At 38.7% G+C, this 141,844-nt stretch overlaps 2 protein-coding genes and 1 non-coding gene across 4 annotated transcripts; 1 reads left to right on the top strand and 2 right to left on the bottom strand.

Annotated features, from left to right (window-relative positions):
- Window positions 1-12,217: 12,217 nt before the first annotated feature.
- Window positions 12,218-24,556, bottom strand: HEPACAM (hepatic and glial cell adhesion molecule). Of its 2 annotated transcripts, none has more exons than XM_063095898.1 (7): window positions 24,472-24,556; window positions 15,401-15,742; window positions 14,410-14,691; window positions 14,040-14,133; window positions 13,245-13,474; window positions 13,033-13,103; window positions 12,218-12,520 (listed from the first exon to the last, which is right to left on the bottom strand). In XM_063095898.1, the coding sequence occupies exons 1-7, from the start codon at window positions 24,554-24,556 to the stop codon at window positions 12,218-12,220; spliced, it is 1,407 nt and encodes a 468-aa protein (XP_062951968.1). The 2 variants fall into 2 exon arrangements, with proteins under 2 accessions (XP_062951968.1, XP_062951969.1); XM_063095899.1 differs by having other exon boundaries at window positions 13,401-13,474.
- A 21,072-nt stretch (window positions 24,557-45,628) lies between these two features.
- Window positions 45,629-134,779, top strand: CCDC15 (coiled-coil domain containing 15). Its single transcript, XM_063094490.1, has 14 exons — window positions 45,629-45,714; window positions 46,235-46,423; window positions 52,008-52,157; window positions 52,712-52,903; window positions 64,404-64,517; window positions 69,075-69,194; window positions 69,429-70,448; window positions 71,389-71,511; window positions 78,745-78,867; window positions 92,769-92,861; window positions 94,226-94,329; window positions 131,605-131,778; window positions 132,718-132,866; window positions 134,097-134,779. Exons 2-14 carry the CDS (start codon window positions 46,244-46,246, stop codon window positions 134,216-134,218), a joined length of 2,664 nt encoding a protein of 887 aa, XP_062950560.1. The 5' UTR covers window positions 45,629-45,714; window positions 46,235-46,243; the 3' UTR covers window positions 134,219-134,779.
- On the bottom strand, window positions 59,065-59,171 carry LOC134377413 (U6 spliceosomal RNA). Its single transcript, XR_010023461.1, has one exon. It is a non-coding gene; the product is annotated as a U6 spliceosomal RNA (small nuclear RNA).
- Window positions 134,780-141,844: the final 7,065 nt, after the last annotated feature.

Below are 141,844 nucleotides of genomic sequence, written 5' to 3'. Positions count from 1 at the left end.
ACAGAGGGGAGTGGGCTGCGGGCTGAGGAAGCTAACTGAAGGGCGGGGTGGGGGTGATCTTCGTTCCATGGTCCACTCCCCAGGGATAGGTGGGACAGGGGGTGGTGCAGGACGGAAGGTACAAAGGACTCCTAGCCTCTGAGAGAGTGTGTCCATATTCAGCGCAGAGACAGATAAAATAAACTTCTGTGAGACCTGGGGTAGATTTCTTAACTCTGCAGTCAGTTTCCTTACCTGTAAAATGGGAATAATAATAATAGCAGTTCTTGAGGGCTACTGTAATAACAAAATAAGATAAAGCATAAAAAACACTTAGCACATACAGTGCCTGACACCTTATAAGTAATCAGTAAAGGTTAGCCAATATTATTTATTTTTATGTGCATCCAATCCCTGAAACTATCTGAGCATCCTCAGCAGGGATATTTTTCAGTTCCTGGAAAAGTGGTTGGAGTAAATGACCTTTTAAGAATCTTTGAACTCCTGAGACCCCGTGCCTGTGTCTGCAGCAGATAGGACTTGTGGCTTCAGAGCCTGCAATGTCAGCTCTCACCAATCCCCACCTCTACCCTCACAACCTAGAGAGAGGCCACTCTCGCCTTTCAGAGCCCAGCTCTTGTTTACAGGTCTCTTCCTTCCAAATCTGGAATCTCAGCCATTTCCTGGAGCTGTTCCCAAAAGGCCAAGGCCAGACTCTGGGGCTCAGCAGAAGAGTGTCCAGCCTTTGTTCCCAGTTGTTCCTGGCCAGCTTCTCTGCAGGGCCCCTAACCCAGCTGACTCTCTCCCTTCCTCCCCCTTCCCAGACTGGCTTTGGTGGCAGCCACAGCTTGTCGAGCAGAAGGCCTCCTTCACTCCTCCTCCTTCCCTCGAGCCCAGACCAAGACTGATGAAGACAGAATCAGAGCAAGAGAACTCCATGCTCGCTACAAACTGGAGGCTTCCATGGAGTAAAGAACACACGGAGTGAAAGTAACAGAGTGACAGAGCTGGAAGGATAGGCATGAGCGGCAGAGAATAGTTTGGGATTACAGAAGTGGAGGTGCTAAGGGTGGTGACAAAGTCCATGACTGGAGAGTGTGTGTGTGTGTGGCAGGCAGAGTAAAGTGGGTTTATGTGATCAAGGATCTGTGGGGCCAGAGGGAAGAAGGGGATGTTCGCATGGACAGCGAAGTCAGCTGAGGACGAGACAGGGAAGGATGTGGAGGGGTGGGTGGACTTACTGCATATACAACCAACCTGAATTTCACAGGCACAGAGCCTCTGACAGTGTCTGACCCCCTGACTGCCTGCTCCCCACGAATGCTGCTGTCAGCAGTCCTCCTTTAGTCTCTTCTGCTTCTCCACTGGATGTGGGGAGACTAACCAAGTTCTCTGCTAACTTGGTTCTCTCCAAACTCTCATCTTTGTTCCAAGATGCCAACTTGATTTTTCTCAAATCTCCACAATCTGAAAAGATGGTGTAAGTTTCCTTCAGAGGAAAAGAAGTCAAGCCTCAAAGGAATTTGGATCTGTCACTAGCCCTACCTTCAGCTGAGTGAGCATGGACAGCTGAGAAACAAGGAAAGGTGCAGTGCTGCACTCCAGGGACAGGTCCCCAGAGGCCAAGCTGCCTGAGAAAGGGCCCTTGCTCACAGCCACGTGCCCATGCCCAAAGGTCAGCTTAGCTCAACCTTGCCCCACTCCTAGACTGGAGAGCCAAATGCTAAGAACTGAAGGGGATTGGAGGGTCCAGTTACTCTGAGCTGTTCCTGTAGGACATGAAGACTTCTCCTGCCCAAGCACCCTGGGCACTCAGGGATACATGGAGTGATGGCCAAGGGGACTTCCTAACAGTGAGGTATGTCTGGATGGCTCCCAGACACCACAGTGCTCGTTTCCAGCAACCTGGCCCATCAGCATCCTGATGGTCTCATTTCCACAAAGCAGGGAAGAGCCAGCTGCATGAGTCATGGGGATGATGTGACCTTCTGGGAGCAGCCTCCAGTTGCTATTTCAGGGAAGTGCTGCTCTGGGGCCTTGGTGGTGTGCAGGCCCAGTGAGCAGTTTAAATAGGACCTTCCTTCTGCCCTAGTCCTAGTGTTCTGTGTCTTTGTAACTCCTACTTAGTTGCTTGTAAGAGTGAGGAGAGAGGAGAAGGACCAGATGGCCTTCTGAGTGACCCTCCAGAGGAAACATCTTTTCACCTCTGGCTCCTGGCTCCTCTGAAGATGCAGCCAGGGGGTCCTGCTGGCCAAACTGGTAGAGTAAAAGGGACGAACTCAGGTGGGACTTGAAATCAGTTGAATTTAGGTTGAGATCTGCTTCTACCTCTTACTGGCAGAGAGACCTTTAATAAATTCCATAACCTCTCTGAGACCCACTTTCGTCATCTGGAAAACATCTGCATTATCTTTATGGATAGTGGATGAAGTGCTTTGAAAACACTCAATATGTGTTACTTGTTCCTTGAGTGTTCTGGGAACAGTATATCCCTCTCCCTGACCAACACAGCCACAGCCAGTCTCAACCATGCCTAGCCACTATTTTTGGCCTTAAGATCTCACCCTTTCTTTCTTCTTGTTTCTGTTTTTCCCCCCTTTGCTTGAGTCTGCTCCATCCCAATCTCCCTATTCTCATCTTCATTCCAAAATGCCAATAACTGGAGGGAAACTGAGTCAAGAGAGGAGGCAGTAATAACCTCCTCCCAGCTGGCTGAAAAAATTGCTCTGATGCCATTTCACTGGCACAACTTCTGTTCCCTAGTTCCTGGTCCCATCAACATCATTGATAATTTCAGGGTGTCTGGGACCTGAAATCACATCTAATACTCTCAATCCCACATTTTCTGGACTTTCTCAACACCAGTGACTGTGGGTCACACCTCATTATGGATTGAATTATGTCTCCCCAACAGTTTTATGTGTTAGAGGCTTGGTCCTCACTGTGACAGCATTAAGAGGGTGAGAAGTCCTATTATGGTAATTGAATGATGGGTTCTTGAAGAGGTTGATTAGATTGTAGGACCTTGTCATAGAGAATGGGTTAATAATGGTGGTCAGGGGTGTGGTTCGGGCCGAGGGCTTTAAATGGAGAGCACATGGGAAGTTCTCTCTCTCTCTGCTCCACCATCTCACAATGTGATAACCTGCCATCACTGAAGTCACCACCAAAGAAAGCCTTCACCAGATGTGTTCCCTGGACTTTGGACTTCCAGCCTCTGAAACTGTAAGTAATACATTTTGTTTTCTTATAAATTGCCCAGTTCCAGGTATATTCTTATAAGCAACAGAAATGGACTAATACACACCCAGACCAAACATTGCCCAATTGGAGATTTCAAAGGCTGCAGATGTCAATATTTAACCATCTTCTCACATGTCCAGGAAGAAGGGGAGGTCAGTTACTGTACTTTGTGCTCAGCCTGTCAGAGCCCCCCAAATGAAGACCACCAGGAGCATACCTGTTGTTGAACGAGTTGGGCTTATCACTCCATGCAGCTAGAGACAGTGCAGGCAGGGGCACCATGGAGTGTCAGTAATAGGGGTGTTAGAAAGAACCTATTATAGGATTGGGCTTTGAGTGGGTGATTTTGAGGAAGGTTCAAGGAACCAAGGCTTCGCCCTAAATTGGGTGCTGTCAGGAAGAAAAGACATTCAGTGATTCGTTGTCGAAGAGTGTCTTTAGTAATTTTCTTATGTAGAACCAAGTGGTTCTCTTTTTTCTTTTATTATGAACAGTACTGCTCTGAATCTTTATTTTATATATCTCCTAGCATAACTATACTTGTTTAAGAATTTCTCTAGGGAGTAAACCAAGGAGTAGAATTTCTGCATTTTGGAGCATACAAATATTCAACTTTAGATGTTATTGGCAAGTAGTTTTCCAAATCAGTTGTACCCATGTCCTTGAGCCACATCCTCAGAACAGTTGGTGGACTTCTTAATTTTTGCTAATCTAATATGTAAAACAATATTTTACAGTTTTCTTAATTTGTATTTGCCTGGTTAAAAAATAATGAAGCTGAGCACTTGGAGGGCATTATACTTTAAACCTCTCCTTGCACACCCATGTTTTGTTAAACATATTGTTAGCTAACTTGTTAAACCTTGTGTTGCAGATTATTTGCAAAGATAGCTGCAGTGATCCCTACCATCCTGTATGCTGTCCCTTTGCAATGCCAGTTTTCCCTCTTGGCAAGAAGAAAACCTATTTCCCAACCCCTCGAAGCTGGGCTGGCCTTGTGAATTGCTTTGACCAACAGAATATAGCGTAAGTGATGTGAAACTTCCAAGTCTAAGCCTTCAGAGGCTTTGCAGCTTCTGCTTTTGTCCTCTTGAAGCATTGCTCTGAGAAGCCACATAGAGCAGAGGTGAATTACTGTAGCTGAGGACTCCTAAAGCTACCAGCCAACAACCAGCATCAATCATCAGACATGTGAGTGTCTTAGGCATCAGCTCCAGTTCAAGTGGATAGATGGTATAGTCGTGTAAATGACCCCAGGCAGCACCAGCAAATGAATCGCCTACCTGAGTCCAGCCCAAATCACTGACACAAAGAACTGCAAAGAAGTAAAATGGCTGTTGTTTTCAGTCAGTCAATTATGAGGTGGTTTGTTACAGAGCAATAAAGAACTGAGATATCCTGATATTATGTCTAACAGTTTGTAAATTCTTTTATGTTCTACGCAGAAAATCATATAATCTAAAAATAATGGCAGTTTTGTTTTTTTATTTATAATCTTTATACCGTTTTCTCTTTTTCTTGCTTTATCAGTACAGTGTTGAATACAAGGATTGTGAATATCTTTATTTACTTTTTCATTTAAAAAGGAATACTTCCAATGTTTTACCATTAAGAATAATGTGTTGTTGAGTTTTGTACATACCATTTATCAGGTTTTAAAAGTTTCCTTTTATTTCTAGTTCATTAAGAGCTTTTAATCCTGATTAGTATTAAATTCTACAAATGCTTTTTCTTTTTGTTTTGGCATCTATTGAGATAGTTTGTCTCTTTTAATCAGTTAGTGCGGAAACTGATGTTTATAAATTTTCTTGCATTCCTGGCATAAAGTTTAGTCATGATAGACACCCCTCTTATACATTCTTGGATTCACTTGCTTATATTTTGTTTAGAACATTTTACAACTATGTTCATGAGATTGACTTGTAATTTTTTCCCTCAGACTTTCTTTGTCTCGTTTTGATGTCGGGGTTCCACCAGCATCATAGGATGAGTTCAGGAGTACGTGCTCTTTTTCTATCTCTGGAAGAGTGTATATAAGATGGAAATTATATGTCCCTAGAATGTTTGGTAGAACTAGCCCCTAACACCATTTAAACTGATGTTTTCTTTATAGAAAATTTTGAATTTCTGTTTCTGACTCAATTTCTTTCATGGTTACAAGATTATTTAGGCTCTTTAATTCTTTTTGAGTCAATTTTGATAAGATAAATTTTTCTAGAAATTTTTTGCCTTGCCTAAGTTTTCAAATTAATTTTTTTCATATTGTCTTCTACCTTTTCATCCACATCGGATCAGTACTTTTTCTCTTCTCTTGTTTTCATAATATCATTCATATGTATTTTCTCTCTTTTTTCCTTGAAAAATCTCACCAGAGATTAACTTTTCAAATAATCTTTTCAGAGAACTAACATTTAGTTTGTTGATCATCTCTACCATGTATTTCTTTTTCTATCACACTAATTTCTGCTATCTCTGTTATTTCCTTTACTTTACTTACTTTTTTTGGCTTTGTTTGGTTGTTCCTTTTCCAACACTTTAAGTTGACACTCTGGTTTCTCTTCAGATCGTATAAATCTTTCGCCTTTTACCAACACTTTAAGTTGAAAGCTTTGCCCTTTAATTTGCAGGCTTTCTGCTTCTTTAATATAAGTATTGAAGGCCATAAACTTTTCTCTTCATGGCATTTTTGCTGCATCTTACAAGTTTTGATACATAATATTTTATTATGATTTAGATTTAAGTTTTAAAATTTCTGTCATGATTTCTTTTTGACACATGAATTATTTAAAAGTGTATTTTAGAATATACAAGTAAATGGAATTTTATTTAATTTTTTAGTTATTGACCTATTTAATTTACAGCCAGAGAATGTAGTCTGTATGGTATCAATTCTTCAAATTTACTGAGCCTTACTTTATGTCCTAGCATACAGTCAACTTTTGGAAAATGTGGTATGTGTTCTTCAGAAGAATATGTATTCTTTAATTGGTGTAGATTTTTATATATTTTCAAAAAACCAAGCTTGTATATTGGGCTATTTAAATCTTATGAATTACTCTCTTTTTGAGACTGTTTGATAAATTGGCAATTAAGAGAGGTGTGTTGAGACCTTCCACTGGAAAAGTAGATTCGTATATTTCTCTCTGTCATGCTATCAATTTTTACTTCAGATATTAGAGGCTAATCAATTGGATGCACACATTCACTTTCAATATGTTTTTGGTGAAATAATTCTTTTAATATTATATATCTTCTGTAGCAGACACTGTTGAGGCCCTACTTATAACTCCTGAGAATTTACCTCGACACTGAAGGCTGCTTCCTGTGAATACCTGCAACTCTGTTTGGACAACATATTTGGCTCACACCCAGGGCAAGCTGGAAGTGCTGGCAAGCTTCCTAGGGACCCAGAAGAAGCCCTAAACTAATGATGGATGGAGAGTTGGTGGATCAACACTCCAGCTTCCTTGCTATTCAATTTGGACTATCCCAAAGTCTGTTTAACACTATCTCCCAGGGGTCCCCATAGGACTGGGCTCCAGTTTCCCAGTGTTAACAGGTTTGATAGCAGATCCTTTACTGGCTTCGGTCTCTTTTCTGATTCACTTCCCTACTATCTTGCTGGTGTTTTCTGAAATAAATTATTTGTGCTCAACTTCAATGTCAGTTCAACTTCTTTTTATTCCGGATAATAAGGGTGGCCATTATGTTTGATTGGAATACTTTTTGAGAGTTAAAAGGCATGCTAGTAATAATAATGCTAGGATAATAGGAATAAGCCAGAACTGTCTCTGGCAAAGAAAAATAAGGTCTTACTAACTTATCTTACTAATTATGCTTTTTGTCCTAAAGTTCATTTGTTTTATGTTAATAGTTACCCTACCTTCCTTTTATATTTGCATGGTATATCTTTTTTCATTACTTTACTTTCAACCTTTTCAAATCTTTGTTTTGGTTGTATTTCATTTAAATAGCATATGTCTGAATTTTTTAAAATGCAATCTGACAGATCTCTGTATTTTAACTGGTGAATTTAGGCCATTCATGATTTAATCTTGCTTCTGCCATCTAATTTTTGGCTTTCTATTGTCCCACTTTTTCTAGGTCTCTTTTTTCCTCTCTCTCTTTTTTTTTTTTTTAATGTATTGAGTTTGTGTTTGTTTGTTCCCTTATTCTATTCCCTCTTCATTGGTTTGAAACCTATATATTCTTTTTTTTTTTTTTTTTTTTTGACCGGTAAGGGGATCACAGCCCTCGGCATGGTGTGGTCCACACCACACTCAGCCGGTGAGTGCACCAGCCATCCCTATATAGGATGTGAACCTGCGGCCTCGGCGCTAACAGCACCTCACTGACCCGAGTGAGCCACGGGGCTGGCCCAAACCTATACATTCGTATTCTATTGTTTTAGTGGTTACCCTAATAATTTCCTCCTGAATACTTAATAAAATCTGAAGATAATATTGTGACCATTTCCTTCTCCCCAAAGAATTCAAGAAACTTGTAATAGTTTAATTCTGATAATTCCTCTAACTTACATCCTATTATTTTCTTGTATTTTATTTGTCAGAATTTGAAAACCACAAATAGATATTATTATTATTATCATTATTATTATTATTAGCATTTAGATTAATTAGTCTACCTATTTTACTAATTTACTTGCTTACCATTCATTCTTTCTTGCATTTTGAACCTGTCTTTTGAAATAATTTTTCTTCTTCTGATGTCTTTCAGTAGTTCCTTTAGCATTTATGGTGAACTCCCAGGTTTGTTCATCTGATAATATCTTTATTTTATCCTCATATTTGAAAGTTTGTTTTGCTAGATACAATACTCTGTTACTAATTATTTTTTCTTATCACTTTGAAGATATTATTTCATTTTCCAATGATTCCAGTATTTTGATGTCTAAATGTAGAAGCTCCATTTCTTTCTCTCTGCTTTTAAGATTTTCTCTCCATCTTTGGTGTACTCTAGTTTTACTACATTATGCAGGTGTGAATTTTTTTATATATATCTTGTTAACCTCCCTGTAGGCATATATTTATGTCTGTTTTGACTTATAGAAAATTTTTATTTGTTAAACTCTTAAAATATGGCCTGTCCTACATTCCCTTCTCTCCTTTGAGCTCTTGATTGAATGTGTTACACTGTTTCATTCTGCATGCCATATCCCTTAACCTCTCTTTTTCATATTTTTCGTTTCCTTGTCTCTCTGTGCCTTATTCTGAATAATTTCTTCAGACCCATCTTCCAATTAACCCTCTCTTCAGCTGTATTTAATGCACTGCTTTACCATTTCATTCACATTTTTATTTCAATAAATCATATTTTTATTTATAAAACTTCTATTTTGCCCCTTTCCAAATTTGGTCACTTTTGATTGTCTCTTGTTGCTTGTTCATTTTTGCAATTTTTTGTCTTTTTTTAAAGCATTCCATAATTATTTTATATCTGACAATTTCAATATTTCAAGGCTTTGGGGGTTTACATTTATTGCTTTTTCTACCTGCTGACTCTCATTAGTGGTGATTTGTTCCATACTTTGTTTAATGACCTTTTATTGTTAACTGATCTTTGGTTGGTCTTCACCTCTGAAAATTTTAAGTGCTTTTCTCCAGGGAGGATTTGCATTTTTATTTGTTGGGAGCTTGGGATGCTACCAACTGGGGGCCCTTTTCTAGATACCAACTTAATCCAGGAGTCTCAGGTTCAGTCGTCCCCACCTTGCTGTTAGCCCAAATCTAGTCTTCCTTTACAGTGCTAATATAAACATTTGTCCCTGGGTAATCCCACATTTTGTGAGTGCTAAGTACTCTGGACTCACCATACTTTTTTTTTTTTTTTTTAAAGATGAGTAAGTAAGGGGGTCTTAACCCTTGACTTGGTGTTGTCAGCACCAGGCTCTCTGAAGTGAGCCAACTGGCCATCCCTATATAGGAATCCGAACCAATGGCCTTGGTGTTATCAGCACCACACTCTCCCAAGTGAGCCACGGGCTGGTCCTCTTACCATACTTTTTAATTGTATTGTTTTTTTCTCACCCCTTGGAAATCTCCCCATCTCTCTAAGGTCAACAATGCAAAACAAATATAGTTTAAGCAGGACCTAGTTGTTTTGAAACAAGAGGAACTCTCAATTGAGCATCTAGTCTCAATTATCTAATCTCAGGTATTTAGCAGAAGTTCCACGTCAAAAACTTTTCACCTACAGCAATCTGACTTTAACCCCCACTACACGACTGAAACTATTTATGCCAAGGTCATCAATGATCCCTTGTTGCCAAATTTAAAGTGCACTTTTAATTCCTTTTTATAGGTGACCCCCCCACCCCCCACAGTCTTGGATGCTCCCTCTTTCTCTACCCTCTTCTTCCTTTGACTGTGTGATGCCATTATCTCCTATATTTCCGCCTATCTCACTGGCTGTGCCTTTTTAGCCTCTGTGGTGAGGTCCTCTTAACCTGTCCTCTCAGATTGATGTCCTCAGAGATCTACCTTCCACTTTCTTCACTTACCATTCTGTACATGCTTCTGAAATAATCTCATCCACAGCCATGGCTCAGTACCCTGAATTCCCCACTGTGTCTTGCACTTCCAAACTTTTATAGATGCTTCTCCCTCTGCTGCTGCTTCTCACTCAACATGTGTCCTCTCACCTTTTTTAAAAACCAGATTAACTAACTAATCTTTCTAAAACTAAACTCAGTCCTGTTCTCCTCCAAGATACCTTTGCTGACAATCCCTAATCTGGCTTAGAATACCCTCCTACATGTTCCCAGAGCCATGTGTAACTACCTCTGTTACTGCATTTTCCATGCTGTATTGTAACAATTTGTATATTACCTGTCTTCCTCCATGACACTGTCTTCTTAGAGGTCATGACATAGTTACGCTGTATACCCAGTCTTAACATAGGGCCTGGCCCATGATAGACAAATGTTTGTTGAATAAATGAAAGAACAACTGAATGAATGAATCGGCGTGTGAGTGATGATACTGGAGTGGAAAATTGGTGGTTAGAAAAGAGGGTGAAAGATGGCGAAAGAAGATGAGAAGAAAAGGGAAATGACTGGTATGTTTAAGCTATTTGTTTGTTTCACCTTGCTTAAGTAAAACAAAGTTGCCATTTCATTTCAATCAAAAGTTTATTGAGCATCCAGCATGTGCTAGGCACTCTGCTAGATGCTAGTAATACACAGATAAAGATCAAAACAAAATAAAACAAAAACAAAAAACCATTTCCTTACTTACCCCCCAATTTAAGGCAGAGTTGGCTTGAGCCTGGGAAGCCAGCCCCTCAGGGATTCAGCACCAAGGTATGGCATGCTGTCCTTTCACCCTGACCTTCACCCATGCATCTCAAGGCTGATCAGCAGGTACCCTCTCAAAGTCCTGCCCTCTCACCTGCCTGAGAAACTTTCCCCTACATGCATGATCTCATTATGGATGAGGCACCTGGGAAAGTCAGGAGATCAGTTCTGGCTAAGGGGAGCTGCAAAGGCACATGTGCTCAAATGAGCCTGGGGAAGTACATGGGGACAGGGAGCTGAGAGGGGCATGCTGTTAGGGTGAAGGTAGAAGGGGCGAGCTAAAAACGCTGGTGCCCTTGGGAGTGGGACAAAATTTGCCCCAGTGTGGAGGTGGTGGGTGACAGGGGCCTTGGGAATTGCTCCATGGGATAGGGAGAGTCAGAGCTGGAGCTTAGGAGGTTGGGGAGAGGCCAAGGATGCCGGGACCCCTGGAGGCATCAGAGAGGAGACAGAACACACAGAAGGGCCTCCTTCTCTTCCAGCTTTTTAATTGTCCCCTCTCCTCCTACAAACTGTTCAAGAGGTGGTGGAAGGGCATGACCTACACAATGGCTCCACCTCTCCGTATTTTGATGTATTTTGATGTTACACAATGGCTCCACCCCTCTGTATTTTGATGTGAGTGTGATTAGGGATTCTGCCCTTGTTCGGTGCCCCGGGGTCCAAACATCTGGGAGCAGGGTAGTTGGGCAGCAGGAGGCCAAGAGTTGAATCATGTCCCCCTGACATGCTGGGGAGCAGTAAGCCTCCTCCTCCCCGCACCGCTTCTGTGGAGATTAGAACCTTATTCTCTTACAGCTGGAAGAAGCTCAACAACCTTCCCAGGGATAAGGATTGTTTGAAAGGCTTGTTTTCCAAGGAAGCCAGGGAGAAGGCTTGAGCCTAGGGGTTAAAAACAGTTCCTCACTTGACCTAGCTTTCTGGGCCAGGGCAGTGAGTGGGAATTCACTGGTGTATAGGAGTAAAGCCACCCACCTGCTCCATTCACGGGCAGAGACAGCAAGAACGCTGGGCATGGCATGCCGCGGAGCGAGGCTTTGGGAGGAGGTCAAACACCGCAGGCTTGAATCCTTTGCCCTTGCTGGGCCCAGGTCAAGGGCGAACGAATGTATTTGTGCCCCTCCCTCGCCCACTTGTAGGTGCCCAGGTACTAGGTGCCCAGGGAAGGTGTTCCAAGGCCTTCACCGTGATTCCCCGGGTGCTCAGAACAGCCCCTGTATGCCCGGTAACCGGCATCTGACCTCCTCAGTTAGGAGGTTGTTCGGGGTAACTGGCCTCTCTCATCGGGGCTTGCCAAAGAAGTGCCCCAGTAATCAGGCGTTTGTTCGGAGGGTAGGGAGGTTGGTGGGAAAAGTAGCGCTCCCTAGGAAGGGGCACGGGATGGTCACGGGGTTAGGTTACTGATGTTAGTTTCCATAAAACCCTTTTGGGGACTGGGCCGGAAATTTAAAAATCTATACGGTGCTAAGAGCGCACAACTCTTACTCACGGAGAACACAGCCAGTCACACGGCGGCCAACGCGACCGGATCCCACCACCGCACCAACTCTCCGCGGCCCCGCTGCGACCCCACCCACCCGCACCGCGCGTGCTCGCCCCCGTCCACACCGAGTCGCCCGCGCCCCCGCAGGCGGCGCCCAGGCTGCCCGGCCCTCCCCCTCGCGGGGGTCCCGAGGCGGCTCAGGCGCTGATCTCCACCGTGCCGGCCTCGTCTTGCTCGCGGATTATGTGCACGCCCGCAGTCCGCAGTGTGCGCGAAGCGCTGCGCGAGCGGCCCGGCGAGCTCGGGGCCCGGGGCGGCGACGTGTGCGTGCGGCCGGTGGCCGGGGAGCGCGCCGGGGAGCGCGGGTAGCGGCGGGCCGAGCGGATGGGCAGCCCCGGCGAGCGGCCGGGTACGGCTGGCGACACGGAGTAGCCGGGCGGTCCGGGCTCAGTCGCGCTCCGAGGCTCCGGGGCAGGGTTCTCCTCGGGCTCCGGGGAGTCCTGCAAGGATACGCCCCACAGGGGTCAGCGGCCAGCTGGCTCAGTCTGGGAGAGCGCCTGCTGCTAAGGGGCGCCGGGAGTACCCCACACTTCCACCTCCCGGAAGACGGCAGACATAGGCCTGATTTTTCTTGCAATACACCTCACTTAGCATGGTGCTCGACGCATAATAGGTGCCCAGTAAATGTTGAAATGCGTTCACTTGAGTGCTTTGTCCCTTTATTCGCCTCTTCCCACCCGTCTTGGACAGCCTGGGACAGAGTTAGTTGCAGAAAATGGAAATCACCAGAATTGGCGTCCGAAAACCTAGGTTTGAAACCTGCATCTGGGAAAGTCATTTCGTTTCTCTCTCAGACTTTTATTTCTAACCTCTAAAATGGGGATGACACAAATATTTCACAGAATTGTTCTGAACACTATAAAGGGGTATCAACATGGTATGGTCCCCTAGCCTCAGGCACATTGATAGGGCTCACTGCATGTCTGTGGGCCCCCAGCCCAGGGCTGCTCACCTTGTCCTTCAGGACGTACAGTGCCATAGGGTTCTTCCGCTCCTGCTCTCCACTTCGTGGGAGGGTGTCTGCTGCACAGGAGAAGGAATGGGGTGGCTGGCCCAAGTACAGACCCTCTCCCCCAGCCAGCACCTATGGTTTTTGCTCCGCAAGTGTCCAGTCAAGGTCCCAACACAACCTCTACCAAGATATCTGAATACTGGGGGTCCTACCTTGGCTGCACTTCTCCCTGCTCTGCGGTCTTCGTGCAGTTGGTGGAGGAAGGGGCCCTGCAGAGCTGGCTTCCTTGTGGCCCAGTTCTGCTTTTTCCCAGCAGCCCACTGATCTGAGTGGCGATAGGGTGGGTGAGTGGGTGGCTGGGAGCTCACCTTCTGGTTTCAGGTGGTCATCATTCTGATCCATGTATTCCAGGGAGTTCTGCTTCTCCAGCTTCCTCTTCTTCCTGTGAATCAATGCAGTCCCCCGTCCCCCTCATGAACAGAGCTACTGAATGTGAGTAAGAGAAGATTGGTGGGGTGGGGAGTGGGGGGGCACAGGGACGGATCTGATGGCCGTAAAAAAGACCTTGTGTCAGGAAGACGGGCTGAGTGCGGTGGGAGTGAGAGTTAGTCTATGAGCTTTGGAATGAGTCACTTCTAGGTTTGCATTCTAAGTCTGTCACTAGCATTGTGACTGTGGGCAAGTCATTTAACCAGTCTGAGTTTCAGTGTCATTTCTGCAAATTGCAGATAATCATACTTAAAAGGTAACATGCTAACCACTACTTCAGTGCCTGGCCCAGAAAAGGTACTCAGCAGTTAAACCATTGTTAATAGTGCTGGGGCTGTCAGGGGTTGTGAGCACAGGATGTGGTTCCCTGCAACACAAAGATGGATCTCCTGGGAAGAGGCGCAGAACGCTGGGAGGGAAGGCATTTAAAGAGACTTAAGAAAAGGATTGAGCTGGGGGTTGGGATGGATTGAAGGATTAGGGTGCTCAGGGTGTGGAACTTGGAGAGTTACCCAGACTTTTTGGAGGGTTTCCAGCAAGCACAGACTGTCACCAAGGTCACAAGGAGGAAGATGCCTCCTGTAGACAAGATGATGTAGAGGGAGCTTCTTTCTAGGGAGAAAGAGAAGCAAAGAGATGGGAGGGACTTCAGAGGAGGCAACAAGTGTGGTGAGCAGAGCTTCCTGCAGCCCCAGACAGCAAGGCTGGCTGATGGCGGAGCTCACACAGAGCCCACTGCCCACCTGTTGCTGTCCTCCATGGAGAGTTTGCCCATCTCTGTCCTCCTTTCTCCCTCCAGTGACATGCTCTCTGGCATGACCTAGTCCCCAGTGGGCTCCTGCCTCTCAGGGTTTTGAGTCCTAAAGGAGGGCAGACAGGAAGACTCACTGTACACGGTAATCTTGACGGGCAGGCTGCGGCCCTGGCTGATGGGGTTCTCCACCATGCAGCTGTACAAGTCGTCGTCCTCCATGAGCACGCGGGTGATGGTGAGCACCTTTTGGTCAGGGGACAGGAGCATTCGCGAGTCGTTGAGGAGGGGCTTTCCATCCTTCAGCCAGGTGTAGCTGGGCTTGGTGCCATTCTCATGTGAGCAGTTCAGGGTGAAGGCCTCGCTCAGCTCCAGCACAGTGGTGGAAGCCACTAACACCTGTGGCCTCGAAATGGGCACTGAGCCCCGGGGGTGGGAAAGCCTGTGAGTCAGGGGCTAAAAAGCTCTCCCTTCCCCTCCTTAACTCCCTACCTTCCAACACAGCACAACTCAATCTGTGGTCTGAGAAGACCCTTCAGGGATCCTCAGTCCAGTTCTTTCCCATCATTCATTCATTCATTCATTCATTCACCAACTATTTACTGAGTATCTACTAAGCACAGGGAGTACAATGCTGAACAAGACAGCCGTGGTGTCTGTCTTCATTCCCTTCTTCACAAATACTTTTTCAAAATCACTGGGCTTTAATGCCTTAAACTGACTCAGACTGGAAGATGTTTTAATTGGGCTAAGCCTAGGTCCAACTGTCTGGGTTCAAATCTTGGCTGTATCACTTATTAGCTGTGTGACTGTGGGCAACTTACAGAGAGGTTGACTCCCAGTGCCTCACTTTTCTCATCTTCAAAGTAGGGATATTGATATTAACTATCCCTAGATTATTGTAGGCATCAATGAATCTACAGCTGCAAAGCTCTTAGAGCAGTTTCACAGTGAGCACTCTGTACATGTTAGCTGTGCCTGTCTTCCGACTTCTAATGTCATACTGTCTCACTCTCTGCTCCCAAGTGCCTTTTGTGTTGGTCTTCCTGGGTCTAGCTAGTGTGTGGAGGAGACTCTGCCCCAGTCCCAGTTGTCAGTCCTGCCTCCTTCTCTGCCAGAGTGCTTTACCATCTACAGTGAGGTTGATGGTCTTCTCCCCAGTGAAAGTGTCATCGGTGATGGAGATCTCGACCTCATAGGTGCCCTCGTCGGCCAGCTGCAGGTCGCTGAGAAGCAGGGAGCCATTTTCAAAGAGCCGGATACGGTCTCGATAGTCAGGTCTCAGGGTGCCAATGACCTCTGTGCCAATGGACTGCACCACAGTCACCGGCTTGTCCCGCTTCAGCTGCCACTTCACCACAGGCTTGTCGCTGCTGGTGCTGCTGTACTGCACAGAAAGCAGGGCCGACTTCCCCACAGTGCCATGGATCAGGCGCACTGGACTGGTGATGTTCACCCCTTCCAGGGGATCTGCAAACAGAGGCCCATGGGGAGGAGGGCAGCGTCAGGCCCTCGGCTCCTTAGCCCACTCCCACCTCAAATCCCTCGGATCTCCCAGTGCCTCACCCCTTTGGGCCCTTCGCTCCCTGTCAGTCCTTGCTTCTTGCCTGTCAGTGCCACCTCCTCCCAATGGCAGCCCTCTGACCCTTTGCTCCTCTGTCCTCCCTCACAGCCACCTGTGGCCCTCAGTCCTTCTTCCATCTGGCCCTCTGCCTCTTTGGCACTTCTTCCTATTGCCTCCCTCTTGTGGAAGATTCCAGCTAACCCACACCCTATGTGCTCCATTCATATAAATATTTATTGAGCACCTCTTACGTGCTAGGCACATTTTTATGTCCTTGGGATATATCAATGAGCAACGCAGACAAAAATCCCTACTCCCTTAAGTCAGGCCCGAGGGTGACCTTATCAGACCTTGATTGGGTTGGGAGGGAGGAGAGATGGAGAAGACATGGGCACATAGATTCACAAAGCAAGGACTGTGTCATAAGACAGTGCCAATAAAGGGGATGCTTAGGGGCCTGAAGAAAACTTGGCCACTTTTCAGTCAGCTGTACAAATAAGGATAATAAAAATTATAACAGCAGCAACTGTTATGCATATCGGTTACTGCTGTGTAGTGGAGAGAACACAAGACTGAGCATCAGAGATTTGGGCCCTATGCTGGCTCTATGACCTAGGAGATGTCACTTATCTGTTTGGAGCTCAGATTCCCTGAAGGTAAAATGAATAGTTGGCTAGATGGTCTCATTGGTTTGTTCCAGCCCTGTAATTCTAGGACTTTACCATCCTGCCCAATGGATGCCCTATCCAGAGACACATCTCACATTTCAGAGACCTCTTTGGAGCTTTGGGGCCTAAACAGATGCTGTCTACTGGTGTCACCTGGCCTTGTAGAGCATTCCAACCACTGAAGGAGGGTCTTCTGGAGAGGATGCCAGTTGGGAACAGGGCTGAGTTTAGCTGAATAGACACATGCATTCCAGGTTCTCAGTTCTCTGCACACCCATCCTTTGGCTGTCATTGCATCTAAAGTTCCCTCTTTCTGTCTCACCCTTATTTCCACTCTGCTGCTGTGGCAGTTTAGAGTTGGGGAAGCTGAGCTGTACCTTTTCATTCCTGATTCCTCTCCTTGTGCCTAGAGGGCCCAGACCAAACCAAGAGGAAATTAAACTAAAATATTGGTTGTGATTTTATTTACTAAACATATTAAATCTATTTTTGGAATAAGTGCTTTGTTAAGGTGTGAGCTCCTCATCTTTGGAAGTGGTCAAGAAGAGGCTAAGTGACTTCTTTCACCTTTCTGGGACTCAGCTTCCTGCTCTGCGTAATGAACCAGATGATCTCTAAGAGTCTTCCCAACTCTGACATTCTATGATCCGTTACCTGCAATGTATGTTAGAATCATAAAACCTTAATAGTGGAAGAGACTAGACTAACGATTAAAGCTGCCAGAGGTATGAATATCTGAATATTGTATGCTTGTTATTGAGGGGAAGTCTTAATTTGAGGAAGGTAGAACATCAGATGAGATGGACAAAATCTACTATTCAACTATTTTGAAACAATTTTTATTAAAAGGTATTTTTGTTCCCCCAAAATATTACATAAAAATGGAAACAAAATGAAATATGGTTCCAGCTCACCCCCTTTAGTAGAAGAGGTGGTGGGAACCAGAGTCCTGTCCTACTCAATAACTTGGGGATCTATTAGGAATCCCTACAGCTCTATGTATCAGACTGAGATCCATTTGGCCATATGATCCTTAAGGTTTCTTCCAACTCTTAGTTTCTGTGATTATTTAGATGGGATTTCCTGCCTAGCAACTGCTAGGTCTCAGGCTTGGCTTGATGAGTAACAAATAGGCTTTGGTATGTATGACTTGAAGTGGCCCTGAAAAAAATCATTTAAGTGCTTCATTAAAAGACATGGTGGCCTGACATCCACAACCAGCCCAGCGATGACCACCAAGCCACCACTGGAAACCCCCTGGTCTCTCCTGCTGGAATGAGGGGAATGCCATGAGCCTTGACCACGCCCCCCCTTCTTCCTTCTCCCCCCTCTCCCCCTCCCCCCTTACCCTCCCTCCCTCCCCTCAACTGCTCCACAACAATATCTTAGAATGTAAAAATAATAATAATAATAATTAATTAATTAAAAAGAAAAGATTAAAATCATTTTTAATAATAATTTTAAAAAGACACAGTGGTGATGTTCAGATATCTGGGCAACATCTACCCAGTTTCTCAGGATGCAGTCTGAGGTAGTGGGGTATGCACACGGGGTTAATACGTAGAGGCATCCTGGAGTTTAGCAAATCTGTGTAATGATCCTCACGCACCAAACTTTGAGAGTTCTCATTCCTTCTTCTAGGAGGCCGGACAGTGACAATCCCAGCCCCGAGGATAAGTAGAAGGGACTCCCCCGCCCACTCTATCTTCTCTGACCTCCCTTAAGCTTCTCTGACTTCCACTCTCTCCTATCCCACCCAAGTCCCAGTAGCCCTTTTGTGATATCTTTCCCCTGAAGTCGGCTCTTTCTGCCCATTTAAACTTGATTTATTCTGTATGAAAACATTGGGGAAGCTGCAGCCTGTGAATTGCCCCAGGCCTCACTCTCATCTAGGTGGGCAATCTCCTCATGCCCGTGAACATGGGTGTGCACATGTGTTCATAACCAAATGGAGGAGTCTTTCTCAGAAGCTGACAGAGCATTTTGCTGAGCAAACTGTTTCCCAGAAGCTCTAGCCAAATCCAGAGTCTGTGTTAAGTTCAGGTTTCCACAACTTTCAAGAGACACAGAAAACTGGGAGAGGAGCCAAAGCAGGACACAGAAATGAGGAAATGGCTAACAACTATGGTCCAGAGTGGAAATAAAAGGGACTCGGACTATTCAACCTTGAGAAATGATTAAATTAATCATTGTCTCTGAGGCAGCATTGTGTAGAAAGTCTCTGTTCCCACCAGAGGCTGAACAAAAGGAAATAAACATCTCAGCAAGATGTACCTATCAGCCTGAACAATGCTATACTGAGTTAGGCTGCTGGTCCTCCTCAAGTAGAATTCTGACCTGCTGTGACACTAAGGATGTCAAGCGTCCAAGTGTAGGAATGTGCCTGCAAATAGCCCTGGGTTCCCTTAAAAAAAATCATCCTCTACTCATTTTTATGTATTCCCTTTGCTGGGCAAAAGTTTCATTGTACCAGTATTTGCCTTAAATTTATCTTTTAAAAGTGTAAGTGGGGTGGTACCAAACTTGTATTCTAGGATTTGGTCTATGTACACCTTATCCATACTCTCTAACACCAAGGACTGCAGTTATTATCCTTTTTTGTCTGAAGGGTTTTTGTTTGGTTTGGCTCTGTCTCCATAAAGAGCCAAACACTCCATCCACTTGGCCATCATAGATACCCTTCCCTGGGCTTTCTCCAACTGTATTATTTCCTTTTTGAGGTGTGGTGACCAGAACTGCATACAATAATCCAAGGGTAGCACATAGCTTGGGTTTCCAAAAGGAAAAACATATTGTTTCTGCTTTTGGTTTTTAATGTCCTTCCTAATTAATGATGATCTGAGAAAAGAAGCCCCGTTCTCTGCTGTTACTGCATAGGTATATCACATATTGTGTAAACACTGAGGTTATTGTATTGTATTTTTATGTCATTATCCTGCTGAGGCCTACAAGAGTGTGAAATTGTTTGAAGTGTCAATCATTCAGGGATGTGGAGGAAAACCAGAAATTGTGAAGAAAGCCCTGGGATCCAGGAAGAAAGGGGTCGGAAGCTTTGTATCTACACTCATAGGAGTATAGATGTTCAGGAATGTGTACCTAGTTAAGAGGTATTAAGATGGCACACAGAGATTTACCATGTTCATGGACTGGAAGAATCACTATTGTTAAGCTTTCAATTCTCCTAAACTGATTCATAATTTAATATAATATCAATCAAAATCCCAGGAGATTTACTTTGTGATCTTGGCACAAGGATAGGCAAATAGATCAACAGAACAGAATAGAGTTCAAAAACAGACTTATATGTGATTGCTCCATTTATGACAAAGGTGACACTGTAGTGCAGTGGGAAAAGGGGCTTTTTCTGGTTTTTGTTTTTTCCAATAAATAGTGCTGGGCCACGTCAGAAAAAAATAAATCTTGACCCTTACCTCACACCTTACACAAATATAAATTCTAGATGGATTGTAGATCTAAATGTGAAAGGTAAAACGATAACATTTAAAACAGAAAATATAGGAGAATATCTCCACAACTTGAGCACAGGAACAGATCTCTTAGACAGGACACAAAAGTGGTAACCGTAAAAGAAGAAAATGATACATTGGACTCAATAAAATTAAGAGCTTCTGTTCATCAAAAGACACCATTTAGAGACTGAAGAGGCAAGCCATAGAGCAAGAGGAGATATTTGCAATACATATTATCCTATAAAAGACTCATATCCGAAATATACTTTTTAAAAACTCCTACAAATCGATAATTTAAACAAAATCCAGACAATTCAATAGAAAAATGGGCAAAAACTTGGAACAGGTACTTCACAAAAAAGGATAATGGCTAACAAAAATATGAAAAACAGCTCAACTTTGTTCATGGTCATGGGAATGCAATTTTAAGCCACATTTTGGTACTGCCTCACACCCACTAAGATGGCCAAGATGAAAAAGAGAAAATACAATTGTTGGTGAAGACAGGGATCATCTGGAACTCTCATACACACTGGTAGGAATGTAAGCTCATACAACCACTTTTGAAAACTGTTTGGCCATATCTACTAAAGCTAAACACACACATACCCTGTAACTTAGCAACTATACTCCTAGGCATATTCCCCCCAAAATGGGTATATCTGTTCATCTAAAGATATGTACTAGAATGTTTTAACATTGAACTCTATTCATGAACTCTATTCATAAAGCTCAGTGATGAGACTGAGTTGCTTGGCTTGGTTCGGAAACAACCAAAGTGTCTATCAAAATTGAATAGATCAATAAATTGTGGTGTATTCATACAATGGAATACTGTAGAGCAATGAAATCAAGCAGATCACAACAATAATGCAGATGAATTTTACAAATTTGGTGTTCAGCAAAAGAAGCCAGACACAAAGGAACATATACATATGACTCCATTTACATAAAGTTCAAAGACATGCAAAATTGATCTGTGTTAGAAATTAGGACACCACTGTAATCCCGGAGGGAGGGCAGTAGTAACTGAAATAGTTTGGGGGTGATTCTGAGGTGGTGAAATGTCCTATTTCTTGATTGGGGGGCTGAGTTCATGGGTTTTTCACTTTTTAAAAGTTCAAGCTGTATCTTTACATTAAATACATTTTTCTGTATATAATTTTCAACTGTAGTTAAAAAAAAAAAAAAGAAAGACAGCACCTGCAATGTGGAGGTGAACTTGGGGCTAAAAAAGGTGGCACCCAGGCAAGGGACTTGTTCCTACTGGGTCCCCAGAGAGTGGAATGTGGCATGCTGTGTTTATGTCTGTCAGTTAATGTTTTAGCCTCTAGAAAAGCTTTGTTTGAATGTTGCATGAATTGGGCTGTGATGAATTTAGAAAAACCTCATTTGTTCATTTTAGGGCCAGAGCGTTAAAGACTGAGTGTTACTTGCCTGAGGCTAACTTGGTGGTTGCTGCCATAAAATAAGATATTATGGAAATCTTTGGGAGCCAGAGCCACACAGTCCAATCCCGCTTTTAGTGCCAATCTTAAAAACTACATTTCACATCTTCTCTGGCAGTTAGCGATGGCCATGTCACTGAGTTCTAGACAATAGAACTTGTGGAAGTGATATGTACCACTTACAGACCTGGTTTAGCAAAACCTCCATTCTTTTTTTTTTTTTTTTTTTCTTTTTTAATCCCCTACGTAGAAGACGTGGAGATAAACCGCAGGGTGATCCTTGGAAACACATGTCCAAGTTGATAGAGCTCCATCAGCCTGGCCTCTGGGAAACCTTCATGGAACAGAGTCCCTCTACAACCCTGGCCTAGTCTGAAAATGTGAAAATGCACTGGACTATCACATAGTTAATGCCAGTAACTTAAATTTTGCAATTTATTTGTCACAGAAGCTGGCATTTTCCTAAATAATGTGTTAAGGATGGCAGGACTTCCTTATAGAATCTCAGCTCTTCGTGCTCGTTAGTCCATAGCAGTACCATGACCTGACCCTGCACTTACTTTCACCTGTCATAGGTCATAACTGATGTCTTACTAGCATAGTTTATATTTAGCATTGTGGGGGTATATTTATTAAGCTACATTTTTCCACACAGAAGATCCTTTATCACCTTTTGTTTTTGCCTAGTCGCACTGCCTGACAAGATCTTTCCACAGTTTATTTTCTTACCATTTGATGACCTGAAAGAGTTTAGGGACATCTCCATTTTGTGTATTTGATTGTGCCCTTTCTACTCCCAATTCACTGTCTCCACAACTTCAGCTCTCATTATTTCAACTCATTGCAATTTCCACTGAGATTCCTGTCACTAAAGGCAAAGGTAGCCTCTTAATTGCCCCATCCAATGGACTCTTTTAGGTCCTTGTTATACTGGACCTCTTTGATACATTTGATGGTGTTGATTTACTCCTGAAAACTGTCAACCTCCTTGACTTTCTGGACACCATGGTCTTCTAGTTCCCCTTCTATTTCTGACAGTTCCCTCTTGGTCTCCTTAACAGACTTTACTCCTTCTGCCTTCCTCTACAAATCTTGGTGTTACTTGATGTTCCATTTTCAGCCCATTTTTCCTGTCCTTCTAGGTAATATAACCCCTTCTCAATTTTTAACTCCCACATATGGGCTGACAGCTTCCAAATACCTCTCTCCAATCCTTACCTCTCTGCCCTCAGCCTCAGGCTACTTAACATTTTCAGAACAGAAGTTTCTTAGGCATTTCAACCTCAACATAATCACCATATCCCCAACCATATCTCATTTTTTGTTTAGGATTTCACACAGAATCCCTGCCTCCTTCTCTGGATACTTCAATTTCTTATCAGTCACTAGGTCCTGGCTTTATCTCCAAAATATTATCTCAACCTGTCTTATTCCTTCTATCTTTATTCTAACTCCAGTCCATGCTATCACAGTAGCCTTGTTATGGGCTGAATTGTGTCCCCCCCATTCATATGTCAAAGTCCCGACTCCCAGTACCTCAGAATGTGACCTTATTTGTTAATGGGGTCATAGCAGATATAATAAGTTAGGATGAGGTCATGCCAAAGTAGGGTGGGCCCCTAATCCAATATGACCAGAGAAATTTGGACACAGACATGCACACAGGGAGAATGCTATGTAAGGACTGGAGTTATGCAGCCACAAGCCAAGGAACTACCAGAAGCTAGAAGAGAGACCTAGAACAGATCCTGCCCTAGTGCCATCAGAGAGAGCATGGCCCTGTTGACCCCTTGATCTCAAACTTCTGGTTTCCAGAACTGAGACAGTTTAAGTTTTCTCTTGTTTAAGCCACCCCGTTTGTGGCAGTTTGTTACAGCATCCCTAGAAACCTAATAAGCTTCCTTTCTTATCTTATTTGCCTCCAGTTTCCCCTCCAATGTTTCACTGCAGACTGAGTAATCTGATAGGTACATCTAAATCTGCCAGTCCCTAAATTAAAAACAATTTAATTCCCCTCCCTCATCCATCCTTTACAGATTATATCCCAGCCTCCTGAGTATGGTTTACATGGCTCCTGCCTAACTCAATTCACACTTTTCCTCTCCAGCGATGGTAAACTGCTGGCTCCACCTAAACACATGATGCCACCTCAAGCTGTTGACCTTTGCCCTTCCCCAACTATTACGCCCACTCACACTCCTCCCCATTTTTCTCATCCTTTAAAATTTAGGGCGGACATTTCTTCCACCAGGAAAGCTTTCCTGATGTTTCCCCACCCTCACCCTGCACCACCAGCACCAGCTCCCCGATGGGGGAGGTGACCCTCCTCAGATTCTTATCTGTTCTCTGCAAATCTGACTCATAATAGTTCCTGCATTTTATTTAAAATGATCTTTGCATCTGGTTGCCCCACTAAGTTGTGAATTCCTAGGCTCTCTCTAATTGTGTGTGTGTATACACATAAATACATATACCTAAAATAAGATCAGTTCTCCAAGGTGTCGGTAGGGGGCAGTACAGGAGGTAGATATCTAAGGCATGGAGTGAATTATAGATAGGTCGGTATTGCCGTCCCAAACCAGGAGCTGCTCATTATCTCCAAAGCTTCTTTCATCTCCTTCGCTGTTCTACACTCAAAGAAGGCAGAGAGGGGATTGGGGAGGCACAAAACCAAGATTTTCCCTACCCCTCCCTCCAAGCCCTACCATAATCTCTTGGAAAGAACGCCGGACGGGCCCATGCCAACAAGTCATACCATAAGAGATGGCCCAGTGCCCTCCATCTAATGTACTGAATGCCGTGGGAGCTCCAAAGTCAGGCAGGCTTTTGGGGGAGGGGAGCAGGAGCAGGGGCAGCGGCCAGGCGGGAGGCACACGGAATGAAAGACATTCAACACTGACGCCTGAATTCACTGAGACGCTTCCCAGGGCAGCTGAGCTCTTTCCCCTCCTCCCGCCCAAAGGCTTCAGGCCCTCAACTCTCCCCTCCCTCTCCTGTAAAAGCCCCGGGGCCTTTCCCCAGACCCTTTCTCACCCTTCTGGTCTCCTACCTGTCTGGATCAGAAGAAGGTAGACAAAAGGAGTGAGGCGCAGGGCCCTGGAGACTCTGCACAGTACTCCCTTTTCTCTCTTCATTTTGGGTGGCGTTCTCCAGCTCTGGTGCACACAATTAGCATGATTTCTCCACTCTGGGCACGTCCCTTTGTACCACTCGGAGTTTCTCTGCCCCAGCACAACACTGCCAACTTCCCTCTGAATACACAGAGCTCTGTGTATTGCTGGGCTTGTTCTTTCCTCTCGCTCAGACCTGGCATTTTCTCATTTTCAAGCCCTACATCCCCAGTTTGGAAGGGGGTATCTGCTTCTCCAATGCAGGTGGGGGCACCGGCAGCCCAGCAGTTGGTCGCCTGTCTTTGTGGAGCCCGACTGCCAGGGGAGATGAGAATTTGGGCTCAGTGAGGGCATGGGGCTGGGACACACACTCAACTGGACTTTGTGTCCCAACCTACCCTGTCTCTACCTCACACTCTTGCTCCTGGGAAAGAGGGTATGTGCCAGGACAGACCTCCAATAAGCTCTGAAAAGAGGGAGAGGAGCTTTTAAAAAGCTGGGGAATGAGAGACTCCAGAGAAGTGCTGAAGAAATGGAAGACCCTTGTTCCACCCCAAATGAGGAAGATTGGAAAATGGCTTGAATTCTACTACTTTCACACCTGTCCTCATCCAGTTTGGGATTCTCTCTCCTATCATAGAGTCACATAGGTGACGTGCTGGAGAACTCTTTCCAGAAGCCACTCTGTTCATTCCCCTGCCTGCAGCCAATTTTCTAGAACATGTCAGAGCAAAGACAAAGGTAATGCTCTAGGAGTCAGCATCCTGGGGTTCTGTTACCCACTTAACAGTTTAAGCTGTGCCATCTTGTCTTGAGGCTGTAATGAGAAGAAACACCCTAGCTCTACCCTGATCCCCACTCATATGTCCACACCTGCTCATGAGGGCTGCCACTGGAATGTGGGCTTAGTAACTGTGAGATCATGGGACGGGTTCACAATCTCTGTAAATGGGGATAACAGTAGCTTCCTTGGAGGAATTGTTGGGAAGATTGGTGAAGGTTTGGTACAGCAGAGTGCCTAGCAAATTGTTTTTTACAGAGATGACATTTAAAACTTTTTTTAAAACTGCCCTTTCTTCTTTCCTTTTTCATTCAGGCAGGGATCTTTATATCTTGGTGAGACCAACATTCACAACTCCCCTCTTGGTCATCTGTAACCCTAATCTTAGTTTTGTAAATGCAGTGCTTTTCTCTCTATGTATTCTTTTTACATACTGAGAAAGCCTAAGAAGGCCAGGTTTCTAGAACTGAAGCATCATTTCACAGCCCATCTGAGCCAAGGCAGGGGGAAAAGAGTTGGGAAGCATCGGTTTTGAACTTCACAGAGGAACTCCAAAAAATATTCTGAAATATATGGATGATATTTTTTTGTTTTTCCTCTTGTATCTCCGTGTCTATGACTTTTCCCTAGACAACTCAAGCCCTCTGTCTGCCTCTGGAAGAGTTAAGATTACAGCAAGTACACAAAGAAAAAGAAAAAGTCAATATTCAGCTTCTGACACTTAAAATGGTGTTTTAGAGTCAGTAGCAAGATGAAAGGCTTAAAAGCCAGTCTTTGTGAGCTGGCCTGTGGCTCACTCGGGAGAGTGCAGTGCTGATAACACCAAGGCCATGGGTTCGGAACCTATATAGGGATGGCCGGTTGGCTCACTGGCTGAGCTTGGTGCTGACCACACCAAGTCAAGGGTTAAGATCCCCTTACCGGTTATCTTTTGAAAAAAGAAAAGCCAGTCTTTGTGAGGGACAAAAGGATATTTTAATTTCTTTTATCTACCCCTTTGGCAAATAGCATGAAGCAGCCCATGGACCGGATTACTGAGTTCTTCTATAGTGTAGACAAATGCCCCCATTGCCCATGATGGCTAGCCTTGAGCCTTATTGGATGGGGGTAAAAGGAGGACATGATGTTCAAAAAGAAGAAAGCTTGATGTCTGACTTTTTTATCCTGAAGGATTATGGAAAGAAAAGTGTGATAGAGGGAGACCTAAGAGGGATCTAAGTTTTCAACATGCCCCCCTTCCCCACCCTAGGGATGATGCTTAGGCACCTTATACCTGCACAGAATTTGTAAGTGCCCCAAAGTGCCCACAAGTCCTTGAGAGGACTCAGAGGTGCTGAGAGGGTAAAGGCCTGGCAGAAGGCAGAAGAAGGAGCAAAGGGGCCACACGTACAGGGATTTCAAAGACAGAGACAATGGCTGGGACCACCAGCTGCTGTGGTGGGAGCTGGCTCATAGCTCGATCAGACCAGGTAGCCACCTAGACTCTGTGCAGAGACCAGGGAATTCTGAGAATACCACATAGGTCCACACACATTGTCTCCCCCCAATGCCATGAGGTCACCTCAGCCACACCACCTACATTTGCTCCACCCCTCCTTAGAGATGAGCTGGGGTTCAAGGAGGAAATCAGAAAGACGGCTTGAGAACTGCCTGGGCTGTCTAGGCAGAGAACGAGCTACCTAAAGAGAATGTTAAAATGGGTGGAGCAGACTGGGCTCACCAGGATGACAGACTGACATAAGTCTTCCTCCACCACCCTGAGGGGTGCGAGCCCGCAAGGAAGGTCACAGCAGGTGGAAAGACACGAAGGCAACGCCTTTCCTTCATTTGTTTGAATGTAGAATGAGCAATTTTGCAAGCCTGTTTCTGGTGCTTTTGAGATGAGTAGACTTACAGAAGCTTATAAGCATCTGCTTATGTGCCTTTCTCTCTGAATAAACAAGGAACTCTTTGATTTAAGGACTGTGTCTGACTCGTCTCTGTATCCCTAGAGCCTAATACAGGGCAGGGCACGTAGTATGTGCTCAACAGATGGTTACTGAATATTGAATGGATGAGGCTTCCCAAGCAGCTGGATAGACTAAAGGACAACAGGGGGGACAGTGGAAGGGGACATGAGCTGGGGCTGAGGAGTGAGAGCCAGGAGGACACCAAATAATGACTGCAGATGGCAGACCTGTTTGTGGGCACATATGAGGCACCCCTTTGGAACTTCCCAGAAAGAACTGGGGTTCACTTTGAGGAGGGATGCTGATCCAATAGGCAATTGGGTTACAGAGACCTGAGGTCATGGACCATTGATCTCAGCCGTCCTGGCTTGCCTGGTGTTTTCCTTCTGGTTTTCAGGTTATTCCTCTGGCTGTGTCTGTCTCATCTAACTGTTGATGATGCCGGCTGGGGTTTTTTAGGGATCTCCTACTTATAAGTATTACATTTTTTTAACATCAAAAATATATTTATACTTGTTAGTCTGAGTGTCTGATTTTTGGATCAGAAAGCGGGGTTATGGTGGCATCTCCTCATTAACCTGTGAAAGTTCTCCAGGGCAGAGATTGTATCTCTTCATTCTTCTAGGTCTCCTCATGGTGCCTACTTTTGAGCTCTACATAATGCTGCAAGATGCTGCAACAATGGACTGATCACTTGACTGAGCACTCCAACAGATTCATTTCCGAGGGCGTTGTCCTCTGCTGAGCTGCGTGGCCCAGTTCTCTTGGCCCCTGAGCTGCACACAGTTGCTTCAGGCCACTCCTCGTCCTGCAATGCCTCTGGGGCTCTGGGATCCCACCTCTTCACCTCTGCACCCATGGCAGCCCTGGCCTGCTGTGCTCAGATGTTTGTGCTGAGCACCCAGACAGAGCCCCTGCAGCTTAGAACAGAGCCCCCCAACACACACTCATCCAGCAGCTGAAGCTCAGAAGTGTCTGTCTCCAGAACAGGAGGAAGGAGGAAGCTAGTGATTTTAACTGAGTCACCATCCTTTGTGGACCTCTGTGGGAATCAGAAAAGAACATACAAAAAAGCAGGCTGTGGAATTGTAAAAAGGAGCTCTGTCTTCCAGAAGTGAGGGTCTTATCTCAGAGCAGCAGGACAGTCACAGAGCAGTGGATTCACCCTGCAGCAAGAGACATTTGAGATGGCCTTTTCCCACTTCTCTATTTTTCAGATGAGGAAACTGAGGAACAGAAGGGTTAAGTAATTTGCCTAGAGTTAAACTGTTGTCTACTGATGGATTGAGGACTCTTAAAGTTACTTAAAAACAAACAAACAAAAATTATAAAAGAAAAAAAATACAGTTACTTAATAGTGGAGGCAAGGAAAGGTAAAACACACACACACACACAAATGATATGTAAATAAGTATCATTTTTAATAACTATACCATTAGATATAAATGTGTCCCCATTCACTTGGCCTGTTCTTCTGTCTCCAGGTTCCAGAAAGAACAATACTACTACTAGAGAGGTTTTATTTTATTTTTATTTATTTATTTTTTTTAAAGATGACCGGTAAGGGGATCTTAACCCTTGACTTGGTGCTGTCAGCACCACGCTCACCCGGTGAGCTAACCGACCATCCCTATATGGGATCCGAACCCATGGCCTTGGTGTTATCAGCACCGCACTCTCCCGAGTGAGCCACAGGCCAGCCCCGATACTCAAGAGGTTTTAAAATTGCCCTTACTAATACATCACATCAGTGGTGATTTTTACATTCAACTCCCTCCCCTTCCTCCCTTTCATTAATTTTCTGCTGTTAATTGAGTCACATCTGTCTCCTCCACTAAATTGTAAATAATCTTTGGTTGCAGAATGAAAAAAAAATCTTCCAACAAATGGAAGCAAAATTCCTCTGGGGAGGGAAATTTCTTTAGCAAGAAAAATATCTAGATATGCCACATGGAGTAGAAAATAAGTCCTTCAGCATAAACAGTCAAGGAACAAAACATGAACTGCTCTGCACTAGAAATAAACAGGATTTGGGGGATGGGGAAAGAGCAGAGAGGAGAGAAAAAAGGCAGACAGGGGGATGAGAGAGCAGCGTGGTAGGGGAGCTGAAGACTGTGTAAGAACAGCTTGTCTTGCGACACTGTGGCCCCCGCCCCTGCCTTCTCAAAGCTTTCAGAAAAGTTTCCTACACTCAAATGCAGTATGTATGTGTGCTTCTAGCCAATAGAACACGACAAAGGTGAAAAGATAGCCACTCCCTTGATGGGGTTACATTAGTGAAGACAGACCAGAGAGCTTGTCCTGCTGACTTGAAGAGGTATACCGCCTTGTCGTGAGAGGACCATGTGGCCAGGAACTGGTGGCCAACTCTAGATCCTGAGACCAACCTTCAGCCAATGGGCTGTAACAAAATAGGGACCTCAGTACTACAACCATGTGAACTGAATTCTTCCTACAACCATCTGAACTTGGAAGAGGACCCCAAGTTCCAGAAAAGAACGTGAACTGGCTGACACTTTAACTGAAGTCTGGTGACATCCTGAGCAGAGGACCTATCTAAGTCATGCCTAGACTCCTGACCCACAGAAAGTATAAGATAATAAATGTATACTGTTTTAAGCTGCTAAATTTGTGGTAACTTATGCAGCACAGAAAACTAATACAAATGTATGCCTGTGTGTGTGCGCATTTACATGGAGACAAAGGACTGAGTTTCAGATCTGTTCAAGGTAATGTGGAAGAGGGACAGCATATGTAGAACAGTGAAGTGATCTCTAAACTGGCTATTTCAGCTGAAGCAGGAGTATGGAGTCAGAGAAGATTCTGAGAACACAGGCCTTCAAAAATGTGGACAAATATAGCTATCCTACTTTGGGTTCCCTTAGAGGCAGACTTTGAGACAAGAAGTCAAATAGTTTATTCAGAAGATGATCCCAGTAGAACCAGGTCGTATGTTGGGGAAATGAGACATGGAAGGGAAAGAGGCCAGTAAAGGTTGTATATCAAGCAAGTTACGGGCCGGCCCGTGGCTCACTCGGGAGAGTGTGGTGCTGATAACACCAAGGCCCCGGGTTCGGATCCCATACAGGGATGGCCAGTTCGCTCACCGGCTGAGCGTGGTGCTGACAACACCAAGTCAAGGGTTAAGATCCCCTTAAAAAAAAAAAAAAAAGCAAGTTACTATCTCGGATAGCTAGAGCTTAATCCTTCTGGGAGCTCTGGGTGGTAGTGAAGAATAAACCTCAGAGTTAGCCCCCCTGGTGGCAAGGAGCTGGGATATTTATCCACCAACTGCCATCAGATACAGGCTGATATTTTGATTCTTTGTTCCACAATCCTATATGAGAATGGTGCGGGTGTTGTTCCTAATATAAGTTCAATTTGCCTGCACAGAGAGAAGACCCAGGAGGCAAACAACAGCCGGAGAATTTGTGGCACTGCAGAGCACTGCCTGGGAAACAAGGAATTTGTGTGAGGCTTTGTGTTGAAAGGAGGCAGGGCCCAGCTCCTCCAGCAACCTCTGAACAAGAAACAGATTAGCTAGATCCCTTTGAAACAAAAAAAGCTTTTTGTGGGTCTGGGCAGTGAGAAATGGCCCTCCCCAAAGACAATATTTCTTTTCTTTTTCTTTCGAAAGTTCTACTAGGTGGCCCTACTCTGGGTTGCTTCTGAGAAACATCAAACAGAAAGTGGAGTTAGGGTCCAAAGTCTCCTCCCACTACCCGGAGCCTTCATCCTGAACTTTGGTTTTGCTGCGTACAGATTTCTGTAAACATGAAGCGGCAACTCAGAGGAAAAGGGTTCTGCAGAAATATGGTGTCTCCACAAGGAGTGCGGTTTGTCAAGAGAAATACACGATCCTGGGGGCGGTGTGGGGCCCTGGGTAAATTTTGGAGGTCCTCCCATTTCCATACTGCAAAACAGAAAAACCTCAAAGCCTTTTATGCTGAGAGTAAATATTTGATTTCTGAATAGAATTCCTGCCCCCTCAGAAACTGAGAGGAACTCAGGCTTGTGTCCATGGTTGCTAAACGTGCCCTATTCAGCAACTCTCCAGGGGAACAAAGAGGAGAAATTAATTGGCCTTACAGGATTGGAAAGATCCAGCTTTTGCTGACCTATTTAAGATGCAGCGAGGACATTCTAGAGAATATCTCTGGAGTTTTGTTCTTGTAAAGCTTCAGTGCTCAAATACGATCAGGTTGAAAAATCATGGGGAAGCCACAGGACTACTTCCCAACTCATGAAAGTCTTCATTGTTTTCTTTTCCTAGATCCTCAGATGGTGTCTACCCACCGACGTGTCCTGGGGAAGGATTCGCTTCCAACCCCTCTCGCTTACCCTCCTCCCAAAGAGGGAGGCACGAACTGGAAATCAGCTGGCTAGCATCTAATAATCGCCTGCTGTGTGAAGAGCACTCTGTGTTCCAGACATTAATAAGGGCAGTGGGATGGGAAGCGGGGAGGCAGCACAGACAACCCAATCCCTGTCCAGGAGGTGAAACGTAATTGGGAAAACTGCATCTAAATCTGTAAGCGAGTATAATTGGTAATACATTTTGGGCCGAGCCCGTGGCACACTCGGGAGAGTGCGGCACTTGGAGCGCAGCGATGCTGCCGCCACGGGTTCGGATCCTATATAGGAATGGCCGGTGCACTCACTGGCTGAGTACCGGTCATGAAAAAGACAAAAAAATAAAAAATAAAAATAAAAATAATAATAATAATAATTGGTAATACATTTGTATTGCCCTTTAGAAATTACCTTTTTAAATATTATTTTATTTGACCTTGTAACAACTGTGTGTGGTGGGAATGGTGTTTTTTTGTTTTTGTTTTGTTTTGTTTTCAAGGAGGAACATGAAACTCAGAGAAGTTAAGTAACCTGCTCAAAGTCACACCTTTTGTAAGCTGGCACAGTCCAGGCCCAGCCTGTGCTTCTTGGTCTAGTGTTCATAATATGACACTACTGAAAGAGGTTGCCTTCAGCCAGGCCCAGAAATACAAAGTAGGTAGAAAAAAGGAAAGTTCTGAGACAAGATGTGAGAGAAGGAAGGATAAGGTAGGCAACAGGACTGTAAAAAACAAAGCTTAATCAGCAAGAGAACAATTTGGTTCCAATGGTGAAGCCAGGGACACTAAGATAGATTTGTGATACACAGGGTTCAACTTAGGGAGATACAAGGTTTCTTAAAAAAAGGCATCTGCTAAGTTGGTAGGGGAGGTGGCCTTGAGGACAGCCCAAAATTTTTACCTCTTGTTGCAGAATTAATAGGCTTCAGCTATGTTTAGCTTGCAGATCCTCACCAGAGTGAGGTCTCCAGGATACCTCACAAGATAAGAAACACAATTTGTCAGCCGGCCCAGTGGCTCACTCAGGAGAGTGCGGGGAGCACCGAGGCCGCAGGTTCAGATCCTATATGGAGATGGCCGGTGCACTCACTGGCTGAGCATGGTGCAGACCACGCCATGCCAAGGGTTGCGATCCCCTTACCGGTAAAAAAAAAAAAAAAAAAAAAAAGAAAAGTCTGGCAGTTTCCTAGAAACACAATTTGTCAAGATCCTTTGGTTGTAAGTGACAGAAGTTCTACCTGAATTACTTGAAGCAAAATAATTCTTGCAACATGGAACAAACTTTTGGAGGGAGCAGGAATAATTGGAAATAAGATACTTAAATGCTGTCATGGTTGTCACTCATCTCTTACTCTTGGTGTCAGCTGCATTTTCTCAAACCTTCTCATACTTTTGTGATGGGGATCATGGCTTCTAGATATTCTAGTATATCGATGCTGTCCAATATAACTTTTTGCGATGATGGAAATATTCTATATCTGTGCTGTCAAGTAGGGTAGCCATTAGCCCCATGTAGCTAGTGGGACTGAGGAAATAAATTATAGATTTCATTTAATTTTAATTAATTTAAATTTAAATAGCCACTTGCAGCTAGTGGTTAACATATTGGACAGTGTATCTTGTCATCCCAGGAGGAGAAGATTCTTGATAGAGCTAGTTAAAAAAAAAATCTTGGTGGAGGACTGTGGTCGGCTTAGCTTAAGTCACATGCATGGTTCTGGAGCAATCACTGTAGCCAGGAGAATAAAATACTGTCCCACGCTGGGCCATGAACCTAGCCCCGCAGTCACAGGAGGGGTCTTTACTAGAAGAAATAGAAGGGATGCTGAACAAGTTAAAATCTTCTAAAGACCTTATGACTTCTATCTTGACATCTAGCTTGCTTCCTAAAAAAAAAATAGCAAGCCTTTATTGAAAATCTATTATGTCATGCATTTTACATATATTAACTTAATTCTCACAAAAAAACAAACCCTGAATGGTCAATTATTACCCCCATATTATGGATCTAGAAACAAAGACTCAGATAATCACAGACTTGATCACAGACAGTAAATTGCGGAACCAGAAAATAAATTCAAGTTTGTTTCCAAAGTCTCTGCTTCCTCCATTCTTATATGCTGTTCCTAGAGATTTGGGCTATAGAGATTATTTTAATAGTGAATAATTTTAACAATCACAACAGAATACACACAAATGAATGGCTTGGTTTTCTCCAAATAGTTATCTAGAGACTCTTGCTACTTATTCTAGAAAACATTTGTTAAACTCCTCTTTCGAAATTGCTTTTAGAGTCTGAAGCATTTTTTTTTTTATATTTATCTCTTTGGTAAATTTCTCATTCAGACAATTGTTTTTCTGATTTCATTGAATTGCTTGTCTGTATTCTCTTGTATCTCAGTGAGTTTCCTTAAGATTATTAATTTGGGGCCGACCTGTGGCTCATTCGGGAAAGTGTGGTGCTGATAACACCAAGGCCATGGGTTCGTATCCCATATAGGGATGGCCGGTTACCTCACTGGGTGAGCGTGGTGCTGACAACACCAAGTCAAGGGTTAAGATCCCCTTACTGGTAATCTTTAAAAAAAAAAAAAAAAAAGATTATTAATTTGAATTCCTTTTCCAGCAAGTTGGTAATTTCTGATTCTTTGGCATCAGTTATGGGAACATTATTGTGTTTCTTTGGTGGTGTCAGGTTTCCTTGCTTTTCTCATGTTTTTTGTTTCCTTGCATTGATACCTGTGCATCTGGTGAAACAGTATTCTTTGAATATTGTAGCGACCTTGAGTGAAGAAGGACTTTTACCTGCAAATGTGTCTTGGTTTTGATTGGGCAGAGTACGAGGCCACTAGGTGGAGCTGCAGAGGCGGCTCAGCCAGCTGTTTCTCAAACAGTGGGAGAAACATATTTTTAAAGTGTTTCTAATTATTACAATTTTTATAACTGAAGAATACATTTTTTAAAAAAGTATGGTGAATGATATATGAGTAAGGACAGGTAAAATTTTTGGCCCAAACTAGCTTTATATTAAAGGCAAAGTCTCCTACCTTTGTCATGCTTCTTTGGCTTAAAGAACAGATATCCCAGTGAAGTTACCATCAGAGCAGAGGCATATTGCATGGATACATAAGACCTGGGTCTGGAATTGTAGAACTCAAACACCGAGGCAGCTCCTGGAACCAATTTTTGTAGGTAGCTCTGATTCTTTCTGTTTGTCTCTTTCATTCTCCTGTATTTACCAACTGACTCCCTCTATTTTGCTCATCTGAGTGCTCTATATGTTACAAATAATATAGAGTCTAACACATATTGGTTTTAATAATAAATAATTTTTATTGACTCATATGTTTGGAAAGTCTAGAGGTGGCATAGCCTTGAGAATTAGTTTAATCCAGAGGCTCAACAATGTTGACAGGAAGTAGCAAGAAGGACTTTAGACTGGTTAGACCCATCTCCTTGAAATGTTGCAGGTCTCTTGAAGAAAAGGAAAAGAATGACAAGGAGGCTATGAATTTCAACCCTAGGAGTTATATGGCCTGAAAGCTGTCATTGCCTTGGTTTCTGAGGTCTAACAACACTTAGGTGTTGTTTGTAGTGTTGTTTGTAGCTGGGTTCTCCAGGCACCAGACTCTGAGACAAAGTTTCATGTTCAGAATGTTTATTAGGGAGTGTCCTTGGGATTGACAGCTTTGGAAGGGAGCAGGAGGAAGCAGGAGTGGGCAGAGGTAAGAAGCTGAGCTGTGATGCAAGCTGACAGTCTCAGCCAACCTCCAGGGAGCTCGGAAGCTGAAGTGATGGCCCATCAGAGTTATTCCAAGCGAAGCCAAAATGGCCAGGCCTTTACATCCCCATATCCATCAGTCACCGGATGTGTCTGCTCCTCCAAGAGAGGGTGAGCAGCTCCCTGAAGCTGTGGCAGTCCCTGAAAGAGTGGACAGCTGAAGGGACTATGGTACTCCCAAAGGCTGATCCTAAAATTTCTCCTTTGAGGCGGATCTGGGCAGTGCATCTCTTGTCTACTCTAGATGAATAATTGGTAGTATGGAAAGACGCTGAGATCCCTATGTTAATTTTTTTAAATCACACACCAACAGGAAGGAGAAAAAGACTTCTGTGTCCATGATAAAACTAGAGAATCTTTTGAAAAAAGCAGTACGGAGGATGCTGTTGAGAAAACTGGACTTAATTGGAGCAATGTGCTATTGGTGCCACTTACAGCAAAATACTACTGCAAAAACCTGGTCTGCACAGGACCTCTCTAGTTATTCCAGTTAGAAAGGTAATTTGGACTTTTTTTTTTTTTTTTTTTTTTTAGCAGCTGGGCAGTATGGAGATCTGCACCCTTGACCTTGGTGTTACAAGGCTGCACTCTAACCAGCTGAGCTAACTGGCCAGCCCCAGGAAGGTTAATTTGAGAGGTAGATAAGGTGGAGAAAGAACAAAGAGGACAGTGCTATTGTCTGCTTTCAGGAATAGCCCAGAACATTGGTTAGCTCTGGAAAACCCTGCTCAAATTTGGGAAGGGGTGTGAAAGTGGGTATGACTCAGCTGCCTGAGGTTGTGTTTCCAAAATCCAGTTACCCTGAGAGTGGGGATAGACAGATTTCTCACTCTTATAGAGGTTCTCCTTAGGACAGGCTCTGAAGACTGACTTGTGACGAAGTTTTCAAATTTGTTACAGGTGGGTTGGTGGGCCACAAACAAGAGAATAGTGACCAAACTGCAGTTTGTTCTCTGGTGCTCTGCAAACAATTAGTTCTGTGTGGGGCAGACTGCTGCCAAGGACCCTGTGACTCATGGCTTTGTGCAGATATAGCCAAGGATCCCTCAGCTGCAGAAAAAGGATTATCCGGCTCTGATGAGGAATGCTGTGGAGCAGGGCCTCAACACTGTGGTGCCAGCAACACCCATTCCTTTGAGTTTCTGAAGAAGATACACGACATTTCTGAGCAAAGAGTTCCCTTGCTGAGAAAACGACCCTAGCCATATACAATATAAGTCTTGCTCAAGAGGTTGGAAAATGGGAGCCAGGCCTGAGATGTGAATTCTCTGGACATATTGAAAGTATATATTTTTATAAAACCACTTGCCCAGCTGCTAGTGGGAGACATACACTTTTAGGTGGTAGATGGTTGGAGAGAGCAAGGAGCTTCCTAATAACACATTGTAGTGGATTGAATTATGTCCCCCCCCAAATTCATTGGAGCTTGAATTGTGTCCCCCAGGTTTTGTGTACTAGAAACTTAGACCCCCTGTGACTGTTAAGAGGGTGGGAAATCCTATTATGGTAATTGAAAGTTAGAGCCTTGAAGAAGTGATTGGATTGTAGGACTGTGCCATAGTGAATGGATTAAAAATGATGGTCAGGGGCTTGGTTCTGAGGGCTTTAAAAGAAGAGAGTCTGTCTTTCTCTCTCTCTGCTCTCTCTGCTTCCACTGTCTTGCAATGTGAGACCCCTGAGTCACTGTCACCACCACCAGATGGACTTTGGACTTTCCAGCCTCAGAAACTGTAAGCAATAACTTTCATTTTCTTTTAAAATTATCCAGTTCCATGTATTTCGTTATAAGCAATGGAAATGAACTAATACACACATCTTCCAAGTGTTGGGATGTGTGTGTGCTCATGTCAACCTCACTCTGGCTCTCTCACATGGTGGCTGTTTTCTGTTCCTGACCCCCTCTGGGTGCAGGTGAGATGAGTTTCCTTCTTGCTACTCAGTTTCTCAGTGCTATTTCTAAACCCCTCCTCCCTTTTCCTTAACCTCACCCCTCACTTTGACTCTCAAGTCACCAGACTATACCATTCTCTGATTTCCAAGTTATATTAACCTCCAGGTCTTTTCCTGAAATTTCTTGAAGATTGTTGCTCCTGGCTCTTATCAACTCTATTTTTGAAATATTTTTTGGTGATTTCAGTATCATCATGGATAATTCATCCAGTGCTCTGGCTCTTCATTTCTATGACCTGTTCTACTCCAGTGATCTTGTTCTTAAACTTAACTCAGCACTCCCTCCCTTGGTCATACCATAGACTTTGACAGTCCCAATAACTTTGACAGTACCACAGCCCCCTCCGTACTCTCAGTTTTGAGCATCTCACTCTCAGACCACCACTTCTTATCTTATCAGCACACTCCTTCTAGCATCCTGTTTTCACGAACCTTAGACCCACACTGGAACCTATAGTCTCTTGACTCTACCAAATTTTCACTTCCCCTTAACTCCCATTTGTCTTCTCTTCCTTCATTACCTACTTTAAATGCCAGCCAAGAATACTCTACCCTGCAAGGCTATCCTTCCGAAATGAGGGGCAAATAGTATATTTCTCAGACAAACAAAAACTGCGGGAGTTCACTACCACAAGACCACCCTTACAAGAAATCCTCAAGGGAGTACTGGGTTTGGTTCCTGAAAAATAACTACCACTGCCATAAAAACCTAAGAAAAATCTAAACCCGCTAGTACAATAAAAATGGCATTCATGAAGAGAAAACAAGCTAACAAAAACACTATCTACAACCTAACGAACCAACAAACAAAGAAACCAAACAGTAAATCAGAAAGCAAGGAACAAAAGACACCTAAGACAACCAAACAACCAATAAAATGCTAAGAATAAATCAACACCTTTCAATAACAACTCTTAATGTTAAAGGCTTAAATTCCCCAATTAAAAGACACAGACTGGCTGACTGGATCAAAAAGCAGGACCCAACTATATGCTGCCTACAAGAGACCCACCTCACCCATAAAGATTCACACAGACTAAGAGTGAAAGGATGGAAAAAGATTTACCATGCAAACAGAAAAGAAAAACGAGCTGGAGTGGCTATTCTTATATCTGACAAAATAGACTTTAAACTAAAAACCATAAAAAGAGACAATGAGGGACACTACTTAATGATAAAAGGACTGATCCATCAAGAAGACATAACAATCATAAATATGTACGCACCCAATGTTGGAGCAGCCAGATTTATAAAACAAACTCTATTAGACCTAAAGAAGGAAATAGACACTAATACCATAATAGCAGGGGACCTGAACACTCCACTGTCAATATTAGACAGATCATCTAGGCAAAGAATCAGTAGAGAAACACAAGATCTAAACAAGACTCTAGACCAATTGGAATTGGCAGATATCTACAGAACATTCCACCCAACAACCTCAGAATATTCATTCTTCTCAGCAGCACATGGATCATTCTCCAGGATAGATCACATATTAGGTCACAAATCAAGTCTCAATAAATTCAAAAAAATTGGAATTATCCCATGTATCTTCTCAGACCACAATGGATTAAAACTAGAAATTAATAACAAACGAACCTCTGGAAACTATACAAACACATGGAAGTTAAACAGCATTCTACTTAATGACATATGGGTCCAAGAAGAAATCAAGCAGGAAATCAAAAAATTTATTGAAACTAATGAAAACAATGATACATCATACCAAAACCTGTGGGATACTGCAAAAGCAGTATTGAGGGGAAAATTTATTGCATTAAACGCTCACTTCAGAAGAATAGAAAGATGGCAAGTGAACAACCTAACACTTCACCTTAAAGAACTAGAAAAACAAGAACAATCCAAACCTAAAGTTAGCAGACGGAAAGAAATCATTAAGATCAGAGCAGAACTGAATGAAATTGAAAACCAAAAAACAATTCAAAAGATCAACGAATCAAAAAGTTGGTTTTTTGAAAAGATAAATAAAATTGACAAACCATTAGCATGGCTAACAAAAAAAAGAAGAGAGAAGACTCAAATAACAAAAATTAGAAATGAAAAAGGCGATATTACAACTGATTCATCTGAAATACAAGGAATCATTCGAGACTACTATAAACAACTATACGCCAACAAATTTGAAAATCTGGAGGAAATGGATAAATTTCTGGACACACACAAGCTCCCAAAACTGAACCGTGAAGACGTAGAAAATTTGAACAGACCAATAACAAAAAGGAGATTGAAGCTGTTATCAGAAGGCTCCCAACAAAGAAAAGCCCAGGACCAGATGGATTCACAGCAGAATTTTACCAAACATTCAAACAGGAATTGACACCGATTCTTTACAAACTATTCCAAAAGATTGAAACGGACGCAAATCTCCCAAACTCATTCTATGAAGCAAACATCATCCTGATACCAAAACCAGGTAAAGATATAACCAAAAAAGAAAACTACAGGCCAATATCCTTGATGAATATAGATGCAAAAATCCTCACTAAATTACTAGCAAACAGAATACAGCAACACATACGAAAAATTATTCATCACGATCAAGTGGGATTCATCCCAGGGATGCAAGGTTGGTTCAACATACGCAAATCAATAAATGTGATACACCATATTAATAAACTCAAACACAAGGACCATATGATCATCTCTATAGATGCTGAAAAAGCATTTGATAAAGTTCAGCACTCATTCATGACAAAGACCCTCTATAAGTTAGGTATAGAGGGAAAGTATCTCAACATAATTAAAGCCATATATGACAAACCCACAGCCAATATCATCCTGAATGGGGAAAAGCTGAAAGCTTTTCCTTTAAGAACAGGAACTAGACAAGGATGCCCACTCTCACCACTCCTATTCAACATAGTGTTGGAAGTACTAGCCAGAGCAATCAGAGAAGAGAAGGAAATAAAGGGCATCCAGATTGGAAAAGATGAAGTCAAACTGTCCCTGTTTGCAGATGACATGATCCTATATATCGAACAGCCTAAAACCTCTACAAAAAAACTGCTAGAATTGATAAATGATTTCAGCACAGTAGCAGGATACAAAATCAACACTCAAAAATCAGTAGCATTTCTTTTCTCCAATAGTGAACATGCAGAAAGAGAAATCAAGAAAGCCTGCCCATTTACAATAGCCACCAAAAAAATAAAATACTTAGGAATAGAGTTAACCAAGGAGGTGAAAAATCTCTATAATGAGAACTACAAAACACTGCTGAGAGAAATTAGAGAGGATACAAGAAGATGGAAAGATATCCCATGCTCTTGGATTGGAAGAATCAACATAGTGAAAATGTCCATACTACCCAAAGTGATATACAAATTCAACGCAATCCCCATCAAAATTCCAAAGACATTTTTCTCAGAAATGGAAAAAACTCTCCAGACATTTATATGGAACAATAAAAGACCACGCATAGCCAAAGCAATGCTGAGCAAAAAAAATAAAGCTGGAGGCATAACACTACCTGACTTTAAGCTATACTACAAGGCTATAATAACCAAAACAGTATGGTACTGGCATAAAAACAGACACACTGACCAATGGAATAGAATAGAGAATCCAGAAATCAACCCACACACTTACTGTCAGCTGATCTTTGACAAAGGCATCAAGCCTATTCAGTGGCGAAGGGACTGCCTCTTCAGCAAATGGTGCTGGGAGAACTGGATATCCATATGCAGGAGAATGAAACTTGATCCATACCTCTCGCCGTATACTAAAATCAACTCAAAATGGATTAAGGATTTAAATATACACCCTGAAACAATAAAACTTCTTAAAGAAAACATAGGAGAAACACTTCAGGAAATAGGACTGGGCACAGACTTCATGAATACGACCCCAAAAGCACGGGCAACCAAAGGAAAAATAAACAAATGGGATTATATCAAACTAAAAAGCTTCTGCACAGCAAAAGAAACAATTAAAAGAGTTAAAAGACAACCAACAGAGTGGGAGAAAATATTTGCAAAATATACATCTGACAAAGGATTAATATCCAGAATATATAAGGAACTCAAACAACTGTACAAGAAGAAAACAAGCAACCCAATTAAAAAATGGGCAAAAGAGCTACGTAGGCATTTCTCTAAGGAAGATATACAAATGGCCAACAGACATATGAAAAAATGCTCAACATCACTCAGCATCCGGGAAATGCAAATCAAAACCACATTGAGATACCATCTAACCCCAGTTAGGATGGCTAAAATCCAAAAGACTATGAACGATAAATGCTGGCGAGGCTGCGGAGAAAAAGGAACTCTCATACATTGTTGGTGGGACTGCAAAATGGTGCAGCCTCTATGGAAAATGGTATGGAGGTTCCTCAAACAATTGCAGATAGATCTACCATACGACCCAGCTATCCCACTGTTGGGAATATACCCAGAAGAATGGAAATCATCAAGTCGAAGGTATACCTGTTTCCCAATGTTCATCGCAGCCCTCTTTACAATAGCCAAGAGTTGGAACCAGCCCAAATGCCCATCATCAGATGAGTGGATACGGAAAATGTGGTACATCTACACAATGGAATACTACTCAGCTATAAAAACAAATGAAATACTGCCATTTGCAACAACATGGATGGACCTTGAGAGAATTATATTAAGTGAAACAAGTCAGGCACAGAAAGAGAAATACCACATGTTCTCACTTATTGGTGGGAGCTAAAAATTAATATATAAATTCACACACACACACACACACACACACACACACACGCACACAAACCGGGGGGGGGGGGAGAAGATATAACAACCACAATTATTTGAAGTTGATATGACAAGCAAACAGAAAGGACATTGTTGGGGGGGAGGGGGGGAGGGAGAAGGGAGGGAGGTTTTGGGGATGGGGAGCAATAATCAGCCACAATGTATATCGACAAAATAAAATTTAAAAAAAAGAAAAAAAATAAAAAATAAAAAATAAATTCCATAATCAGTCATTTAATTATTCCTTTGTATTTATCTTCAACTCCCTTGCCCTTTTCTTGCTTGATGGTAATATTTTGGCGAAACCTCTACCCTGGCTAAAATTCAATTCTCTGTCTACTTCATTTCATGTAAGCATGCAACTGAAGAAAATCATTCAACCATGCTGACTGATCTCACTTTAAATTCATAATCATGAACCTCACATGAGTCCTTAAGACCATCCAGCAGTTGTACTTGTCTCTGGTTCACACCTTCTGTCTTCTAGAAAACCATTCTATACCTCCTCTTCCTTCCTCAAACCTCCAACATCTCTTCCTCTATTTTATTAATTGGTGATCTTGCTTCTTATTTGTATTAGTTATCCCTTGCTATGTAAAAAATTACCCTAAAATTTAGCATCTTAAAACAACCGACAGTATCTCACACAGTTTCTGATCAAGTTGTTGGTCGAGAGTAGACTTGATTAGGCCTGATCTACTTCCAAGCTCACTCACAGGGCTGTTGATAAGAGGCTTCAGATCCTTGCCATGTGGACCTCTTTATGGAACTGCTCATGACATACATGGCTTTCCCCAGAGCAAGTGATCTGAGAGAGAGAAAGAGGGAGGACACAGTGTTTTTTATAACTTAACCTCTGAAGTAATATACTATCACTTCTGCTATATTCTATTGTTTATACAGACCAACTCAGGTATAATGCAGAAAAGGACTACACAAAGGTGTGAGTACCAGGAGATGGGGATTATTAGGGGGCATCTTGGAGGCTGGCTACAATATTACTTTACAGAGAAAACAGAGAAATCAGAAGAGAACTTCCACAAGCTCCTACCACCACATTACCTAATTATCAGTATATATTCTAACTTCACTGCCATTGTTATAGTTAGCTCTCCCTCCTGCTATCTGAGGCTAATCCCTCCATTTATTAGTAGATCCCATTTCTCCTTGCCTACTTAGAGACATAGATCCCAAAATTCTCCCATCTCTCCCCTGCGTCATCAGTTTTCCCCTATCTATTGGATAACTCCCATTAACAAAAAACATATGCTGTGATCTTAAAGGAAAAAACTCTCCAATAACTCTACCTCTCCTTTCAGCCACCCATTTCTCTGCACCCCTTTACAACAAAACCCATTGGAAGAGTTGTCTAAAACTGCTGTTTCCAATTCCTTCTCCCACTCTCTCTCAAGTCTACCTCATGAGGCTCTTGCTCTCCAACTGCTCCCAAAATGCTTCTCTTTTAAAAGTTCTCAATGACCTCCACATTGTTAATGCCAATAATTAATTCTCAGTCCTTTCTTTATTTGACCTATCAGCAGGATGTAACACAGATGATCTCTCCACAATGGAACATTTTTTTTTCACTTGGCTTTCAAGGTATCAAACACTCCTGGTTTTCTTTCTTGTTTACTGACTGATCATTCCCAATCTCTTTGCATTCTCCTCCTCCTCTTTTCAGCCTCTTCCATGTTGTAATATCCCAGGGCACAGTCTTCAGATCTGTTTTCTTATCTGTCTATATTTAGTCCCTTGATGATTCCATCCAGTCTCATGGCTTTATATCTATAGGCTAACAACTCTCAGATTTACATTTTCAGCCCAGAATTCTCCTCTGAACGCCAAATACTTTTATCATACTATCTTCTTGGATGTTGATTAGATGAGTAATGCTTAATCTGTCCCAAACTGAACTCCTGATCTTCCCCCTTTCAAACCTACTCCTTCCACCATCTTCACCATATCAGTAAATGGCAATTCCATCCTGTCAGTTGCTCAGGACCAAACCCCTAGAGTTTTCCTTGATTCCTCTTTTTCTCTTTCTCACAATGTATATACAAACCTTCAACAGATCCTGAAAGTCTTGCCTCCCAAATACATCCAGAATTCAACCATTTCTCATCATCTGAACCACTATCTCCCTGATCCAAGACATCATAATTCCTATCCAGATTATTGCAATAGCATCCTAATTGGTGTCTTTTCTTCTACCTTTACCCCTTCAGTCTATTCTCACTACTGCATCCAGAATGATTTTTTTAAAATTTAAGTCATGTTATGGCATTCCTATGCTCAAAACCCTCCAACAGCTCCCCATCTGACTTTAATGCTCTATGATTGCCCACCCCCCAATTTTTGACTTCCTGTCTCAAAACTCTTTCTCTCTTACTCTGCTCCAGTCACACTACTCTCCTTGCTGTTTCTTAACTAGGCAATGCTCTCACCTTGGAACGTTTGTACTTGCTATTCCCTCTACTTGGAATGCTCTTTCGTAAAACTCTCCCTTGAAAATTAGAGTGGCTTGTTCCGTTATCTCATTTAAGTCTGCTCAGAAATACCTCAGTGAAGCCTTCTTTGGTTATCCTATCTAACGTTTCATCTCTCTTCCTCCCCAACACACTCCCTATCCTCCTCCTCTGCTTTTACTCCACAGTACTCATCAGCATCAGACACGTTTATTTTTTTATTATTTATTTATCTATCTATTTATTTATTTATTTCTGACCGGTAAGGGGATTGCAACCCTCGGCTTGGTGTCGCCCGCACCACGCTCAGCCAGCGAGCGCACCGGCCATCCCTATATAGGATCCGAACCTGCGGCGTCGGCGCTACCAGCGCCACACTCTCCCGAGTGAGCCACGGGCCGGCCCAGACACGTTTATTTACTCATTCATGTTTTTGTTCAGTTACTTCTCCTCACTCTACTGGAAATTCCCTGAGCAAGGGATATTCGTTTATTTTGTTCACTGCTATACATCTCCAGTACCTAGGACAGTACTGGTTATAACAAGCTCACAGTAATGTATGTCAAATAAATGAATGGGTATCCCACAGGGACAATGAGGTGTCCCTGGATTAGCAGCTTGGAGCAGAGAGGGAGACGACTCCCGAGGCTGTGAAGTTCAAATATAAGACTATGTATGAAACAGCGTTGCAAACGTAATGAGCTGTACGAAGGATCAGTATGATTTATTGTTGGTTTAGTTTATGCCTCCAGGAATCCCGGCTCGGCCCACTTTCCTCCTCCATCCTTTTCCCGTGCTTTCCTCAGCTGAGGCTCCAGACCCGCCCAGTCAGACAGATCATCAGGCCAACGTATCTCTTCTCCGGCGGGATTTGGAAAAGTCTTAGCACCAGTCTCCCTACCCTCTGCCACCGCCTCTTAGCTCTCCCATGACCCGGGAGCCCCGCGCACCCAACAACCCCGCCCCCTTAGCCAGACAGGAAACGGAAGTGACGAAGCCTGAAACTCCGCCCACACGCACTCGCAGTCCCCGGGAGGTGACGCGAGGCCCGGAAGGGGCGGGCACAAAGCTGGGGAGGGCGTGGGCTTGGCGGCCCATCCGAAAGTGGCCGTTTACTTGAGGCGGTTTCCTTAGTACCCCCGAGTGATTTGAGTCTGTGGTGAGCTGCGGGCGGACGCTGGGCCGGTGCTGTCGCAGCAGGAGTGGACCCCGGGGCCTCAGAAACAGGCTTTTATCTGGCCCGGGACTGCCACCCGTGCAGCGCTTCTCTCCATAGCCGAATACTGAGTATTTGGACTCTGCTTCAGGCCCAAGTTCCCCGCCCTTCCCCGCTCCGCTTTTCTCTCTGGCTGCTACTGTCACCGCCTCCCTTTCCTACCTCGCTGTGCCCTCCACTAGGCACAATCTTCGTTCTCTCAAATCGGTCCTTTTTTTCCTCTCTTCCCTATTCCTTCCAGAAAGCAATTTAAAAGTCTTTCCTTCCCTCTTTATTTCTTCTTACTTGTCTTTCTTTCTCTCCTCTTTTCTTTCCTTTTCTTCTTTGTTTTTTCACTCCCTGCCAGGTTTCTGCCTTCTCCAGGGCTTCTCTCCTTTTCAGGGGCCTGTGGTTCGTGTGTTAGGAAGTTGAGCTTTTAACGCAGTCTTTTGAAGATTTTAACCTTTTCCTTTCTCCTAACCAGGAGTCACAGATGCCAGGACGTATGGCCCCCCTCAAGAAGTCTCAGAAGGCCACAAGGTTGCCCCTGGCTTTAAACCCCCTGAAGAGCAAGGACGTGTTGGCAGTGCTGGCTGAGAGGAACCAGTCTGTAGTACCAGTTGGGGCGTGGGTAGAACATGCCTCCCCAGATAGTTCGGAAATCCCTGCATATGTGAGTGTCAGTTTGACCCCTCCTCTTCTTTTTATTAATTAGCGTTCTCTAATCCTTGGTGCTTAGATAAAGATGAACAGTCTGAGGATGCCATTTCTATTCCGTCATAAGTAGATATGTTTTTGCATTAAGATTATAGAACAGATATGTATTTGCCAAAGCTTGCCGCAGCTTCAGTTAGCATAAGCAAATATTTATTACTTACCTACTGTATGGACCGTAAATCTACATGGGATTGTATATCCAGTCATGCGTGGCTTAACTACAGGGATATGTTCTGAGAATGTGTCCTTAGGCAATTTTGTCTTTGTGGGAACATCACAGGGTGTGCTTACACAAAGCTAAATGGTATAGTCTGCTACTCACCTAGGCTATACAGTATAGCCAATGACTTCTAGACTACAAGCCTGTACAGCATGTTACTGTACTGAATACTATTGGTTCATAATACAGTGGTAAGTACTCAGGTATCCAAATATCTAAACATAGAAAAGGTACAGAAAAAATGCTGTGCTATAGTCTTATAGGACCACCGTTGTATATGCAGTCTGCTGTTGGTTGAAATGTCATTGTGCACTGCACAACTGTATAATATATATGTGTGTGTATATAGTCTTACTTCCCAAATTATTGCTTGCTCACTATACACAAGACATAAGCACTATCTACATCTTCCAGACACTGTACAATTTAGCAGGGATGACAGCTGGCAACACTTTAAGTAACATTAATTGGTAGCTTAAAGTTTATGATAAGTTTCATAATGGAGATTCAGGCAAAATGGAGTAAGAGAATAAAGGAGAAAAAGATTAATTCTAACAGGGATTCTGAGAAAGTCTTAACTATAAATTCCATGAGGACCTTTCTGTCTTTTTCATTTCTGTCCTGGCATAAAGTAGGTGTTCAGGAAGTATTTGTTGAATGAATGAGGAAATATAGTCTATGTTGGTCCTTAAAGAATAGAAATGCAGTAAGTACAGATGGTAAAGAAAAGCATATCATATGAAGGGAAACTTTTGCAAAGTTTATACCAATTAACACACAAGGGCAGTTTTGTAAGGTTTTTGATAGTCTTTCACCAAACTGTGCCCCTTATCTATTATTTGTTCATATTTTATTGTTGCACTTATTATGTTGTATTATAGTAGGTTGTTTGTATAATCTACTTTTCCTGATGGAGTATGAGCTCCTTGAGCATAGGGACAAATCTTATTTATCATCACATCCCCATTTTTATTTTAAATAAATACTGCCTAATAAACACAGGCACTGAGTACATATTTATGGAATGCACAAAATCTGTGAAGTATAGATTAAAAAGTAAAATCTGTGTAGTATAGTATCTGTATGTATAGATCAGGTGCTGAACATGGATAGGAAAGTATAAGGTATGTTCCCTCAGTGTACTTGATCTCAGAGGAGAAATGAGACATGTTTAAAGTAAGTGTTATAAGTGTAATCATGCGGTGTTTGTCTTTTTGTGAGTGGTTTATTTCACTTGGTATAATGTCATTAGGTTCATTCATGTAGCATGTAACAGAAATTCCTTTTTTTTAAAAGCTGAGTAATGTTCCATTGCATGTATATACCATTTTCACTACTTTTTTTTTTTTTTTTTTTTTTGCGACAACTTTTTTGCTCTGTGATTTTATTTTGTTCTTTGATGTTTTTCCTGGTATAAAACATAAAGGTTGTCTTATCATGCATATTGAATTTACCTCTGAGAAACCTAATTGAGTAAGTGAAGGATTTGTGGACATGAAAATTTAAAAAATATTTCTGCTAGGTTTTCAAACAATTCATTAGAAATAGAGCAAGTTTATAAGATAATTGGTAATCTTTGATAACGCGAGATATTTTATAAAGTATATGATATTGTCGGTCTTTCAAGCAATATGACATGAACCAAAATAAAAATAGAACCTTTTGACCTTTTAAAAAATAAAGTGTTGTGTATGTACATACATATTCATTGATTTATTCCTACCCTGCCTATTTTCAGAAAAGATTTTCAGAGTCTGAGTAGTATTTGATTAAGTTCGAAGAACGTGATCCTTAACCAAAGAAGAAAGATATGACTTTGGGTTGATATGATCCAGGAAAAAGTTTAATGAGTAATTTAGATAACCAGAGAAGAGAAGGAAATGATTCTCCTATGAAGGAGAATGAGTAGAGTAGGAAGTAAGTAAAGTGTGTTCAGGATTCTAAGGATAGATTAGATTGATTGGAGTGGAAGGTTTAGTAGGGGAATGGAGGTTGACAGGATTATAGAAAATAAGGGTGGTAGGGTACCAGAAGAAATTTTGGAGAAGCGATTGACTTTACTCATTGTTTAACATTTACAGATGAATTTCATGATCAAACAGTATTTTGATTAGACTGATTGCTTTAAAGTTTTTAAAGATTAAGGAGAGATTAGATCCTGGGGGGACAAATTAGGGTATAATTATAACAATTTAGGCATGAAGTATAGCATCAAAAATTCTTTAGTGGTAAGGAATGGAAAGGAAAACCTTGAAAAAGGAGTGGATAAAATGGGAATGAAAAGGGATGAATGCAAGAAACATTCCAGAAGAATCAGTAAGATTTGGTACAAAGGTATTTAAGTTATTAACACCTCTTTTTAATTGCTCAAATTATGACATCTCTAATATCAGTAGTATCAAAATGTCTAATATTTGACACTATCAGGCTTTTTCTTTTTGTGTGGTAAAAGGGGTAGAATCTTATGTTCCTACACATTAACTAAAAGTGTTCAAGTCTTGGTACGTGTATAAACATGTCTCCTTTTCCTTGTTTAAAAATTTCTCATCAGTGCTAAACAAAAGGAGTTTGATCAAGCATCTAATAGAAATCTTTATTGCTTTAGCATATCTTGTATGTGAATCTACCCTTATTAACAGATGTAGCTCCATCACCTCAGAATACATGCTGAATAGTTACTTCTAAAGCTTGGTTATCCTGAGATCATGTCTATTCTAAAGAGTAACTCCTAGTCATTTTTCTCCCCAAAATTTCAAGGGGCCACCAGGATTTCTAAAAATGCCATAGCTTCAGACCCCCACCCCAGTTAAATTAGCATCAAAAGATACTGCTGTCCTATCATTGTGTGTGACTATTGCATTACTTTATAACTTGTTCTTGTTATCTTTTGCTGTATAACAAACCTCTCCAGAACTTAATGGCATAAACCAAATATTGTGTGTCAGGAATTTGAGCAGGGTCCAGTGGGGATGGCTTGTCTCTGCTCCGCAGTGTCTGGCTTAAATAGCTGGACATGACTGGGACAGCTTGCTGGGTTCTGGCTGTTGGTTGGATTCCTTGGTTCTTCATGTGGCACCTGCTGGGCTGTAATATGGAAGATGGCTTTCTCACTCATATATCTGACAATTGGGCTATAATGACTTGAATGGCTAGGGGCTGGCTGGATATCTTTCTGTTTCCACATGGCCTTTCTATTTGGCTAACTTGGGCTTCTTCACAGCACAGTAGTCTCAGAGTAGTCAGAATTCTTTTATGGTACTGGGTTCCCCCACAGTGAGTACTCCAAGAGCCCCAGGTAGAGGTTGCTTTAGGACCTTGCTTGGGAAGTCACAGAGCCAACACTTCTGCCTCGTTCAGTTGGATGTATAGAGCCAGATCAAGTTCATTGTGAGGGAGGATTACAGTAGAGCACAGATACCAGGAAGCTTAATTAACGTTGAGGAGACGAGGAGAGATCATTTTTAGAGACTAAACGCTACATAATCTAAGCATCAATTCCATCCTATGTGAATTATCCAAAATGTGTTCTTTGTTGTGAGAAACACTTCATTCTATATTACCCCCTTGGGAGTCCATAGGATGCAAAAAGGCTGTAAGTTAGTTGTGCAATCAAAGCAATATTTAACTTTGTTTAACCTAGTATTTCCCAAATTTATTTAACTCTGGGAAACCACAGAACAAGTGTTCTCAGGTTCTGATTACCTTGCACAGTGGTGTTTGCTAGGGAAAATATGTTTCATGTTTCTGAAATCTGGTACACTCATCTTTGGTTTACAGTTGAGATTCACTATCTTTAATTGATCATGCACTTCAGTGAGATGTTTGATCATTTTAGCGTGAGGATAAAAGGAACAGACAGAGAAAATGGAAGTAAAAGAAAGAGACTGAATGACTTAAACATGACTGGGCCTTGAGTTAATCTGGGTCAGTTATTCAGGCTTTATTACGTATATCTATCCTTTGGAATTATTTTACCTAAGTTTTTTTGATATTTGTATTGTATATTCCACTCCTGTGGTTCATACTCTTGTAGAATAGTTTATGGGATAGATTTCTTGGAAAATTTAATTTAAACTTAAACTTATAATCATTTGATTTTGAGAATTTAATGACAATCTGTGAAATAATCTGAGACACCCTTTAGAATTAGAAATTGGAAGCACTGTGTTACAAGGAATAGATAGGAGGTATGATGATGATTTTATTTAATTTGAAAATTCCTTATGAAGGAAAGACATAGTCAAGAGAAAAGTGGTACAGAATAGAACACAAGGGTTGGAGTCAGAGAAACTTCGGGCTCTGCTACTACACATCTGTACGATCTTGGGCTACTACTAAAGATTACTTAATCTTTCTGAACCCCAGTTTTCTCATCTGTAATATAGGGATAAGAATACCTACTACAAAAGGTAGTTTTGAGGATCAAGTGATATAATGTAGATAAAGTACTTGTCACATAATAGATCCTTAATAATGATAACTGCTATTGTTAGGATGACTGTGACTGTTATTCAAAGCACTTAGAGGAGGTGAATGCAGATCAGGGACTCAAATGGGATAAAATGTTCCAAATAGTTTAGAATATGTTTTGGAATTGAGCAATTATATCAGTATTCATGGAATGCTTTAACAGTCAAGGCTCTGTACTGTATGCTGAAGGGGAACAAAGGAAAATTAAATACATTTCTTGCTCTCAAAGAATTCATAATCAAGCAGGGGAGTCAAGAAGTACTGTGCTCAGTTAACGTTAGTAAAATGAGAGGTGCCATAGCATAAGAGAGATCAGAGGAAGAAGGTGTTGTGGAAGGTACTGAGGGGTAGGTATTAATGGTCTTGAAGACTGAGTAGTCTTTTATTAGGTGGAGATGAGAGGAATGGCATGCAAGGTTAAAAATGGAGCATAATTTGATTATGAAGATATTTTACAATGGGATATATTTGATGAGTGGTGAGCAATCTGGTGTGTGTGGACTGTTCACTCATTTTAGAATATGTGTAACATAAGATTGGCTTGATTAGTTTGTTAAGAATTAATGAAGACATCTTTAGTTTCAGTTCAATAAAAAATTAAAATTTGATTTGAGTACTCACGAATTCCAGTTTTTAGTTTGTGATTTGGTTTAAGTTCTTGGTACTCACTAGCTTTGTCTAGATTATCAGCTCTGAACTCCTGTGATTTTCTTATTCTTATGGGAATTTTTGATTATAGAAATGAACTATTTTTTTCAGGATCGTATCCTGACTGCTTTGTATTTCTAATAGTGCTAACGGGCAAAACTGCTGACATTTAAATTCATTTTTTTATCTTTCATCTTTAAAGACTTCAGCATATATGGTTGAAGAAAAACTAAAAGAACAGTTAAGGAAAAAACAAGAAGCTTTGAAACATTTTCAGAGACAAGTCAAACACCGAGTAAATCAACGAATTAGGCTAAGAAAAAAGCAACAGCTTCAGAAGTCTTATGAAGCAGTAAGTTCAAAAGTGAACCTCACTAAGTAAAGATTGAGTGGAAAGTATGTGTTACGGGATAAACTGTTAGGCAGTAAAAGTCACTTTCTTTTGATTCCATGATTTGTATAATCTGATTTATTAGTTAGGGCAGTAGATTTTTATATAGAGAAATAGTGTTTTATTTCTGCATTGTTCTGACTCACTTTGTTGCTTTCACCAAATACTGTAGTTAAAAACAATGTCAGAATTTCAGATTCAGACTTGAGTTTGAATTCTGGCTTTGCCACTTAGTAGCTATTTGGCCTTGTGCTAATTACTTAACTTCTCTGATTGTAGTTTCTTCATCTATAAAATGGGGATATGATGCTTACACAGAACTGTGTGAGAATTAGATGAGATAACCTAAATTATTAGCACATAGTAGGTGCCTGGTAAATGATAGTTTCTCTGCCAGCTAAAGCCTATCCTCTGACCCCCACCCCTGGCTTAAAATCTTTTGTGTGCTAGAGGCATTATTTGATTATACTAAATTGAAGTGGAATCTCACTGTCCCCCTTTCTTCCTATGTGTAGGCAGAAAAAGAAGGCTATATAGCCATGCAATCTCCAGATCCAGCACACTTAACTCCTAAAAGGACAAGTGTTTTTGCAAACAATTTGAATGGCGCTATTGGAATTTCTAGGTTACCCCCTTCCCAGATGCTTGGGGATGAAATAGAAGATAGAGAGAATCAGAATGAATTATTCCAACAACAAGCCCAGGCTGTAAGTACATACTCATTTTTTTTTTTATGTCTATAATATTTTCCCCCATCCCCCAAACCAAAAATATGACATCTAGGATATGAAGTGGGGATTAGGAATTATCACATACAATTTCACTTTTATCATGTGACTTTTTTACCTTTGTAAAGTGGGGAATAATGGGATAATGCTCATTTTTTATGTATATATTTTAATTTACATTTATTTATTTTTGTTAAGACCCTTTAGAATCACCTAAAGAAATGTGCGAAAGTATTAGAATTCAAAACTTGCTAGAAAGAGCTTTAAGTCAAAGAACATAGATTTTCCCAGTTACACTGAGATTATGTTCTGGGTAAGTTACTATCGGTTTCTAGCATACAGACAGAAGTGATTCTTAGATTTGTTGCAAAGAGGTTCAGTACATATATGGGGTATTTCATTTATTTTTTATCTTTGTCTCTTTTTTATTTCTGTTTTTTAATCTGATTATCACAATAAATGGATCTATAGTTATAGGTCAAGTAATAATATACTAAACACTTAACATATCCAGCGTTTTTGGAAAAATGAAAATTTTACTTAGTGACTCATTTTATATGCCTGCTGTTTAAAAATTAACCACTATGAATAGACTCATCCACTCAAATCAATTGACTCCATCCAGTCAGCCCTCTCCTTAGTGTACCTGAGGTTTTGTCCAGTTGATATCCTATTTTTCAACTCTGCTTTGGGAATTGTTCTTCATGTTATCATTTAAAGGCAAATTCTTAGGGATTGTGAGAGGAAGAGAGAAAATGTGGAAAATGATGAGTATGTAAAAATAAAAACTGTGTTACTGCCTAAGTTAACAAGCTTAGTCTCCATAATCTGATCTATTACCATAAACGGGGAAAGCTTTAGAAGCACATGTTATCATGTTGAAATACTTAAAAAATTTTTAATTTTTTTTGTGTGTGTAAAACTGTGACTTTTTCTCGACATTGTTCATTTTATAGTAGTCATTTTTGTAATCATTGTTGTTTTCTTTTTTAAGATTACGAACAGTTTGTTTAGCAAATGTTTATTGAGCCAGGCACTGCATAAAGTACAAGGAATAGAACATTGACCAAAACATACACAGTCATTATCTTCATGGTGTTTGCAGCTGTAAATCCCATTGTAATGAGGATTTTACTTCATCTGTATAATACATGAATAGAACTCATCAGTCAGCAGATTTTTAGTATACTGTGTTTGTTAAGCATTATAAGAATGCTAATGAAATGTGAAATAGGACCCTCCATGGGTTTATATTTCTAGGTAGAGATACAAAGCTAATAGACCCCAGTCTATTAGATAATAATACAGAGACATTTGCTGTATTTGGCAATAAAGATTGTGCTCTGAGAGTTCAGAAAATTTAAAATTCCAAGGAAATAAGGGAAGAATTCATGGAAGAGATGGAGTTGAACTGTACATTTTGAATTGAATTGGTAAATTCAAGAGAATTTTTGAGATAGGGACAGTTAAAAGTTAAACAGTTAAAAATTAGAATCTACAATGAGCTTAGTATTAGTATATTTGGGAATAGAGCCTTTCGAATTCATAGTTTATAAAGGAGCATACAGAAAATGAGGTTAGATAGGTAGGAGGAAATCAGATGATGAAAAGGCTTAAATATAATAAAATTTCAAAAAGTTTTTATACCCTGTTTTTTTTTGTTTTTTTTTTTGTTTGTTTGTTTGTTTGTTTTTTTCATCTTCTTCTTGAAATAAGATGAACTACTAAAGAATGTTCAGTGACTTAAACAACTACTTGGGGCCTGTAAACTTTTGCTTATACAGCTCCATGACAGTAGATGCTTTTTAATCTTACCATGTCTGTTGCAGTTCTTATCCACTAGATGTCACTATGACTAGACAATGAGACTGTTCAAGCACTAACTCCCTTAGTTTATCTAGAACTCGTTGAATAAATGGTGAACATAATTCACTTTCTGAATGTTAGTGGACTTTTCAGTTTTCTTGTGTTTTGGAGCTGTAGAAACACACTCTTGGAGTTGGAAGGGTTTTAAAAGTTCATCTGTAATATTGAAATATTTAAAGATGAAATGATTTGGCGTCTGGAATATACTTTAAAGTAATATGAGAATGAGGTAAAAAGTAGGGAGTATGGATAAAGCAAGACTGGCCAGGAGTCGATCATTTTAAAGTTGGGTAATATGTCCATGGATATTATAGTATTCTGTCTACTTCTGAATATGTATGGTTTTCCATATGTTTGAATTTATTTAAACTTTTAATTAAATGTTAAAAAAATATATATTATCTGGTCCAGCCCTTCTCTTTCTAAGGAATTCTTTTTATACCATTTCTAATATATATATGTGTGTGTATATATATATAGCCATCTAATTTCTGCTAGAACACTTCTGCTGTTGGATAACTTACTGCTTTTTCAGACTGTTCATTTCGTTCTTAGAAGACTTGAAAATTTTACAGCTATTTCTTCAATATATTGAGTGAAAATCTTTCTCTCTATAACTTTTACCCATTGGTTTTAGTCTTGCCCTCTCAATAAAGAGTAAAATACCATCTGAGAGCACTTCATGTGTTTGATTATAGTTATTATTTTTTTTTTTTTAGGTTTGTACATTCCTAATGCCTTGGTTGATTTCTTTGGAATGCTATTTAGTTTTTCTATATTCTTAAATATGACCCCCAAAACTGAACACAGTACTGTATTTCAAATGTGATTCGGCCAGGATCCGTCTTATTTTATACTCACACATCATCCTCTACATAATAATGCTTAGTATTACCTACTTGCTTGAAGATCAGATTAGATTAGGTACCCAAAGTTAGGAACTAGAATTGTAGAACTGGAAGAAATTTTGAGTGGTCACATAAAATAGAACCAGCCCTTTCTCTTTGTTAAGACTGATATTTATTTTTAAGGATGAGGTTTCTATGGTGTCTCTTGATAACTGCATTTTGGTGGGGAATTGAAGAACATCTGATCATTGTTTTATTCTCACCACTTAAAAACGTTTTATCTATCTATAGACTATGTAGTTCACCACTGTTTCTTTTCTAGCATGGTTTATTCTGGTTCTTTATTTGTTTCTCACTGAATCATTTACTATCTTGTTTGTATTTTTATTCTCTCTTTACAATGCTGGTTCTCCAGCTTTTTAAAACCCTAGAAATGATTACTTTTTGTAGTAAAGTTTTTTTTTTTTTTTAAAGTTTATCTATTTATTAATATTATTGTTTTACATTCTAAGATGTTGTGGAGCAGTTGGAGGGGAGGGGGAGAGGGAAAGGGGGAAGAAAATAGGGTGGGAGAATGAGGAAGGAGGGGAGGTGTGGTTGAAGCCTGTGGCACCCCCCTCATTCCTGCAGAGGAGACCAGGGGGCTGTGGCTGAAGCCCTTGGCCCCCCACCACCCTGGTTCAGAAGCCTAGGGTATTTCTGGCAGCAGCTCAGTGGTCGTTGCTGGGCTGGTTGCGGGTGTTGGGGGGAGCATGGCTGAGGCCCCCCACCACCCTGGCTCAGGAGTCTGGGGCGCTTCCTGAGGTAGCTTGGTGGTTGTTGCTGGGAAGGTTGTGGGTGTTGGGGGGACAAGGTCGAGGCCCCCCAGTAAAGGTTTAAGTCAGATGAAATAACCTGCTAAATTCTCTGTAATCTACCATTGAAAAAACTAGTGTTTCAGTTAGGTACTTTGGCTGCAAGATCAGGCTGATGCAAGCAAGGGGAAAGTTTGCTTCAAGAATACACATGGGGTAATAAAGACAGAATCAGAATCTCACACAAATCCAATCTCCCTTAAGGAGTCTGCAATTGGAGAGTTTTTCTGGATCTGAGGTAGCTCCATGGACCCCAAGAGCATGGGATCTTTCATCTTCACATTAGTATTTATTTAATCATTAAGGTGATTGATTCAGTTGCTCTCATAGGTTAACCAACCTTTCCCATTTGCCCAAGATTGAGGGGTTTTCCAGGACATGGAACTTTCAGTGCTAAAACTGGGACAGTTCCAGGCGACTGGTATAGTTGGCCAGCTTGTCTCTCAACATTTGTGCTTCTCTCTTATTTACTTATTTTTCTACTACTAACTGGTATTCTCTTCATCACAGCTTTATAACTTTGGCATACTTGAGGTTCTTTTAGTCTCTTTTCTCCAGTTTAGCACTTTTTAGGTTCAGGTCCTGTCCTGACTTTTCTCTGAGTATTTCCTAATTCATTATCTGAAATAAGAAATCTTTATTGGCCCAGTTTGCCTTTTTTGCCTTAGGTCTAGGTTACTGGCCATCCTATAGATTGGTAGCTATAGTGATAAAAGAAAGCTATTGCAACAGATGCATTGCATTGGAGTTCACGGACTGTTAGAAGGGACTCACGTGAGTTAAGTTTAACCATATAATATTTTGTGGCCATTGAAAAATCTAACACATTTAAAAATGAGTGTGATATCATTTGCAAATAAACTACATTGTTCTTGAATAGAATTAATCTTTGAGTTGATTTTTATGTCACATGCAGTTTAAACTGGTGTTTAGCTAGTTGAAGTCATGTTTGACTGATGTAAAGTGGTTATAACACACAGTTTAAATTGGTTTTAGGCCTCCACGGCAATAGAGTAGGTAAAATTCTATAAGTGTTAGATCTCATCTGTAGTCTTTCCATGACGTATGTGGTGTTAACTAATTGTTTCGTTTTGTTTCATTTATACAGTTATATATAAGTTTTCATCTTTCTAATCCCCAACTGGCTAAAAAATTGCATGAACAAATTAAAAAGAACTGAAGAAAGTATGAACAGTGCACAGTGTCATAGTAGATATCGTTATTTGTCAAATTGTATTCTACATATTTGCTTGATGTTTTAAAATTTGTTTTAATATATAATCATTGTTTGCTTTAGATTTTAAGATTTACATCCCAAAATTTGTTTATATAGTTCAGTTTTTGTTTCAGCAGACAAAAGTCCCTTTGCTAATTGTTAAAATCATGTTTCTGCATGTAAAATAGGCTGGTTTTTTGTATGCAGAAGACATAGCATCAAGACCTATATTTATTTGATATACTGCTAAACAACCCTTGTTCCAATCAGTTAAGGCAAGGGAGGAGGCTGCCAAAGGCTGCCCCTTTGTTAGGGCTTGTGGGCATGGCAGTTTTCCACTGTAATTGGTTTCTGGTACATCTAGGATATAGTCTCTAGTAGTTAGTGCAAGCGAAGTTTTGTTGGTGATGGTTTTTCTACTGGAAGGAAGAAAATCTAGGCCAGTGTCTTCTAGGATATTCCTGAGGTCTGATATATGTGCATATATATTTATATATACAATATGAGAACCCAGAATGCATATACATGCTCATGTTGTTCATGGAGAGGTAGCTTTTTGAGTGAAATTGTCAAGGAATCTTTTTTTTTCCTTATTTACACGTTCAGTTTTATTAAAATTATATATGCACATAGTTTAAACAAGTAAATAGTTGTGTATAATATTTGTAATTAAAAAAACAGAAGTACTTTGCCCATTTCCTCATTTTCCCCTCCTCAAAAGGAACTATTTGAAATTTTTTAGTTTTGTCTTTTTGTATTAACATTCATCTTTCTGTTTACAGTGCTCCTTCTTGATTTTTAAAAAAAATTTAGGCATTTGTATTGATGTTCCACTAGGAAGGATGAGAATTTAGCCCTCTTTCTATCCCCTGCTTCTGCTGTACGTGTACCCTTCCTACCTCTCACCCTCTCTTTATTGATAGGTATACTGTAATTTTGCTTAGATCGATATTCAGCATTTACGTTCTTATGACTAGGTAAACAGCTGAGCTAGGTAGTAAGCTATGATTACTTTTCCTTCTATGTGTGACTTTTTGTTTTATCTGGAATTGGAATTATAGTCACCCTTCAGTGTCCTTGAGGTAGTGGTTCCAGAAGCCCTGAGGATACCAAAATCCACGGATGCTCAAGTCCCTGATATAAAATGGCACAGTATTTGCATATAATCTATGCACAACCTCCCTTATTCTTTTAGTCATCTGTAGATTACTTACAAAACTGAATAGAATGTAAGTTCTATATAAACAGTTGTTATACTGCATTGTTCTTTGTTTGTATTATATTTTTTATTGTGTTACAATTTTTATTATTTTTTTAGGAATATTTTTGATCCTCGGTTGGTTGATAGAATTTTTTTTTTTAATGAAATGCTTCACGAATTTGTGTATCATCCTTGCATAGGAGCCATGCTAATCTTCTCTGTATCGTTCCAGTTTTAGTATATGTGTTGTCAAAGTGAACACGTAATGTGATAGAATTAATTTTGGGGGTGGCTGGCTGGTAGGGGGATCTGAACCTGTGACCTTATCATTATAAGACTGCGCTCTAACCAACTGAGATAACAGGCCAGCCCCTGTCCTCAGTTGGTTGAATCTGTGAATACAGACCCCATGGATAGGGAGGGCCAACTGTATATTAATTTTTCATTTGCTAGGTTTTCTATGTAATTATGAGTAATTCATCTCCATCAGGGAATCTTAAGTCTTGGTCAGAGATTTAGTGCTAGTCTTTGTTAATAACAATTAATAGCTGTAAAAGAATGAATAGGGAGTGTGTCTAAGTTTCTAGTATAGAAGAGATTTTTGGTCAAATTTTGTGTTTTGACTACACATAAATATGTATGTACACATACAAATGTATATGTATACTGCACACACAAACTTACACATATATGCAATGATCACAGTTATCTTTCATTAAGAGATATGTGCATAAGTACCTGTTCATTGTAATTTTACATAGTTTTATTTGTAATATTCCCTATTTTCTATGTTTTTGTTTTATGCTTGTTAACATTAACTTTGGTCTTTGTATTAGTTTCTGGTGGCTGCTGTAACAAATTACCTCAAGCTTAATGGCTTAAAACAACAGAAATTTTCTCTCTCAGTTCTAGAGGCCAGAGTCCAAAATCAGTTTCACTGTACCAAAATCAAAGTGTTAGCAGCACCGCACTCCCTCCACAGATTGTAGGTGAAAATTTGTTCCTTGACATTTCTAGCTTTTGATGTCTGCTGGCATTCCTTTGCTTGTGGCTGCATGACAGCAATCTCTGCTTGCATTTTTACATCACCTTCTCTTCTTCTGTATGTTGAATCTCCCTCTACCTCTCTGTTACAAGGATACTTGTGATGGCATTTTGGGCCCATCTAGATAATGCGGGATTATCTCATTTTAACACCGTTAATCATATCTGCAAAGGCCCTTTTTTCTTATAAAGTAACTTTTACAGGTTCGAGGGATTAGGACCCGGTGTCTCTGAGTGGCTGGTTATTCAGTCTCTTACAGTCCTCACAGCAAGTCATTGAAAGGTCTTTTCCAGGGTTGAAGTTTGGTGAAGAGTCATGGTTACAACAGAGAAATAGAACAAACATAATGCATATTCCCACTGCTAGGAGAAATAGAACTGCTTAATAAATTATAATCAAGCTGACTCAGAAGTTTGGACTTGATGGGAAATTAAGATTCTGAACTACTGTTTCAAACTTGTTACAGTGGGGATTTTGAATCCTTGGTCACATAGTGCAGGGCATTAACGTCTACCATACTTGATAATAAAAGTAGGGATATTTATGGCTCTGTATTTTTTTTTTTATAATTTCATCTGTACATATATCTCTTTTCATATTGTGAATTACTCTATCTTGACCCCGTTAGCTTCTCTGCAGCTACCTAAACCTGTAAGTCTTCCTACTAGTAGAACTAAGAGTAATATGTTTGAAGCTGTTTTCTCTGGCTAGAGGTGTAGACCTCTGAAAGCAAGAACAGAGCAGAGGTGATATAGTATAAGAAAACTGGACTGGTAATGAGAGAGAGTCTTTTTATCCCTAGCTCATTATTCATAAAAATCATAAAATATTTGTTACTTACATCTAAAAGTCATGGTCATCATTTCCCTTCAAGGGAGAATTGACATTATTAAACTTTCAATGAATGCATTAGAAGTGCTCTTGGCTTTGTCGTAATTTCACCATGTAGTATGGGGATATGCTTTTTCTCCACATAATGCAGGTCTTAAAAAAATGGTACATAGTTAATTTCTTTCTTTTCCCTAATGGGACCTTCTTTGCAGATTTTGAGATACAAAATAGGCCGTGCTTCTCTGCAAAAGAAATCAAAATAGGTGCATTCTGAAAATTACTAGATAGAGATAAGGAATGAACAAATCAGCATTTTAAAAAATTTATTTATTTATTTATTTGGTGGCTGGTGGTATGAGGATCCAAGCCCTTGACCTTGGCGTTGTCAGCACCACAGTCTAACCAAGTGAACTAACCAGCCAGTCCAATGTATTTAGTATTAATAGTCACTTATCAGCCATTTCTTAGAATATTTGAAAAAAATTGGTTTTATTGAAATGTTTGAGTTTGTGTTCTAATTTAATATAGGAATGATTCTTGGAGTAGGGGAGATCAGAGTAAAGACTGTAAATAGCTGTAGTTTTCAAATGTTGGGGGTAGAGAAGGGATTCATAAAAATAAGGAAAAAAAAGCGTTTTAGGGGAACTAGAAATCGAGTCTTCCAGCAAGGAGTGATAAAAGCAATTAGGCATGTAAGGACTAGTTGAAGAAATAACTTCTTATTGAAAGGATGGATAGAAGGTAATTTCTAAGTGTAATTCAGACTTTGAGTTGTGATATTTTTGTTGTACATACCTAATATAAAGCATACATTATTAAAAAAAGAAATGATTTGGGGGCTTCCAGTCAACATGGCAGAATAGACGATTCCGAGCATCACTCTCTCCCATAAATCAACCAATTTACAACTAGTAAAAAGCAGCAACAGCCAAGAGGGGGTCACTAGAGATCTGGGGAAGAGGAGCAGAGACCTATGGAATTCATGAAGGCAGGAGAAGCCACAATGAGAGAAAGAAAGGATTGCTTCTACCATTTCGAATCCTGGCTGCTTCAAGGCTGGAGCTGGTGAGTGCATGGAGCAAGAGCTGGCAAAAGCTGCAGCTGTGCCCTTCAGATGAAGTTGCTTGGAGGTGGCAGGGGAGAAGAGGGCCTTGGTGGCCCTCAGATTGTCAAGACCACTAACAGGGCCCCTGTGGACTCATATCGGAGCGAGGAGTCACAACAACTGAAAAAAGGAGCCACTCAGAGGCTGATGAGTCATTGCAAAGGACCAGCACACAGCCCGTCCCGTGGGAAGTATTTGGAGTGTAGGTGGTGGGAGAGATGGGCCACCAGGGGAACATTGGGGCACAGCAAGGACAGCTGATCTGTCCCCCAATCAGCACAGGACCACTCTGTGTAGACTGGTCAGGAATAGAGAACTGCAGGGGGAGCAGTTTGCTTCAAAGACTCAGGTCCAGACCAGAGTTTCTACACAATCCAGGTGTTCTGGACCTCTTGAGACCTGGAAGTACATACAAAGTCAACCATTAAAACCTGAGCTGCACAAAAAGCCTTACCCAGGGAATCAGCAGCAAAGCAGCAGTTTAGCTCAACCACAGGGCTTAAGTGCTGGTCCCCACAGGAAGTTCCTCCATTTTAGAAGTAAGCAAAGGACAGCAAGTTAGTTCCGGTGCAGAGTTTAAGTAGTGGAAACACTGAATAATCCAACACAGAACTGAAAGAAAAAACAAAATACCCACAGGCCAGAGAAAGAGTTTGACATTAACTGGTAAAGGTCTCACTTCACCAAAGAACACCTATAAATCCTAGAAGGACCAGAAGCCTCCTGGGCCCCCAAGCCAGGGAGGAAAGAGGGCCCAAAACCTCACTATGCCCCCTGACACCCAAAACAAGCCCACTGACGACCACGGAGCTGCTGCAGGAACTGCCCTGGGCCCCTGAACCAGAATGGTAGGGGGCCTCAGGCCTCAGCCATGCCCCCCTGACACCTGGACCCAGCCCAGTGACCACCACCAAGCCCCCACATGAAGTAACCCGGGCTCCTGAGCCAGGCAGTGGAGGGCTAAAGGCCTTGGCCATGCCGCCCCCCAACACCCTCACCCAGTCCAGTGACCACCACCAAGCTGCCACAGGAAGTGCCCCAGGCTCCCGAGCCGGGCTGGTGGGGGGACCAAGGGCTTCAGCCACACCCACCCCCCGACATCTGCAACCAGCCCAGTGATGACTGTTTATCTGCTGCTGGAAGCCCCCCTGGTATACCAAGCCAGGGCAGTGGGGGGCTGAAGGCTCCAGCCACACCCCCCAACATCAGCATTCAGCTGGTGGCAATGACTGAGCCACCACTGGAAGCCCCCTAGTCTCCCTGCAGGAATGAGGGGGGTACCACGGCCTCAACCACACACCCCCCTTCTCCCACCCTATTTCCTTCCCACTTTCCCTCCTCCTCCCACCCAACTGCTCCACAACAACATCTTAGAATGTAAAAGCAGATGGAGCTGGGGATCAACCCCTCCTGCAACCAGGCATGCTGCCACTGCCACAGGGCCCACCTGGGGTCCTGAGGTATGGAATTGTGGACTGACCAACAGCCAGGCAAGGAGCATGCCAAAAACACCACTTCTATGTGGGTGGCCCACCAGGCACGGAGCACACCAAAAACACCACTTCTATGCAGGTGGCCCACCACAGCCACCACAATAGCCATGGCTGCTGCCAAAGTGGCTAGACACCACAACCACTGTGCAGATGGCCCACCAGCCACTCGACTACATTGACACAAGGAGAGTCACTAGGAGAGACCAAAGAAAAGAAGAGGATGTCTCTCTCCACAAAGCCCATTCCAGAGTGACAGAAGAAGCATCTACTCTACAATAATAGTGGGAGACCTGAATACACCTCTCTCAGCACTGGACAGATCATCTAGGCAACAAATCAACAGAGTAACCTTTACTCTTTCAGAAGGAGAGAAGAAATCTAGGGTTATCAGAGGTGGGAGGGGGGAGGGAGAGGAGGTTGGGGAGACATTGGATAAGAGCATAAAGAATAAGTACGATTTGTAATATGCTTATAATATTAATTTGATCAACATGTCAATGTTGAACCTCCAAAATGTGTATAACCAATTATGATTCAATAGAAAAAGAGATAACCAGAAGAAGAAATTAATAAATAAATTGTGGGATAGTCATGCAATTGAATATTATACAGCAAAGAAAATGAACTAATGCAAACAACCTACGAACACAACGTACAGGAATATAATGTTGGATTTGTGTCTTTTCTCTGAATCTGTTTTCTTGTTCATGATGTTTATTTATAGATCATGTGTGTCTTCCCACCCAAACAGAATGTAAAATTGCAAGAGCATTAGAAAAAAAAAAAAAGATTTGTATAACAGCACTTAAATCAAGTTATGAATTGCAGTCTTTAAGAATAATGGCAATAATGTTGTAAAATGCTATCAGCAGATCAAAGCCTCTTTTGCAGGTAATCCTCTTGTGTTAGGTCTGGCATTTTTTAATAATAGGGACCTGTTTTCTTGTTGGAACACTTAGTGCATTTGGTATTATAACTTTAACCTGTTTTTGTTTGCTTTTTTCCCCTTTTCCCTAGCAGCTTAGTCAAACCATGAAACAGGCACGTCACCGACTGGCATCCTTTAAAACTGTGAGTAAAAAAAAGGCATCAGTGTTTCCAGATGGTAGAAGGAAAAGCTTTCCTACCCAAGAGGTAAATGAATTTCTAATATACTGTTTTTAAAAATACAGATAAAAATACAGATAAAGATTTATTTACATCTCAGCATAATTTAAAACTGTAAAATAATTGGAAATAACCTTAAATATCCAATAGTAGGGAACACTTGAATAAATTATGATATATCCATATACAGCCATTCTAAAAAACATTGTGTTTCAAAGGATATCAGAAGACAAGGGAAAGTGTCTGTGACTTAAGGTTAAGTGAAAAAAGTTGGATACAAAATTATATACAATATCATCTCAAAAAAACCTTCTGTCAGTAAATATTTATGGAATGTTTATGATTGCTGGGCATTGTTCTAAAAACAGGACTTACAGTGGTGAAAAGATAGGCAAAGATCCCTCAAGGATCTTCTTTGCTAGTAGAGAAGCATATAATAAAAAAGCAAATAAATATAGAATATAATATCAAGTGATAAGTACAATGAGTAAAATACAATATAATACCAAGTGATAAGTGCAATGAGTAAAATAACGCAAAATAAAGAGATGGGGGAGAATGCTATGTGCATAAATAAAAGCCTAGATAGAAATGGCACAAGAGGTTAATATTGATTATTTCTGGGTAGTATTATTAAAGATGATTTTTATTTTCTTCTCTTTTTTTATTTTTAAAATTTTCCACAGAGTATGTATTTTCTTTCTAATAAGGAAAAAACTGTTATTATTTTTTAGAAAGAAAGAAGTTCTTTTGATTCAGAACATAAGATTAAAGTGAATAATTGGAATCTACATGTGGAGCTATACTTAAATGGATGTTTAAACTTGTAAAATGATGTTTTGGTACCTATTTATTTCAGAGTTCACAAATTTGGATGCTAAATTTATGTGTTTTTCTGCATTTACCTAATTTTGGCATTAATTTCAAGTTTTGATAAGCAGCATCTTGTAAAATAGACCTTTAGTAATCTTTTTTACTTTAATTTTTTTGCCATCATTAGCTCTTATTTAATTTTTTCCTACTTTTACTTCCTAACTGGTGTATTCTTTTACTTTTTCTTGAATTATGTATATACTTAATTTTTAATTTTTTTCCTTAAGCTTCTCAATACAACCAACAAAAACATTTTTCTCTTATGTGTTTGTCATTGGTTGAATACTAAACTATAATCTCTCCTTCTTCAGTGATAATTAAGACATTTATAGTTAAATTTAGAAAACAGGTGGTCATGGGTTGTGTTCACATGGCAACCAATCCTAGATGCATTTGGTATGGTTGCCTTTTCCAAGCATTGCCTTGTTGCAGCTCTTGAGATAGAGTTTCTTTTGTACCTAAATTCTCAGAGGCTTGGTTTCTTGACAGTTTTCCTACCTACCATGGATTTGGCAGTACTGTAGTTTGGGTTATTAAAATGACTCCAGGGTACTATTAGAATGAGATGATTCTAAAGAATCATAATAAACCGGAAAAGAAAAGGATTATCAGATCCTAGAGACTGCTATTTTATATTGTTCGGAGCATGCTCAGACCTTTCAATTGGTGTTTTTCCAGAAAGAATACTATTCACAGGTCTGACTGAAATAATTATCCAGTAGAAGGGAGGATTAAGTTGGAGATAACATCCTCGTATAAACCAGTTTTATACGTCAGAGATGCCATTTAAGCATAATTCATTATTGTTATGATGATAATGGTGAATTCAGGCTGGCTGCTTCCTTCCAAAGAATGCACATGTGTTTTTCAGGTAAAATATCAGAAACAGATCTACTCCATATAACTGGGAATGATCTAAGAAATTAATGAATTTTTTTTTACTACTTATATCAAGTATTCTCCTCAAATCTAAACAGTTTTTTACTTTCTCAATTGTGTGAAGTGGGAATCTGCCAACCAGAAAGAACAATCTGTAACCCAATTAAGCCCTGGTTTCAGTTCCTTGTTAGACTTTAGTGATATTAGAATCTGGTTGTTATTGTTGTTCCTGATTTGAATATACAAATAGAACTTTCTTGCCCTCTGTCAGGTCACCAATATTAAAATCATGAGTCTTCTGAAATTGTTACTGGATAAAATAGGGGCAAGATGTCATTTATAAAGTTAATATAGTCTCCTACCAGTCTATTTCATTCCATATGTTTGACATGTGGGTGATTTGTTTGTATGTTTGAAGTAGAACTCACTATTTTTTTCCTTTATTCTATATTAAAGCTATAATTCTAGATCTCTCACAAAAACTCAACTTAGTGTATCATGAGGATATTGCTTTCCCTAAATCATTTACATTTGTATTGATTTCTTTTTACCAGAAAGCACTTTCCAGGAAACCAGCATCCATCAGGATAGGTATAGGTAGGGACAAGAGGAGAGTTCCCCCTTAAGGTCCATCAAGGTCTTTTAACTACTGTATATTACCAGAACTTTATAGAAAATCAGGTAGGAAAATGTAAAGAGTAGAGGGGACAAACAATGGCTTGTTAGAACTATCCACAGCTAATTAAGGATAGGATTAAGTGTTAAGATTATAATGTCCAGTATCAGTTTTTTCTCAGCCAACTTTATTGAGATATAATTCATATAAGCATGCAATTCACACATTTAGAGTGTATAATTCAGTGGTTTTTGGTATATTGTAGGGTTGTGCTGTTGTCACCACAATCTAATTTAAAGCATTTTCTTTACCCATAAAAGAAACTCCATTCCTGTTAACTGTTGCTCCCCATTTTCTCCCTGCCCTTACCCCCAGCCCTAAGCAACCACTGATGTATTTTTTTGTCTTTATAGGTTTGCCCATTCTGAACATTTTATATAAATGGAATCATGTGATATATGGTCTTTCGTGACTGGGTTATTTTACTAAAGTTCATCGAAAGTTTTCAAAGTTCATTCACATTGTAGCATGTATCAATACATCATTCCTTTTATTGCTGAGTAGTATTCCATTGTATGGCTGTACTACGTTTGGTTTATCCATTCAGTGGTTAGTGGACATTTGTATTGTTTCTACTTCTTGGCTTTTATGAATAATTGTGCTATGTGCACTTGTGTATGTGTCATTGTATTGACATTCATTTCTGTTGGGTAGATACGTAGGAGTGGAATTGCTGGGTCATATAGCAACTCTGTTTTTAACATTTTGAGTAACCACAAAACTATTTTCCACCAGCAATATATGAGGGTTTCAATTTCTCCATATTCTCTCCAACACTTGTTATTGTCTACCTTTTTGATTATTGCTGTCCTAGTGGATGTGAAGTGGTATCTCACTATACTTTTGATTTGCATTTTCCAGATAATTAATGATGTTATGATGTTCAGTATCTTTTTATGTGCTTATTGCCCATTTGTATACCTCTTACAGAGAAAATGTCTATTCAAATGCTTTCTCCATATTTAATTGGGTTATTTGTCTTTTTATTATCAAGTTGTAAGTGTTCTTTTTATATTCTGGGTACAAGTTCTTATCAGATAATTGATTTGGAAATATTTTCTCCCATTCTGTGGATTGTCATTTCACTTTATTAATGGTATCATTTGCAGCACAAAATTTTTAATTTTGATGTAGTCCAGTTTATTTTTATTTTTGTTGCTTGTGCTTTTGGTATAGTTTCTTTTCTTTCTTTTTTTTTTTTGTCTTTTTGTGACCGGCCATACCACGCTCAGCCAGTGAGCGCACCGGCCATCCTCATATAGGATCCAAACCTGCAGCCGGAGCACTGCTGCGCTCCCAGCGCTGCACTCTCCCAAGTGCGCCACGGGGTCGGCCCTGGTATAGTTTCTACTAATGATTGCTTAACCCAAGATCACGAAGTTTTACTCCTATTTCTTCTTCTAAGAATTTTATAGTGTTAGGTCTTTTAGGTGTGTGATTCATTTTGATTTAAGTTTCATGTATGGTTTGAAGAGGTGGTCCAGCTTCATTCATTTGCATGTGGATACCCTGTTGTCCCAGTGCAATTTGTGGAAAAGATAATTCTTTCCTCATTGAATTGTCATGGCACCCTTGTTGAAAATCAATCGACTGTCTCTAAATATAAGGGTTTATTTCTGAATTCTCAATTCTAGTCCATTGATCTGTATGTCTGTTCTTGTGCCAGTAGCACATTGTCTTGGTTAGTATAGCTTTGTGGTTGGTTTTGAAATTGGGAAGAATGAGACTTTCAGCTTTGTTCTTCTTTTTCAAGAATGTTTTTCTATTATGGGTCCCTTGCATTTCCATATAAGTTTTATGATTAGCTTGTTAATTTCTGGAAAGAAAAAAAAAAGCCAACTGACATTTTGGTAGAGATTCTTAAATCTAAAGATCAATTTGGGAAATATTGCCATCTTAACAATGTTATCTCCTGATACATAAACATGGGGTGTTTTTCCATTTATTTAGATTTTCTTTAATTTCTTTCAACAATATTTTACAATTTTCAGTTTACAGTCTTGGACCATAAACATTTTATTATGTTTGACTGTGCTGACCTACTAACATTATATTAGCAGTGTCCTGAACCCTAGGATTTTGTTGCAATCACATTGTTTCTACCTGTAATAGCTACATTTTAAAAATTTTTTAAATTTTGTTTGTTTTTTCTTTAGGACCCTGACTGTGAGGAATCTTCATCTGTTATGACAGATGAGAAAGGGAGAGATTTGTTATGGGGGGAACAGCAGGATCTCCTTTCTGAAGACAAAGACAAACCTTTCAGCAGAGTTCAGGTAAAGCAGTAAGAGAAAGTAAACTAATTGTGATTTGGACTAGGGTCTGCCAATACTGTTGTACTAGTTTGGGATTGTAGGTTTAGGTTCTGTTAAGTTGGGCAAAGACCATAATTTCACATTTTATTCTAGTAATTAGTTAAACAATCATATCATTTTAAGATTAATTTAGGAATTGTGTGGAAAACCTAGAGGGTTGCTGCTACCTGACATTCTATATATGTTCACTTTTAGAAAGTAAAATTTAAAAACCCATTATTTGTTGTGATGGAAGAAGAAGGACAAAAGCAGTTACATCTTAGGGGCCTTCAGGATATTCTGCCAGAAGCCCGGAATTATCTTCCAGAAGCCCGAGGTGATCTGAAAATCCAGGGTGATTTGACAGGAATCCAGAGTGTTGAGCTGGAAGCTCACAGTGTTGAGTCGAATAGCAAGGCTGTTGAGCCAGAAGACCAGGCTGTTGAGCCAGAAGACCAGGCTGTTGAGCCAGAAGACCAGGCTGTTGAGCCAGAAGACCAGGCTGTTGAGCCAGAAGGCCAGGCTGTTAAGACAGAAACTCAGGGTATTATGCTGAAATCCCAGAATACTGAGCTAGAAAATGGGAATATTGTGGTAGAAGCCCAGGATTTTCTACTCCAAAACCAGATTTTTCTACCCAAAAACCTGTGTGTTCTCCCCAAAGACCAGAATATTTTACCTAGATGTCAGGACCAGGATTTTGTCTCTAAAGACCAAGATTTTCTACCCAGAGACCAGCATCTTTTCCCCAAAGACCAGAATATTCTACCCAACTATCAGGACCAGGAATGTTTCTCTGAAGACCAGGATTTTCTACGCAGAGATCAGCGTGTTTTCCCCAAAGACCGGAATATTGTGCCTAAGTGTCAGGAACAGAATTTTCTCCCTAAAGACTGGGATTTTCTCCTCAGAGACCAGCATGTTCTCCCCAAAGGCCAGAATATTGTACCCAAATGTCAGGACCAGGATTTTCTACCTAAAGACCAAGACTTTCTACCCAGAGACCAGTGTGTTTTCCCCAAAGACCAGAATATTCTACACAAATATCAGGATCAGGATTTTCTCTCTAAAGACCAGGAGCTTCTACCTAGAGACCTGTATGTTCTCCCAAAAAACCAGAATATTCTACCTAAATGTCAGGACCAGGACTTTCTACCTAAAGACCAGGATTTTCTACCCAGAGACCAGAATATTCTACCAAAATGTCAGGACCAGGATTTCCTATGCAAAGATCAGGTAAAATAGAGTGTAAAGGAGATAAAAACAAGAAGAAATAAGCTACTTAGGGTTTGAAGTGGGATTTCTAAGGACTATATTATAGCTGATTTGGAGATCCATAGATGGAAAAAAATAGTTTATTGGTTGATTTCTCAAAACTACAGGGTTCTTACTAAGTGTTAAAGTACTATTAGCAGCATATTGCCCCTATATGGACAATTTATTTTTTTAAAAAAATCTTCTTCATTAGGAAAAATATTTATGGCAGCCAGCATCTGCTTTGACAGCTAAAAGATGGAAAGAGGAGTGGCCCACAAGTACCCAACAGTATCTTTCATGCAGGTTTCAAGACCAGCCCTCTACCAGAGATCAGTTAGACCAAAAGGAAGAAGAAAGGGATCAATAGGAAGTAAATTACTTAGGGTTGTGGTTGGGCTTTTGTGGAATAGGGTGTAGATTTTTGTTTTATCACGTAAGATACCCAATTATACTCTGATCTCAGTTAATGCCAGAGTTCTCACTAAAGTCTAAGTCTTAGTTAAACTGTCATTTTTAACTGAACAATTGATATTTTGTGTTTGTTCTTTTTTAGAAAACAGATTTGAAGCAGCCAGCATTAATTTTGATAGGTAGGAGAAAATGAGAGGCGTTTCCTCCAGATGTTCCTCAGGATCATCTATGCAGGCATTTCCAAGCCTCCATCAAGGGCAAGGTAGAACAGAAAAAAGACAGAGATTAGCAGGGAGTGAATTGCTTAGAGTTTAGTTTGTAGCTTGCAAAGATTGTTCTCAGCTGAACTTCAGACCTGATGAAAAGTATGGTTTTCTGTTATATTCCATAATATTTCACATTACCCTGAGTTAAATAAATTACCTCAAGGCTCACAATAAAGCCTAGAATATTATTGCTATTATATTCTTCTGCTGGATAATTTATAGTTTGTGTTTCTCTTTTTTAGAAAGTACATTTTAAAGAGCCACACTGTGATATGACAGATGAGGAAGGAAGAGAAGGCTTTTCTCCGGCTGGTTATCAGTATCTACCTCCTAAACCCCAGAACCAGAACTTCATCAGAGATCAGGTAGAGCAGAATAAAAAAGAGATAAAGAAATAGGAAATAAAGTAAATGGGTTTTATAAATTCTTAGTAACTTCTAATCTGAAACAGAATCAGGGACTATGGAGCCAACTTAAGAATATAGTATCTTTTATTTCTTCCCACATTAGTCCTAATAGTTCCAATAAGAACAGAAGCCCTGCTTCAGGAAGGATGGGCACAGAGTGTTAAACCCTAAACAATTCAGTTCCTGCTGGTCTCTCTCCTCTTTTTTTCTGTTCTACCTTGCACCTAATAGTATGAAAGACCTTAGTCTAGTTACCTGGGCTAGTGACCCTGGTCTATCGATCAAATCAGTTCCGTCATTCAGAAGGCCAACATCACATTTACATCTTATTCCAGAATCAGTTACACTATTTTAATTTACCAAGATTATTCTTCAATTCTTGCTGAAGCCCACAGTATTATCATAAGCATACTGCCCCTACATGAACAAGGTAGGTAGAAGTAGCGGATCCTAAATTAAGATTTGGGAGTTTGTCAGACTGTTTTGCCCATGGTTTGGAATTAAGAATTGAAGTTTATAGAGTTGGGATCTCGCTCATATAAAAATGTATCAGAATATTTTTACTTGGTACCATTTCCCTGTAGTTCTCACTGAAGCTTATGATATTATGCTTAGCATATTGCCCTAGTTAGACTATTTGTTTTCTGGTTTTGTTGTTGATAGAGTTTGGATGTGTTGTCCCCACCAAAACTCATGTGGAAATCTGATCCCCAATGTGGCAGTGCTGGGAGCTGTTTGAGTCATGGGGGCGGATCCCTCATGAATTGATTAATGCTCTCCCTGGGGGAGGAGAGGTAGTAAGTGAATTCTCACTCTGTTAGTTCCTGCGAGAGCTGGTTGTTTAAAAGACCTGGGCACTTTCTGTCTCTCTCTCTTGCTTCCTCTTGCTGTGTGATCTGCTTGTACCCACCTGCTGCCTGCCACTTTCTGCCATGAGTAGAAGCAGCCTGAGGCCTGTGCCAGATGCAGCTGTCTCAGAATCATAAGCCAAATAAACCTCTGTTCTTTGTAAATTATGCAGTCTCAGGTATTTCAGTTATAGCAACACAAATGGACTAGTACAGTTGTTCCATTAGAACATGTTTCTCACCAGTTCTCATCTTTTATGAGAGAACAGAGAATGAGAGAGGAATTTCCTCTGGGGTATCATCAGTATGTTACACCTAAAATCCTGGACCAAGCTTGCCCTGAGAACAGGTAATACAGTAAGAGGACTGTATACTTTCTAAACAAGAAATAAGACTAAATTACTTACGATTGGGGCTGAAGCTTGTCAAGCTAGCTTGTTTGTGGGATACATAAAATTAAGGTCTCCAGAGTTAGGCTAAAAGTATAATGTCTTCAGTTATTTTAAAATGTGCCAGAAAAATCTTGGATTTGCTTTAAAATACTCAAAGAAAAAAGTTGGAGGAGAGTGTCACCTCTCCCCATGGGTGACAGAGATACAAAGGATTACTTAAAGCCCATTTCTTCTGATCAGTAAGAAGCCCCAAAGTGACTGCCTTTCAGCAACTGTCCTGTTAGGAGAAAAAGCTAAATGTGACAGCCCTGATTCAAAGTTAGCTTCTCCCTTTTATTGTAAAGACAAGGAAGTTTCACAAAAAAATTCAGTTGATTTAATCTTTACAAATAACACAAGGACATGGGCATAGTTATGGCTAAGTATAGTTTTGTTTGTTTGTTTGAATTTTATTTTGTCGATATACATTGTGGCTGATTATTGCTCCCCATCACCAAAACCTCCTTCCCTTCTCCCTCCCCCCACCCAACAATGTCCTTTCTGTTTGCTTGTCGTATCAACTTCAAGTAATTGTGGTTGTTATATCTTCTCCCCCCCCCCGGTTGTGTGTGTGTGTGTGTGTGTGTGTGTGTGTGTGTGTGTGTGTGTGTGTGAATTTATATATTAATTTTTAGCTCCCACCAATAAGTGAGAACATGTGGTATTTCTCTTTCTGTGCCTGACTTGTTTCACTTAATATAATTCTCTCGAGGTCCATCCATGTTGTTGCAAATGGCAGTATTTCATTCGTTTTTATAGCTGAGTAGTATTCCATTGTGTAGATGTACCACATTTTCTGTATCCACTCATCTGATGATGGACAGCTAAGTATAGTTTTAACAATGGAAAAGTAACATCAGTGAAATAAAGTAACATTCCATAATGCAATTTGTAAAAGGTTAAGTTGATCCACCAACAAAAGCTTGTTCTTAGCAAGCACTTTCTTTTCCTACAACAATGTCCTCAGTATATTTACATAACAATTAAGCAACTTTCTCAACATATCAATCAGTAGGTTAACCTGCACCAAGGACATCTGCCCTTTGAGCCAGCAATTCTGCTGTTACAATTCTTTATCTACAACAGAGACTTTAGCCTGAGGAAAGTTTCCTGTCTTTTGCAAGCTTAACATTTCTATATGTAATTTTAAAAAGTTAGGTCCTGTGAAATACATTTGTTTTATTAATGTTAGTATTCTCCACAGGAGAGATTAAAAAGCAGAGTGTTGGTAATTGTTGAAGTTGACTGATGGATATGTTGGAACTTATTATACTATTTTTTTCTACCTTGATATATGTTTGAAAATTTTTATGTTAAACACACACAGCACACACATGCACACCCATCACTGTGTTTTATTATCCTTGTCTAGTATGATTCCTCTGGGATTGTCACTGAAGTCTATAATAGTGTCACCAGCCCTTCATTTCTGCTTAGACCATCAGTTTTGTATTTTATTGTTCCTTTGGAACAATTATATCAAACAACTCTCATCTTTTGAAAAATGGGAGATTGTAAGAGGAGTTGCTTCTGGAGTACCATAGGTATGCTTTACCTGATATTCAAGACCTAGCCTCTCCCAGAGAATAAGTACAGCAGAATATAGTGAGAAGTAAGTAGCAGAGAATAAATTGCTTAGCTTTTGGCTCAAGATTGACAGGGCGGTGTAGTAACTGCTTTGGAATTTAGCGTTAAGGTCAGTAATAATGGGCAAAGAGTATAATTTCTTCTTTTGTGATGTATCACACCATTCTGACCTATTGAAACTACTTCAGGCCTCTTTGCTGAAGCTTTTACTATTGCCATAGGCATGATACTTCTGCTTGGATAATTTATGTTCAATGTTTATGTTGTCTTTTAGCACAGGAACAATGTGCAGGCATCACATGATATGACAGATGAGAGATGGAGAAAGGAGTTATTTCCAGAGAGCCATGTATATGTTTTACATGAAATTCAGGATCCAGGCTCTGCCAGAGAGCAGGTACAGCAGAGTATAGTAAAGAGCAAGCAGCAGAAAGTAAATCATTTAGAGTTTGGGCTGGGCTTGTCAGAGCTATGTTACTAACCAAGATGATTATGATAGTGTTCTCTGTTATTAATATTAGCAATAGAATTATTATGAATAACAGCTTATGTTCATTGAATACTCACCATAGTCAAACCATCTTAGAATTTTGTATGCATTATCTCATTTAATTCTCACAGTAAACCTGTGGGATAGATACTATTATTATCTTTATTTTATTAATTTTACTTTTTTTTTTAAGAATATCTTTACAGTAATATATTCATAAGAAATCATTTAGATTTACAAGGATCTAGAAATATTTTCTCTCCATAGACCATAATCCTCCAAGTTTTCTTATTTTTAAAAATTTTTTACTGAGGCATATTTACTGTACATAATTATGAGGTACATAGTTATATTTCAATACATGTATGCAGTGTGTGTTGATCTATTCAGGGTAATTAGCCCATTTATCATTGTGAAACTTAATCATTTCTTTGTGATATGCACATTTGATCTCCTGTATTTTTGTTTGTTTGCTTGTTTTGTTTTGTTTTCTTTTTTTAGATCCCACATGTGAATGAGAACATGTGGTATTTCTCTTTCTGTGCCTGGCTTATTTCACTTAACATAATTTTCTCCAAGTTCATTCACATTGCTGTGAATGGTAGAATTTCATTCTTTTTTATGGCCGAGTGAGTATTCTGTTGTGTATATGTACCACGTTTTCTTTATCCAATCATCTGTTGATGGACATTTAGGTTCTGTATCTTATGAACAGAGCTGTAATAAACATGGGGGTGCAGGTATCCCTTCAACACGATGCTTTCCATTCCTTTGGGTATATACCCAGTAGTGGGATTGCTGGGTCATATGCTAGTTCTCTCTGTAAGTTTTTGAGAAATCTCCATACTGTTTTACATAATGGCTGTACTAATTTACAGTCCCACCAACAGTGTATAATGGCTCCCCTTTCTTCATATCCTCCCCAGCATTTGTTATTTTGTCTTTTTGATAACAGCCAGTCTAACTGGGGTGAGATGTTATCTTATTGTGGTTTTGATTTGCATTTTTCTGATGATTAGTGATGTTGAGCAATTTTTCATATACTTGTTGGCCATTTGTATGTCTTCTTTTGAGAAATGCCTATTGATCTCCCTTGCCCATTTTTAAATCAGGTTATTTATTTTTTTAAACTATTGAGTTGTTTGAATTCCTTATATATTCTGGAAATTATCCCCTTGTCAGATGCATAGTTTGCCAATATTTTCTCCCATTCTAAGGTTGTCTCTTTGCTCTATTGATTGTTTCCTTTCCTGTGCAGAAGCTTTTTAGTTTGATGTAATTCCACTTGTTTTACTTTTGTTGCTTGTTCTTTTGAGGACTTATTCATAAAGTCTTTGTCTAGTCCTGTTCTAGAGCATTTCCCGTATGTTTTATTCTAGAAGTTTACAGTTTCAAGTCTTTAATCAATTTTGAATTGATTTTTGTGTATGGAGAGAGATAGATATATCCAGAAATTTATCCATTTCCTCTACATTTTCAAATTTGTTAGTGATAGTTGCTCACAATAGTCTCTAATGATTCTTTGTATTTCTGTGGAATCAGTTGTAATACCTCCTTTTTCATTTCTGATTCTTGATATTTGGGTCTTTTCTTGGTTAGTCTAGCTAATGGTTTGTCTATTTTGTTTATCTTCTCAAACAACCAAATTTTTGTTTCACCAGTCTTTCATATTTTTTGGTCTCTATTTCATTTAGTTCTGCTCTGATTTTTATTATTTCTTTCCATCTACTAATTTTGGAGTTGGATTGTTCTTGCTTTTCTAGTTCCTTGAGGTGTAACATTAGGTTGTTTATTTGGGATCTTTCAACTTTTTTGATGTAAGCACTTACTGGAATAATCTCTCTTAGGACTGCTTTTGTGGTATCCCATAGGTTTTAGTTAGTTGTGCTTGTATTTTCATTTGTTTCAAGGAATTTTTTGATTTCCTGCTTTATTTCTTCTTTGACCCATTGGTGGTTCGGGAGCCTGTTTTTTAATTTCCATGTGTTTGTATAGTTTCCAAAGTTTTGTTTATTTTTAATTTCTAGTTTTATTCTACTGTGGTCTGAAAAAATCCTTGATATGATTTCAATCTTTTTAAATTTGTTGAGACTTGATTTGTGGCCTAATATGTGGTCAGTTATAGAGAATAATCTGTGTGCTGATGAGAAGAATATACATTCTTCAGTTGTTGCATGACATGTTCTGTATATGTCTGTCAAGTCCATTTGGTCTAGAGTGCCCTTTAAATACAATATTTCTCTGCTAATTTTTTGTCTAGGTGATCTGTTCAATGCTGAGAGAGGTGTGTGAAGTCCCCAACTATTATTATATTGTGGTCTATCCCTTTAGATCCAGTAACATTTTCTTTATATATCTGGGTGCTTCAATGTTCCGTGCATATATGCTTATGATTGTTATATCTTCCAGCTGTATTGATCCTTTTATCATTACATAATGTCCTTCTTTGTCTCTTTATATAATTCTTAGTTTAAAGTCTGTTTTATCTGATATTTTATCTAAGTAGGGCAACTTCTGCTTGTTTTTGGTTTCGATTTGCATGGGATGTCTTTTTCCATCCCTTCACTATTAGTCTATGTGTGTCTTTATTGGTGAAGTGAGTTTCTTGTAGGTGGCATATAGTTGGGTCTAGTTTTTTAATCCATTCAGCCAGTCTGTATCTTTTAAGTGGGGGATTTAATCCATTTATATTTAGGGTTATTATTGAAAGGTATCGTCTTATTCCTGCCATTATTTCTTTTGTTTCTTTTTTCCCCATTTGTTGTTTGTCTTTTCTGTTTTCTTTGTTTGTTTGTTTTTTTGGAGTGATAAGATAACATTTTTTTTCTCTTTCTCATTTGCATTTCTGTTCTACTGGTGGTTTTTATACTTTCTGTGTATTTATGATGACAGTTCTCACTCTTTTGATTACAGATGTAGGACTCCCTTGAGGATCTCTTGTTGGGCCAGTGTTGTGGTGGTGAATTTCCACAGTTTTTGTTTGTCTAGGAAAGATAATATTTCTCCTTTATTTCTGGAGGATAGCTTTGCTGGGTATAGCATTCTTGGCTGGCAGTTTTTTTCTTTTAGCACTTTAATTATATCATCCCACTCTCTCCTGGCCTCTAAGGTTTTTGTAGAGAAGTCTGATGGGGATTCCCTTATAGGTGGCTTGATGCTTTTCTCTTGCTGTTTTTAGAATTATTTCTTTGTCTTTGACCTTTGACAATTTGACTATAATATGTCTTGGGGAGTCCTTTTTGGGTTGAATCTGTTTGGAGATATTTGAGCTTCTTGAATCTGGGAGATCATATCGCTTCCAATACTTAGGAACTTTTTGACTATTATTTCATTAAATGTGCTTTCAATGCCTTTTCCTTTCTCTTCCTCCTCCAGTACCCCCTAATATGGATGTTTGTGTGCTTAAGGTTGTCTGATAGATCTCATAGGCTTTCTTCATTTTTAGCTTTTTTCTTTCTTTCTTTTGGTCCAACTGGGTTAATTCAAAAAGCCAGTCTTCTGGTTCAGAAATTCTTTCTTGCATTTGTTCTAGCCTGTGCTTAAGCTCTTGGTTATATTTTTTATCTCATTGAATGAATTCTTCATTTCCAGGATTTCTGCTTGGTTCTTTTTTATGATTTCTATCTCTTTGTTAAATTTCTCATACATGTCCTGACCTGGATTGGGGTTTTTTTGACCTTATTGTGATTTCTTTTTTTTCTTGCATCATGTTGAGTTTCCTTAAGATTTGAGTTTGGGATTCCTGTTCAGGCATTTCACTGATTTCCTACTACAGTATTACTACTGTTATGTTACTGCTCACACATTTGGTAATAAGTGCTTTTGTATCTTTTAGAGCTTATACTTTAGGCAGCAGCTATCTGTTGGGACAGCTGAAAAATGTCAAGAGGATTTGCTTCTGGATAGCCATCAGCATCTTCCATCCAGGAACCAGAGAGACACTTCCAGCAGACAACAGGTAAAGCAGGCATAGGGTATGAGCAGCAGGATTTAGACAGGATTATAGGCACCTATTAAGCTGGTAGGACTGATCAGAAAAGCAGATTTCTGTTTTATTTCATAGTGTGCAAACCTATTCTGACCTAAGATTATTTTAGGGCTCTAACTGAAATCTAGAGTATTGTTGGGAGCTATTGTCTATTGGAAAAACTATGTTGTATATTATTTTATAAAAAGTATATTTCTGATGGCCATTGCATTCTATGACATGAGAGAGGAAGAAATGAGCAGTTTCTGCAGGGAAGAGGATATAAGGATCTCCTGCCCAAAGGCCAGGACTAGATTTCCATCAGTAAGATGGAGCTGGTAGAGCACAAGGCAGGATCACCTAGAAATAAACTAGTCAAGTTTGGGCTGGAACTTGTAAAGGTTATATTGCCTAAGGTTTGGGGGGTATTGACTTAGATCTATAGTTTTTTAAGAAAATGTTATCATACCCTAGCCTACTAAGATTTTTTTTATGGCTTAAACCAAAGTCTAGTTTATTTCCACTAGAAATTTACCACTCTCTGGATAGTTTCTATTTTGTGGTTCTATGTTATTTTAAAAACAAAGGCTTCAGGCAACCAGCAATGTTAATCTATATGAAAGAGATAAATAGAAATTTTCCTTCTGGCTCCCTTTGGAGAACAGAATAAAAGGGAGGCAAAGAGGTAGAAAGTAGGATATGGACTGAGATTTTCAAGACTGAACCACTCCTCTTGTGATTTTTAGCTTGAGTCTAGAAGGTTGGGCTAAGGGTATACTGTTAGGTTTTTTTCTACATTTATATATCCTGAACTATGCCAGGCTCTTTCCTACCTCAGGTCCTTTGCCTATGTCTTTTCCTCTGACGGGATATTCTTCCCTTTATTCTTCACAACATTGGTTCCTCTCATCCTTCAGGTTTCGGTTTAAATGTCACCTTCTTGGAAAAGACTTCTGTGACTACGTTGTTAAAAATAGATCTCCCCTATTCTGTCTTTCTCTATCATTGCATTCTGTTTGTTGCCTTCTCAGTGCAAAATAATTTGTAATTATTTATTTATTTACATGTTTTCTTATTATCTAGAGATTTCCCATTGGAACATAGATTCATGAGAAAGGCACCATACCTAATTTATTTACCATTATATGAACAGCATTTAGCATAGTACCTGGTACCTGGTAATCTCTTGTTAAGTATGTTTTGAATGAATGAATTAGGCCAGTCAATAAAACATTTATATGTAAGAGAGACTAATACATAAGCAGACAATTATTGTCTTAGTCCGTTTTCTGTTGCTTATAACTGAATACCTGAAAGTGGATAATTTGTAAAGAAATAAAATTTATTTCTTACAGTTTTGGAGGCTGGGAAGTCCAAGTTCCAGGGGGCCCATGAGATGAGGGCCTTGTTTTTGGTGGGGACTCTCTGCGGAGCCATGAGGTAGTGCAGGGTATCACATGGCGAGAGGGCAAGAGCATGTTCAGTTGTTCTATTCCTCTCGTTACAAAGCCACCAGTCAACTCCCATGATAACTGTTTAATCTGTTACCGCATTAATCCATGAAAGGACTAATCCATTCATCCATTCATGAGGACATAGCCCTCATGATCCAATCACCTCTTAAAAAGGCCTCACCTTATAAGGATATATAAGTATATATACACTGTGGTATATATACACTATGGAATACTACTCTGCCATAAAAAAGAATGAAATACTCCCATTTACAACAACGTGGATGAACCTGGAGAAACTTACATTGAGTGAAACAAGCAAAGCACGGAGGGATAAATACTGCATGTGCTCACTCATATGTGGGAACTAAGAGAGAAAGGAAGGCAGGAAAGAAAGACTACAGTAGCGCCATGATCCAACAGAAGAAGGGAACATTCCTAGGGCTACAAATTGGAGTGGGGGGGGGGAGGGGGAGAGGGAGGGAGGTTGGGGGATAAAGGATACAAAAGTAATTTCTGGTAATGGGTGTGCCCCCAGTATGAATCTGGCCCTCACATCATGGGCAGGAGGGGGAACAATCAGCTTTGTATCTCATGAGTATTCTTAATAAATAAATAAATTTTTTAAAAATAAAAGAAAAGTGACAATCTAGTTAACTGAAAGTTGACATTCTCAATTAGAGTTTGAGATGTAATATTGAAAAAAAAAAAAAAAAAAAAAAAAGGCCTCACCTTTCAAATACCGTATTGGGGATTAAACTTCTACATGAGCTTTGGAGGGGACAAACATTCAAACCATAGCAATTAGGAAACAGTGTAATCAGTGATAGAGGATGCATAGGACATTCCCAAAGCATGGAAAAGTACCTAGTCCTGACTGTTCAATTCAAAGTGCAGCTTTGGTGGTCTGAACCTCTTTCTCTTGTCCTTCTGCCATACTAATCCTGAAAATCCTCAACCCTGAAACAGTCCTTTCTCCTTTTAGTCTCCCAAATTTAGCCCTATAGGAGAAAACACTATAATGGTGTAGATTTATGCCACCTTTATACTTAGAGTTTCTAGTCACAGCCAGGTTCCTAGTGTTGCTTAGCATTTTTCTCACTTGTCCACTGTCAGCTCCCTCTCCAGTGCCCCACACTGACTGTTCTAAACCGTAAATCATTCTTAAACTTCTTGCTGCATCCCCATACTTTCAGACTTTCATAAAGAAAATAGAAACGATCACAAAATAACTACTTCAACCACTTACTTTTTCTTGCCATCATTGCCTATTCTTACTATCTTAGAGGAAAAGTTGTCTATCTGGATCCATATTCTGGATTCTTTTACCTTCTGTTCTTCTAGATCCTTGCTCTATTGTCCCTATCATGAATATATCTTCAACCACCTTCCCTTTCTTACCTCTTCCCTCTAAACTTATAAATATTCTCAAGTCTTTTCCATTTAAAAAGATATTCCCTTGAGTTTATCTGACTTTGTCTGTCTCTTCCTCTCTCCTTTCCAAGTCAAGTTTTCTTTTAAGCAGATAATTATGAAACAGCTATTCTTTTCTGATAATAAAAGTAGTATGTGGGCATTTTATAAGACACAGAAAATATAGAAAAGTAGAAAGAAAAAAAACCACCCATTGCTCAAAGACAGCTGTTTTGAGCATATATAATTCCTTCATGACTTTTTTGGTTTTTGACATAGTTGTGATCAGGCTATAAATAAAATTTTCCATGATCACTGCCAGTTTCTTGAAAGGATAATCCATTTTACTATCCCCATTTTTGCCATCCATTGATTTCTTAGTTTACTGTAATCTGACTTCTGTCCCCACCAATGCTCTTGGACTGCTCTTAACAAGGTTACTTGTGTCTTCCTTGTTAACAAAATAATTGACACTTCACTTTTTATGTTATTGACTTTTCTGCAACATTTGAAACTGTTGACTGCTTGTTTCTTCTTGAAACTTTTCTTCCTTGCTTTCTTACAACACCACAGTCTCCAGATTTATTCCTAAAATTCTGGTCACTCTTTGTGAGCCTTCTCTGCTTTCTGGGTTTCTTTCTTGTTGGTGTTCCTTGGCCTCTCTCCTTTTTTACCCATCTTTTAACACAGTCTATCTTTGAGTGATTTTTACTTCTGTGGCTTCAGCTACTACATGTTATGATGATGATTTTGAAATCTGTCATTAGGCCAGCTCTTTCTCCTGAGCTTTAACCTTCCAACTTCCTGTCAGTCATCTCAACCTTGATATTTCACATGTACCTCAGAGGAGAGATGTTCAAAAGTGAACATATCACTCATTCCAAAACAATTCCTCTACCCACTTAGTCACACAAGCCAGCATCCTAGGAATTGTCTTTAAATCCCCTTTCTGCCTCAATTTTTAGATCCTATTGATAACACCAGGTTTTCATGGTTTCATGTCTCAAACCTCACTCTTCCTTTCTGTTCCTACTGCCACAATATTAGCTTAGGCCATTATCATTTCTCATCTGGTCTTTTATTGTGGCCTTCTAACTAGTTTCCCTTTCTTCCTGCTCCATTCCAATTTATCTTTCATAATACAGCCAGAAAGCCTTTTATTTTTAGGAATTAGTTTAATTTTTAGTGTCTAAAAAATGCTCAATTAATATGAGAATGCATTTTCTTAAAATTTTAAAAATACAAAAGCATATATAGTAAAAAGTCAGAGCTATCTTTCACTATTCTATTTCCTCAGCCTCACTCCTCCAGACATATCCACTGTCAGTAGTTTGAAGCTTATCTGGCCAGACATTTTTCTTTACATTCACATGCACGTGCAGATTCACACACAAATATGGTTTCGATTGGATTGTGTATAGGTGTACGTGTGTTTCTTTTTACATAATGGCATTGTATTATATTAATTGTTCTGCGGTGTGCTTCTTTCACTTAATGTTTTAAACTGTGATATAATATGTTGATTTTTTATGTGTAGTATAGATATGCAAATACTCAGGTATACTACCAACCCCTTGGAGGTATTTCCATCTCATTGCATCCCTGGCTTCCATTCTATCCACAGTCTCTGCCTCCACCTAGAAGGTCGTGACAAACAAAAATGCCTCCTAATACCCACAATACCCCCCTAGTACCCACAAGGTTGTGACAAACAAAAATGCCTTTAGAAATTGCCACATATGTCTTGGGGGGCAATATCATCCCTTAACTAAAACCACTGTGTTAATGGGATATTGTTACATATGGAAAAGTTTAAAAGGGAAAAACCTTACAGTTTAAGACTAAATCTGGGGAAGAAAAAAATAATGAATAAATAATCCTGTGTTTCTTATAATGTGTGATGAGAAATTTCATATTGAACTTTAAAAATGAGATGTTGGCCCCAGTTAAAGTAGCCATTGGCTATTACTGAAAAGACAAAAAAATAACAAATACTGGTGAAGATGTAGAGAAAGGAAAATTCTTATACACCCTTGATGGGAATGCAAATTAGTACAGGCACTATGGAAAACAGTAGTGACTGCACCATTTTATGTTCCCATCAGCAATGCATAAGGGTTTTGTTCCAGTTTCTCCACATTCTCATCAACACTTGTTATTTTCTGGGTGTTTTTGGTGATAGTCATCCTGATGGAGGTGACGTGATATCTCGTTGTGGTTTTGATTTGGATTTCCCTGATGATTAGTGAAGTTGAGCATCTTTTTTATATGCTTATTGGCCATTTGTATATCTTCTTTAGAGATAGTTTAAGTTCATTGCCCATTTTTTAATTAGGTCTTTTGTTGTTAAGTTGTAGGAGTCCTGTATATAGTCTGGATATTAGCTGCTTATCAGACATATGATTTGCAAATATTTTCTCCCATTTCTTGGATTGCCTTTTCACTCTGTAATAATGTCCTGTGATATGTAATAGTTTTAAATTTTAATGTAATCCAATTTATTTGTTCTTTTGTTGCCTGTGCTTTTGGTGTCATATTCAAGTTTTGCCAGATCCAATGTCATGAAGCTTTTCTCCCGTGTTTTCCTGTAAGAGTTTTAGTTTTAGGTCTTTGATCCATTTTGAGTTAAGTTTTGTGTATGGGATATGGTAAGAGTCCAACTTCGTTCTTTTGTATATGGATATCCAGTTTTCTCAGCATCATCTGTTTAAAAAACTTGTCCTTTCCCCATTAAATTATCTTGGCTCCCTTGTTGGAAGCATCTGACCAAATATGCTAGGGTTTATTTATGGGCTCTCTATTCTATTCCATTGGTATATGTATGTCTCTCTTTATGCCAGTGCCACTGTTTTGGTTACTGTAGCTTTGAAATAAGTTTAGAAATCAGGAAGTGTGGGGCCTGCAATTTTGTTCTTTTTTTTTTCAAGATTGTGTTGGCTATTTGGGTCCCTTGGGATCCCATATGAATTTTAGGATGGATTTTTCTGTTTGTGCAAAAAAAAAAAGCCATTGATATATAGATAGAGATTGCATTAAATCCGTAGATTGCTTTGCGTAGTGTTGACATCTTAACAGTAGTAAGACTTATGATCCATGAAAATAAGATGTCTTTCCATTTATTGGTATCCAGTCTCTTTCAGAAACATTTTGTAGTTTTCAGTGTATTCTCCTTCTTGGTTAAGTTTATTCCTAAATATTTTATTCTTTTTGATATTATTGTAAATGGAATTGTTTTCTTAAATTTCTTTTTGGATTGTTCATTGTTAGTGTATAGAAACCTAATTTTTGTGTTGATTTTGCATTCTACAACTTTGTCCAATTTGTATATTAATTCTAACAGTTCTTTTGTGTGATCTTTAGGGTTTTTGTAGGCACATTCTCTTTCTTCCCCAACATTTTATTAAGAAACTTCCAAACATACATAATATTGAAAGAATATTATTGTGAACAAAACCATATACCTACCACCTAGATTCTATAATTAACATTTTACTAAATCTATTTATCTGTTCAACCATCAATCCATCTTATTGTTTTATGCATTTCAGGGTAAGTTGCAGACATCAGTACACTTCACGCCTGATCACTTAAGCATGTATATCATTAATTAGAATCTATATTTTGCTTATGGTTGTTTTTTCTCTCTCTTGAGGTAAAATTTGCATACAATGGAATATATAAACCTTAAGTTCCCTTAAATAGCCTTCATCAGTTTTGAAAAATGCATACCTCTGTGTAATCCAAATCTTTATCTGGAGATAAGACATTACCATTGATAGAAAATTCTCCTATGCCCCTTTTCAGTCAGTCTTTACTCTTTACTTGCCAGAAGCAATCACTGTTCTGATTTTTTCTACAATCAATTTTCCCTATTTTAGAATTTCATATACAGTATGAATCCTGTTGAGTAAGTTTCTTTCACTCAGCATAATGCTTATGAGATTTACTCATGTTGCTACATCAGTAATTCTTTTGCATTGCGGAGTGGTATTCCGTTATTTGAATAATACCATAGTTTGTTTGTTTATTCTCCTATTGGTGAACATTTGGGTTGTTTCCAGTTTGTAGCTATTATTTCGTACTGGGAATAGAGTGCTGCTATAACAGATACCTAAAAAATGTGGAAGTGGTTTTGGAATTGGTTAATGGGTAGAGGTGAAGAATTTTGAGGCCCATGACAGAGAGAGCCTATATCATCTTAGAGAATATCTATCTTGTCATAGCAAAATATTGATAGAAAAAAGGCACTGCCAGTGAAGGCTCAGAAGGAAATGAGGAACATGTTATTGGAAACTGGAGAAAAGATGGTTCTTGTTATTTAGTGACAGAAAGCATAGCTAAATTGTGTCCTACAGTTGTGTGGAAAACAGAACATGTAAGCAATGAACCTGGACATTTAACTGAGGAGATTTACAAATAAAGTGTTGAAGGTGCAGCCTTGTTTCTTCTTGTTGCTCATCAGGGGGACTGCCAGTGTCTGGAATTCCTCTCTGTGGTGTGGTCTGGAAATGCTTCAGAAAATAAGCTGGAGCAATTGTAGTGCTTAACCACATTTGCTTCCCATCTATGAGGAATCACTGTCCTGTACTTCCTTATGTCCAATGTCTGAAATCCATTCTTTCATAAATTTTGTCTGTTTTTTGTTTTTTTAGTCTTTCCAGGCAGGAGGGGAAATCCAGTTAGTATCATGGCTTCAAGCAGAAGTCTTTTTATTTAAATATTGTTTAATTCCATTCAAATTAATCTATTATCTTTTTGGTTCTATGTCTTTATATTCTTTTATAGTGGTTGCTCTCAGGATTAAAATATACCTAACCAAAACCTTCACAGTCTACTTCCAGTTAATATTTTACCACTTTAAGTAAATGTATGTATGAGCCAGCCACCAAAAAAAAAAAAAAAATTCTTTAAATAAATGTAGAAAATTTACAACCATATAGGTTTTTTTTTTACCCTTTCCCCTTTTTGTTATAATTGTCACTCATATTCTGTCTACCCACGTTGAAAATTCCATCAGATAGCTTTTTTTTTTTGCTTTTATTAATCACACATTTTTAAAAAAAACTTAAGAGGAGAAAAATAGTCTACAATATTTCCCACATATTTACTCTTTTTGCTGCTTGTCTTTTATTCCCGAAGTTTCAGATTTCTCCCTGGTATCATTTTCCTTCAGTCTGAAGAACTTGCTTTAGCATTTTTTTTTAGTTCGGGTCTACTGGTGACAAACTCACTTAATTTTCTTTCATCTGAGTATATCTTTATTTTATCATCATCCTGAGTATATTTTTACTGGATATGGAATTCTGGGTTGACAGCTTTTTTCTTTCAACACATTAAAAATGTTATTCTATTGTCTTCTGGTCTCCATGATCTCTGATTTAGCAAATTTGTAATTATTAGTATCCTCCTATATGTAATATGTCAATTTTTTCTAGATGCTTTCAAAATTCTTTTTCTTATCTTTGGCTTACAGCAGTTTAATTATGATGTGTCTGGGCATAAATTTTTTTTTTTTTTTTTTTTTTTTTTTAGTTTATCCCATTATAGGGGTGATGAACTTTTTGGATCCATAGATGTATGTCTTTCACCAAATTTGGGGAGTTTTTGGCCATTTCTTCAAATATTTTTTCTGTACCAATTCTTTTCTCCTTTCATTCAGTAACTCTAATGACACATATGTTAGACATTTTGCTGTTTGTTCCACAGAAACATCCCTGAGGCTCTGTTCATTTTTTTTCCCAGTCTTACTATTTTCTCTTTAGTCTTCAGATTGGATCATTTCTATTGATCTGTTTTCAAGTTCACTGACTTCTTCCTTTTATTCCATTCTGCTACTGAGTCTGTCCAATGAAATTTTGATTTCACATATTGTATTTTTCTGTCTCTAAAATTTGCATCTTTTTTTTTGTTTTGTTTTGTTTCTATTTCTGTTCTGAGAACTTTTATATTTCCATTCACTTCAAGTGTGTGTCTACCTTTACCTCATAGAACATAGTGTTAATCACTGCTTTAAAGGCTTTGTCTGTTAATTCAACTTCTGGGTCAACTTGGGATTTGGGATCTGTTGATTATCATCTTTTCTCTTCAGAATTGGTCTCATCTTCCTGGTTTCTTCTGTGTCAACTAATTTTAAGTTTTGTGAGACTTTGTTCAAATCCTCTGGAGAATGCTACATCTTTAGCTTTTGTTTGTTTGTTTGTTCTAGCAGGCAGTCAGTCTGGTTAAGTTCAGACTGTAAGTCCTATCTTACCTTTTGTGAACAGGGGTAATGTTAGTTCAGTTTTCAAGCCTTCTTTATACTCCTGTAAGTCTGTCCCATGCCTGCACAGCTCAGGGGTGAGTCTGGGGTATGTGCCAGTTTGTACACAGAATTAAGGGATCTACTTTTCCAGGTCACTCCTCTTCAGGATACCCCCTACACGCTCCAAAGCCCAGGGGTTGCAGTTCTCAGAGTTTTTAGTTACAGTCAATGAGCGAACAAGAGAGAGAGGCCATAGTGGGGTTCCTCCTTTGCCAGTACTGGAAATTCAATTTTTCTTAGTTTATCAAGAACAGAAAATAATTTTATTTTTATTGTAGAAAAGATAAACACAAAAAAAATAACCAAAACTTTCAGAGTAATCCTCATTAGCATTTTGCTATTTATCAGTTTCTGGTTTTATATATCACAGCAAATAAATAAAAACCTTTAAAAATAATAACATCCTTATTCAGATATACAGTCGATTCTTGTTATTTACAGTAGTTATTTTCTGTGGAATTGCCACAAACACTGAATTGGCAAATTCTAGGGGAGATACAGGGTTAGATTCCTGCAAGCCTCTGGTCACATACAACATTTTTGTCAACCAATCAATGCATAACCTTGTTTTATGTCTGTTTCTGTTTGAAGACATTTTACAAAATATAAATGCATTCACATTGAACTCAGAGCTAACAGCGCTGTAACTCATGCCTGAATGAAGCTTATCCAACACACATTTTCTCTGTAAGGCACATCACAGCCTTTTCGTACTTAGGAATAATCGATAGTACTTCAGCCTTATGCTTCGGGGCAATTTTAAACACTGAAATCACCAACAAAAAGTACAAAAATGCAAAAAATTTGGCACTAAATAGACTGCAGAAAGGACACATTTATAGTGTGAGAGCTGAAACAAAAAGGCAGAGAACATTGCTGTGTTCAGTTTCAGCTGGCAACATGTATGTTGGGTCACTCAAATTTTTCATAGCTCTGCACATATCTGTAAAGGACTATAAAAGCACTGTGAGTATTGGGGTTACACATAAATTTTAGTGACTAGGCAGATTTTTAAATATGGAATATGCAAATAAGGATTGTAATTCACATATCATACAATTAACTTTTAAAGTGTGTAATTCAGTGTTTTTAGTATATTTACAGGGTTGTACAAATATCATCACAATCAATTTGAGAACATTTTCATTACCTCAAAAAGTCCTGTATCCATTAGCAGCCATTCCCCTTTTTCCCTTAGCCCCACCTCCAGCCCTAGGCAACCACTAAGCTATTTTCTGTCTCTATAGATTTGCCTATACTGGACATTTCATATAAATGGGATCATGTGATATGCGGTCTTTTGTGACTGGCTTCTTTCACTTAGTATAATGTTTTCAAAGTTCATTGATGTTGGAGCATATAGCAATACTTCATTCTTATTGATTGTCAAATAATATTCCATTTTATGCATATAGCACATTTTATTTATCCATTCATGAATTGATGGATATTTGGCTTGTTTCTGCTTTTTGGCTATCATGAATAATGCTGCTATGAATGAACATTTGTTGCAAGTTTTTCTGTGGGCATATTTTTCATTTCTCTTGGGTATATACCTTATATTGAAATTGCTAGGACATATGATAACTCTGTGCTTAACCTTTTGGGGAACTGCCAAAATAATTTCCAAAGTTGCTGTATAATTTTTCATTTCTACTAGCAGTGTGTGAGAGTTCAGATTTTTCCATATCCTCACCAACACTCGTTATTATCTGTATTTTTAATTATTGCATCCAAGTGGGTATGAAGTTATCTCACTACATGATTTGCATTTTCTTGATGGCTAATGATGTTGAGCACTTTTTCATGTGCTTATTGACCATTTGTGTGTCTTCTTTGGAAAACTGTCTATATTTAGTTTGCCCATTTTGTAATTGAGTTATTTGTGTTTTGATTATTGAGTGTTCTTAATATGTTCTACATACAGGTCCCTTATCAGACATTTGATTTGCAAATGTTTCCCATTCTGTGGGTTGTCCTTTCACTTTCTTGATGGTTTCCTTTGCAACACAGGAGTTTTTAATTTTGATGAAGTCTAAGTTATCTACTTTTTCTTTTGTAGTTTGTGCATTTGGTGTCATATCTAAGAAACTGTCACCTAAATCCAAGTTCTGAATATTTACTCCTGGTGTGTTCTTCAAAGAATTTTATAGCTCTTACATTTAGATCTATAGTACACTTTGAATTAATTTTAGTATATGGTATGAGGAAATGGTCCAACTTCATTCTTTTGCGTGTGGATAACCAGTGTCCCATCACCATTTGTTAAAAAGACTATTCTTTCTCAATTGAATTGTTTTGACATTCTTGTCAAAAGCCAGTTGATGGTGTTTATATCTAAACTCTCAATTCCATTCCATTGATCTCATATATCTATCCTTATGCCAGTACAATCTGTCTTGATTACTATAGCTTTGTAGTAAGTTTTGATGTTGTGAAGAGTGAGTCCTCCAATTTTGTTCATCTTTTTCAAGATTGTTTCAGTTATTCTGGGTTTCTTGCATTTTCATAGGAATTTTAAGATCATCTTATCAATATCTGTAAAGAAGTCAACTGAAATTTGATGGAGATTGCTTTAAATCTGTTGATCAATTTGGGGAGTACTGCCATCTTAACAATATTAGATCTTCCAATCCATGAACATTGGATGCCTTTCCATTTATTTAGGTCTTTGTTAATTTCTTTCAACAATGTTTTGTAGGTTTCAGAGTATATAATTTACACTTCGTTCGTTGAATTTATTCCTAAATGCTTTATTCTTTTTTTATGGTATTATAAATGGAATTTTTTATGTTAATTTTGTTTCTAGATTATTCATACCAAGTATAGAAATACAATTGATTTTTTTTGGGGGGGGAGGGTGCAGCTGGCTGGTACATGGATCCAAACCTTTGACCTTGGTGCTATAACACCATGCTATAACGAACTGAGCTAACTGGCAAGCCCAATGTACAAATGATTTTTATACATTGATCTTGTATCCTGAAACCTTCCTGAAAGATAACTTTTAAACTAAAGAGAGAAAAGAAATTTTAGATTTTTTATTTATAAAAGTTAGAGATCATACTTTGACCTATATAATGTCCAAGTAGGTATACCAAGTTATGTTGTAAGGCTTTCCTAGTAAATATGGGGGAAAATTAGCACCAGTTTTCTCCATACCCTGCTGGATGATTGACATAATATTTTTAGGCTCTTGTTCTATGGACTTATGCCTATCAAGAGAGTTGTATAAATTGAAAGTGATTATAGATTTGAGATATTAAGGTATCTGGCTTTATATCCTGGAATCAATTCCAAGTACACTCATAACAGAGTGATTTCAAGTGACCACTTTAGAAGAACTTTCACTCTGAACATTTTGTTTACTTTAATTTTTAAAATTTTTTTATTGAAACATATTGATTGTACATATTTGTGGGGTACAGAGTTATATCTCAATACATGTATACAATGTGTGATGATCCATTCAGGGCAGTCAGCATATTCATCCTTGTAAAACCCAATCATTTCTTTGTGATGTGCACATTTGTTCTCTCTTCTATTCATTTGGTAACATATAGTAAATCGTTGTTAATTATGCATTCCTGTGTTGACTGTACACTAGTAGGACTTATTCTTCCGATCTGGCTCTAAGATTTTGTTATTAACCAGCCTCTTACCATCTCCCCTCCCCTCTCTAGCCTCTGATAACCACAGTTTTTCTCTTTCCATTTAACAGTTCAACTTATTATTATTATTATTATTATTTATTTTGTTTTATTTTGTTTTGTTCTCTTTTTTAGTTCTCACATATGAGTGAGGACATGTAGTATTTCTTTTTCTGTGCCTGGTTTATTTCATCTAACATCATTTTCTCTAAGCCCATCCATGTTGCTGCAAATGTCAGAATTTCATTCTTTTTAATGACTGAGTAGTATTTTATTGTGTATATGTACCACATTTTCTTTATCTAATCATCTGTTGATGGCCATTCAGGTTGGTTCCATGTCTTGACTATGGTGAACAGAGCTGCAGTGAACATGGGGATGCAGGTATCCCTTTGACATGATGATTTCCGTTCCTTTGGGTATATGCCCAGTAGTTGGATTGCTGAGTCATACAGTTTTTTGAGGAACCTCCATACTGTTTTCTGTAATGGCTGTACTAATTTACAGTCCCACCAACAGTGTATAAGGACTCCCCTTTCTCTTTATCTTCACCAGCATTTGTTATTTTCTGTCTTCTTGTTAATAGCCAGTCTAACTGGGGTGCGATGATAATTCATTGTGGTTTTGATTTGCATATCCCTGGTGATTAGTGATGTTGAACATTTTTTCATATACCTGTTGGCCATTTGTATGGGTTTTTTTGAGAGATGTCAATTGAGCTTCCTTAACCATTTTTAAATTGGGTTATTTTTTTTACCATTGAGTTGTTTGAGTTCCTTGTATATTCTGGATATCAGCCACTTGTCAGATGTGTAGTTTGCACTCTGAACATTTTGATTTGTTATTTATTCATCCATGTTTTTGACCCAAGTCCTTTGGTTTACTGTTTCGTTAATTCCTTCTGAAACTGCTTTTTTAAAGTTCTTTTTTGCTTTTATCCTTTTATACTTATATTTTGGTTCTTTATCCAATTGAGCTCAAGGTTGCAGGAGAAAAGAATTGAATAGAAATATTGAAAAGGTTCACAGGGCTAACTTTTGGTAATTTTATCACTTTGCGTGCACTTTCTAACAGGTGTATAATGAATATCAATCAGGAATGAGCACTAAATTCCAAGCTTTACTGGCATTTCGGTCTGGAATAGATCAAGAAGACGACAAGAAAGAGGTATGTAATTATAATTGCTTTTAGGCACTAATATTTCTACTATGATACTATAAGTGAGATTAGACAATTTGTTGTGTCCTAACACATTAAGAGCTAATACTATAAATAGCATAGATAAAGGCAAAGAAGTTGCTTGAGTCACGAGGATATGTTGAACTTCTCTTTCATGCTCCTGGGATTTAGGGCACATTGATGTGAAATCAAAGATCTGTTCCTAGTGAATTTCTTCAGCTAGTGTACATATGCCACTATAACTTAGTTAAAGGAACGTTTTTAATTTATGGCTTCCTTTTTTTTCTTATCAATCTAAAGTTAGTTTAAACCAACAGTTCTCAACCCTGGCAGTGCAGCAGAATCAGATATGGAGGTTTTTTCAAGATCCAAATGCCAAGACCCAGACCAGATATACTGAATCAGTATCTGAAAAGTTAGGTTTGAGGCATTTGTGTTTTTTAAAAATAGCACTGGTGATTCTGATGCATCCTCAATATTGAGAACTGCTATTTACATTTGATGACTTTTACCATAAAGCCCTACACTGCCCTAATACATACATAGACATGTTTTTGCCCTTGGAGTAGCTCGTGTTCTTAAAAGAATATGTAAATCCAGGGGTATAAACTGATCACACACAGCATAGTAGTATTTGCTTTTATTATACTTGTTCCATTTATGAGTACAAAGCACTGATATACCTCAGCCCTTCAGCCTTCCTTCCTGCCATGTTAGGCTCGGCTTAGAGTATGCTTTTGCGGTGTGGTTTTAATTTAGAAAAATTAAAATGACTATTGTTCTGTTATAAAATACCTCTCACATTTTTTCTGTGGCACTACTTATTACTTGGGAACACAGACTGAATATAGTATATATTTTATAATATCAAATATAGTCATTTCCTCAAGTATTGTTGACAAGGGATTGTACTAAGGGAAAACTAAATTAGTACTTCTTTCTCTGGTTAGTCTGTTCACAACCAATAGCTATGTGCTTGAAAATATAAAATTCTTGTTGTATGTGATATTATCCTGAGTCACCATAGACAGAAGGAAATTAAGGACTTAGTCCCTGGTGACTTCTGTATCATGTATTTTTCTTGTCTATGGCATAATAATATTTTCCTTCCTTGGAAAGTCATCTGAGAACAGAATTTTCTTTTTTTTCTTTTTTAAAGGTGACTAGTAAGGGGATCCTAATCCTTAACTTGGTGTTGTCAGCACCATGCTCTCCCAAGTGAGCTAACTGGCCATCCCTATATAGTGATCCAAACCCATGGCCTTGGTGTTATCAGCACCACATTCTTGCAAGTGAGCCACAGGCCGGCCCTTGAGAACAGAATTTAAATAATTTTAACTTCTTTCCTTTAGCGTCAAAAGCAGTACCTGAGACATAGACGACTTTTCATGGATATTGAGAGAGAACAAGTAAAAGAACAACAAAGGCAAAAAGAACAAAAGAAGAAAATTGATAAGTAAGTTCTTTGGTCCTCATTGTGAGCTTTAAATGACCAGTTAAAATGTTTTTGGAAGCTAAGTTTTAGAAATAATCAGCCAATGGTCTTTTCTTCTTATCCATACTGAAAACAACTATTTTTGATCTGGGTGGAGTATTGAAAAATGATAAACAGCTACATTTCTTTTGTTTGAGTTTTTAGATAGATTTTGTTTTCTAGAGCAGTTTTAGGTTTACAGCACAATTGAACAGAAAGTACAGAGAGTTCTCATATACCCTCTGCCTGCACACAGTATCCTGCACCACAGTAGTAGTTTGTTACAGTTGATGAACCTACATTAACACATTATTATTACCCAGAGCCCATAGTGTACATCAGGATTCACTCTTGATGCTTGTGCTTTCTATGAGTTTTGACAAATATATCATTACATGTGTGCACCATTGTAGTAACGTACTAGAATAGTTTCACTGTCCTGAAAATCTTCTAGGCTCTGCCTATTTCTCCCTCTCTACCCACTAGCAACCACTGATCTCTCTATTGTCTCCATAATTTTGACCTTTCCAGAATGTCATATAGTTAGAATCATTAGTATTATATAACCTTTTCACATTGGCTTCATATACTTAGTAATATGCGTTTAAAGTTCTTCCACTGCCTTTTTATGGCTTCATAGTTTATTTCTTTTTGGCACTGAATAATATCCCATCATCTGGATGTGTCACAGTTTAGTTACCAATTCACCCATTGAAGGACATCTTAGTTGCTCCCAAGATTTGGCGATTATAATAACGCTACTATAGACATCTGTGTGCAGGTTTATGTGTAAACATAAGTTTTCAGCTCATTTGGATAATATCAAGGAGTGCAATTCCTGGATCATATGGTAAGAGTATGTCTAATTTTGTAAGAAACTGCCAACTGTCTTCCAAGGAGGCTGTACCATTTTGCATTCCCACCAGCAATGAAAGAGAGTTTCTATTGTTCCACTTCCTCACAAGCATTTGGTATTATCAGTGTTTTGGATTTTGGCAATTGTAATAGAGGTGTAGTGGTATCTCATTGTTTTACTTTTCAATTTTCTAATGACATATGATATGGAGCATCTTTTCATATGCTTATTTGCCATCTGTATATCTTCTTTGGTGTTGTGTTTACTCAGATCTTTTGCCCGTTTTTTTATTTGGGTTGTTTGTTTTCTTATTGTTGAGTTTTAAATAACAGTTTTTTTATCAGGTCTTTTGAAAATATTTTCTCCCAGTCGGTGGTATGTCTTCTCATTCTCTTGACAGTGTCTTTTGCAGAGCAGAAGTTTTTTAGCTTTAATGAATTTCAGCTTATCAGTTCTTTCGTGGTTTGTGCCTTTGGTGTTGTATCTGCAAAATTATTGCCATACTCAAGTCACCTAGATTTTCTCTTATGTTATCTTCTGTGGATTTTATAGTTTTGTGTTTACATTTAGCTCTGTGATGCAGTTTAAGTTAATTTTATGAGAGATGTAAAGTCTGTGTTAGTTTTTCTTTTTTTTCTTTTTTTTTTTGCATGTGAATGTCCAGTTGTTCTAGCACCATTTGTTGAAAAGACTGTCTTTTATTCATTGCATTTGTCTTTGCTCTTTTGTCAAAGATCATTGACTGTATTTATGTGGTTCTATTTTTGGACTCTCCATTCCGTTCCATTGATCTACTTGTCTGTTCTTTTGCCTATACCACACTTTCTTGATTACTGTGGCTTTGTAATAAGTATTGAAGTTGGGTAGTTTTAGTTCACCAACTTCGTTCTCCTTTGTTATTGGATTGGCTATTCTGGGTCTTTTGACTCTTCATATAAACTTTAGTATCAGTTTGTCGATATCTACAACATAACTTGCAGGACTTTGATTAGGATTGTGTTGAATCTGTAGGTCATATTGGGAATAACTGACAACTCAACAATATTAAATCTTCCTATTCATGATCATGGAATATCTCTCCATTTATTTAGTTCTCCGTTGATTTTTTTCATCAGAGTTTTGTAGTTTTGCTCATATAGATCTTCTACATATTTTGTTAAATTTATACCTAAGTATTTAATTTTTGGTGGTGCTAAAGTAAATGATATTGTGTTTTTAATTTTAAATTCCACCTGTTTATTGCTGGTATATAGGAAAGTGATTGACTTTAGTACATTTCTTTTCCCAAAACCCCACCATGAATTGATTGACTTTCGTACTTTAATGTTGTATTCTGCAACCTTGCTGTAATTGCTTATTAGTTCCAGGAGTTGTTTTGGCAATTCTTTCAGAATTTCTACATAGATGATCATGTCATCTGTGAACAGAGACAGTTTTATTTCTTCCTTCCCAATCTATATACCTTTTATTTCCTTTTCTTGTTTTACTGCATTAGCTAGGACTTCCAGTATGATATTTTCTGAAAAGGAGTGGTGAGAGGGGACATCCTTGCCTTGTTCCTGATCTTAGCAGGAAAGCTTACAGTTTCTCACCATTAATGTTATTAATGATGTTATTAAAGTTAGTATGATGTTAGCTGTAAGTTTTTTGTAGATGTTCTTTATCAAGTTGAGGAAGTTCCCCTCTATCAGTTATGTTTTTTAAAATGCAGATTTTTACTGAATTCCCCTCAGAGCTCAACTCGTTTCTTGACAAGCCTCATAGTGCCTCTTGACTTCTAAACAATGCACGAGAAGTTATAATGAAAACTCATGGATCTAAAATAAGATTTATTTCATCAGATATCATTGACCTAATATGCATAAGGCACTAAGCAAAGGGCTAATAATATGTGAAAATACTTTGAAATTTATGAAGTGCTATAAAATATAAGGCAATAATACTTTTATTTTGTAATATTATATATAGTACTATAACAAATTCCTATAGAGTTACTGTAGAGTGCTAGAAATGGGTTCAAATAGCCCAATGGGTAGTCTTTGGACCTACAATTTTCCTAATTTCCTTTCAATGCTATTTCAGCTCAATGAAAGAAAATAGATCTTTTATGTATTTATTTATTTATTTTTTAAAACGATGACCGGTAAGGGGATCTTAACCCTTCACTTGGTGTTGTCAGCACCATACTCTCCCAAGTGAGCTAACTGGCCATCCCTATATAGAGATCCAAACCCGTGACCTTGGTGTTATCAGCACCACACACTCTCCCAAGTGAACCATGGGCCAGCCCTGAAAATAAACCTTTTAATTAGTAACTTTTTTCTTGTCCAGTATTTGTTTTCCTTCATCTTAATAGACGACTGTTTCTGTAATATATGTATTCTTTATTTAGAAGAATTCTTTTTAAAAAGAAAGAACCTCTGGTGTAGCATGTCGCAGCCATGGCAAAGGAAATATTTATTGGGTTCTTTTAAGTGCTTTTACATGTATTTTTATTTATTTATAGTTTATCTATAGGCTTATTTATTCAAGCCTGTCTCTAACATTTGTGGGGCTGGGCTAGAGTAAAAATGCAGGCTTACGTACCTTACATCTAATATTTAAAAGTCATAAACCAAACCAAACTAAAAAAACTGTTAAATAAGGAATATTCTATCCCCTACTTTGACAATATGACTTTATAATGACCTAGAAGATCAGGTTCAAATTTGCAACTATTGGACTCCTCTGAGTTACATGTAGAAACATGGCAGCTCAGAGAGAGACAGCCCCCTCCCTTCTTTTTCTTCCTGCCCATAGCTCTATTTTATACTACAAAGAATCTTGAATACACACTATGTACAGCTGAGCCCAGATATCCCAGTTCTGTACACATACCCTGGAAGAAGCCACTGTTTAATATCCCACTGAGCCTTTGTGCACACATCAGAGGAGCAGTCTCAGGTAGACAATTGTGGGTGGCAGGATTATGTAGACCCTTAAAATGGCCTTGGAAAGATGGAATAAGGAATTTCAGGGGCCTGGGCTCCTGGAGCAGAGTCTAGAAAGGCAAGCATAGGCTTCAAGTGAACATATTCTCTAGGTGCTCAATCTCTGAGGCCTACAGGGAGAGGTATGGCCAGAGGCAGGCCAAAGTGGGACTATTAAAAACGTGGGTCCCAAAGCAGGAGCTCTCTTCTTATTCAGGACTAAGAGTGATTCTGCATTTATTCAGAAATCATTAATTTAGCATATTCCATATCACATGCACTGTCCTAGGCTCAGATGATACAAAGATAAATAAAATATGGTTTCTTTTCTTGAGGAACTCATAATCTAAGTTGTTGTTGGGGGGAAAATGTATGCAAATAAGTAATATGGTTAGTACAATTGCAGAAGTAGGTACAGAGTCCATGAGCGCATCTGTGATGAAAAAGGGATTACTGATTCTATCTAGAGAGTTAGAGAAATTATTACTTTTCAGCTGGGCCTAGGTGGATAAATATGTGTTTGTTGGGTAAGGAGATAAGGATGTTGAATCAGAAAAGTCAACATAAACAGAGTCGTGGTGAAAGGAAATAATAGTATTCATGCAGAGCTTTGTAATTGACAGAGGCTTTTATATATTGTCTTTTTTAGTACTTTTCAACAACAAAGCAAACATTTATTGAGAAACTACTACATGCCAGGCACTGTACTGTATGCTGAGAATATAAACCTTGAATATGTGGCAGGATAGTGGTTCATAGCACAGGTTTACTTTGAAATGGACTTCAGTTTGAATATACCACTTATTAGTTGTGTAACCTTAAGAGAGTAACTTTACCTCTGACCCTCAATATCTTTGATTATAAAATGGAGATTATAATACCTATCTTCTAGTTTGTTGTTATAATTAAATGGAGAAATGTGTATAAAGTCTTAATGTTGTATCTGGCGTTTAGTAAAATCACAGTAAAAAGAACCTATTATTACCATGTTAATTGCAGTGGTGGTAGTGATGATTAATAGGATGAGCTCCAAGGGAGGCCAGACAAAGGGAGAAAAAGAGACCAAAAAAATCATTATAATACTAAAAGTGAGTCAGGGATCATCTCAAGAGGTCAAGAAAGGCTTTATAGATGAGTTAATACTCAAGCTGGGTTTTATAGATGAGTTAATACTCAAGCTGGGTCTTAAAGGATGAATTGATGGTCAAGGAACTTAGTATGAAAGCATAAGATGTGTCTGGGAAATAGTGTAAAAACTTGGGGTGACTAAACATTGGTAAAAGTGAAGTGGCAGAGGGGCTATAACAAAGTTATTAAAGATTTTAAGGCAAAAATCTTATGATTTGATTTGTACCTTATAAAGATCACTCTGGTAGGAGAGTACAGAATAGTCTGAAGACATAAAACTAAGCAAAGAATCCAGTTAAGAATTTATTACAGTAGTTGCAATGGGAGATGTTGCGAGCATTGGGAACAGAGAGTAACATATTTAATAATTTACATAGAATCCATGGGACTTGATGACCAGTTGAGTTTAGTGTCAAGAGAGAAGTCAAGGGTAATTTCTTACTTTCTTCTTGGATAACTCAATGAATGGCAATACCATTAACATAGGCAAGGAATACCCAGAAAAGAACAGAATTTGCAGAAAGTTCGTGAGTTTAGTTTTGGACCATGATTTTGAGGAGCCTGTGGAATGTTAAGGGAGAGCTGACTTACATACATTTGGAAAGAACTAGAGTTCTGGGAACAATGATGACTGAACATTTCTTTAGGAGTTTTCAGTATACGTTTCAACATGAATTTGGACCAGATACAGGATTGCTGCTACGGGACAGAGAAACAAGCAGAGCTTTTGGTGGTCTTAAGGAACTGAAATAACAATATTGGAGACTTGCAGGGTCTCAAACGTTTGATCAGTTTTCTCATCAAGACATTTGCCAAAGTCTAAGAAGGCCAAAGGGCTAAGTGGAAAACATGTGGAAAGCAGACTTAGCATCTGTTGGTCTTATGGTACTGAGAGGATGTAGAGTTCAGATCCAGTGGGTTGGGGGAGGGGAGCAAGGGCCAGATACACATACCACACTTTAAGTTGAAAGTCATGGAAAGCATACAGTAGGAAAATGTTCTGACCAGCTGTAGAATAAGCCTTACCTAAACTGCAAAGCAACCTTGATTCTGCTGATTTCTGGACGGGATTAAAACGATGAGCCCTGTACTCTCTGACTCTGGTCATAAATAACATTATTTAGGTCCTCTAAAAATTTCTAAAACAATATTCAACATTCAATAAAAGTTTTCTAAGTACATCAAAAGATAAGACTGGATTCCAAAATCCAGGAGAAAGAACAGACAACAGAAGCAGACTCACAGGTAACACAGATATTGGTGTTAGCAGACAAGGACTTTAAAATGATTAATAGGCTCAAGTAAACAGAGGAAGAGTTGGAGAAAATAGATGAAAATATGGAGAATCTCACCAGAGAATTGGAATCTATAAAACAGAATCAAATAGAAAATCTGGCATTGAAAAATACAATCTCAAAGTAAGAACTCAGTGTTTATACAATGAGGTACCACTTCAGACTAAAGACAACAAATCAGCAATACTGGCAAGGATGAAGAGCAACTGTAATACATGTATTGGTAGTGTAAATGGAAAAGAGCATAACTTCTTTGGAAAACTGTTTAGAATCATATACAGTTAAGCATAGACTTTACCTTATGACCCAGCCACTTTACTCCTAGATATTTACTCAAGAAAAATGAAAATTTCATAAAAACACTGAACGAGTGAATATATCTTCCAGGTGCCTATGGAACATTTTCCAAAATTGATTATATCTGGCTTATTTTTCATAGTATGTTCTCTGATCATGGTGCTTTTAAGATAGAAATCAATAAGCAGTATGTTTCTAAATAATTCTGGGTCAAAGATAAAATTACAATAGAAATTAGGAAGTACTTTGAAGAGAATAATAATGAATATAAAATGTATCAAAACTTATCAAACGCAGCAAAAGCATTGCTTAGAGGGAATGTTAGAGTCTTAATTGCAATTACTGGCTAAAAATGTTTTAACCTTCCATCTTAAGAAGCTGCAAATAAAATCAGAAAAAAAAGAAGTCATAGGGATAAGTGTAGAAATCAGTGAAATAGAAAATAAATGTGCAACAGAGAAAATCAATACAGCTAAAAGCTAGTTCTCTGAAAATTTCTGTTTTTGCTGGGACATATTACTTTTGCTAATCAGTAAAATGAAAGGAAAAAAACACAATTTACTAATATTAGGAATAGAAAAGAAGCCATTGTTACAGAGCCTACAGATATGAAATGAAAGGACATTATGAATAATTTTACAGTAAAAAATTTGACAATTTTGATGAAATGGATAAACTTTTTTTTTAAACATCTTTATTCAGCTTTATTTTTTTTTAAATTTTTTTTCTTCCAAATTTTATTTTATTTTGTCAATATACAATATGGTTGATTATTGTAGCCAATTACCGAAACCTCCCTCCCTCCTCCCTCTCCCCACTCCCTCCCAACAATGTCCTTTTTGTATGCTTGTCGTATCAACTTCAAGGAATTGTAGTTGTTATGTCTTCTTTCCCCACCCCCGTTTTTTTGTGTATTTATTTATTTATTTTTAGCTCACACAAATAAGTGAGAACATGTGATATTTCTCTTTCTGTGCCTGACCTGTTTCACTTAATATAATTCTCTTTAGGTCCATCTATATCATTGCAAATGGCAGTATTTCATCCTTTTTTATAGCTGAGTAGTATTCCATTGTGTAGATGTACCACATTTTCCATATCCACTCATCTGATGATGGATATTTGGGCTGGTTCCAACTCTTGGCTATTGTAAAGAGTGCTGCGATGAACATTGGGGAACAGGTATACCTTCGACTTGATGATTTCCATTCCTCTGGGTATATTCCCAGCAGTGGGATAGCTGGGTCGTATGGTAGATCTATCTGCAATTGTTTGAGGAAACTCCATACCATTTTCCATAGAGACTGCACCATTTTGCAGTCCCACCAATGATGTATGAGAGTTCCTTTTTCTCTGCAACCTCGCCAGCATTTATCGTTCACAGTCTTTTGGATGTTAGCCATCCTAACTGGGGTGAGATGGTATCTCAGTGTAGTTTTGATTTGCATTTCCCGAATGCTGAGTGATGCTGAGCATTTTTTCATATGTCTGTTGGCCATTCATATATCTTCTTTGAGAAATGACTATTTAGCTCTTTTGCCCATTTTTTAATTGGGTTGGTTGTTTTTTTCTTGTAAAGTTGTTTGAGTTCCTTGTATATTCTGGATATTAATCCTTCGTCAGATGTATATTTTGCAAATATTTTCTCCCACTCTGTTGGGTGTCTTTTAACTCTGTTAATTGTTTCTTTTGCTGTGCAGAAGCTTTTTAGTTTGATATAATCTCATTTGTTTATTTTTCCTTTGGTTGCCCATGCTTTTGGGGTCGTATTCATGAAGTCTGTGTCCAGTCCTATTTCCTGAAGTGTTTCTCCTATGTTTTCTTTAAGAAGTTTTATTGTTTCAGGGTGTATATTTACTTCTTTAATCCATTTTGAGTTGACTTTAGTATATGGTGAGAGGTATGGGTCTAGTTTCATTCTCCTGCTTATTGATATCCAGTTATCCCAGCACTATTTGCTGAAGAGGCAGTCTCTTCACCAGTGTATAGGCTTGGTGCCTTTGTGAAAGATCAGATGGCTGTAGGTGTGTGGGTTGATTTCTGGATTGTGTATTCTATTCCATTGATCAGTTTGTCTGTTTTTATGCCAGTACCATACTGTTTTGGTTATTATAGCTTTGTAGTATAGTTTAAAGTCAGGTAGTGTAATGCCTCCAGCTTTATTTTTTTTGCTCAGCATTGATTTGGCTATGTGTGGTCTTTTGTTATTCCATATAAAAGTCTGGATAGTTTTTTCCATTTCTGATAAAAATGTCATTGGAATTTTGATGGGGATTGCGTTGAATTTGTATATCACTTTGGGCAGTGTGGACATTTTCACAGTGATGATTCTTCCAATCCAAGAGCATGGGATATCTTTCCATCTTCTTGTATCCTCTCTGATTTTTCTCAGCAGTGGTTTGTAGTTCTCATTATAGAGATTTTTCACATCCTTGGTTCACTCAATTCCTAAGTATTTTATTTTTTTGGTGGCTACTGTAAATGGGCAAGCTTTCTTGATTTCTCTTTCTGCATGTTCACTATTGGAGAATAGAAATGCTACTGATTTTTGTGTGTGTGTTGATTTTGTATCCTGCTACTGTGCTGAAATCCTTTATCAACTCCAAGAGTTTTTTTGTAGAGGCTTTAGGCTGTTCAATATATAAGATCATGTCATCTGCAAACAGGGACGGTTTGACTTCATCTTTTCCAATCTGGATGCCCTTTATTTCCTTCTCTGATTGCTCTGGCTAGTACTTCCAACACTATGTTGAATAGGAGTGGTGAGAGTGGGCATCCTTGTCTAGTTCCTGTTCTTAAAGGAAAAGCTTTCAGCTTTTCCCCATTCAGGATGATGTTGGCAGTGGGTTTATCATATATGGCTTGAATTATGTTAAGAAACTTTCTATTTATACCTAACTTATAGAGGGTCTTTGTCATGAATGTTGAATTTTATCAGGTGCTTTCTCAGCATCTATAGAGATGACCATATGGTCCCTGTGTTTGATTTTGTTAATATGGTGTATCACATTTATTGATATGTGTATGTTGAACCAACCTTGCATCCCTGGGATGAATCCCACTTGATCATGGTGAATAATTTTACGTATGTGTTGCTGTATTCTGTTAGCTAGTATTTTAGTGAGGATTTTTGCATCTATATTCATCAAGAATATCCATCTGTAGTTTTCTTTTTTAGTTGTATCTTTATCTGGTTTTGGTATCAGGATGATGTTTGCTTCATAGATGAATTTGGGAGATTTTCCTCTGTTTCAATCTTCTGGAATAGTTTGTACAGAATTGGTGTCAATTCCTCTTTGAATGTTTGGTATAATTCTGCTGTGAATCCATCTTGTCCGGGGCTTTTCTTTGTTGGGAGCCTTCTGATAACAGCTTCAATCTCCTTTATTGTTATTGGTCTGTTCAGATTTTCTACGTCTTCTTGGCTCAGTTGGGAGCTTGTGTGTGTCCAGAAATTTATCCATTTCCTCCAGATTTTCAAATTTGTTGGCATATAGTTGTTGATAGTAGTCTCGAATGATTCCTTGTGTTTCAGATGTATCAGTTGTAATATCACCTTTTTCATTTCTAATTTGTGATTTGGATCTTCTTTCTTCTTTTTTTAGTTAGCCATGCTAATGGTTTGTCAATTTTATTTATCTTTTCAAAAAAACAACTTTTTGATTCATTGATCTTTTGTATTGTTTTTTGGGTTTCAATTTCATTAAGTTCTGCTCTGATCTTAATGATTTCTTTCCATTTGCTAACTTTGGGTTTGGATCATTCTTGTTTTTCTAGTTCTTTAAGGTGAAGTGTTAGGTTGTTCGCTTGCCATCTTTCCATTCTTCTGAAGTAAGCATTCAATGTGATAAATTTCCTGCTTAGTACTGCTTTTGCAGTATCCCACATATTTTGGTCTGATGTATCATTATTTTTATTAGTTTCAATGAATTTTTTGATTTCCTGTTTGATTTCTTCTTGGACCCATATGTCATTAAGTAGAATGCTGTTTAATTTCCATTTATTTGTATAGTTTCCAGAATTTCATTTGTTATTGATTTCTAATTTTAATCCATTGTTGTCTGAGAAAATACATGGGATAATTCCAGTTTTTTTAAATTTGTTGAGACTTGATTTGTGACCTAATGTGTGATCCGTCCTGGAGAATGATCCATGTGCTGATGAGAAGAATGAATATTCTGAGGTTGTTGGGTGGAATGTTCTGTAGATATCTGCCAAGTCCGATTGGTCTAGTATGTTGTTTAGATCTTGTGTTTCTCTGCTGATTCTTTGCCTAGATGATCTGTCCAATATTGACAGTGGGGTTTTCAGGTCCCCTGCTATTATGGTATTAGTGTCTATTTTTTTCTTTAGGTCTAATAGAGTTTGTTTTATAAATCTGGCTGCTCCAACATTGGGTTTGTATATATTTATGATTGTTATGTCTTCTTGATGGATCAATCCTTTTATCATTATGTATTGACCCTCATTATCTCTTTTTATGGTTTTTAGTTTAAAGTCTACTTTATCAGATATAAGAATAGCTACTCCAGCTCATTTTTCATTTCTGTTTGCATGGTAAATCTTTTTCCATCCTTTCACTCTTAGTCTATGTGAGTCTTTATGGGTGAGGTAGATGTCTTGAAGGCAGCATATAGTTGGGCTCTCCTTTTTAATTCAGTCAGCCAGTATGTGGCTTTTGACTGAGGAATTTAAGCCTTTTACATTAAGAGTTGTTATTGAAAAGTATTGATTTAATCCTTGCATTTTATTGATTATTGTTTGGAAGTCTTAAGTGTCTTTTATTCCTTGCTTTCTGATTTACTGTTTGTTTTCTGTATTTGTTGGTTCTTTGGGTTGTAGATAGCCTTTTTGTTTGTTTGTTTTCTCTTCATGAATGCCATTTTTATCATACGAGTGGGTTTTCATTTTTCTTGGGTTTTTATGGCAGTGGTAGTTACTTTTCAGGTACCAAACCCAGTACTCCCTTGAGAATTTCTTGTAAGGGTGGTCGTGTGGTAGTGAAGTCACACAGTTTTTGTCTGAGAAATATACTATTTGCCCTTCATTTTGGAAGGATAGCCTTGCAGGGTAGAGTATTCTTGGCTGGCAATCTCTGTCTTTTAGTATTTTGAATATATCATCCCATTCCTTTCTGGCTTTTAGGGTTTGTGATGAAAAGTCTGATGTTAGTCAGATTGGGGCTCCCTTATAGGTGATTTGATGCTTCTCTGTTGCAGCTTTTAAGATTCTCTCTTTGTCTTTGAGTTTTGCTAATTTGACTTTAACATGTCTTGGAGAAGACATTTTTGGGTTGAATACGTTTGGGGATCTTTGAGCTTCCTGAATCTGAGGATCTGTGTCTTTTCCAATAACTGGGAAATTTTCTGCCACTATTTTGTTGAATATGTTTTCAATGCAATCTCCTTTTTCCTCCCCTTCTGGAATACCTGTGACTCAGATATTTGAGCGCTTAAGGTTATCTGATATCTCTCTCAGATTTTCTTCAATGCCTTTAATTCTTTTTTCTTTTTTTTGTCTGCCTGTGTTATTTCAAACAGCCCATCTTCAAGTTCAGAGGTTCTCTCTTCTACTTCTGCAAGCCTGCTGGTTAAACTCTCTGTTGTGTTTTTTATTTCTTTGAATGAAATCTTCAGTTTGGCAAGCTCTGCTACATTCTTTTTCAAGGCATTGGTTTCCTTGTACATTTCTTCTTTCAGGTCCTGTATACTTTTCCTTGTTTCATCATGTTGTCTAGCTGAGTTTTCTTGTATCTCATTCAGTTTCCTTAGAATTATCACTCGAAATTCCTTGTCAGACATTTCAAGAGCCTCTTGTTCTATTGGATCTAGAGCTTGAGAGTTAGTACCCTTTGTTGGTGTGCTTTCTTGATTTTTCATATTTCTGGTATCTTTCCTTTGATGTTTAGTCATTGTGGCAGGGGGTTTCACAGTCCACAGGTTTGACACTATTGTCTGGCTAGGATGTTTCTGGGGTTGCCAATTTGGTATGGCTACGTCAGTGTCTGCTCAGTTGGCGACTAGTGCCTTGTGTGTGTGGTTGCCTCGGGTCTTGGGCCTCTCCAGGGAGCCACCTCTCTGGTCAGCATGCACTAAGTTGGGCTGCTGGGTTGTGTGGTGGCACCACAGGGTGTGTGGTCTCTGCCAAGCTTCCGCTTCCCCTGCTAGAAGTCTCCCTACTCCGTGCGCACTGGGCCGGGCTGCTGGATTGCACGGCAGTGGCACTGCATGGCCTGTGGTCTCTGCGGAGCTACTGCCTCCCCTGCTGGACGTCTCCCTACTCTGTGTGCACTGGGCCAGGCTGGGGATGGAGACAGGTGGCGGCGGTGAGGCCTACCTGCTGGATCACGTGGCGGCAGCACCGCAGGGTGTGTAGTCTCTGCGGAGCTTCCACCTCCCCTGCTGGACTTCTCCCTGCTCCACGCGCACTAGACTGGGCTGCTGGTTCCGAAATGGATAAACTTTTAAAAAAAATAACGAAAATGGACACAAGAAGAAATAGAAAAATCTTAGTAATCCCATATCTCTCAAAAGAATTAAATTAGTTATTAAAAATCTTTCCAAGAAAGGAAAATTCAGGTTCAGACTCAGACTCATGTTTTCACTACGAATTCTTTTCAAATACAGTCATGTATGGCTTAATGACAAGTATATTCTGAGAAATGTGTCATTAGGTGATTTTGTGGTAGTGCAGACTTCATGGAATGTATTTATACAGACCCAGATGGTACAGCCTACCACACACCTGGGCTATATAGTATAGCCATTATAATCTTATAGGACTTCATCATATATGGAGTCCGTTGTTGAATGAAATGTTTTTAGGCAGCATATGACTATATATAATGGAAAAAATAACACCAAGTTTTACATAAACGCCTTTAGAATATTTTCCAAGTAATTATGGAGGGCAGCATAACCTTAATACCAACCTTGCAAGGACATTACAAGAAACACCATTAATTTCTCTCATGAACATAAATGAAAAATTCCCAATTAAAATATTAGCACAGAAGCCTTTGAGTGGCACTGCTGCAGGCCCCTGCTCTTCTGTCTTGTACCTGAGCATCTAGTTCCAGGGCAGCTTCTTAATTACCCCTGAACTTTTCCCAAGCCATGGACCAAATGGCAAAAAGCTTTTTGCAACAACAACAACAATGACAAAAATGACTGAAATAAAGCATTCCAAGATATTAAAGAATTATCTTTGGACAGTAAAATCATTTTTTCTGTCCTTTCTATGTTTCTTAATTTTTCAAATTTTTTATCATTAGTTTGACTTCAGAAGCCAAAGCAATATCTGCATTGTAGGAGGCCCCTTGCTGCTAAATATCCTGTTTATTTTGTAATAGAGGATACAAGAACTCGAATTTTTTGTGACAACCCGCTGGTGAGAATGGTTTTTCTGTTGAATAGTTCCTTTGTGAATGGTTTAAATTCTCATATGCTTTTTATTCCCTTTGAGATTTGTTATAATACTGTTGTCCTAAAAGCAACCTGACAAAAACTGCTGCAATAAAAAAGTGTGTGTGTTTGTATATGTGTATGTGTGTGTGTGTTGGACTGAGATGGAGGAGGCTTGGAGAAAATCCTTACGAGTTGTTTAGTGTAGTCTTTAGGCAGAATTCTATTTAAATATTTCAAGGACCTTTTCTATTAATGTTCTTTAGAACTGTAGTTATATAATCACCATGTATAGCAATTTCAGAATCTTTGGATGTTGGCTCTCAGGAAGTTCATTCTTATAACTAGGCCCTATTTGTCTTACTATAACATAATCTTTTTGCCGTAATTGTGATCTGATATGCATCAAAAAGTCTTTAAGTTCTATAGTGCTGCATATAAGCATTTTACAGGCTCATCAGGTAAAAGGCAGAATGGAAATTTAGTTTATTTTATTTAATCGGAGCAGTATACTGCTGCTGTGGTTATTTTGTGTTTAACTTAAATTTATTTTTTGGTTTTTCCTTGTTGAAAAACTAAAGCATTTATACCTTTTTTGCATGACGGTTATTATATTTTTTAACTTGAAGGCAAAACCACTTTAGCAGTATTCTAAAATAATCATACATCTGCTTTACAAACAGAAATTGATATTGCTTTATCTCACCCAGTTGTTATAAGAATCAAATGATACAGTTTCATCCATTCATTTAGCAGCTATTTATTGAGCATCTATTAATTGGTAGACATGATGCTAGATTTAGAGGGTGCAAGAAAGGAAAGACATGACCCAGTCTTCAGGGATCTTACTAAATAGATTTGTCTGACTAATGGGGAAGCAGATAGATAAGTAGATTATTATAATACCATATATTAAACATTACAGATAATATATCATGTGGTTAAGAACATGGAGAGATATGTGTTTACCTACCAGCCGTGCAAGGTTGGGAAAGTTCTCTCTCTAATCCTGTTTCCTCTTTATAACATAAGAATAGTAATGGTATAAACTTCATAAAGTTGGCAGGAGGATTAAATGAGGTAACATGTAAATGTACAGATCTGGCACATAGTAAGAGCTGAATAAATGTTAGTTGTTGCTATTATTAGAAGAAAAAAAGTGCAAGAATATATGGGAGCACAGAGGCTGTGTTTTAAAAGAAGAATTGGGAGTATGGAATGCAGAAGGAAAGGGAAGATTTTCCGAGCTGAATTTTGAAGGATTAGTAGGAATAGTATGAGACAAAATCAGAGCTGGATTGGGGAAAGAGTGGACAGAAATTCTAGGCAAAAGGAATAGCATTGCAAAAGCAGTGGTTCATGAGAGAATATGGTACTTTGAGTTCGATGTGTTTAGCGCTAAAGGAATGGCAAGACGTGAGCATTAAGAAGTAAGGAAAGACAAGATCATAAAGGGTTTAGCATGTCATGAGAAGAAATTTGGACTTTATCCTGAAAACAGCTAGGAGCCCAATTATAGGCATTGTCGGGAATAGATAATATGACTCAGTAAATGTTAGGAGATCGTTGAAGTAATGCACTTACAGAATAGAGATGAAATTAATTTTTAAAAAAAGATTATTATATATTAAGCCCTTGCTGTATGTCAGGTGCTTTCCACAGATTATCATCTCATTTGATTGATAAAACAATCCTGCAAGATAGCTGCCATTCGTTGAGTGTTTACAATGTAGTAGGCATAGTATTGAGTGCTTTAGAAGCATTAGCTCATTTACTCATTTCATAACCTTGGGAGGTAGATTTTATTATTCTTTTAATTTTACGTATGAGAAAATGAGCCCTAGACAGGTTAAGTAATTTGCCTAAGATTAAGATCATACTTAGCAAGTGACACAACTGGAATTCAACCCCAGATTTATTTGACTACATTACATTTGAAGTCTGTAACATGGCCTGTCACATAAGATAAGGCCAGGGAGGCAAAGAGGAAGAGGTAGTTTTTTAAGAACATTTAAGAGAATTGATAGGATTTTATCAGAGGAGAATTTAGGAGTAAGTCTCAGATTTATGGCTTGGGCCACCAGGTAAATGAGGTACTCTTAAACAGATTTGCCAGGAAGGATGTAGAGAGGTGGAGCTGATAAATTTAGTTTCGGGCATGTTGGGTTTGAGGTGCTCAAAGGAAATCTAAGTAGAGACTCCAGTAGGAAATGTTAAATTATTATTAGTAGTGACTTCTGAAATCACCAAGGAAGAATCAGGGAATGGAGAGACAGAGAAAGGTCAATCAGAAAAACAGGATCAACAGGCAAAGAATTAGACTGTGCTAGATTAGACCTTAATCCTCTAGTATCAAAGAGGCAAATTTCTTCCACCTCCTCAAGAAGTTATTTTTCTTGATGATCATGGTATCTCCCCTGCCAGGTAAGTATGAGAAGAAGTTATTTTTCTAACCAAGCATGTCTTTCACTCCTGAAATAAATAAACCTGTTTCCTAATCTTAGAAGCAGAATTTCTTTTATTTGAAAGTATTGGTGTTGGCAAATTTCTGCAATTGCTCAGGAAGAAAGAATCCATAGAGTCAAAGATAGCCTTTATTTTTGTTCTAGGTCTCTCTTTTTTTCTTTTTCTTTTTTTTTTCTTTCTTTCTTTCTTTTTTTTTTTGCTTTTTAGAAGATTGGTTGTTGTTGTTTTTTCTTTATTTTTATAGCAGTTTTAGTTTTATAGGGAAATTGAGCAGAAACTACAGATGGTTCCCATACCCTCCCCCCACCCACGTATATAGTTAGTTTTTGCTGTTATTGACATGCTACATTAGTGTGGTACATTTGTTACAATTATGAATCAATATTCATATATTATCATTAATTTTATAGTAGGGTTCCCTCTTTCTATTGTACAGTCCTATGGGTTTTGCCTAATATATAATATCATGTACTAATCATCACAGTATCATACAAAATAGTTTTTCTGCCCCCAAAATCGTCTGTGCTCCACTTATTCAACCCTCCCTTCCCCCCTCATCCCCAGAAATCCTGGAAACCACTGATTTTTTTTTATTACCTCATATATTTCTCATTTCTTTGTGTTAGAAACATTCACAATCCTCTCTTCTAGCAAATTGAAACTGTACAATAAATTGTTGTTAATTGTAGTCACACTACAGTGCTATAGAACAAGAGATATTATTCCTACTATCTCGCTGTACTTTTGTATCCACTAAGCAGCCTCTCACTACCCATCCTCCCCCTACTCTTTCCAGTCCCTAGTAACCACCATTGTACTCTCTACTGCTATGTGATCAACTTCCTTAGCTTCCACATATGGGTGAGAACATGCAGTATTTTATTTCTCTTTATGCTTCTGGCTCACTTCACTTAACATAATGTTCTCCAAGCTCATCCATGTTGCTGCAAATGACAGAATTTCATTCTTTTTTATGGCTTTTTCATAAAAGCAGTTTTCCATTGCATATATCACATTTTCTTTGTCCGTTTATCTGTTGATGGACACTTGGGTTGCTTCCATATTGTGGCTATTGTGAATAGTGCTACAATAAACATGGGAGTGCAAATATCTCTGTAATATTCTGATTTCTTTTTCTAGGTCTCTTTTTTATTTTAACTTTGTAAAGAATTAGTGATACATTCTTATAATATGGGGGATGACTGATTAAAAAGAAGAGTTTATGAGTTGTTGTTGAATATATTATAAGAATATATTTTTAGTGCATTTTTCCTGTGATGTCACTTTATTTTCAGGATTCTCTTTGAAATGTACATATTAATGTCTGCTTCTTGTTTAAGTTGTGCAGATATCAAGTATAGCAAGTTTGTAAGCCAATTTGCAATCTTTATTTATTTATATTTTTTTGCAATCTTTTAAATTCTTATATCTCTTTTACTGAACGTCTAAGGCTGGTTATAGAATACCTTTTTACATAACCGGAGAATCACTATCAATGTATTTATGTCATTGCTCTGGGGAAAACAGATGTATTGACATGCTGATTTCTGACTTGGTCTGGTTTCTATTGTGTATCAAGAAAAGGTATATTTATACAAGAGGCCTTGAAGACATTAGAGAAAAATATAAACTTGTTTACATAATAGTTTATATCAACTTTTTTTACTTAGCAATATCGTTTTTGATTTTATGATCCCTTCTGAAACTACTGTATGGCAATTGTTCTTAACCTGAGAATCTGACCAAAGCTGTGGATTCTTTTCCCAGGGAAAAACCTGTGAGACATCAAGTGGAAATGTCAAATTGGCAGGTGGATACATAGGTTTGAATCTCAGGGGAATGATCTATGACGGAGCTGTAGCTTTGTGAGTTACAGATGGTAGTGGGTAGTAACTGAAACAGAGGTCGTGCCTTAAGTCACCTGGGCAGAAGGTATAGAGTACAAAGAGGAGAATGTGTGGGATTGAGCTTTGAGGAAGACCATAGTGGAGAGAAATAGGCTTGCAAAGGAGACAGAGAACAATAGTCCAGAGAAATAAGTATATGAGGAGATTCAGGGAAAGTATTGTGTCATACAGGCTGAGGAAGAGAAAAGTTTCAAGAAGGAAATGTTAAATGCTTCTGAGAGGGCAAGTAAAATGAGGACTGAAAAATACTGCATCAGTGTTTCTCAACTTTTTCTTCATTATCATTCCCCTACAGAGCCTTTTTAGACATTTTTGCCTAATTACTCCGCCCATAAAATTTTAATACACAAATATAATGTATTTCTGTTTATGTACTATGATTTTTTGGAGGGCCACAAACGGTGTAACATCTAAGATTTTGTTGGGTATGATATTGCCCCTCTTGAGAATGCATGTGCTAGATGGATTAAATGACCTGTAGGCCACCAGTGACCTTAGAGCTGTTTTGTGGAGTGATGGATTTTAAAGCCATATTGGAGTAGGTGAGGAAGTGAGGAAGTAGAGACAGAAAGTCTAGAAAACTTTCTCTCAAGAAGTTTGACTGTAAGAGGAATAGCTATGAAGACAGGAGGAGGGGCTGATTCCATTATTTCTAGCAACTGTCCTGTTACCAAAAACTGAGATGTCAACACTTGAAAGACAATGCTGATGTGTTTCCTTAGCTATTAGTTTACTGGTATCAAGAATTATACCAGTCAATAAGCTTTTCTGTCATCATTCACTTGACTCCATTTAAATTTCATCATTGAAAACCTCAATATGATTCATTATCTACAGACAGATCTTTTAACAGTTGCTTTTTTCATAAGGTTAGGAGTTATTGAATTTAACAAATGAATGTTCTTAAAATACTTTTCTTTACTGGCTCTCTGTGGAATAAGATCTCTATGTATGTAGATTCCTAATGAAGACCACCTGTGATCTTAGGCTTTTAATCTTTTAATTTTTGTACTCTTTTAATCTTTTCCTTTCATTCTCTAGCTTATTTCACACTTTTTTTTTTTTTTTTGTCCTTTTTGTGACCGGTAAGGGGATCGCAACCCGTGGCTTGGTGTCTCCCGCACCGCGCTCAGCCAGTGAGCGCACCGGCCATCCCTATGTAGGATCTGAACCTGCACTCCGGGAGCGCCGCTGCGCTCCCAGCGCTGCACTCTCCCGAGTGCGCCACGCGGTCGGCCCCACACATTATATTTTAAGAGAGCAGGGCAACATATATTTTAAAGCCAGTTGTGATATGTGTGTGCCTATTTTGGCCATTTTCCACATTACCTTTCTCACATTCCTAGTACACTGCCATCGATACCTTTAAATCTTGATCTTCGCTGGCATAAAAACATCCCTTTGCCCAAGTTGCAATAATGAGATTTCTCACCTCTACCCTATTACTACTTTATGTTGCATTTGAGTGTGAATCATACCATAAAAACTATGTTTTGAGAAATACTCAATTTAGATACATCAGTTGTAGCCCAGGAAAGACCGGTAAGTGTGGGAAAGCAGTCGTAAGAAAATCCTTGTAGAAAGTGGCCTCGTCACTCTGCTAAAGGTGACCTGTGATTAGTTGTCAGAATCTGGATGGTCTTGATTCCACATCTACCATGGCTTGCCTGTTTTTCCAGTGCCTGATCTTTCAGCCTTTGTAGGATGGCTTTGTGGTTTTCAACTTACACCTGTGTTAATCTAACAAAATGGAAGGCTGTAATTTCCTTGGAGTCAATAGCCTGCCACAAATGAATAGAAGCCCAGAGTTTTCTGCAGTCTATGCTTTACTGAAGAGGTATGAGTGTGAATTGGCCTCATACTACTGTTCAGAAAACAATAGCTTATTTGTTTCAAAGTAGTTTTTAGCAACTGGCCTCATCAGCATGTGTTTATGAGTTCTCATCTTATATCAGTCATATTGCTTAACCAAAGCTCTGATGTTTTTAGATGATTTTCTTACTGAGCTGCTCATTTCCTCTCTACTTGTAAGTGGAGATATTTTAAACAGGTATGATTGATGTACAATGAACCGTATATATGTAAAGTATAAAGTTTGATAATTTTTGACATATGTTTACACACATGAAACCACCATCATAGTCAAGCTAGTTAACATATTCATCATCCCCAAAAGTTTCCTCATGCCCCTTGGTAGCCCCTCCTTCCCACCCATTGCTGTGACCTCCTCTCCAGGCAACCACTGGTCTGCTTTCTGTTATTATAGATTTGTTTGCATTTTCTAGAGTTTTATATAAATGGGATTATATAATGTGTAGTCTTTGGTGCCCAGCTCCTTTTACTCAGCTGTATTATTTCGAGATTCATCCTTGCTATTGTGTGTATCAAGAGTTCATTTCCTTTTGTTGCTGAATATTATTCTATTGTATGGATATATGGTATGACAGTTTGTTTTTCCATTCATAGATTGATGGACATTAGGATTTTTTCTAGTTTTTGGCTACTATAAATAAAGCTGCAGTGAACATTCATGTGCAAATCTTTATATGAACATATATTACCTTTTCTCTTCAGTAAATATCTGGGAGAGGAATGGCTTATATGATAGGTATATATTTCACTTTTTAAAGAAGCTGTCAAACTGTTTTCAGAGTTTTGTGTTACCCCCTGCAGTGTATGAGGGTTCAAGTTTCTTTACGTTCTTACCAACACTTGGCATCATCAGTCTTTTTCATTTTAACCACTTGAATAAGTATGTAGTGGTATCTCATTGTGGTTTTAGTTTGCATTTTCCAGTGACCAAGGATGTTGAGCATCTATTCATGTGTTTATTTGCCATCTGTATTTTGTTTTGGGTGGTCTGTTCAAACCCAGATTTTAAGATTGTGTTGTCTTATTGGTGAGTGTTGAAAGTTCTTTAATATAATCTGTGTACAAGTCCTTTATCAGATATATGCTCTGCAAAGATTTTTTCCCAGTCTGTGGCATGTCTTTTCATCTTAGCTTTGTCTTTTAAAGAGCAGAAGTTTTAGATTTTGGTGAATTCCTGTTTTTCAATTTGCTTTTTTATAGATTGTGCTTTTGGGGTGTCATATTTAGCAAATCTTTGCTTAACCCAAGGTCATAAAGGTTTCGTCTAGAAGTTTTATCACTTAAAATTTTACATTTAGATCTGTGATCCAGTTTGAGTTAATTTTCATAAAAACAAAAAATAAGCAAGCCTTATTTTTTGACTATGGATACCCATTTGTTGAAAAGACTGTGTTTTGTGCCGTACATTGTCTTTGTGTGCTTATCAAAAATCAGTTGTCCAACAAATAATAAAAGAGAAGATTAATAAGTTGGACTTCACCAAAATTAAAACAATGAAGAACATGAAAAGACAACTATAGAATGGGAAAAAATATTTGTACATCATATATTCGATAAAAACTCATATCCAGGATATATAAAGAACTCCCACAATTCAATAATAAAAAGACAATTAACCCAATTAAAAAGTGGACAAGGACTTTCAAGATGGCGGTGGCTGTGGCGGCTGGCGCGGAGTAGCTGAGGTGGAAAAGGTGGCCACTGGGCCTCAGGCAGCCGGGAAACTTGTGGATCTTCCTCTTGCCATCTCTTAAGGGAGGACCACTGCTGCTGGCCGGTCGTGGGGGGTGACCGCCACTTTGCCCTCGGCAGGAGAGGCTGCCTCATTTACAGGCAACAGCTTTGAAGTGTGGAGCAGGTAAAGAACTGTTTCTTAGCTGCAAAAGCGAGTCTCGAAACAGGGAACACAGCGCCAGGGCTGCTGTGGATGCAGACAGGATCCCGGAGGCCGGGTCCACGCTGAAGGCGGCCAGCTGCCCTATTCAGGATTCGAGGTTTCAGGCGGGCATTAAAGAAGATTCCTGGGAGCACCCGAGCTGCGCCGCGACTGAACAGCCCGAGGCGGCAGCGGCCGAGAACGGGGAAGGCAGCAAACCAGAGGCAGAGAGTGAACACCTGACCTGGCAAAACCCTATGAGTGACCCCTGGACCAGTCCTGTGGGTGGCAGATGCCCACCCGACTCCCACCTGCATCACCAGGCCACTCACCGCCCCGGGGCTCCCTCCATTTTCCCAGGTCCGGGCAGCTCCGCCTGGCTCGGCCGCCACTGAGCCCTCCCACTTGCTTGGCCTAACGTGGGGCTTTCTGGAGCCTGCGGGCCGACCTCCCCTCCCACTCCCTCCGCGGTTCTCTGGCGGGTTTGTGGCGTGGGGTGTCCCCGGCCAGTGTTGGGAGAGCAAGGAAGTACGCGCGGGCCGACTGTCACTCCACCACACCCTGGACTCCAGCCCCCGGTAAACTTCCTGTTACTGGGAGGCAGATACCATCTCTGCGGCCACCAGTTCGGAAAAAAAAAAGCCTAACGAATTTCTGGTTGGGAATAGTGTGGTAGGAGAGTTCCCAGGTCCGCTTGAACCTGCCAGAGAGCTGGCTGCAGGCGGGCGCTAGACTCGGTTTATACCGGGGGGATACAAAGGTGAACAAGTCCCGAGAAAGATCTACACAGTGCTATAAAGGCACCCAGAGCGACCGGTCGTCTGTGCCTAGCAGAAACCTGGTAGACTTCCTGGGCGAGGCGGTGCCGAGCAGGGTCTTGAAGGCCCAGCTGATAGACAGGGTTGCAGAAGACACGCCCCAGCCCAGCACAGTGCGCACAGAGTGGGGAGACGTGCGGCCAGGGAGGCGGAGACTCAACAGAAACCACACACCCGGTGGAGTCGCCACTGCACGATCTAACAGCCTGGGCCAGAGCACACGGAACAGGGAGAAGTCGTGCACAGGAAGTGAAAGCTCAACAGAGATCACACACCCTGTGGTACGTGATCCACCAGCCCAGCAGAGTCCAAGCTGACCAGAAAGGTGGCTCCCCGGAGAAGCCCAAGACCCGAGGCAACCACACACACAAGGCACTAGAGGCCAACTGAGCAGCCACAGAGGTAGCCATACGAAATTGGCAACCACAGCAACATCCTAGTTATTCATTAGTCTCAAGCCGGTGGACTGTGAAACCCCCTGCCACAATGAATAAACATCAAAAAATAGATACCAGAAATACAAAAAATCAAGAAAGTACACCACCAAAAGTTAATAAATCTCAAACTCTAGATCCTATAGAACAAGAAGCCTTTGAAATGACTGACAAGGAATTTCGAGTGATAATTCTAAGGAAACTGAATGAGATACAAGAAAACTCAGCTAGACATCATGATGAAATGAGGAAAAGTATACAAGATCTGAAAGAGGAAATGTACAAGGAAATCAATGTCCTGAAAAAAAAATGTAGCAGAACTTGCTGAACTGAAGAAGTTATTCAGCGAAATAAAAAACACAACGGAGAGTTTAACCAGCAGGCTTGTCGAAGTTGAAGAGAGAACCTCTGAACTTGAAGATGGGCTGTTTGAAATAACACAAGCAGACAAAAAGAAAGAAAAAAGAATCAAGGACATGGAAGAAAATCTGAGAGAGATATCAGACAACCTTAAGCGCTCAAATATCCGAGTCATGGGTATTCCAGAAGGGGAGGAAAATGGAGATTCCATTGAAAACATATTCAACAAAATAGTGGCAGAAAACTTCCCAGGTATAGGAAAAGTCACAGATCTTCAGATCCAGGAAGCTCAACGATCTCCAAACGTATTCAACCCAAAAAGGCCTTCTCCAAGACATGTCATAGTCAAATTGGCAAAACTCAGAGACAAAGAGAGAATCTTAAAAGCTGCAAGAGAGAAGCGTCAAACCACCTATAAGGGAGCACCAGTCAGGATAACATCAGACTTTTCATCACAAACCCTAAAAGCTAGAAAGGAATGGGATGATATTTTCAAAATACTAAAAGACAAAGATAGCCAGCCAAGAATACTCTACCCTGCAAGGCTATCCTTCCAAAATGAAGGGCAAATAGTATATTTCTCAGACAAACAAAAACTGTGGGAGTTCACTACCACACGACCACCCTTACAAGAAATCCTCAAGGGAGTACTGGGTTTGGTTCCTGAAAAATGACTACCACTGCACTAAAAACCCAAGAAAAATCAAAACCCACTAGTATAATAAAAATGGCATTCATGAAGAGAAAACAAGCAAACAAAAACACTATCTACAACCTAAGGAACTAACAAACACAGAAACCAAACAGTAAATCAGAAAGCAAGGAACAAAAGACACCTAAGACAACCAAACAGCCAACAAAATGCTAGGAATAAATCAACACCTTTCAATAACAACTCTTAATGTAAAAGGCTTAAATTCCCCAATCAAAAGACACAGACTGGCTGACTGGATCAAAAAGGAGGACCCAACTATATGCTGCCTACAAGAGACCCACCTCACCCATAAAGATTCACACAGACTAAGAGTGAAAGGATGGAAAAAGATTTACCATGCAAACAAAAAAGAAAAACGAGCTGGAGTAGCTATTCTTATATCTGACAAAATAGACTTTAAACTAAAAACCATAAAAAGAGACAATGAGGGACACTACTTAATGATAAAAGGACTGATCCATCAAGAAGACATAACAATCATAAATATGTACGCACCCAATGTTGGAGCAGCCAGATTTATAAAACAAACTCTATTAGACCTAAAGAAGGAAATAGACACTAATACCATAATAGCAGGGGACCTGAACACCCCACTGTCAACATTAGACAGATCATCTAGGCAAAGAATCAGTAGAGAAACACAAGATCTAAACAAGACTCTAGACCAATTGGAATTGGCAGATATCTACAGAACATTCCACCCAACAACCTCAGAATATTCATTCTTCTCAGCAGCACATGGATCATTCTCCAGGATAGATCACATATTAGGTCACAAATCAAGTCTCAATAAATTCAAAAAAATTGGAATTATCCCATGTATCTTCTCAGACCACAATGGATTAAAACTAGAAATTAATAACAAACGAAACTCTGGAAACTATACAAACACATGGAAATTAAACAGCATTCTACTTAAGGACATATGGGTCCAAGATGAAATCAAGCAGGAAATCAAAAAATTTATTGAAACTAATGAAAACAATGATACATCATACCAAAACCTGTGGGATACTGCAAAAGCAGTATTGAGGGGGAAATTTATTGCATTAAATGCTCACTTCAGAAGAATGGAAAGATGGCAAGTGAACAACCTAACACTTCACCTTAAAGAACTAGAAAAACAAGAACAATCCAAACCTAAAGTTAGCAGATGGAAAGAAATCATTAAGATCAGAGCAGAACTAAATGAAATTGAAAACCAAAAAACAATTCAAAAGATCAACGAATCAAAAAGTTGGTTTTTTGAAAAGATAAATAAAATTGACAAACCATTAGCATGGCTAACAAAAAAAAGAAGAGAGAAGACTCAAATAACAAAAATTAGAAATGAAAAAGGCGATATTACAACTGATTCATCTGAAATACAAGGAATCATTCGAGACTACTATAAACAACTATACGCCAACAAATTTGAAAATCTGGAGGAAATGGATAAATTTCTGGACACACACAAGCTCCCAAAACTGAACCATGAAGACGTAGAAAATTTGAACAGACCAATAACAATAAAGGAGATTGAAGCTGTTATCAGAAGGCTCCCAACAAAGAAAAGCCCAGGACCAGATGGATTCACAGCAGAATTTTACCAAACATTCAAAGAGGAATTGACACCGATTCTTTACAGACTATTCCAAAAGATTGAAACGGACGCAAATCTCCCAAACTCATTCTATGAAGCAAACATCATCCTGATACCAAAACCAGGTAAAGATATAACCAAAAAAGAAAACTACAGGCCGATATCCTTGATGAATATAGATGCAAAAATCCTCACTAAATTACTAGCAAACAGAATACAGCAACACATACGTAAAATTATTCATCACGATCAAGTGGGATTCATCCCAGGGATGCAAGGTTGGTTCAACATACGCAAATCAATAAATGTGATACACCATATTAATAAACTCAAACACAAGGACCATATGATCATCTCTATAGATGCTGAAAAAGCATTTGATAAAGTTCAGCACTCATTCATGACAAAGACCCTCTATAAGTTAGGTATAGAGGGAAAGTATCTCAACATAATTAAAGCCATATATGCCAAACCCACAGCCAATATCATCCTGAATGGGGAAAAGCTGAAAGCTTTTCCTTTAAGAACAGGAACTAGACAAGGATGCCCACTGTCACCACTCCTATTCAACATAGTGTTGGAAGTACTAGCCAGAGCAATCAGAGAAGAGAAGGAAATAAAGGGCATCCAGATTGGAAAAGATGAAGTCAAACTGTCCCTGTTTGCAGATGACATGATCCTATATATTGAACAGCCTAAAACCTCTACAAAAAAACTGCTGGAATTGATAAATGATTTCAGCGCAGTAGCAGGATACAAAATCAACACACAAAAATCAGTAGCATTTCTTTTCTCCAATAGTGAACATGCAGAACGAGAAATCAAGAAAGCCTGCCCATTTATAATAGCCACCAAAAAAATAAAATACTTAGGAATTGAGTGAACCAAGGAGGTGAAAAATCTCTATAATGAGAACTACAAACCACTGCTGAGAGAAATTAGAGAGGATACAAGAAGATGGAAAGATATCCCATGCTCTTGGATTGGAAGAATCAACATAGTGAAAATGTCCATACTACCCAAAGTGATATACAAATTCAATGCAATCCCCATCAAAATTCCAAAGACATTTTTCTCTGAAATGGAAAAAACTATCCAGTCATTTATATGGAACAATAAAAGACCACGCATAGCCAAAGCAATGCTGAGCAAAAAAAATAAAGCTGGAGGCATAACACTACCGGACTTTAAGCTATACTACAAAGCTATAATAACCAAAACAGTATGGTACTGGCATAAAAACAGACACACTGACCAATGGAATAGAATAGAGAATCCAGAAATCAACCCACACACTTACTGCCATCTGATCTTTGACAAAGGCACCAAGCCCATTCACTGGAGAAGGGATTGCCTCTTCAGCAAATGGTGCTGGGATAACTGGATATCCATATGCAGGAGAATGAAACTAGATCCATACCTCTCACCATATACTAAAATCAACTCAAAATGGATTAAGGATTTAAATATACATCCTGAAACAATAAAACTTCTTAAAAAAAACATAGGAGAAACACTTCAGGAAATAGGACTGGGCACAGACTTCATGAATACGACCCCAAAAGCACGGGCAACCAAAGGAAAAATAAACAAATGGGATTATATCAAACTAAAAAGCTTCTGCACAGCAAAAGAAACAATTAACAGAGTTAAAAGACAACCAACAGAGTGGGAGAAAATATTTGCAAAATATACATCTGACAAAGGATTTATATCCAGAATATATAAGGAACTCAAACAACTTTACAAGAAGAAAACAAGCAACCCAATTAAAAAATGGGCAAAAGAGCTAAGCAGGCGTTTCTCTAAGGAAGATATACAAATGGCCAACAGACATATGAAAAAATGCTCAACATCACTCAGCATCTGGGAAATGGAAATCAAAACCACATTGAGATACCATCTAACCCCAGTTAGGATGGCTAAAATCCAAAAGACTGAACGATAAATGCTGGCGAGGTTGCGGAGAAAAAGGAACTCTCATACATTGTTGGTGGGACTGAAAAATGGTGCAGCCTCTATGGAAAATGGTATGGAGGTTCCTCAAACAATTGCAGATAGATCTACCATACGACCCAGCTATCCCACTGTTGGGAATATACCCAGAGGAATGGAAATCATCAAGTCGAAGGTAGACCTGTTCCCCAATGTTCACCGCAGCACTCTTTACAATAGCCAAGAGTTGGAACCAGCCCAAATGTCCATCATCAGATGAGTGGATATGGAAAATGTGGTACATCTACACAATGGAATACTACTCAGCTATAAAAACGAATGAAATACTGCCATTTGCAACAACATGGATGGACCTTGAGAGAATTATATTAAGTGAAACAAGTCAGGCACAGAAAGAGAAATACCACATGTTCTCACTTATTGGTGGGAGCTAAAAATTAATATATAAATTCACACACACACACACACACACACACACACACACACACACACAACCGGGGGGGGTGGGGAGAAGATATAACAACCACAACTCCTTGAAGTTGATACGACAAGCAAACAGAAAGGACATTATTGGGGGGGAAGGGGGGAGGGAGGAGGGAGGGAGGTTTTGGTGATGGGGAGCAATAATCAGCCACAATGTATATCGATAAAATAAAAATTTAAAAAAAAAAAAAGTGGATAAGCATTTGAATTGATATTTCTCCCAGGAAAATATACAAATGGCTTATAAGCACATTAAAAGATGTTCAGCATCATTAGATATTGGGAAATGCAAATCAAAACCACAAGATACCAGTTCACACCAACTAGAATGGCTATAATAGATAAAGACAAATAATAGCAGGTATTGGTGAGATGTAGAAAAATTGGAATCCCCATACATTGCTGGTGGGGAATGTAAAATAGTATCGCCACTTTGGAAAATAACACCCGAAATGTCCAAAAACTGTTGAATAGAAAAATAATGTGGTATATCCATAAGATGGAATATTAGCAATAAAAATGAAAGAAGTACTGCTATAACATGGATAGACTTTGAAAACTTTATGCCGTGTGAAAGAAGCAAATTACAAAAGGGCATGTATTGGATTATCTCATTTATATGAAATGTCTAGACTAGGCAAATGTATAGAGATGGAAAGATTGTGGTTGCCTAGGGCTGGGGTGGAGATAAGTACAAGGATTCTTTTTGGGGCGATGAAATGTTCTCATGTTATGGTGATGGTGAACTTTATGGTATGTAAATTGTATCTCAGAAAATGTGTTTAAAAAATGAGTTTTCCGTATATACCTGGGTTTATTTCTGATTTTCTCTTCTGTTTCATCGATCTATTTGTCTATCTTTATGCTAATACCATGAGGTTCTGATTAGTGCAGCTCTGTAGTAATGCTTTAAATCAGATGGGGTTAACCCTCCAATTTTTTGTTTTCAGAGTTCTCTTGGCTATTCCTGGCCCTTTGCATTTCCATTTGAATTTAAAAATCAGTGTTTCAATTTCTGTAAAAAAGCTGTCTTGAATTTTCATTGGGATTGCTTTCAATCTGTAGATAATTTGGGTAAAATGTAGAAATTGACACCTTAGTAACAAGTCTTCCAACCCATAAACAGGCATATCTCCTCATTTATTTGGCTCTTTTTACATTTTTCTCAGCAATATTTTATAGTTTTTAGTGTATAAGTAGTTCATGTCTTTTATCAAACCAATCCCTAAGTATTTCATAATGTTGATGCTATTTTAAATCGTACCATTTTGTTAATTTCAATTTCTGATTGTACATAGTATGTGGAAATCCACAGTTGATTTTTGAATATGGATTCTGTGTCCTGCAACCTTATGAAATTCACTGACTAATTCCATTGGGTTTTTTACATGGCGATTATGACATCTTCAAATAAAGACAGTTTTATTTCTTTCTTTAAATCTGGATGGATGTCTTTTATTTCTTTTCTTTCTTTTTTTCTTTCTTTTTTTTTTTTTTTTTGCCAGATTGCAGTGGCTAGAATCTCCGGTACAATGTTGAGTAGAATTGATGAGAGTGCACATTCCCTGATCTTAAAGAGAAAATATTCAGTGTTTCACCATTAAGTATGATGTTAGCCATAGGTTTTTCGTAGATGCCCTTTATCAGACTGAGGAAGTTCCTTTCTCCTCCTAGTTTGTTGAGAATTTTTATCAGGAATGGATGTTGGATTTTGTCAATTTTCTTTCTTTCATCTTTAATTTTATTGAAAGAGTTTAGGTAGAATTGGTATTTCTTCCTTAAATGTTTGGTAGAATTTGCCAGTGAATCCATCTGGTTCTAGACTTTTCATTGTGGAGAGATTCCTACCTAATTCCAGTAGGAATGTAGTGCTATTCCGGTTGTCTATTTTTTCCTGAATGAGCTTTAGTAATTTGTGTCTTTCAAAGAATTTGACATTTCGTCTGTGTTGTTGAATTTATTGGCATAAAATTGTTCTTAGTATTCTCCTATTGTTTACTTATATCTGTAGAATCTGTAGTGATATCACCTCTTATGTTTGATATTAATAACTTGGGTCTTTTTTTCATGATCAGACTGGCTTGAGATTTATCAATTTTATTGATCTTCTCAAAGAACTAGCTTTTGTCCCTTGACTTTCCTTAAAAAAAAAAAAACTAGCTTTTGGTTTTATTAATTTTTAAAAATTATTTTTCTGTATCCTATTTCACTGATTTTTCAATCTCTATTATTTATTTTCTTCTGCTTATTTTGGCTTGATTTCCTCTTCTTTTTAAAATTTCTTAGCATAGAAGCTGATAGGTCATTGATTTGAGGCCTTTTTTTTTCTTCCTAATATAGGCATTTAGTGCTATAAATATCCATTAATATTCTTTAAAAATATTCTTTAGCAGCATCCAGTGAATTCATTTTCATTCAGTTCAAAATACTTTCTAATTCTCCCTTATATTTTCTTCTTTGATAATGGGTTTTTAAGAAGTGTTATTTAGTTTTCAAGTATTTGGGGATTTTTCCAAGGATCTGTTTGTTACTGATTTCAAATTTAATTCTATTGTGGTCAGAGAGTAGTATGTAATGTATGACTTGAAGCCTTTTGATTTTATAGACACTTGTTTTATGGCTCAGAATAAGGTCTGTTTTGATAAATGTTCCATGTTTGTATTAGTCCATTTCTGTTGCTTATATCAAAATACCTGGAACTGAGTTCTAAGAAAACAAAATTTATTGCTTACAGTTTCAGAGGCTGGGAAGCCCAAAGTCCAGGGAAATATCTGGTGAGGGTCTTCTTTGGTGGTAGCTTTACAGCAATGCAGGGGTCTCATATGGCAGAAAATGGCAGAGCAGAATTAGAGTGATTCTCATATGCTCTCCTTTTAAAGCCCTCAGAACCATGCCTATGACCACCATTATTAATCCATTCACTACGGCATGGTCCTCAGAATCTAATTCACTCTTCAAGGCCCCACCTTTCAATTACCATAATAGGATTTCCCACTCTCTTAACACTGTTACAGTAGGGACCAAGCCTCTAATACATACAACTTGGTGGACACAATTCAATCCATATCATTCTGCCCCTGGCCCCCAAAGGTTGTGTCCTTCTCACAGGTAAATACATTTATTCCATCCCCAAAGTCTTAACTTGTTTGAACTCAAAGGTTCGAAAGTTCAAAGTCCCGTCTGTGAAATCAAAAAAGTTATCTACTTCTAAGATACAATGGAGGGACAAACATAGGGTACATAGTCCCATTCAAAAAGGGAAAAATAGGCCAAAAGAAAGGGGTAACAGGTCCCAAACAAGTCCAGAACCCAGCAGGGCAGGCATCAAATCTTAAAGCTGGAGAATCAGCCATGTACCTTGACTTCATGTTCTCTGCACGCTGGTACGGGGGTTGGGTCCTCAAGTCCTCAGGCAGCTCTGTTCCTATGGCTTTCCTGGTCTCAGGTGATGCTTTAGCTCTCACAGGGTGGTGTTGCACAGTGGTAGCTCTCCAAGTCCAGGTTCTCCATGGTGATCCCATTCCCATGGCTCCACTAGGCAATGCGCTAATAGGGTTTCTCTGCTGCAACTTTGACCCCATGTTTCTGCCTGGCATTGCTCTAGCAAAGGCTGTCCGCAGTGACTCCACCCCTATGATAGATCTCTTCCTGCACCCCCAGGCTTTTTCATATGTCCTTTGAAATTGGGGTAGAAGCTCCCAAGCCTCCACAGCTGTACCATTCTGTGAGCTTCCAGACTTAACACCACACAGACACCAACTGGCTTGTATTTTCCAAAGCTGGGGGTCCAGCCACACCTGGGGCCAGTTTAGCCACAGTTGGAGCAGCTAAAGCAGCTGGGATCCTGGTGCAGGGAGCAGCATCCTGAGGTGGCCCTGGGCAGTGAGCCCATGGAGAATGTTCCCCGAGATTATTCTGTCTTCCTAGCCCTCTGGGCCTGAAATAGAAGATGCAGCCTCTGAGATCTCTGAAATGCCTCCAAGGTCCTTTTTCCCTTTTCTTGATAATCCCTTTCTTCTGTTCTTCTGTACTAATCTCTTTAGCAGATGGTTGCTGGGCTAGACCCTTTCTTTCATGGCCAGGCTGAAATTTTTCCATTTTTTGCCCTCTGCTTTCTTTTGAATTATAAATTCTGGCTTTACTGCAAACTTTTTCTGCCGTAACTCAGCATAGGCTATTACGAGTAGCCATGCAGCTTCCTGAATGTTTTGCTGCTCAGAAATTTCTTCTGCCAAATACCCTGGTCAGTACCTTTAAATTCCACATTCCATAATACTTAGGGCATGAACAGAATGCAGCCAAGTTCCTTGCCAGTTCATAGCAAGGGTGATCTTTGCCCCAGTTTCCAATAAACTCCTTATCATTTATATTTGAGATCTCCTTAGGATGATCTTACAGTCCATATTTCTATCAGCATTCTGCTCACCACCATTTAATCAGTCTCTAAGAAGTTCCAAACTTTCCCTGGTTTTCTTGTCTTCTAAACTCCCACCAGCAGCTAGGCTTTTTCTAGCTTGCTCCTTCAAATTCTTCCAGCCTCTCCTCAACACCCAGCTCCAAAGCCACTTCCACATTTTCAAGTATTTACTATAAGTAACACCCAACTTCTCTGGTACCAATTTTCTGGACATAATTCAATTTATATCAATGTTCAAGAACCTTACAATAGAAGAATGTGTATTTTTCTGTTCTATAAATGCTGTGGAGTGCTCTATAAATGTTCATTAGGTCAAGTTGGTTAATAGTGTTGGTCAACTCTACTATATCCTTGTCATATTTCTGCCTACTTAATAATTGAGGGGGGTATTGAACTCTGTGCCTGTAACTGTATTTGTCTCTATCTCTTTGTAGTTCTGTCAGTCTTTGCTGCATTTATTTTGAGGCTCTGTTATTAGGTGTATAAATGTTTGGTGTTATGTTTCTGTAAATAATTGATTCTCTTATCAGTATCAAGTGATCTGCTTTATCCCTGATAATTTTCTTTTCTCTGAAACCCACATTGTCTGACATATACATATATATTTTTTTTTTCACTGCACTTTTTTAAAAAAAATTTATTTATTTATTTATTTATTTATTTTTTCACTGCACTTTTAAAAATTAGTTTAGTATGGTATATCTTTTTCCATTATTTTATTTTTAACCTATTTATGCCTTTATATTTAAAATACATTTCTTATTCATAGTATGTAGTTGGGGTCTTGACGTTCTGCCATATATCATAGTGTTTAGATAATTTATCTTTAACATGATTATTGATGGGGTTAGATATGAGTATATAATCTTGCTGTTTGTTTTGTTTGTCCCATCTCTTCTTTGTTCTCTTTTTTCTCTTTTTCTGCCTTCTTTTGAATTACTTTTTATATTTTTATGATTCCATTTAATCTCCTTTGTTGGCATATTAGCTATAACCCTTTGTTTTGTTATTTTATTGTTTGTTCTAGGGTTTATGGTACATATCACTAACTTTTCATAGTCTTCCATCTAATGATTTTGTATTACTTCATGTATAGTATAAGAATCTTATAATAGTATACTTTTATTTCTCCCATACTATTTTTTATGCTATTGTCACGCATTTTACTTTTGCATTCAAGTTATTATTTTGTATTAAGCAGTCAGTTATTACTTAAAGAGATTTAAATAATAAGAAAAATCATATATACATATATGTGTGTAAAACCTATAGTATCATTTCCCTCCTGCTGGAAGAACATATTTTTTTCTTTTCTTTTTTTTTCCTTCTCTACTTTGTGGCATGATGAAGGGCATATTTTGACATTTCTAGTAGCTGTGGGTCTGCTAGAGATGAATTCTTTCAGCTTTTGTATGTCTGAAAACAACTTATTACGTCTTTTTTTTTATTCACTTGTTTATGTGACATGCATTTTTTAAAATTATGGTAAAAAAACCCCCACACAACAGAAAATTTACCATCTTAACCGTATTTAAGTGTATAGTTTAGTAGTGTTAAGTATATTCACATTGTTGTGAAACAGATTTCCAGAACACTTTCGCTTTGTGAATCTGAAACTTTGTACCCGATAAACAACTCCTCTTTTCTCCTTATCTCTAGCTTCTGGTAACTACTATTCTGCTTTCTTTTTCTATGAATTTGACTAGTTTAGACCCCACATTAGTGGAATCATAAATTATTTATCTTTTTGTGATTAACTTATTTCACTTAGCATGTCCTTAAAGGCTCGTCCTTGTAGTCTAATGTGACAGGATTTCCTTTCTTTTTTTTAGGCAGCTGGTCGGTGTGGAGATCCGAACCCTTCACCTTGGTGTTACAACACCACATTCTAACCAACAAAGCTAGCCAACCCCCTTTATTTTTGAGGCTGGATAAATATTCTATTGTATATATATACACCACATTTTGTTTATGTTTATCTGTCGGTGGACATTTGGGTTGCATCCACCTTTCAGCTATTATTAATTAGTGCTGCTATGAACAGGGGTGTACAAATAACTCTTTGAGACCCTGCTTTCAATTCTTCTGGATATGTACCCAGAAGTGAGATTGCCGGATCATATGGTAACTCTCTTTTTAATTTTTGGAGGCAGACTTTTGTGGGGGGTGGGGGCAGCTGGCTGGTTCACTGGCTGGGTCAGGGATCTGAACCTGTGATCATGGCATTACAAGGTTCTGCTCTAATCAGTTGAGCTAACCAGCCAGCCTTTTTTTTTTTTTTTTTTTATGAAACTGCATACTGTTTTTCAGAGCAGTTGCACCATTTTACAGTTCCAACAACAGTGTACAAGGGCTTCCATTTCTCACATCCTCACCGACACTTGTTATTTTCTATTTCTTTTTCTTTTCTTTTTTTTTTTTATAGTAGCCATCCTAATAGGTATGAGGTGATAATTTTATTGTGGTTTTGGTTTGCATTTCCCTGATGATTATTGATATCGAGCATCTTTTTATATGCATGTTGGCCAGTCTTTAGAGAAATGTCTGTTCAAGTCCTTTACCCGGGTTTTTTTGTTTTTGTTTTTGTTTTTGGTGCTTTTTTTATTGTTCCAAATTTACTTTTCTATAGTTCATTTTGGATAGTTTCTATTGTTATGCTTTCGGATTTACTTCTGCAACATCTAATCTGCTGGTAATTCTATCCAGTGTATTTTTCATGTTAGAAATTGTAGTTTTCATTTCTAGAAATTTGAGTTCAGTCTTTTTTGTATTTTAACATTTTGAATTATAGAATATAGCTGTAGGGCCTACCACGTGGCGCACTCAGGAGAGTGCGGCGCTGGGAGCGCAGCTGTGCTCCTGCCGAGCAGGATCGGATCCTACATAGGGATGACCGGTGCGCTCACTAGCTGAGCGCGGTGCGGGCGACACCAAGCCAAGGGTTGCAATCCCCTTACCGGTCACAAAAGGGACCAAAAAAAAAGGATGTATATATATATATACATCCTTTTTATATATATATGTGTATATATATATATAGCTGTAATAATAGTTTTAATGTCCTTCTCTGCTAATTCTAACAACTGTATCAGTTCTTGATTATTCTCATTATGAGTTGTATTTTTCTGCCTCTTTGCATGCCTGATAATCTTAGATTGGATGCCCAATATTACAAATTTTACCTTGTTAGTTGGTGGGTCTTTGTATTCCTGTAAATTTTCCTGAGCTTTGTTTTGGTATCCAGTTAAGTTACTTTGAGGACTTGCTTTTTACAGTTTGTTAAATGGGTCCAGAGCAGTGCTCAGTCTAGGACTTAGTATTATTTCCCACTACTGAGGTAAGATCTGAATACTCTACATAAATCCCTATGAATTATCAGTTTTTCAAGTTTGACTGGTGGGAATAAGCATTATTCCTAGTGCTCTGTAAACACTAGGCACTGTTCTCTCTTATTATTTTGGATGGTTCTTTCTGTCACCTTACATCATTTCTTTGTATACATGGAACAGTCAGTACTCTGCTGTGTACTAGGAAACCCTCTGTTCATTTCTGGAGTTCTCTCTCTGAGCAGCTCTCTCTTTTGTGGTATTCTGTCCTGTGAACCTGGTTGCCTTTGTCTCCCTGTACTCTTAGCTCTATCTCCTCAGGTCGGGAGTCCACCAGGCTCCACATTTAATTCCCTTGCCCTGTGCCACTGCCTGGAAACTTTCAAGGCAGTAATCTTGACAGTTATAGGGCTCACTTTGTTTGCTATCTGTCAGGGACCACTGTCTTTTCATTGCTTGATGTCCAGTGTCTTGAAAGCCATTATTTTTTGTATTTTGTTTGGTTTACTTCCTTGTACACTTAAAAAAAATTTTTGGTTGTTTAAGGTGAGAGGGCAAATCCAGTTCCTGTAATTCTGTTTTGGCCAGAAGCAGAAGTCCTGTCTACTTGTAGTTTTAACCTGAGAAGGCTCTTGTGCTACTAGGATTCTAACAGAAAAATGCTTTTAATAGTGGCCATTGCTCATTTCTCTTTGAGAGGCCTTGTATACAGATGAACTGTAGTATAAACTCAAATTGACCAGCAGGAATTTTTGAAGATATTCTTGGGATATTAAACTGATTTCCTCACTCCCTTGTTGGGTGGATTTCTTTTTATTTTTATTTTTTTAATTTTAATTTATTTTATTTATTGAATCAAAATTGATTATACATATTTTTGGGGTTCAACATTGAGATATGTTGATCAAATCAGTACTACTAGCATATATATTGTTACAAATCGTAATTATTCTTTATGTCCCTTGTCCAGTCTCTCCCCATCTCCCACTCCCTCCCCCATCCCCGCTTGGTGGATTTTTTGAGTTATTTGGATCTAGAAGCTAATTTTAAATTAAAATTTTATGAAATTCCCAACCATGTTAAAATTTCATTCTCAGAATTAAGAAAAAGAAAGAGCAACAACGTTATGCTGAAGAGCAGAGGATCCTAAAAACGAATTTTCATGAAGAACCATATTCAGGGGAGAAGATGAGTGACATGTTAGCCCAGTTACAACTTGAAGAAATAAAAGGAGCCAGAGAAAAGCAACAGAGACAAAAGGAATACCTAAGGTAGTATGAAAAGTACTGCACGAAATTCTGGCTCTTGAGGAGACTTAGTAGGACGTTGGTGTTCTCATTTTCCTTAAAAGAGAATTTACTGTGTCTCCTCTTTTCCTTATTTAAGAGTACATAACTTTACTAAATTTCTTTTTTCTTATGGGCAAGGGGAGGTCAAACTATTTTATTGAGGGGCTTGGAGAGGGAGTAGAGTACTGGAGGGGACAATGAAATTGACGTCCCAGGCTGGGTCAGCATCTCCTCTGCCTCACAGTCCCCGAAAAAGCTTCATCAAATATCTTGATTGCTATATTAGTCTGTTTATGTTGCTTATAACAAAATGCCTGAAACTGGGTGATTTATAAAGAAAAACAAAATTTATTGCTTACATTTTCTGAGGCTGGGAAGTCCAAATTCCATCTGGTGGTAGTGACAGTGACCCAGTGGTCTCACATTGCAAGATGGTGTAAGCAGAGAGAGCAGAGAGAGAGAGAGAGAGAGAGAGAGAGAGAGAGAGAGAGAGAGAGAGACTCTCCTCTCCTTTTAAAGCCCTCAGAACCATGCCCCTGACCACCATTTTTAATCCATTCACTACTGCATGGTCCTACAATCCAATTACCTCTTCAAGGCTCCACCTTTCAACTACCATAATAGGATTTTCCACCCTCTTATCAGTCACAGTGGGGGCTAAGTTTCTAATACCCAAAACTTGGGGGACACAAATTTAGTTTCAGAGAGTTTTGGGGGCACATAATTCAATTCACTGCAATTGCCTAATACCTCTTGGGAATAGCACTATATTTTTCCAAGTGCTATTTCCCAGTACAAACAGGAAGAATTGAGGCTGAGATATGAAATAGTTTTAACAGTTAAAGCTGGTTGTAAAATCAGGATGCATGCTCACTCTCTTCCTAGCAGTTTACTTTGCCTGATTATACTGTATTTTTATAGATATGTAGAAGCTTTACGAGCTCAGATCCAGGAGAAGATGCAGCTATATAATATTACTTTACCTCCACTATGCTGTTGTGGTCCTGATTTTTGGGATGCTCATCCCAATACCTGTGCCAACAATTGTATTTTCTATAAAAACCACAGAGGTAAGTTTCTTGAATAAATAGTTGGGGCTTAATGGCAATTAAAATAAAATAAAACAAAAATAGTGATAATAGTAACTTAGCATTTATTGAGTGCTTACCATCTATTAGAGACTGTTATTAACCCCTTTACAAAACAACTGTGTAAGGCAATGAAAATAATTACAGGGAGTTATATTTCTCTTTGAGATCTGTTATCTTCTTGTCCCCATCTATGCTGGGGAAATATTTCCAGCTCATTCCACTGTAGGGGGAACTTGGGTTCCAGGTCCTCCTTTAATTGAAGACTATTAGAATTTGCCTTCTGTGGCCTAAGTTAGGACTCTGTCCCATTGAATTCCCTGTTATCCAAATACTTTAATGATATCTAGCACAGACTTATTATCATATATATCCACATTAGACTGCCAGTTCTGCCAGGGGACACTGAGGAAAATGAGGAATGGTATATACTCTGTTAGGAGTCCCAGCTAGAGAAAATGGAGTCTTTTCTATTGTCACTAATGTTTCTGTTTCCTGTCTGTCCTTGAATATATCGTTTTATAGAGTTTAGAGGTTATGTATGCCTCATGTACACACTGACAGTACTGCCAGTATTTATATTCCTAGTGCCCCATCTGTGTTATATCAGTTTATCAGTCCTATGTGTTATAATTTTTAAAACACAGATCTTATTATGCTATTCCCCTATTATAGTACAAAATAGTATAGGGTTCCCCATTATAGTACAAAATACATGGCATGTTTAGCATATTTTCTCTCTGGTCTCATGCCACACTCTAGCCATATTAAACTTGATATTCCCAGTACATTCCATATTTTTTTATACCTTTTGCACCTCACACTCTCAGTTCTGCGACTGTGATGCCTTCTTTCCTTTACCGCATTCTTTGAGATCCATCTTAAATGTTACCACTTCTGGAAATCTTTTCCATCCTCTCCTAGATAGATATTCATTCGTTCCCAACTTCATTCTGTGATGACATTTTGCATATGCCCCTGGTTTGAAAATATTACACTGCAATTTATTTTTGTGCCCATACTCTCCATTATCTTTTCTGTCCCCACAGAGTGTTTATCATGTAGTAAGTGCTCAATAAATATTAATTCAATAGACAGTTGAAGTTAATACCTATGAGATTCTGGGTACATAAGCAGTACTAATAGGAAAGAGGGTGGGAGAGTTGTTTAGAATTTGACTCTGTTCATCACTGTGCAAACCTTTCTTTGCAGCATATACTCGGGCACTTCATTCAGTCATCAATTCTTGTGATATCTCTGAGGGGAGTTCAACTCTTCGAAACGCCATTCATAATTTTGCTTCTGCACACAGACGGACCTTGAAAAATCTGTAATAGAAATCTGAACTGGTGGTATTTTGGTCTTCATTTAAAAATCAACCTTGAGATATTATTTAGGAAAAGCTGTTAAAGTATATAAGATGAAAAGAAACACTGGAAAGAAACACTATCCCACATAACTGTCTCTATAATTAGATTGCAACCATTGCTTCAATCTCTGCCTTGGGACCAAGATTGAAAGTTGACTTCCAAACTTGCCTCTTCTTTGTTATGAACCATATAGAGCCTATTATTTTAAAAAATGACCAGTCAGACAAGTAAGGTGTCTCTTACTTTGCTCTGTTCAGAAGAGATCATGAGATATCTTTGAGATTATCTCATTTATCATCTTTCTAAAACTGTATCTTTGAGCCTTGACAATATCGAAATTTTCTTCATAAAATAGAGAAGAGAGGAAATGAGCGTCTGAGCATCAGTGGCCATTTATGTTACCATTAACTTTTCAAGTTGTGTGTAACAATTAGACATGAGATGAATCTGAATCTGATGCACATTTTCTTCTCAAAATTTTCTATCTGCTGTTTTTCTGTTTGTTTGTTTTGTTTTTAAATGTATTGCCTCTTTTCTCATTCAGTGACATTGCACATAGAGATTTTTAATTGTATAAATTTTTATTGTGAAAAAAGGGGGAATAAACCCTCTATCTTTTGAATATCTTCTGTATGAAATAATTGTGAGTGGCATTTCAAAAAGTGAATCTGGAGTCAAAGTGAGTAAAGTCCTGCCTTATTTCCCTGTCTTTAAAAACTTTGGTGAATGGCATGCCTACAGAGCAAGTGAAATAAAAGTTGCCATAGGTGGTATGGATTTGATATGTCTTCACAGTATTTTCTGTTACAAAATATGAAAAGATTTAATGTTATGAATTAAAGACAGATACTGACAGTTTCTTTTTCCTATTTTCTCTAATGTATAGTGTTGAAGAAGCACTTAGGTTATGTCTCAAAAAATGCCTCTACACCTAGCCAGGTCATTGGAAATAAGAGTAAAAATTACCTAAACAACAAGATTAACTGATTATTTAACCAGATTAATTACCCAGTTTAGTCAAAATCCTTGAAATAATTATGTACTTGATTCAGCCCTTAAAAGTTGTATTTTTTAACAGCTCTATTTAGCTATGATTCACATACCATACACAAGTCACCCATTTTAAGTGTACAATTTAATGGTTTTTAGTATATTCACAGGATTTTGCAACCATCACCGCTATCATATTTTAGAACATTTTTATCATTCTAAAAAGAAGCCCTCATAATCCAGCAATTCCACTTCTTGGTATATATCCAAAAGAATTGAAAGTAGAATGTCAAACAGATATTTGCACAACAATGTTCATAGTAGCATTGTTCATAATAACCAAGAAGTGGAAACAACCCAGTGTCCATCAGTGGATGAATGGATAAACAAAATGTGGTCTGTGCATATAATAGAATGTTATTCAGCCTTAAAAAAGGAAGGAAATTTCTGTTACACACTGCAACATTATGCTAAGTGAAATAAGGCAGTCACGAAAAGACGAATTATGTATGATTCTGTTCATATGAAGTACCTAAAGTAGTCAAATTTACAGAGAGAAATTAAAGTAGTGGTTGCCAGGAGCTATAGGGGTAGGAGGAAATGGGGAGGAGTTGCTTAATGGGTGCAGAGTTTCAGTTTTGTAGGCTGAAAAAGTTTTTTGCTTGTTTTGTTCTACTTTTAGTTTGGATTATCTGAAACAGGTAAATTGACTAGTCTGGCATCAAGTTGATAGTAGAATGCTGGGATTAGATCTTGCATAGGAGTAAGAAACTTTCAAGTCCAGCCTATGAGTATATATTTCACCCGAGAATGAGTATGTTTTTGCATTGTAATTTGGTCATATGTAAACAGTATCTAATGATTTATCATTTTAGTGTTAGAGAATGCCGGGATAGCTAGCAAATACAAAAGAAGAAGCCTCAGTCTCCTGACCTTTGTGATAGTATATCATGAATCCTGTTTGAATTGGATGAATGTTCTTTGGAAAGGAACCTGGAATCTGAGTTTTTCCTGAATTTACATGTTTGTGAAATCAGAGTTGTAAGGACAAATTCTACCAGTTTTTTAGATTAGCAGGGACCTATAAGGAGGATGAGGTCTAAAGGTAAGAACTGAGCCTAAATGAGATATATTTTGATTTTGGGGGTGAGGATGGGGGTTAGGAGGAACAGTATTAAATTTGGGCCTAGAATTTCAAATAGGGTAGATGGCAGGCATTTTGACTGAAAAACAATTGAATAAGAATGAACACTTTCCTAGATAACTGTTTCATTTCTTTACTCACCTCAAATTTCCTATAGGTTTTCTTCATCCTCTCTCTCAGTTGGTGACAGTGTTTCCTGTACCACTGAAAAAACAAGCAGTAAAAAGGGAACTTTCACAAGTCCCCACCATCATATCTACCCACCTGCTTGCATCTGTTAATTCCTGTTAATGTGGATGAACTTGTTTGTTCTCCTGTCTTAGACCTACCCTGACTTGTAGCTGGATTCAGTTCCCTCCCACCTACTGAAGGACATTGCCTTAGCATTTCTTCCCCTTCTCTTACCATCATCAATTTTCCCCTGATTACTTGAGCACCTCTATCAGTGTATATACCTGTTGTAAATTCTCCCATCTTAAAAAACAACCAACTAAAAAAAAGAAGAGAAAGAAATTACTACCTTTCTTTACCCCACATCCTCCTTCAGCTAACACTAAATTTCTCAGTTTCCCTTTATAACAATATTCCTTGAGTTGTCTGTAGTCACTGCTCTTATTCCTCTCCTCACATTCTCTTTTGAATGAATTTTAGTAAGACTTTTTGCCTTTAACTCTCATGAAGGTGTTTTTTTCAAAGTCACTGATGATTTCCACATTGCTAAATCCAGTGGTTGTTCTCAGACTTCATCTTTCTTGACCTTACAGACTTCATCAGAATTAGAAACAATTGATCGATTTTTTCTTTTTGAAGTACTTTATCCCCTGGTTTCCACAACAACAAAGCTTTAGTTTTTCTTCCAGCTTCAACTGGCTGTTGCTTCTTAGTTTCCTTTGTTGTTTTTTCCCCATCTCCAATTTCTTAGTAGAGTATTCCAGGGTTGAGACTTTTTTTCTCTCTTGCTTTTCTCTTGCACGTTTGGTAATCTCTTCTAGTCTCATGGCTTTAAATATCATCTATATATTGATAACTCCCAAATTTATATCTCTGGTTCAGATCTCTCCCCTAAACTCCAGACTCTATAGCCCTGACTGTTTACTTAACATTTCCACATGGTTGATTTTCCTCCAATTTGCTCTTCCCACAGTCTTCCCCATATCAGTTAATAACAATTCCATCTTTCTAGTTGCTGAGGCCAAAAACCTTGTAGAAATCATTGATGCCACCTTTTCTCTCTCTTTCATTCTTCATTACTTCATTAGCGAACTGTGTCACTTCCATCCTCAAAATATATCTGCATTTCACTTCCAGATGCCTGATCCAAACCACTGTCATCTCACTCATGGGTTATTATTAAGAGTTAGTTCTAAGTAATCTCCCTGCTTGCACCTTGTATATTTTCTCAAGACAGCAGCCAAACTTAACACTTCCAAAAACCAACCTTTTGATCTCCACCCCCTACCCACACCCACAGCAATCAAACCAACTAACAAAAAAATCTGTCCCTTACTGTAGTCTTCCCCATCTCAGTAAATGACAACTGCATCCTCTTTTTCTTCTGGTCAAAAAAGTGTGGAGTCAACCTTCACTCCTGTCTTTCTTATACCACCCATATCTAATCTTTGTTGGCTCTTCCTTGAAAATATACTCAAAATACAAGTTTTTTTCAGTACCTGCCCCACTATAATCCTGATCCAAGTCATCATTATGTCTCACCTGAGTTACTGCAATAGCCTCCAAGTTGGCTTTCTTGCTTCCCTACTTGCCCCCTATAGACTGTTCTTTGCACAGCAGCCAGAGCAGTACTTTCAAAATAAGTAAGATCATACTGCTCTTCTGCTCAAAGCCTCCTTTGGCTATTCATTTTACTCTAGGAAAAGTTGTAGTCTTCACAGTGTCATATAAGGCCCTACAAAATATGATCCCCATTACTTCTGAGGCTCTATCTCTTACTGCTTTCCTCCTTGCTCACTCTGCTCAGCTGCATTACCTTGTTCTTCCTTGGATGTTCCAGGGACACTTCTGTTTCAGGGCTTTTTCATTTGCTATTTTCTCTGCCTGGGGACACTTCTCCCTGAGATAATGTTCAGCTCACCTCCTTAACTCTTAAAAGTCTTTGCTCAAATGCACCTTATGAGAGGGCCTTCCCTGACTGTCCTATTTTTAAATACAACCTTCCCAGCCACGCCCAAATGCTGTTACTCCCTATCCTCTTTTATGACACTTGTAGCTGTATGACCACTCCCCGCCAGACTGTACACTACATGAGGATAGGGATTTTTGTCTGTTTTTGTTCAGTGCTATATCCCCAGTTCTTAAGGACCTCGGTAAATATTTGTTAAATGAATGAACAAATTTGTCATTAAAAATTTTCAAATATTTCTACATGATTAGTACTTTTACCTAACATTTGTGATATTTACTCAAAAAGGTCATTAGGAATCATTTTGCCTTTTTTTCATTCCCTCATTGCCACTGTGATTTGGGGCAAATAATTTAATTTCTCTGGCAACAGTTTTTCCTTCTGTAAAATAAGAGGGTTTTATATTAAGTGACCTCCATTTCTCTTGTAGCTGTAACATTCTATGAATTTATTATGTTTTATACATTTAACCTCACTCTCAGGTTTTTCAATTCATTCACTCTTTATGCTGAGGTGTGGACTAGTGGTAGGTTTTGTGGACCATGATATAAGGGTGAGATAAGTTCATTCCCTTCCACTGTGTCTCCAACACTGATCTTGTCAGAGTAGATGCAAGTTCTATAGGTCAATGTCGGCAGAACAGAAGGGTATAGAAGAATATTGGCATAAGTCCAGCAAGAGAGGCATAACCTCATTGAAAGCTTAGCTTTGGCTCTAACCCGGAAGGGAGCTTTATTAATTTCCAGAGTCCATGCAGAGAGAAGGAATCATGTATGTAACAGAAGCAATTCCAGGATTATGGTAGTATCAGGATATTTATGTGCTAGTCTTCCTGTGGTAACTACCATCAAAAAGCACATATGACATGTTTTCCTAAGCAGTCCAACATGAAACAGCTTGCTGCAATGGCTTCGATGTAGTCAACTTCTGTGTTCTGTCCCTTGCATTGTTCCAGTACATTACTCAATTGTCCAGGCCTCACCCTTACCTAAATAGCCCTTTTATGATGGGCAGGAATAAGACTATCAACAACTTTATTGACTACACACTGGGTGCAGAAGCTAAAAACTTGCTTTCATATCTTCTAGCCATTTAAGGGTGACAAAGGAGGTAGCTGGAATTATATTTCTGTGTTTATTTACATAGATGATGTTTGGGGAAGCAAAATATTTCCTTTAGTTTCCCTCTAAGTGTAGTGAACATAATTTGCTTTGTGTTCCATCTTGGGCATGTTTTTCATGTTTCTCATGTTTAAAAAAGCATTTGGGAGATTGAAAATATTATAGAGGAAGACAAAAGCAAATGTCCTCCTGGCATGCTGGGCCCAATCTGCTGGGCAAAGGACTTTAAATATGTTGATTTAGATTTTTAAAGTTCTCTTAGGGTAGAAGTGAATGATCCTTTCCTGGTCTTGCTCTCAGTATTACTGACCACTATTAGAGGAGTAATAGAGGAGAAGAAATCAAGTTGATTCCCTTTGATTAAGACAGTTTGGTGTTGTACCACATGAGTCATCCTTTCCAGGCCCCAAGATGAGATCACTCTTGGTAGAAGTTATCACTTAGTTCTTGCCACAGGTTTCCTCCAGGCTGAAACATCTACAACAATCATTAATAGATGAGCCTATTAAATATATTCATCATTGGAACCCACTAATCCATCCTAGCATCACTAAAAGAGAGAGAAACAGACATTGTGTGCCTCTTAATGTGATGCAGTATGAAGCATACAATGCCTTCTCTGAAATATTTTTGCCAGTAGTTGAAACTGAATGTAATCAAGTCATTCAGCCTTTCTCATCTGGGTTTCATGAGAAAATTAAGCCCTAATGTTCTAAAGAATTCATTATATGTGATAAACTAACTTCTCTCCTATTCATCTAGAATGGTGCTAGTTATGTATCATCCTCGAGGAGATTGAAAAAATAGTCAAATCATTTTCTGGTTTAGATGATGACAATATGTAAAGAGAGAAGCTGTGGGATTCCATTTATAGGAAATAGAAACAAGTTAAATTATACCACAGGGAAGCAGAAATCCAGAATATGGGTCATTCTGTGGAAAACTGAACCAATTTCTTCAGCAAGCTAATAGCCTGAATTTAAATAATGGGGAAATGACTCTAGATTAAGATAGATTTATAAAGATAAACCCACCATATATAATGTATGGACCTTATTTGGATGCTGATGTGAAGAAACAGTCTGAAAAAAAAGTTTACTTTGAAGAAATCAGGGGAATTTAAATAGAGCCTAAGTTTTTCATTTTGTTAGGTAGGGTGATGTCATTGTGGTTATATATAAGAAAATATCTATACAGAAATGGACACTGAAGTATATACGGATGAAATAAAATTATATTTACTATTATATTTACTTTAAAAGAATTCAATAAAATGGGACAAAAAAGATAGATGAAGTAAGTGTAGCAAAAAACTTGATAATAGTGAATCCAGGCAATATATTTACAGGGATTTCATCATGCTATCTATTCCATTTCTGTTGAATTTTTTAGAGTAATTTCCTTCAAAATATTTAAACCTGAAGAGACTTTTTAAACTTTGTAACTGTCCTCCTCTCTACCCGCTCAAATAATAGGAGGTTTGGATAAGAAAAGCAGTATCCCTCAGTTCTGGGACTTCTGACAAAGTTATTAATAGGCAGTGACTAGAACTTAGAGGCTACAGCATTTTGTGTCCTTTCAAAAAGAAAGACTGATTAAATAGAAATTAGGTTCATTCCAGAGACCAGGTCTGTATGGGAGCTCCCTAACATAGCTTACAACCAGAGTAATCAGAGAGGCACCTAGTCACCTGGTTTTATGGTGTATCTGGTGAGTTCCCAGGCATATAAAAGTTGAGAAATCAGGGATGAAAGACTATGGAGAACATTAGGGTAGAAATGACAAAAAGAATAAAGTGGTAATTTAGTAAAAGCAGCTTTGAAATCTTAGGGTGAGATGGGGAATATTTATATTTATGTCGTTCAATTCAGGGATGGTAAAAGTCACTAATTTTTTATCTTCCTTCTGAATAGAGTCTTTAGAGATTGAAAAAATTGCTCTATGTATCTGTAATAGATTGACTTATGTCTCCCCAAAACTCACTGAAGCTTGAATTGTGTCCCCTAAGTTTTCTGTATTAGAAACTTGGCTCCCAAGAAACTGTGACTATTAAGAGGGTGGGAAATCCTATTATGGTAGTTGAAAGGGAGGGCCTTGAAGAGGTGACTAGACTATAGGACCACGCCGTAGTGAATGGATTAAAAAAGGTGGTCATGGGCATGGCTTGGAGGGCTTTAATGGGGAGCACGAAGAGT

The sequence above is a fragment of the Cynocephalus volans genome, chromosome 4 (genome assembly GCF_027409185.1).
Source record: "Cynocephalus volans isolate mCynVol1 chromosome 4, mCynVol1.pri, whole genome shotgun sequence".
Classification (NCBI taxonomy): domain Eukaryota; kingdom Metazoa; phylum Chordata; class Mammalia; order Dermoptera; family Cynocephalidae; genus Cynocephalus; species Cynocephalus volans.
Note: the sequence above shows the minus strand (reverse complement) of the source record. Positions and strands in the feature narration are given on the sequence as shown.

Bases quoted from the DNA above. Each gene is read 5' to 3' on its own strand.
- HEPACAM (XM_063095898.1), bottom strand. From the start codon at position 24,556: ATGAAGAGAGAAAAGGGAGTACTGTGCAGAGTCTCCAGGGCCCTGCGC. The intron at 14,134-14,409 runs GTGAGTCTTCCT...CTTTCTCCCTAG, and splicing joins CGTCAAGATTACCGTGTACA to AAAGAAGCTCCCTCTACATC. The intron at 13,475-14,039 runs GTCTGGGTAACT...ATTGATTCACAG, and splicing joins TGCTGGAAACCCTCCAAAAA to GAAGAAGAGGAAGCTGGAGA.
- CCDC15 (XM_063094490.1), top strand. From the start codon at position 46,244: ATGCCAGGACGTATGGCCCCCCTCAAGAAGTCTCAGAAGGCCACAAGG. The intron at 94,330-131,604 runs GTAAGTTCTTTG...TTTCATTCTCAG, and splicing joins CAAAAGAAGAAAATTGATAA to AATTAAGAAAAAGAAAGAGC. The intron at 131,779-132,717 runs GTAGTATGAAAA...GTATTTTTATAG, and splicing joins AGACAAAAGGAATACCTAAG to ATATGTAGAAGCTTTACGAG.